At 48.6% G+C, this 116,708-nt stretch overlaps 2 protein-coding genes and 23 non-coding genes across 25 annotated transcripts; all 25 read left to right on the top strand.

Annotated features, from left to right (window-relative positions):
• Positions 1 to 4,265: 4,265 nt before the first annotated feature.
• TRNAN-GUU (transfer RNA asparagine (anticodon GUU)) lies at positions 4,266 to 4,339 on the top strand. Its single transcript has one exon. It is a non-coding gene; the product is annotated as a tRNA-Asn (tRNA).
• A 5,484-nt stretch (positions 4,340 to 9,823) lies between these two features.
• On the top strand, positions 9,824 to 9,897 carry TRNAN-GUU (transfer RNA asparagine (anticodon GUU)). The gene has a single exon. It is a non-coding gene; the product is annotated as a tRNA-Asn (tRNA).
• A 7,112-nt stretch (positions 9,898 to 17,009) lies between these two features.
• Positions 17,010 to 17,083, top strand: TRNAN-GUU (transfer RNA asparagine (anticodon GUU)). Its single transcript has one exon. It is a non-coding gene; the product is annotated as a tRNA-Asn (tRNA).
• Positions 17,084 to 17,701: 618 nt separating this feature from the next.
• On the top strand, positions 17,702 to 17,775 carry TRNAN-GUU (transfer RNA asparagine (anticodon GUU)). Its single transcript has one exon. It is a non-coding gene; the product is annotated as a tRNA-Asn (tRNA).
• Positions 17,776 to 20,945: 3,170 nt separating this feature from the next.
• Positions 20,946 to 21,019, top strand: TRNAN-GUU (transfer RNA asparagine (anticodon GUU)). Its single transcript has one exon. It is a non-coding gene; the product is annotated as a tRNA-Asn (tRNA).
• A 2,368-nt stretch (positions 21,020 to 23,387) lies between these two features.
• On the top strand, positions 23,388 to 23,461 carry TRNAN-GUU (transfer RNA asparagine (anticodon GUU)). Its single transcript has one exon. It is a non-coding gene; the product is annotated as a tRNA-Asn (tRNA).
• Positions 23,462 to 37,503: 14,042 nt separating this feature from the next.
• Positions 37,504 to 37,577, top strand: TRNAN-GUU (transfer RNA asparagine (anticodon GUU)). The gene has a single exon. It is a non-coding gene; the product is annotated as a tRNA-Asn (tRNA).
• Positions 37,578 to 40,565: 2,988 nt separating this feature from the next.
• Positions 40,566 to 40,639, top strand: TRNAN-GUU (transfer RNA asparagine (anticodon GUU)). Its single transcript has one exon. It is a non-coding gene; the product is annotated as a tRNA-Asn (tRNA).
• Positions 40,640 to 42,581: 1,942 nt separating this feature from the next.
• On the top strand, positions 42,582 to 42,655 carry TRNAN-GUU (transfer RNA asparagine (anticodon GUU)). Its single transcript has one exon. It is a non-coding gene; the product is annotated as a tRNA-Asn (tRNA).
• Positions 42,656 to 42,937: 282 nt separating this feature from the next.
• TRNAN-GUU (transfer RNA asparagine (anticodon GUU)) lies at positions 42,938 to 43,011 on the top strand. The gene has a single exon. It is a non-coding gene; the product is annotated as a tRNA-Asn (tRNA).
• Positions 43,012 to 43,276: 265 nt separating this feature from the next.
• Positions 43,277 to 43,350, top strand: TRNAN-GUU (transfer RNA asparagine (anticodon GUU)). The gene has a single exon. It is a non-coding gene; the product is annotated as a tRNA-Asn (tRNA).
• Positions 43,351 to 43,615: 265 nt separating this feature from the next.
• Positions 43,616 to 43,689, top strand: TRNAN-GUU (transfer RNA asparagine (anticodon GUU)). The gene has a single exon. It is a non-coding gene; the product is annotated as a tRNA-Asn (tRNA).
• A 4,861-nt stretch (positions 43,690 to 48,550) lies between these two features.
• On the top strand, positions 48,551 to 48,624 carry TRNAN-GUU (transfer RNA asparagine (anticodon GUU)). Its single transcript has one exon. It is a non-coding gene; the product is annotated as a tRNA-Asn (tRNA).
• A 1,745-nt stretch (positions 48,625 to 50,369) lies between these two features.
• TRNAN-GUU (transfer RNA asparagine (anticodon GUU)) lies at positions 50,370 to 50,443 on the top strand. The gene has a single exon. It is a non-coding gene; the product is annotated as a tRNA-Asn (tRNA).
• Positions 50,444 to 50,909: 466 nt separating this feature from the next.
• Positions 50,910 to 50,983, top strand: TRNAN-GUU (transfer RNA asparagine (anticodon GUU)). Its single transcript has one exon. It is a non-coding gene; the product is annotated as a tRNA-Asn (tRNA).
• Positions 50,984 to 51,302: 319 nt separating this feature from the next.
• On the top strand, positions 51,303 to 52,490 carry LOC149349699 (uncharacterized). Its single transcript, XM_089576821.1, has one exon. The coding sequence runs from the start codon at positions 51,303 to 51,305 to the stop codon at positions 52,488 to 52,490; it is 1,188 nt and encodes a 395-aa protein (XP_089432947.1).
• A 3,646-nt stretch (positions 52,491 to 56,136) lies between these two features.
• On the top strand, positions 56,137 to 56,210 carry TRNAN-GUU (transfer RNA asparagine (anticodon GUU)). The gene has a single exon. It is a non-coding gene; the product is annotated as a tRNA-Asn (tRNA).
• A 466-nt stretch (positions 56,211 to 56,676) lies between these two features.
• Positions 56,677 to 56,750, top strand: TRNAN-GUU (transfer RNA asparagine (anticodon GUU)). Its single transcript has one exon. It is a non-coding gene; the product is annotated as a tRNA-Asn (tRNA).
• A 464-nt stretch (positions 56,751 to 57,214) lies between these two features.
• Positions 57,215 to 57,288, top strand: TRNAN-GUU (transfer RNA asparagine (anticodon GUU)). Its single transcript has one exon. It is a non-coding gene; the product is annotated as a tRNA-Asn (tRNA).
• A 317-nt stretch (positions 57,289 to 57,605) lies between these two features.
• LOC149349695 (uncharacterized) lies at positions 57,606 to 58,775 on the top strand. The gene has a single exon (XM_089575472.1). It carries the CDS (start codon positions 57,606 to 57,608, stop codon positions 58,773 to 58,775), a length of 1,170 nt encoding a protein of 389 aa, XP_089431598.1.
• A 3,682-nt stretch (positions 58,776 to 62,457) lies between these two features.
• TRNAN-GUU (transfer RNA asparagine (anticodon GUU)) lies at positions 62,458 to 62,531 on the top strand. The gene has a single exon. It is a non-coding gene; the product is annotated as a tRNA-Asn (tRNA).
• Positions 62,532 to 62,794: 263 nt separating this feature from the next.
• Positions 62,795 to 62,868, top strand: TRNAN-GUU (transfer RNA asparagine (anticodon GUU)). The gene has a single exon. It is a non-coding gene; the product is annotated as a tRNA-Asn (tRNA).
• A 263-nt stretch (positions 62,869 to 63,131) lies between these two features.
• TRNAN-GUU (transfer RNA asparagine (anticodon GUU)) lies at positions 63,132 to 63,205 on the top strand. The gene has a single exon. It is a non-coding gene; the product is annotated as a tRNA-Asn (tRNA).
• Positions 63,206 to 63,468: 263 nt separating this feature from the next.
• Positions 63,469 to 63,542, top strand: TRNAN-GUU (transfer RNA asparagine (anticodon GUU)). Its single transcript has one exon. It is a non-coding gene; the product is annotated as a tRNA-Asn (tRNA).
• Positions 63,543 to 63,805: 263 nt separating this feature from the next.
• TRNAN-GUU (transfer RNA asparagine (anticodon GUU)) lies at positions 63,806 to 63,879 on the top strand. Its single transcript has one exon. It is a non-coding gene; the product is annotated as a tRNA-Asn (tRNA).
• Positions 63,880 to 116,708: the final 52,829 nt, after the last annotated feature.

Raw genomic sequence — 116,708 nt, 5'->3', positions numbered from 1 at the left:
CGGCATGGCATGCATGATTCTCAGGTGGTTGCAAGTGCGGGAGCTCTCGCAGGAACTTCACCTTGGACCGGAGAGGTAAACACAGCTCGAAAAAGCAGATAAACGACGTAGCTTGGATAAGGAGGCGGCCGATCCTCAGATCCAAAACTCTCGGGGAAGCGCTGGGCTGGCCGTGGACGTAACCAGGAGTTGTTTCAGCGCCAATGGCGACGAGGTATATTAACAGTGCCACTGTTCAGCGATGCGGACTCCACACTGACTCCAGTTTCTGACAGTTGGCATGAGCTAACCAAGGTTGATCGAGCGACGCTCATTCGGGGACAGGAGTATAGCTCGATGAAGGCTTTCGTAAATAGCGTAAAACTGGGCAATTCAAAGGTGGAAAACAGCTGATGAGGATCGGATAACAGCAGATCTGTTGAAGGACGGTGGTGAGATTGTGCTAGAAAAACTAGCCACCATGTATACATAATCTCTTATGACCTCGAGCGTACCGGAAGCTTGGAAGAATCCTATACATCTTAATCCATAAGAAAGGAGACATCAAGGACTTGAAAAATTACCGACTGATCAAGCTATTTACTGAGGTAATCGATAATAGAGTCGGGACAACCTTAGACTTCATTCAACCAAATGATCAGGCAGGCTTTCGTGAAGGCTGCTCGACAATAGACCAGAAGAATAGACATAGGGGCTAGTTGGTTCGGTGTCATTATAAATTTATCGGCGCGGAAGACAATGACATGCAGTGTACACGATTTCATGTCCATGACTTCATGTCATTCGTGTCTACTTCATGTCCTTGTGTTCCGCGCTGGTAAATTTAAATGAAAATAGACCATAATCACATTATCATTAAGGTGATATGGAAATCTGCACATTATAACCGACGTTTATATATAGTCGTCACAGATTATGAGAAAGCATTTCACACAGTCGAAACCTCTGCAGTCATGCAGGCATTATGGAACCAGGGTGTAGATGAGCCTTATGTAAAATACAGGAATATATCTATAACGGCTGCACAGCCACCATAGACCTCCATAATATCAGCAATAAAATTCCAATACGGGATAGTTTGAGGCAGGGAGACACGATCTCGCCAATACTTTTCACCGCCTGTTTACTAGAGGTGTACCGAGGCCTGAATTAGGAACAGTTGGGGATAAGAGTTAATGGAGGATACCTAAGTAATCAGCAATTCGCTGATGACATTGCCTTGCTAATTCACTCGGGAGATGAACTGCAAAGCATGATCCATGAGTCAGACAGGCAGAGCAGAACGGTAGAACAGTGATTCTAAAAGTCTGGGAAGGGACCAGCAGTTCACAATTGGTAGTGAGGTGCTGGAAGTGGTAAGGGAATACGTCTACTTAGGGCAGGTAGCGACCGCAGATCCGAATCACGAGAGTGAAATAACAAGAAGAATAAGATTGGGTGGGAGCACATTTGGCTGGTTCTCTCAGGTCATGAATGGCAGTTTATCAATATCCTCCAAGAGAAAAGTACATAACAGCTGTACTTTACCGGTACTCACCTAGGGGGCAGGAACGTGGAGGCTAACAAAGTGGGTTCAGTTTAAGTTAAGGACAATGCAGCGAGATATGGAAAGGAAAATGATAGGTGTAACGTTAAGAGACAGGAAGACGGCAGAGTGGGTGAGGGAACAAACGCGGGTTAATGACATCCTATTTCAGATCAAGAGGAAGAAATAGGCTTGGGCAGGGCATGTAATGGGAAGGCATGTGTAACGGACTGGATACCAAGGGAAGGCAAGCGTATCAGGGGGCGGCAGAAAGTTAGGCGGGCGGATGAGATTAAGATGCTTTCGGGGATAAGTAGGCCGCAGTTGGCACAGGACAGATTTAATTAGAGAGATATGAGAGAGGCCTTTGTCCTGCAGTCGACGAAGTCAAGCTGATGATGGTGGTGTAAATGTGAACCCAATGAAAAAGAATGAACTCGGCAATCACGCGCCGCGCATAAAAATTTCAAAGTTCCCTTGCATCCCGAAGTTTAAACAGGGTGGTGACGACGTCGCCAGTCACGTTGCCAGCCTTGAATCCTACATTGTAAAAATGCATGAAGGTAAGCGCTGTATCGCTTCCTTTGCACAGAAAATCAAAACGCAAGATGACAGTGGGACGCACTGACGTTGGATGTGAGATTATTTGCTATATGGAACCCTCCTGGCATTCGCGGGGGAAATGCAACAGAGTGGCCTTCGGGGAGCACAAAATCAAAGAGCGTGGCGAGGGTGAATCTTGCCCCGGGTGCAGAGAGAGCATGATTCGCGATGACTTACTTCCCATCGAGATAAAAAAAAGAAAGAGAAAAAGAAGCCGTACACGCGCGCAAATAAAAAACGTGAATGGCACGTGAAGCCCAAGGAGGGGGCCAAGACGGTACTCAAAGAGAGTAAATCGTCCTCGTCTTGTTCATCCCGCAGAAACTGGAATGACAGGTACAAAGAAACAGACAAACGCAGCTACAGTAGTAAAGACAGACATTAGCCGCCGTAGGAGCAGGAGTAGTGTAGCGCTCGTTAGAAGCGAGTTAACACGAATGAGTCGTGCATTCAAGGAATATCAGCCTTCGACGAGCATTCCTGAGTTGCGTACAGTTGCAAACAGCTAATTAAGTTCTTTGGCAGGGGTGCTAAAATCATAGACCTCACTTGTAGCCTTAGCCGAGTGCTCTTTAATCCAAGTGCTTTCATAATGCAAACCAATTTTTATTCAGCACTCTCGTCATTGTCTTTCGTATGTCATAACGCGATGTTAGTATCCGCACTTTCGATTTCTAGCTGGCATCCCAAATATGTATCTCGTTGAAGAGGGAAAAAAGGTACAGAAATATAGCTACGGCAATTGCTATGACGTTTAATTCTGATGTTTTAGCGGGTGACAGAGGGTAATTCATGTGCTGGGGTGGTCTGTTGCCGGTCGTTTTCTCGCAATATGTTGAACGATCGACGAATACCGGTGCCTGGAAGCGAGGGCGTTGAAACCATCCGAGCTAAGCTGGACGACACGCCTGTGGAGACCACGGCGGCGAGCATCCTCTCTGGACAAGTGGGTTCGGCGCACGGCAAGGAACGAGGAGCTACCTATCCGTCGAACACCAGCGGGGCACCTGTATGGGGCAAGCAAACGAGCGTGGCCGGCATCCGAGCCACGTCCAAGCAGCTCGTCTTCCTGGCGCATTGCCTGGCGGAAGTGGTGCTGTGTCAATGCTTTTTCAACACAAAAAATTCACCGATGATTACGCGTATTGGCCATGCAATTTTTGATCGCCGCTGCTGCGCTCTCTAACGGGTCGCCACCGCAAAGCCCATCTTCTGGCAGCCGCCTTACCATCCTCTTCGCGCGCGCTCTTTTCTATCGCCGTACTTTTATCCCCGATGCACTCCGCGTTCGCTTTCTTCCATCATCCCCTGTGCTTCTCGTTCGCTCTGCCGGTTACGCCGGGGTCGACGGCAAGGGACGCTGCTCAGCCCACGAAAGGACGCTTAAGAGCTGCGCTCTAAAATTATGGGGAGAACGATGACGTCACAAAGTCACGTGACCTTGTGACGTCATCGTTCTCTTGACCAATGAGAAACTTTTCTGACTAACGCCGGACATGCAGGATGTGCAATGTCATGATAGACAGATTGAGATGACTTTACAAGGTTACGGGCCACTCTCGACCAAACAGAGATTTTTGTGGCAGACGCAGGACGCTAATAGCATGATGTGAGGTTCGTAAAAGTTCGTTCCCCTGGCTTAGCTCGTCTTGCTACCCAACACCCGGCAGCAACTCGCCTGACTTGCCCGGGACAAGTGCGGACCGCCGCTGATGAGTCACAAACCTGGCGGAGCAGGTGATGCAACCGTCGGTCAACCACCGAGGGTATAAAAAGCGAGCCTGTTTCGTGAAGCTCTGATGCTATAGTCCTCCGTGGCGAACCTTTGTGTACTGCCATGAAAATATTGTATATTAACGGGCTCGTGCAGTCCGCCCTAATTCATGCATCTTAAAGAGTAAGAGTAGAAAAAAACCCAGTAACTGGGGTGTTTTTTCTTTTGCTCTTGAAGATCCATAAATCATGCCGGGAACGGGCACTGTACGAGCCGGTTTGCGTACAGTATTTCCATGCATGTACAAAGGTTGCCCCTGCTCATGTTTCGCCGTCCTTGTCTTTTCCGCGCGATCAAAAATCCACGGTATCAAGCTTGTCCATATTGCTCCATTTCACCAGTCGAGTTCTCTGCAAACGCTCAGCCTCCGTGGCGCAATCGGCTAGCGCATTCGGCTGTTAACCGAAAGGTTGGAGGTTCGAGCCCTCCCGGGGGCGAGCTAAATGTTTTGTGCTTCTCTTAATCCCCCACCTTCCTTTTTCCGTTTTGACGGTTGAGCTCTTGCCCCCTGCTCATATTTAGCCCTCCTTGTCTTTTCTGCGCTGCCTTGTCCATCTCTTCAAAAATGAAGAAGCTCTCGTCCTATGTTTCTTTCGCCGGTTTCGTTTGCATCCTATTGCCATCATTCAAAAATCCACGGTATCAAGCTTGTCCAGCTTGCTCCATTTCACCAGTCGAGTTCTTCTCTGCAAACGCTCAGCCTCCGTGGCGCAATGGATTCTACTTCCGGCCACCGAGCGTGACGGACGTGTGTATCATGGGCTCCCAAGGAGCGGATTCAGCGGCCCAGCCGGGCCGCGGTATCAGGAGTACGATGAAACCGAACGAGGACTACCAGCTGATTTTGCCGCATTTGCCAACAGGTTCGAGCGTTTTGCATACTGTTTTTTTGCATGGCGACGTCCAAGCCAGGCCATACCGTGTTGAAAACTTTCGTGACGCTCTTGAGCGTCTGTCATTGCTGCCGGAAGTGGTTGCCCTCGGGGCATATCAGATGAATCATGTTTGGGCCGTGACATTCTGCAATGAAGAAGGAAAAAACAAAATGCTACAGGCGGAGGCGTTCAACGTCAAGGACCACCGCTGTGTGGTCATTGACCCACGCAACCAGGGCGTCAGGCTGAAGCTGTTCTGGCTGCTACACGGTGTGCAAGACGACGACGTGAAGGCAGCTCTGGCGGCTTTTGGAAAAGTGACCGACATAACTCGGGACAAGTGGAGAGTCAAAGGCTGCGTCGACAAGTCGTCTACTACGCGCTCAGTGACATTGAAGCTGAAGGTGGGCGTCACCATCGAGGACTTACCGCACCAGTTGCGTGTTGGAGAGGACGTCGCACTCGTCCACGTTCCTGGCAGGGCTCCGCTCTGCCTCCGGTGCCGCGGCACCGGACACATACGTCGGGAGTGCCGTGTGCCACGTCGGGAAGAAGCAGTACCGAAAGGCATAGCCTCAGAAAAAGCAGTGCTTCTCACGGAACATGAGGCTGCCAACTCAGCAGAACCATCTGTGCCTGCCACCAGAACTGAGGCGGAGGCGGGAAAAGCAGATGATGCTTCGGTAGGTGCACCTGAGACGGTTTTGGAACCGACCGACGAGAAGGACATTGACACGGAGATGCCCGCGGCGTCAACTTTGCCAGCGAAGAGGACGCACGACGAAGCTGATGACAAGGCGACGAACTACGACGGGACGGACCATGAGGAGCCTCTTCCCAAAGCGCCTCCTGTTCGACGTGCGGCCTACAAGCCCAAGCCGAACGTCCCTCCTGATCGTATGACTTCGTCGGGTGTCCCTCCGCCTTAGCGGAGGTGCCTTGCAGGGTCTTCGTGTTGGTAACCCGGTCTTCGATCGGGTTCAGTGCTGACACCGCCGTACTTTGCAAGCTGGGAGAATTTTTGATGAGGTGAGCTGCAAACCGATGTCATTGTGAGAGCGACGAATCCCAACCATTTAGATGGCGCCTCAACTAACATCTAGCTTGCGTATTGCCACACTGAACGTGAGAGGTCTTTCTGCGCGAAGAAGGCAAAATCAGCTTAAACGTCTCTTGTTCGAAAACGAAATCGATCTGTTGGCTGTTCAAGAGACAAAAATTGAAAGCGAAGAGTTGACAGATGCGATGGCAGAAATTTACCGTGCACAGTTCAGTGTTTGCGTGTGCCATGCAGAAGGAAAGTCGGGAGGGTGTCTGATTTTAACTCGAAACGGCAAAGTCGCCGTGGAAACTGTATTTTCCTGTGAAAGTGGCCGGATTGTAGCATGCGATTTTTACTTTTCTGGTGTAGAGTGGAGAGCTGTGTGTGTATATGCACCTAACAGAATTCCCGAACGAGATGCCTTTTTTCGCCGTGTTCAACCTTTCCTGCTGACAGAAAAGCGTGTACTATTGCTTGGAGATTTCAACTGCGTGTGTAGACCTGAAGATAGAACAAGCAACAAAACCCTACAGGACACGAGTGCCGAGCTGCTGTCTGAGATGATTAATGAAGCAGAATTGGAAGACATTGGCATTATAATGGAAGGTTCAGAACAAGCACAGTACACGCATTTCCAAGGCGTTAGTCACGCAAGGCTGGACAGAATTTATGTTCCTTCTGAGGTTGTGCCCTTGTGTTCCCAGTACCAGACTGTGCACGTCAGTCGTGATCACACTTTGGGAGAGGAAAAGGACTGTCAAGTTTAGTTGGGAATTATGGAAATTTAATGGCTCATTGTTGGAGGATGAGGAGTTTAGCAAGAAATTAAAAGACTCAGTCAAAAGCTTGTTAGAAAAAGAGACAGACTTTATACAAACATGGGAACAATTTAAATGCGACTTGAAAGTGGCCGCTATAGAAAGAGCATGTGTTTTAAAGCGTAAAGGAAAACAGCAAGAAAAGGAACTTCGTACCGAGCTTGATTTCATGCTCAGCATGGAAGGCGTCAAGCCGGGGTTGTACAGACAAGAAATAAAAGAGACCAAAACTAAGCTTGAACTAATAGATGAAACGAAATATCGAGGTGCTGTGATAAGGGCGCGCAGCGAAAGATTTTGGCTTGGGGAGACGCCCACAAAAAGGGCGCTCAGCGACGAAAAACAGTATGCAGTTTCGAAAGAGATAAATGAAATTTGTTATCGCAATGACGTAACTTCCGAATCTGAGGTGATTGAAAGGGCGTTTCTGGAATATTACCAAAACTTGTTCAGCCTTAAAACGCCTGATGTTAAACATTACAAAACTGCATTCCTGTCGCTAATGCCAAGAGTCGAGAAGGACTTGGCGCAGGTACTTGAGGAGCCCATAACGGCAGCAGAAATCGAAGCTGCAATACAGCAGCTGAGCTTAAACAAGTCGCCTGGGCCGGACGGCCTCGGTGCCGCACTTTACAAGGCTTTGAAAACAGAAATGGCAATAGCATTACAGCGCGTAATAAGCGAGTGTTACGAAAGAAAGTTAACTCCGCCGTCTTTTCGAACTTCCCACGTGGTGTTGATCCCAAAATCGGACGACCCGAGTAGGTTGCAGTCAGTTGAGTGTTACCGCCCAATAAGTTTAACTAACGTAGACTACAAAATTTATATGAAAGTGCTAGCCGGACGACTCCAAACAGTAATTAAAACCCTTGTTGGCCCACACCAGACCTGTGGCATAAAAGACAGATCCATTTTTACTAACATACACGTAGCTAGAAGTGTACTTGAATGCTGTGATGCAACGGAGGGTCGTGTCGCCATGATGCAACTGGACCTGCATAAGGCGTTTGATAAAGTTGTGCATGAAATTTTGTTCGTGCTTTTGGAACATGTGAATGTAGGATGTATCATCACTGATGGCGTGAAAATGGTTTATGATGGCTGTATATCAAGGTTCATAATTAATAACCGCCTGAGTAATAGTATTCCTGTCTTGCGTCAGTGAGGCAGGGTTGCCCTCTTTCTCCACTGCTTTTTGCACTTTACCTGGAGCCCTTTTGTTTAAAGCTGTTAACTACGCAAAACATTCGAGGTTACGCCTTTTGTCATAATGAAGTGAAGGTATTGGCATATGCAGATGATATAGCAGTGTTCTGCAGAGACCAGGAAAGCGTGCAAGAAGTGGTGAGAGAAGCCGTAAATTTTTGTGATGCAAGTGGCTGTGCGATAAGCTGGCAGAAATGTTCTGGTTTTTGGCATGGAAAGTGGCAGGCCACGCCAGAAGTATTCTGTCGAATGAAGTGGGTAGACACGCCAGGAAAGTACCTCGGCGTGCCGCTAACCAACTACACAGAAAGCAAAGAATATTGGGCCCATGAAACCGAACGAGTCAAAGCTCAGACAAGCAAATGGGGCGGTCACAACTTTTCCATGTTTGCAAGAGCTACGGTGTGCAACATGTTTTTAATAGCGAGGATTTTCTATGTTCTGCAAGCGTTAACTTTGCCAAGGACTTCAGTGCAAAGGTTGCACAGAGTGTTTGCAACGTTTATTTGGTCGTCAACATGGGAACGTACCAGCCGGTGCAATCTGTTCCATAAGGTGCGGAACGGGGGGCTAGGATTATCAAATTTATTTCTGAGGCAGATAGTGACTAGATTCTTTTTCTTGCGTCAAGATAATGATTTTCTGCGAACTATTATACAAGTGCGATTGTCATAATCACTGCCTGATTATGTTGTGTCATCCATGTCTGCAGGTCGGAGTGGGTTAAGTGCTTTCTTGCAAGAAGTTGTTGCAGCAGTCCGTATTCTTCGGTCAAAATTTTCCGATGAGTATCTAGCCTTTGTAACAAGGAAAAAGATGTACAAGGACCTGCTCGATGTGTTTCTGCCAGTGCCTGTTTATCGCAGTGCATATCTTTTGGGTCGCGAACGCGATGTGCTAAAAAGGGTCAAAAGAATGCCGGTGAAGCCTTCAGTGCGTTCTTTCTTTTTTCAATTGCATACTGGAACCCTCCCAGTGAAGCCATGGTTGCAGAGCAAAGGCCTTTTTGTACCTTGGTCAGTGGAATGTCTAATTTGCAAAAGAGTGGAAACTATAGAGCATATCCTTCTCGATTGTCATGACGCTGTCTTTCTTTGGGATGTCTTGAAACGCACCCTGAAAAAAGAGTTACCTTTGACGCCTTTTGGAATACGCTTCCTACCATGTGCAGAACCAGGTGAAGTGCCTTGCGACCTGCTAATGTTGCTCTGCATGCATAGCCTATGGCGCACGCGAATGGATGTCAGGCATGAGCATGCTGTTGTGCATCCTGCACATGAGTATTTCATTGAAAGCATCATGTACAGTCGCGAGCAAAAAATATTAGCACAGATCACTGGCGATTAGAATTCGTATATCTCACCACGCGGCGCTGCGGTACGCAGACCTGCCTAACGGGCCGCTTCCATGTTTGCAGCCTAGGGGGGGACGGCAGGAAGTAAGCTTTATCAAGCGTGCACTGCCCGAGCGTTGAAGTGCCGACCCTACGTGACTGTGCTTGCGGCATTTATTTTGGCTCGGTTATCACGAGCAAAGATTGCTCCTTTTTATTACTGTTTTTTATCTCCGCATGGTTTGTCAAAAGTAACTCGCGGGAACAATAGATGATAGCGCTGCTTTTAGCCAGTAATTTTGCTGTCCGTGGCAGTCCACTGAACCCCCCTAATACTATAGAATGGGAACGGCCCGGCACTCTCGTTATCAGCCTCTTCGCCACCCGCAGCGCCACGCGTTGTCATTCCGGCACTCTGGTGTTCCGTCGTGTGTGCTAATCTTTTTTACCCGCGACTGTACACACAGGAAGTTTTCGAACAGCGAGCTCCACAACCTGAGTGGTTGCCTGTCCTCGACCAACTAAAATCATTTAATCCATTTTATCATCGTGCACTAGCTAGAAACTGACCAGTGCTTTTATTGTCATGTCATTGTATTTTTGGGTTTTGTTTTTCCGGCCAAGTCGGTAATAAAGAAGAAAAAAAAGCCTCCGTGGCGCAATCGGCTAGCGCATTCGGCTGTTAACCGAAAGGTTGGAGGTTCGAGCCCTCCCGGGGGCGAGCTAAATGTTTTGTGCTTCTCTTAATCCCCCACCTTCCTTTTTCCGTTTTGACGGTTGAGCTCTTGCCCCCTGCTCATATTTAGCCCCCCTTGTCTTTTCTGCGCTGCCTTGTCCATCTCTTCAAAAATGAAGAAGCTCTCGTCCTATGTTTCTTTCGCCGTTTTTTTTTTGCTTCCCCATTTCCTTCATTCAAAAATGGACTGCACCAAACATGCCCAGTTTGCTCCATTTCAGCAGCCGAGTCCTGCTCTGCGAACGCGAGCGTCGCGGCATATCAAGTCTCTACCCTTAACGTTAGGGGTAAGCGTAATCGTAGGAGGCAACAGCAGGTACGGCATCTCTTAAAGAAATGGAGCGTGTGTGTAGCCGCTATCCAGGAACCAAAGTTGTCCTCTGATGAAGAGACAGAAGCTGCTCTCGAGCCTTTTTTGTCGGAATACAGCATTATTGTTAGCCACGCGAGAGGCTTATCCGGAGGTTGTATGCTCTTCCTGGCGAACACGCTAGAGATGACAGCCATGTCTTATTGCATAGATGACGAGGGGCGACTTATATGCTGTGATCTCACAATTTCAGGTGTACAGTGGCGGGTTATTTGTGTTTACGCCCCCATAAAGCAGCGCGATAGAAGGCTTTTCTTTCTGTCATTAGTTGAACATTTGTGCACGGACCGCAAAATTATATTGTTGGGAGATTTTAATTGCGTTTGTAGGGATGAGGACCGATCAGTGGTATGTAAGAGATACGACCCTAGTGCTGCATTACTTATCGATTTGGTTTCTGAACATAATCTTGTGGATGTGGGACAGGAAATAGCCGACAGTGTACATTTCACTTATTTTCAGTTTTCCTCTAATGCTCGCCTTGACAGAATTTACGTTTCTGTAGACGCGTTAGCAAGTGTGTGTGGCTACTGGGTGCGGCCCATCTTCTTCAGTGACCACTGTATGGTGTCTCTTCAGATAGCGAGGTACACTCGGCATGTGCTTCACCCTCGATGGGAGTTGTGGAAGATGAATAACTGTCTGCTCTCAGACGAAATCTTTCAGCGTGCTGTACCTACTTGTTTGAAAGACGTATGGTCACGCCGTGATCTGTCCGTTTTTCAAAAGTGCGACTTGTTTAAACAGCAGATCAAAAACTTGGCAATTGAGGCCTCAGCAAGAATCGCTTTCCTGAAGAGACACCACCTTCGTGAGCTTGGGCGCACCCTAATGGAGCTACATGAGCTAGAGAGGGTTAGCCCGGGTGCCTATCTCGAAGAGATTAATAACGTAAAAGCAGAGCTTCAACAATTTGCGACAGAAAGATATAAGGGGGCCTTGATAAGATCTAGGTCCCGAAGGTTTCTTGACGAGCAACCTTCTCGTCGGGCCCTGAGTGATGAAAGAGAGAATGCTCTTGCGAAGGAAATATTGGAAATTCAGTATGGTGATTGCACATACAGCGATGTGCCTGGTATTCTTGCTGCTTTCTTCGACTATTATCGGAAGTTGTTTGGCAGTTGCGAAGATCCAAATCAGGGTTTCGATTACAGTTCCTCACTCGGAAACTTCCCTCGACTTGACGATGAGAAGTGTGCTATAGTGAAGGGACCTATCACTTTGGATGAAATTCAATCAGCCATTTCTGCCCTGCAGCGCCAGAAATCTCCTGGGCCAGATGGTATTACTAGCGAATTCTGTAAAACATTTTCGCCTTGCCTAGTGCCTGTTTTGATGGAAGTTTTCCAAGCATCTTATGATGTGGGTGTCCTGCCTCCCACTTTCTATGCTGGGCACGCAATATTAATTCCCAAAAGCAAAGATACTAATCGGTTGAAAACTGTTGAGGGATATCGTCCAATTTCCCTCTCCAATGTTGATTACAAAATTTTTGCCAAGGTTCTTTGCAGTCGTCTGCAGCTCGTCATTCTGGACTTGATAGGTTCACATCAGGTCTGTGGTATTAGAGGCCGCAGTATTCAAACACATATCCATATTGCACGTTCAGTATTAGAGACAGTATCAGATGAGACAGGCCAGGTAGCTCTGATTCAAATTGACTTGGCGAAGGCGTTTGATAAAGTTCGGCATAATGTCTTGTTCGCGGTCTTGGAGTATGCAAATATTGGTGACGTCTTGCTCAAAGGCATAAGGCTGTGCTATAAGAAGTCCTATACAAGGGTAATTGTTAATCAGGAGCTAACGAACCCAATACCACTAGAAGCATCTGTTCGTCAAGGATGTCCACTGTCTCCATTGTTGTTTGCCCTATATCTGGAACCCCTCTGTCTCAGTATTCTTAACAGCGCAGCTATCCGCGGTTTCTCTCTGGCTCAATGTGAAGTTAAAGTTTTAGCCTACGCTGATGATGTCGCCCTCTATTGTTCTGACAAAAAGGGTGTACTTGAGGCTTTACACTTGACTAAACAGTTCTGCGATGTATCAGGCGCGCCTCTTAATTTAGATAAATCCAAAGGCTTTTGGTTGGGTCATTGGGGAACTAGGCCAAGCCAGTTACCGCCCACCACGTGTGGGCGGTAACCTAGGGCAGCCCAGAAGCCGCGAAGAAATTAGCCGCCTTGAAGGAGCTTGAGGTAAAGGGACGCCGGTGCATCGTTTTCGACCCGGAGGATCAGCAAGTAAAGCTGCGCCTGCATTGGATGCTGCACGGCGTCGCTGACGACGACATCCGGACTGCTTTCGCGGCGTTCGGAAACGTGACCGAGGTGACGCGGGAGCGTTGGCGCGTTCAAGGAATGAAAGAGAAGGGATCCACCACGACAACAGTGCTGCTCAAGTTGAAGTCAGGTGTGAAGGTAGACGACCTGCCCCACCAGGTTCGAGTCGCCGGCGAGTTGGCTCTCGTGGTGGTGCCCGGGCGGCCGATGCAGTGCCTGCGTTGCCACGGCGCGGGTCACGTTCGTCGCGACTGCAAGGTTCCCAGGTGCTCCAAGTGCAGGCGCTACGGACATGCGGACGAGGACTGCGTCCGTACCTACGCGTCTGCGACCGGGCTCGGAGGGAAAGGAGACAGCGGGGAGCTGGTGGATGTCGCTGAGGCTGAGGACGCAGCGAGGGGTACCGACGAGTTTGGCAACCTCCCCGTGCCGCTGGACACGTCGGCGACTTCAAGCGGCGACGCCCCCCTTGCCAGTGGACCAGGACTCCAGCCACCAACGGGAGACTCGCCTCAGTCAAAGGAGGCGACTTCTGTGGATGCAAAAAGCCTACCAGTGCCCACGGACTTTGTAGCGAAGGAGCCGACCGAGGGTCACCGGCAGAACACCGGTGGCCGTGCGACCACTGTGGCTACGCCTGGGAAGCGTCCCCATGGAGACACCAGCCCCGACGGCGACAAGGAGGCGGCGCCCAGCGTAGAGGAACCACCAGCAAAGACGCATCATGCAAGGCGGACCACTTTTCGGCCGCGCCCTTAGCTTGCGAACGAGAAGCGCGCCAGCGACAAGGCGCCTTCCGAGAGCAGGGCCAGGTGCACGCTCAGGATGACGCCGGCGGCGACGGCGGCGGTGGCGTCTAGCCATGTGCTGGACGCGAGAGGTAAGCACCATGCTTTCGGTCTCTTCTTATGAAAAAATTGCTCCTGCATCTCCGCTGAAAGTCGCCTCCCTGAATGTTAGAGGGCTGGCAGGAAAAAGAAAGCAAGGCCAGCTCTTTCGGCTTTTAACGGAGCACGGCATAGATGTACTGGCTGTGCAGGAGATGAAAGTCGACGGCGAAGAAGAGACCGGGAGCATGGTGCAACGTTTCACGACCTCGTTTTTTGCTGTCGTTAGCCACGCTGTAGGCACATCGGCTGGCTGTGTTCTTTTTCTAAAGAAGTTGCCGGGGCTAGAAGTGCAAGCTCATTTCTCTTGTGTGTCGGGCCGGTGTGTCTTCCTTGACTTTCGATTGAATAACTTTGAGTGGCGGATTATTTGTCTGTACGCGCCCAATGAAGCAGAAGAAAGGGCGCAGTTTTTTTATAGCATCGAACAGCGCCGTTGTAGTGACAGACAGCTGATCGTCCATGGCAATTTTAATTGTGTTCTTAGTGCGCGAGATAACACAAGCCCTCGACCTTTTAGAGATGCAAGCACACAAGTGTTATCGCGAATGGTGGAGAAATGAAACATGGAAGATGTGGCAGAGTGTCTTGAGGGAACGCGTACAGTACAGCTCACACACTTCCAGGGTTCTAGCCATGCACGGCTGGGCCGCATTTATGCATCCGTTGATGTCTTACCTGAATGTAATAGTTACGAAGTTGTGCCATTATCTTTTTCAGACCATTGTTTAGTTAAATCTTGTTTTGGGATGGTAAAGAGAGGGAATTCTTTTTCGTGGGAAATGTGGAAATTCAAAAATAAACTCCTGCAGGACGAACTGTATACCCGTATAGTAAAAGATGAAATTGCAAAAATAGGCCCCGGTAAAAATATGCACATCTGGCAACAGTGGGAGCTGTGTAAAGAAACTATAAAAATTAAAGCAATAGAGAGGGCTGCCCGTATACGGTTTCAAGAAAAACAGAAAGAGACAGAGTTAAGGAAGCTGCTAAATAGGTTTCTTCAACAGGAATCTCTAGCGCCGGGGAAATGGACTCAAGATGTAAGGAAAACAAAGCAAAAACTAGAATTGATCGAACAAGAACGGCATCGGGGAGCGTTAGTGAGGGCAAGGGCAGAAGACATAGCTGCAGGGGAGGCGCCATCGAAACGAGCGCTAGGGTTGGAAAAAGCAAACGCTGAAAGGAACCACATCGACAAAATAGAATGGGGCGGTGTCTTGTCGGCGGACAACGACCACATAAAAGCAGCTTTCAACGAGCATTACCAAGCGCTCTTCGCATCCCACATGGTAGACACTATCACATTTAAAGATAAGTTTCTGGAGGCGATGCCGCGTCTCGGTGATGACGTAAAAGGTAGATTAGAAATGGCTATCACTGAAGCCGAAGTAGAGCATGCAATCGCCAGTTTAAACCCCGGTAAATCGCCGGGACCAGATGGGCTCAGCGCGCGTTTTTACAAAGAATTCAAGCACGAAATTGCCCCTCTCTTGAACGTGATCTTTAACACAGCCTACACAGCAAATGCACTGCCTCCGTCATATGGGTCATCCCACACGGTGCTCATTCCTAAAACGGATCAAATAGATAAATTCCGACTGGTTACAGCCTACAGACCCATAGCACTTACGAACGTTGAATATAAAATTTTTATGAAGGTTTTGGCTCGGAGGTTGCAGACGGTGATTAAGGATATAGTTGGGCCACACCAGGCGTGTGGGATAAAAGGGAGGTCAATAATGTCCAATATTCATAAGATGCGAAGTGTGCTTGAGTGTTGTGATGACTCGAATGGTCGGGTGGCCATTCTCCAGGTCGACCTTGAGAAAGCTTTTGACTGCGTCGATCACGAAATTTTGTTTTCTATTTCGGACCATGCGAATGTTGGGTCAGTTATCCGCAAGGGCGTGGCCCTGGCGTGCCGAAACTGCACGACGAGATTGATCGTAAATAAGAGTCTGGGGGCCACCATTAGCGTGCAGCGTTCGGTGCGACAGGGCTGCCCTCTCAGCCCTCTTTTGTTTTGTATATATATTGAGACATTGTGTATTAAAATATTTAACAATGATAACGTAAATGGGTTTAAGTTACAAGCAGCCGAGGTGAAGCTGCTGGCGTACGCAGACGATGTTGCAGTTTGTACGGTTGACCACGAGAGTATGATCGAGGCTGTCAAATGTGTCCGTCAGTTCTCTCAGGTTACCGGAAGCGGGGTGAACTGGGCCAAGTGCCTTGGGTTCTGGCATGAACGGTGGCCATCGAAGCCTGACCACTTTGCCAATGTGACGTGGGCGAAAACCCCGACCAAGTACTTAGGCGTCGAGCTTGATGGTTACCACCAAAGCGAGCAATATTGGCAAGAGCAGACGAAAACGCTACGGGAGAAAGCGAAGAAGTGGACAGGTGCCAACTTATCGATTTTCGCCAGGGCTACTGTATGTAACCTTTTTTACATCAGTAAACTTTGGTTTGTTATGCAAGTTTTGCATTGTTCGCGTGTAAACATACATAGGCTCCACAGGATTTCGCTGTCTTTGTTTGGGCTGCTGAATGGGAACGCTGCAGCAGAACAAATTTATTCCGTCGGGTAAAGGCGGCTTTCGACTTGGACACCTCTTTTTGCGGAAAGTGGTCAATCGGTTTTTGTTTTTCCGCGACGTTTCTGACCCTTTCTTGCGCACTGTCTGCCAAGTTAGGCTGCGGCGCCTACTGCCGGAGTTTGTTGTCTCCACCGAAGAAGTTACGTGTGGTATTTTCGGCTATTACAGAGAGGTCGTCGCAAGTCTTAGATTTCTTTCAGTGCGTTTCTCTAATGAATATTTGTCCTGTGTAAAACGGAAAAAGCTGTACCACGATTTATGTGACACTGTTTTACCACAACCTTTGTATAGAGTCTTATACAGTGGAGGCCCAGGCTCGGACGTCTTAAAGAGGGTAAAGAAAATGCAGGTGCCGCCAGGAGCTAAGACCTTTTTCTTTAAATTACACACCGGAACGTTGCCAGTAAAGAAATTTTTTGAGGAAAAGGATTTATTTCTACCTTGGGGTTCGCATTGTTTAATCTGTAAGCAGCCGGAAACAGTAGACCATGTTTTTTTACATTGTTGGGAAGGGGTTTATTTTTGGGATGTTTTGCAACGGACTATGAAGAAAGACTTCCCCCTAGATTCGCATGGCATTCGATATTTAAGCATTGATAATGACGACGGGGTTCCATTTGATTTAATTATGCTCCTGGGTCTCCACTGTATATGGCGCTCAAGAATGGCAGGCTATCACTGTGACAGGGAAGCACGCCCCGCCCGAATTTATTTCCGAGAGTGTATGGACTGGTTTGTCGCTATACAAAAAGCGGCTGCGGAACCTCCCGAGTGGCTCTCAAGGGTAGAGCCTTTGTTGTCCTTGCGGGAGTTTTAATCTGACGAAGCCAGCCTGACGCTGGCTGAGTATGACTTTCAGTGTGTTCATTGTCTTGTATTATTGCTTTTGTGATTTGTCTGTTCTTTTTCGTGCCGTGTTGTTTTCCAAAGCCAGGAAATAAAGAAAAAAAAAAAAAAAGCCTCCGTGGCGCAATCGGCTAGCGCGTTCGGCTGTTAACCGAAAGGATGGAGGTTCGAGCCCTCCCGGGGGCGAGCTAAATGTTTTGTGCTTCTCTTAATCCCCCACCTTCCTTTTTCCGTTTTGACGGTTGAGCTCTTGCCCCCTGCTCATATTTAGCCCTCTTTGTCTTTTCTGCGCTGCCTTGTCAGTCTCTTCAAGAATGAAGAAGCTCTCTTCCTGTATTTCTTTTGCCTTTTTTTTTTGCATCCTATTGCCATCATTCAAATATGCACAGTATCAAGCTTGTCGAGCTTCCTCCATTTCACCAGTCGAGTTCTCCTCTGCACACGCTCAGCCTCCATGGCGCAACCTATGGCATACGATTTCTACCTGTCGACAACAAAGAAGTACCGTACGATATGATAATGCTCCTTGCCCTCCATAGTTTATGGAAAACCAGAATGCAGGTACGACACGCAGACGTCAATACACGTCCCGTCCGAGAAAATTTCATTGAGACCGTGGCGTATATCAGAGAGGTATACCGAGCCCAATCTGATCCACCAGATTGGCTGAATGTACTGTACAAGTTGCTTACTATGAAACAATTTTAAACCACACGTGTCAGCCGAAGGACCGGCGGCACTTTTATCATTGTTTTCTTTGGGATCTGTATTGTTGTTGTGAGCCTGGTAGCAAAGAAGAGGGAAGCCTCCGTGGCGCAATCGGCTAGCGCGTTCGGCTGTTAACCGAAAGGTTGGAGGTTCGAGCCCTCCCGGGGGCGAGCTAAATGTTTTGTGCTTCTCTTAATCCCCACCTTCCTTTTTCCGTTTTGACGGTTGAGCTCTTGCCCCCTGCTCATATTTAGCCCTCTTTGTCTTTTCTGCGCTGCCTTGTCAGTCTCTTCAAGAATGAAGAAGCTCTCTTCCTGTATTTCTTTTGCCTTTTTTTTTGCATCCTATTGCCATCATTCAAATATGCACAGTATCAAGCTTGTCGAGCTTCCTCCATTTCACCAGTCGAGTTCTCCTCTGCACACGCTCAGCCTCCATGGCGCAACCTATGGCATACGATTTCTACCTGTCGACAACAAAGAAGTACCGTACGATATGATAATGCTCCTTGCCCTCCATAGTTTATGGAAAACCAGAATGCAGGTACGACACGCAGACGTCAATACACGTCCCGTCCGAGAAAATTTCATTGAGACCGTGGCGTATATCAGAGAGGTATACCGAGCCCAATCTGATCCACCAGATTGGCTGAATGTACTGTACAAGTTGGTTACTATGAAACAATTTTAAACCACACGTGTCAGCCGAAGGACCGGCGGCACTTTTATCATTGTTTTCTTTGGGATCTGTATTGTTGTTGTGAGCCTGGTAGCAAAGAAGAGGGAAGCCTCCGTGGCTGCAAATGGAACTGGAATTTCTTTTAAACGTACAAAACTTTGACCACGATCAATTGGCTGAGAACGTGAAGAAAGTGAGACATGAACTAGAAGTTATCGATACAGAGCGATACAAGGCTGCAGTCATACGTTCTCGTAGTGAAAGGTTATGGATGTGTGAGGTGCCAAACAAGCGCGCAATGAGCGATGAAAAACGGCAGGCGTCAAGAAACGAGATCAGGCAGATACGTTTCCAAAATGAAGTGACGTCAGATCCCGCGGTGATCGAGAATGCTTTTGTTGACCATTATCGCGATGTGTTCGGCAATGTCACACGCCTCGAGCCAGGCTTCGACAGCGATTTCATGATCGGAATGCCAAGACTGGATGACGATGTTAAGGACAGCCTAGAAATGCCAATAAGTGTGAGCGAGATCAAAACAGCGATAGAGAAGCTGCCGTCGGGCAAATCGCCAGGGCCGGACGGCCTAGGCGCAGCTTTTTACAAAGCTTTCAGTGAAGAATTGGCGTGCATTTTGCATAAACTTCTGTCAGAAGCGTATGAATTTAAAAAAGTCCCTCCTTCATTCCGGACATCACACACAGTGCTGATTCCAAAAACCGATGACCCGGAAAAGCTCCTTAGAGACCGATATCTCTCACCAATACAGACTACAAAATTTTTATGAAAGTCTTAGCTGGACGATTACAAGTGGTAATTAAAGAGCTAGTAGGGCCACATCAGACGTGCGGCATTAGAGAGCGCACAATTTCAACGAACACCCACATCGCAAGAAGTGTACTAGAATGTTGTGATGCCCTTGAGGGTCGAGTGGCCATGTTACAGCTTGACCTTGCGAAGGCCTTTGACCGGGTCTCGCATCAGGTGCTTTTCAGTATACTACAGCACTGTAATGTTGGGAGCATAATTTTAGACGGTGTCAAAATGGCTTATGAAGAATGTTCAATGCAGATTATCATCAACAAGTGCCTTAGTTCAAGGGTGCTAGTCCGCTCCTCTGTGAGGCAAGGATGTCCCTTGTCTCCTCTCCTTTTTGCCATATACCTCGAACCTTTCTGTAGGGCAGTCATCCTTGATGCAAACATACGTGGTTTTAGGCTGCACGCCGCTGAAGTTAAAATGCTGGCTTATGCAGATGACGTTGCAGTCTTCTGCGAGGACAGAGAAAGCGTGCTAGAGGCTGTGCGCATTGCCAGAAATTTCTGTTGCTATACTGGGGCCCAGATTAACTTTGAAAAAAGTGTGGGAATATGGCATGGGAGCTGGAATACGACACCCGCCAATTTCGCGGGTATAGAGTGGACTTCAGTGCCTGCACGGTATCTCGGGGTGCCCCTTCAGCACTATAGGGACTCGACGCAGTTCTGGAGTGAACAAACAGAAGAGTTGAGGGAAAAAACAAAAGGATGGCAGGGTCGCGGATTATCGGTGTTCGCGCGTGCGGCAGCGTGCAATGTTTTTTTGATTGCCAAAGTGTGGTATATGATGCAAGTGTTGTTCATGCCTCGTATAAATGTGCAAAAGATGCACCGAGTGTTTGCCGTCTTTATCTGGAACTCCACTTGGGAGCGGACCAGCCGTACAAACCTTTTTCGCAAAGTTCGCGATGGTGGACTAGGGCTCTCACACTTGTTTATACGACAGATCGTATCGCGATTCTTCTTCCTGCGAGATGAAAGTAACGATTTTCTCCGTACAGTCATCCAGGCGAGATTGGCGAAAACACTGCCTGAGTTCGTTGTTTCCACATCCAATGTTGCCAGTATAAGAGTGACCGGCTACTACCGAGAAGTAGTTGCTTCCTTTAGAATACTTTGTGCACGTTTTTCTTTGGAGCATTTGTCCTCAGTGACAAAGAAACAACTGTACGCGGACTTAGTTGACAGCATGCTGCCCACCCCATTGTATAGGACGGTGTACTCTGGAGGCTCAGGTAAAGATGTACTGAAGCGAGTCAGAAGGATGCCTTTAAGACCGGCGGCCAAAACGTTTTTCTTCCAGTTGCACACAAACACACTCCCTGTTAAAGTATGGCTGGAACAGAAAGGAATATTCGTGCCTTGGACAACCGATTGCTTACTGTGTAAAAAGCCGGAAACAATTGAACATGCCTTCATTGAATGCTGGGACGCAGTCTTCCACTGGGATATTTTGCAGCGCACTCTAAAAAAAGATCTCCCCATAACACCCTATGGAATACGATTTCTGCCAGTTGAAAGCGATCAAGGGATACCTTTTGATATGTTCATGGTCCTGGGCCTCCACAGCTTGTGGAGGACGAGAATGGCTTTTCGGCACGCAGATGCCAATGTGCGATCTACGCGCGATAATCTAATCGAAAGTGTTTCATATATTAGAGAAGTGTATCGTGCACAAAATGAACCCCCTGAGTGGGTTACCATCCTTGATGACTTGGTGTGTCTGAAGAAATTTTGAAATACCCGCATCGCATGCTAACGTGCTTATTCAGTATATATGTATGTATTCATTTGTGTGACCTGTCACTGTATTAGCAGGCAATAAAGAAAAAAAAAAAAAGGAAGCCTCCGTGGCGCAATCGGCTAGCGCGTTCTGCTGTTAACCGAAAGGATGGAGGTTCGAGCCCTCCCGGGGGCGAGCTAAATGTTTTGTGCTTCTCTTAATCCCCCACCTTCCTTTTTCCGTTTTGACGGTTGAGCTCTTGCCCCCTGCTCATATTTAGCCCTCCTTGTCTTTTCTGCGCGGCCTTGTCAGTCTCTTGAAGAATGAAGAAGCTCTCGTCCTGTGTTTCTTTTGCCTGTTTCGTTTGCATCCTATTGCCATCATTCAAAAATGCACGGTATCAAACTTGCCCAGCTTGCTCCATTTCACTAGGCGAGTTCTCTGCAGGCGCTCAGCCTCCGTGGCGCAATAGCCAGACGGCCTAAGTGCAGCTTTTTATAAGGGGTTTAAGAAGGAAATAGTACCAATATTGACTGCGTTGTTTAAAGAAGCCTACGTAATAAACCGGTTGCCGCTGTCATACGGGTTATCTCACACGATTCTAATTCCAAAGACAAATAACGAGGAGAAGCTCCAGCAGGTCACAGCTTACAGGCCAATTTCCTTGACTAATGTTGATTCTAAAATATTAATGAAAGTGCTAGCAAGGAGACTGCGGTTAGTAATTCAGGATATTGTTGGTCCTCACCAAACGTGCGGTATAAAGGGGAGATCAATTATGACTAACATACACACGGCAAGATCGGTGGTAGAGAGTTGTGATCTAACTAATGAAAGTGTGGCCATCCTCCAACTAGATCTCGAAAAAGCATTTGACTGTGTAGCCCACGAAATTTTGCTCAGTATTCTTGACCACGTGAAACTAGGTTCAGTAATCCGAGAGGGCGTGGCCATGGCGTACCGCGGCTGCACTATAAGATTAATTATAAACAAGAATCTGGGGGCCCCCTTCCGGGTGCAACGTTCGGTACGCGAGGGCTGCCCCCTCAGTCCCCTTTTGTTTGCATTTACATAGAGGCACTATGTTTGAACATTATTAAGAACGAGGCTGTTCAAGGTTCTAGGTTGCAGGCAGCTGAAGTCAAGTTGCTTGCGTACGCGGATGACCTTGCGGTGTTTGCTGCGAATCAGCATAGCATACGCGAAGCTGTTCTGCGTGTTGACAGTTTCAGGAAGGCAACCGGAAGTAAAGTGAACTGGGCAAAGTGCCAGGGACTTTGGCATGGGGGTTGGCCATCGACCCCAGATCTTTTTGAAAATGTGACTTGGGTAACAATCCTCACAAAATAACTAGGAGTGCCACTAAAATGCTACCGGGACAGTGATGCATATTGGAAAGAACAAGCGAACGAAGGACGGGAAAAATCAGATAGATGGAAGGGGGCACATTTATCAATCTTTGCCAGAGCGACGGTCCGTAACTTGTTCTTTTAAGCAAACTCTGGTATGTCACGCAAGTGCTGAACTGTTGCCGGGCAAATGTACATAAGATATATCGCATTTCAGCTGTTTTTGTTTGCTCATCCACATGGGAACGGTGCAGACGGACGAATTTGTTTACACGTGTGAAAGATGGTGGCCTTGGGCTAGCACATCTATTTCTGCGCCAGCTTGTCAGCAGGTTTTTTTTTTTTCGAGATGTTCGTGACCCTTTTTTTGAGAACTATGTGTCAACTAAGGTTGAGTCGTGTTTTGCCTTATTTTGTTGTGGGAACAAAGTATTTGTCCGGAAGAACTTTCGGTTACTTCAGAGAAGTTGCTGATAGCGTTAAATTTCTTGTAGTGCATTTTTCGAAAGAGTATCTAAGTGTCGTGAAGCGGAAAAATCTATACGGGGATCTTGTGTTGTTGTTTTTCCAGTGCCAATGTACAGAGCCTTGTACGATGGAGGCCACGGTGGGGAAGTGTTGAAAAGAGTAAAAAGATTGCAAGTACAGCCAGGAGCCAAAACTTTCTTCTTCAGGTTACATACAGATACACTATCAGTTAAAAGGTTTTTAGAGGGAAGGGGTTTATTTTTACCGTGGGGTTCGCATTGCCTAATCTGCAAGTGTCCCGAAACAATCGACCGTGTGTTTCTTCACTGTTGGGAGGGGGTGTTTTTTGGGGATGTTTTGCAACGAACAATTAGAAAAAGAGCTTCCGCTTCATCCGTATGGTATCAGATATTTGGCCATTGAAAATGAGGATGGTTTCCCGTTTGACCAGGTAATGCTCTGGGGCTCCATAGTATATGTCGCTCCAGAATGGCGGGGTACTACTGCGATCATGTCGCGAGACCAGCCCGCATGTATTTTCGGGAGAATGTACATAGATTTTTGGAAGTGGTGAAACTACAAGCATGTGTACCCGATTGGCTACTCACGATGGAAATTTTGAGTCTGTTGAGAGAATGTTAAACTTGACAAGGCCTGCCAGGAAGATCTGGCAAGTTGCTGGTTTCAAGGTTTGGTTTCTGTAGTTATTTTTTTGTTGTTTTCTCGAAGGCAACAAAGAAAGAAAAGCCTCCGTGGCGCAATCGGCTAGCGCGTTCGGCTGTTAACCGAAAGGTTGGAGGTTCGAGCCCTCCCGGGGGCGAGCTAATTATTTTGTGCTTCTCTTAATCCCCCACCTTTCTTTTTCCGTTTTGACGATTCAGCGCTTGCTCCTTGATCATGTTTCGCCCTCCTTGTCTTTTCTGCGCTGCCTTGTCCATCTCTTCAAAAATGAAGAAGCTCTCGTCCTGTGTTTCTTTTGCCGGTTTCTTTTGCATCCTATTGCCATCATTCAAAAATGCACGGTATCAAACTCGCCCAACTTGCTCCATTTCACCAGGCGAGTTCTCCTCTGCAGACGCTCAGCCTCCGTGGCGTAAGGATTCCATTTCCGGCCACGCCAGTGAATGGACGTGTTATCATGAGCTCCGTCGGAGTGGTGTCAGCGGCCCAGGCGGGCCGCGTTAGAAGGTTTTTTGCTGAAGAAAGCAAGGATTATCAAGTTTTTCTACCGCCACTGCCCACAGGTGCGTCTCTTATGAATACTATTTTTCTTCACGGGGATTTGAAAGCCAGGCCTACCGGGTGGAAGACTTTCGGGACATGTTAGTTCATCTCGGTGTGCTCCCTGAAGTGATAGCTCTTGGGGCGTTCCCGATAAACCACGTTTGGCCCGTCACTTTTAAAAGTGTCGAACCTGCTAAAAAGATGGTACAAACCGGCGAAGTAAAGGTTAAAGAGTAAAGGTTAAACAACAACGGTGCCTTGTTGTTGTCCCTGAAAACCAAGAAGTACAGTCTTTGTCAAAAGTAACCAGGCTGCAAGGTTTGCTTCTAGCTCGTGCAGTGGATCCCTTACAGCTTCCCTGAAGCTGAAATGGTCGTTAATGGTAAGGACTGGGGTCTTCTTACCTTCCAACACGTTTTAATCTTTAGGAAAGCCACAAGGGCTCCATTATACAAGCTAGAAGCAATCCACGCAGCCTGGTTACTTTTGACAACGACTGTACGTATCAAGCTTTACTGGATAGTACATAGCGTAACGGAAGAAGTGCGCTCTGCGCTGGCACCGTACGGAAAAGTGACTGATCTCTACAAGGAACGCTGACGAGTACAGAGAATAGCAGACAATGGCTCGTCTACGCGCACGGTTGGCCTGAAGCTCAAGCCCGGTGTGACGCGAGAAGATCTGCCCCATCAGCTGCGAGTCGAATGAATCATGGCTCTTCCCGTCGTTCATGGACGGCCCCGGCCGCTACGCTTAAGGTGCCATGCTACGGGTCATATTAGGCGAGACTGCCGAGTGCCACGTTGTGCCAAGTGTCGGCGATATGGCCATGATGAAAGCACATGCGTGCGTGCCTACGCAAACGTGGCAGGCCTGAAAGCAAACGAAGAACTGTCGACAGAGCATCTAATGGATGAGGCAGACGCGGCAGTAACTACGCCTGAGGCAGATACCTCGCTAACTCGGGGCAAAGGTAGGGCTGCACAGGCGCACGAAGTGGATGCACCTTCAGACGAGAAAGTGAAAGCCAACGCTTCGACCGATACCAAAGAGACTCTGGTGACGAATGACCCAATGAACAGGGGCAGTGCACCCTGCGAAGAGGTCGAGGGAGGGCCGGAACTAACAGACGTGACCATGACTAAATGCCAGCAGTCTTGCGTCAAAACGACTGCATGAAGACGTCAAAGACGGATACAAGACCAACTAGACTGCAACGGATGAGCCGCCGATGAAGACCATATCCACTCGAAGGCCAGCTCTGAAGCTCGCGCCGAAAATACCGCTCGAGCCACGGCCCGAGCGGAAACCGCTGGCACCACCGGCAAAGTGACGTGGCGTCGTTTTTCCAGCCGGACAGTGGGAACGCCGGAACTGACCGGAAAGACAGTGCCTCGAGGCCACCACGGCGAAATTGAAGTGTCAATCCAAATGGCTCGAGCGGGTGGAATATGCTTTAAAAAATGTGAATGTTTGGCTGTGTCCTGATAATCAAGGTGCTATCATGCGATTCGTATGTGTAAACTAAAACGTCAAAGAAATGGCAGTAACTCTCCAAACACCTCTGTATGTAGGCACGCTTAACGTGCGAGGCTTCTCAGCGCGCAGAAAACAATATCAGCTGAGTCGGCTTTTTACGGAAAATGATTTGGGTGCAATTGCCATGCAGGAAACAAAGGTTGAAAGCGAGGAAGGAATGTATCGCATGGTTTAACCGTTCAGGACGTACTATAATGTGTGTGTTTCCCATGCATTTGGCACAGCCAGTGGTCGTGCTCTGTTTCTGAAGCAGACCAGAGAAATAACTGTTGCCACGTATCATTGTAGTGTTTGTTCGTTCACGCTCAAGGCTGCAGGAAAGGGTCGTTATCACTTTTGTTCGTGACGCGAGAAGCGACCAGACTAATCTCGATTGATCGCAGCTATGAAAGGCTGCATCTAGGTTTTTCTAGATTACTGTAGATGATCTTGTCCTGTTATGTGGAAGTTTCCTTGCCGCCTTTAAATTGAGCGATGCCGCGAGCGGCGGACATTCGTAGTTTGACAACTGAGGAGCACGTTTGTTGCTTAAGCCGCCGCCGAGTGATTCAGTTCTTTATTTGGGCTGACTTGCGCCCGCAAATGAACTGAAAAGAACCCCGCACCTCCACCAGATGCCACGTTGTAGCGACGGCAGTCCAGCGGTCAGTACGACACCAACAAGGCTTGCAAACGGAACTCTTTATGTGGGCTGACTTGCGCCCGCAAAAGAACTGAATCACTCGGCGGCGGCGTAAGCAACAAACGTGCTCCTCAGTTGTCGAACTACGAATGTCCGCCGCTCGCGACATCGCTCAATTTAAAGGCGGCAAGGAAACTTCCACATAACAGGACAAGATCATCTACAGTAATCTAGAAAAACCTAGATGCAGCCTTTCATAGCTGCGATCAATCGAGATTAGTCTGGTCGCTTCTCGCGTCACGAACAAAAGTGATAACAACCCTTTCCTGCAGCCTTGAGCGTGAACGAACAAACACTACAATGATACGTGGCAATAGTGTGTACGCGTGCCCTACTGGAAGGCTTATTGTATGTGACATAACACTGCATGCCCAGAAGTTTCGTATATTTGACATATACGCTCCAAACGCAGCAAACGAACGCAGAGTGTTTTTTGAAAGTGCTGAATGCCATCTGAACTGTGGCAGGGTCATTATAATGATGGGAGACTTCAACTGCGTATGCAGAGTTGAAGATAGAACGACAGATTTACCGATACGAGACGCGAGCGTATCCGTGCTGAATTCGCTGACGGAAGACTATCTATTACAAGAAGTAGGGTGCTTTCTGTCAAACAGTACAGTGCCTCGCTTTACGCACTAACAGCGAAACAGTCACGTTAGACTAGATCGAATCTATGTTTCGGCCGGTCTGGCACCTCATTGCACAAAATATGACGTTAACAACGTTTCTTTCAGCGACCATAGCTTGGTTACATGTGCGCTAAGACCAAGGAAACCATCCAAGTTCAGCTGGGAGCTGTGGAAATGCAACGCTAAGATCCTCTATTATTAAAGAGCCAGTGAGCTGCAGAGAATACAGAAAAAAGAAGAAACTGCACTGCAAAGTCAGCGTGACTTTTATTTAAGTGTAAAAGCCATTGACCCGGGCAGGTTTGCGATATAAATAAAAGAAGTTAAAAGCAAACTAGAAATAATTGATACAGACAGATACAGAGGAGCTGCAGTACACGCACGGGCGGAAATGCTATATATGGGGGAAACTCCGACCAAACGTGTCCTTTCAGATAAAAAAAGCTACGCGTCGCGCAATGAAATAAAAGCGATAAGATACAGAGATCAAGTTGTGCAATACCAAGAACTGATAGGCCGTGCTTTTGTCGACTATTATCAAGACCTGCTAAGCCACGAACCACAGATACTGGAAGCGTTTCAAAGAGATTTCTTGAGGCTCATGCCAAAGCTTGAAGAAAAGGAAAAACAAATCTTGAAGCGCCCATTAACGTTTCAGAAATAGAGTGGGCGATTGATGAATTAAGTGCAGGGAAGCCGCCAGGGCCTGATGGCTTTGGCTCAGTATTTTACAAAGCCTTTAAAACGAAGATAGCAGTCGCGTTCTTTATAACGTTTTCAAAGAAGCATACAGGGTTAAGAAATTATTCCCCTACTTTAGGCAAAGCCACATTGTATTAATTCCAAAAACAGATGACCAGGCTACGTTGTTGCCAGTGCGAACATATCGACCAATAAGCCTAACGAACACGGACTAAAAGGTCTTTGCTAAAATTTTAGGCAGAAGGCTTCAAAAGTTCAACTGAGCTTGTGGGACCGCACCAGACTTGTGGTATAAAAGGAAGATTCATTCTAACGAACATACACGTAGCTAGAACCGTCCTGGAGTGCTGCGATGCCTCTTGCGGGAAGGTCGTGATGTTGCAGCTAGATCTAGAGAAGGCCTTCGATAGAGTTGCGCATAAGGTCCTTTTCAGCATTTTAGAACATATTAACGTCGGTACGGTCCTGTTAGAAGGTGTAGAAATGTTTTATGCAAATATTTTAGGAGGATTATAATTAATGAAACCTTAGCAGTCAGTTTTCAGATCGAGACCTCTGTCAGGCAAGAATGTCCTTTATCTCCATTGCTGTTCGTGCTCTGCCTGGAGCCTTTCTGTTTGAAAATCATATCGTCCAGTGCAGTAAAAGGTTTTAAGTTGAGCGCAAGCGAAGTTAAGCTGCTCTCGTACGCTGACGACATTGCGGTTTTCTGTCCTGACCAAGCAAGTATCAGTAACGTTGTCAGCGTTGCGACTCATTTTTGTAAAGTGAAAGGCAGCGTTATCAATTGGGACAAATCCTTAGGCTTTTGGCATGGAGAATGGGACACTCCTCGTGCAGTCTTCGAAAGCATGCAGTGGACGGCGTTTCCAACAAAATATCTACGAACATTTTTAAACCACTGCAAAGACACAAATGACTATTGGAGAAATGAAGCAGAACAAATAAATAAAAAATCTACGAAGTTCGGAGGGCGAAACCTGTCTGTATTTGCAAGGTCTACTGGGTGTAATATCTTTCTGGTAGTGAAGATCTGGTACGTCCTTCAGGCATTGCGTGCGACGAGAGCAAGCATTCAAAGGCTGCATAGGGTGCTTGCAGTGTATATATGGAGATCAACATGGGAGCGTACGAGCCGTACAAATTTATTTCGCTCAGTGAAGAGTGGCGGACTGGGCTTGGCGCACTTGTTTTTAAAACAGGAAGTTTCCAGATTTCTCTTTGTGCGAGACCAAAGCAACGGTTTTCTTCGTACTGTGATCCAAACGCGACTTTGTGACATGATGCCAAGGTTCATAGTATCGTCTGCCCAAGTCAATGGACCGAGTGTACGAGTCTTCCTGCGAGAAGTGGTCTGGTCTTTCCAGTTGCTCGCTGCGCAATTCTCATTACAGTATCTGAGCACCGTGGCTCCCTTAGCAAAAACTAATACGTTTGGAATATACGGAGGTCTATTTAAAATGTATTTTAAACATATTTTGTATTCATGAATGCACTAAAAATATGTAGGAAATACGTTTCTGAAATTTCATGCTTGGTATTCGAAATATATTTTTAAAATGTGCCAAAAATACCTCACTTAAAGCATACTTCGAGCACTTTTCAAATACATGAAAAAATATGCATGCAGTTTTAGCATCTTGTCAGTGTATTAAAAGTGTATTTTCGGAAATATGAAATTAATTCATCGAAAGTATACTTCAATTCTAGAAAATGGGCAGCCCTTGTAAACGTATATGTATGCAGTTTTAGCATCTTGTCAATGTATTAAAAGTGAACTTTCGTAAATATGAAATTAATTCATCCGAAATATATTTCAATCCTAACAAACGGGCAGTCCTTTTAAACGTCTTTGCACACTTCTAGCTGCCATGAACAGTCGAGAGCTCGAAATCGTGTTTCGGGAAATGGCATTTGCGTGTCGTCAATGTATTTGAAGTGTACTTCCGTAAATACGTAATTAATTCGTCCAAAGAACGCTGAAATTCTAGCAAATTGGCAGTGCGCATTAGCATATTTGCAGCGCACTACAAGCTGTCATTGAACAATCTAATGCTCAAAATCGAGTTTCGGGACATCGCATTTTGGTGCTGGCCATCTATTTAAAGTGTACTTTCGTAAATACGCAATTAATCCGTCTGGCGTGTACTTAAATTCTAACAAATGGGTTGTCCGCGTAAACATATTTGCATTACACTTCAAGCTACCGTGGAACAATCTAGGGCTCGAAATGACGTTTCAGCGAAGAGTGAAAACTTTCCCTTTCTTGTCATCCTTTCGTTTATGGTAACTTCTAGCAGGAAGGTGATCACCACTTATACCCCTGCTACACGGGCGCTTCGAATGCCTTCCAGACGAATGTCATCTAACGATGCTACACGTGTTCTGTCTAAGGGAGTGCTTGAAGATAATATTACGCCAATGAATATTAACCGCGTCAGCATGAAATTTCCCCGGGAGTGCGCCGATGAGGACGACTGCACTCATACTGTTGTTTACATCGCTTGTTTACATAACATAAAACGCAATCTGCGCTTTGGTTCTAATAAACAATCTGTTTTCTTTTTTACTGGTTGTACTCGTGATTGTTTACGCAGTGCTACAATGTTTGGTTTGGTTTATGGGGTTTAACGTCCCAAAGCGACTAAGGCTATGAGAGACGCCGTAGTGGAGGGCTCCGGAAATTTCGACCACCTGGGGTTCTTTAACGTGCACTGACATCGCACAGTACACGGGCCTCTAGAATTTCTCCTCCAAAGAAATTCCAGCCGCCGCGGCCGGGATCAAACCCGCGTCTTTCGGGCCAGCAGCCGAGCACCATAGCCACTGAGCCACCGCGGCGGCAGAGTGCTACGATGTGTGGGAAGCGATGATGCGATCGCACGCCTGAGAAAGCCGGGTTGTTGGCATCGCGCAGGACTGGCGCTTCTCGCTTCTTGTCCCGGCTTTCTCCGACGTGACCAGTACTTTTTTTTAAACTACTTTATCCAGAAGTATGTATGGCGACTGTTCGCTTTAACTGAAACGGCCTAACTTGTTATCCACAAGCTAGCGACGGCGACGACTGCTGCTGGCCGTAAAGCACGGCTCGGCAGTCTGGGTCACACCGGCGATTCCCGTTCATCGTACGCGTGCCCTGCGATGTAAGCAATAGTTGATTTCAGGTCACTGTTGCCAAAACTACACCTGGTGACCATTTGCATTCGCTAAAGCTTGTGATTCGCTCTTCACAACCGCCGAAATCACAGATCCAACCCTGCGAACTCGCTGGGCCTAGTCGTCGCGGAAGGGAACAGAGCCGTCGTCGATTGAAACTGATTTGGCAAGCGCTTATCGCTGGTGAGTGTTCAGGTATACACACGTGAAATATAGCCGTTCGTTTCGCTCATTTAGAAGCGCGAGCATACACACACCGCCGCCTCATCATCGTGCTCTCGCTCAGCCGCCGACAAGGCTGACCGTCCGCCGACCGGATTCGTCGGTGTCGTTGGCCTGAAAAACGTGTCCCTCTAGAATCATATTATAGTAAACTAGATATTTCACTATAATTACATGCTGTTGTTCAGCGTGATATATACTGTCGTTGTCGGACTAGTGTGACCGCCGTCGTCGTCGTCGCTGTACACTGAAAACGAGCTGAGGCTTTCGAATGCGTTTCGAAAGTGTCGTGCAGCACCGCGGCAGTCCATCGAGTCCGAATGTCATTCCTATTCTCGAATGCCATTCCACTCAATGTCATTCGAACATTTCCGTGTGAGAACGTGATAGCATTATACCAGCAAAAGCGCCTTGGGTACTTCTGGGTCCGAATAAGCCAGCGGAAAGGACCCCGTGTGGCAGGACAGACCGGCTCCCTTACACGCCCATGTATCTGTTAGTTGACAGTTCCACTCCTGACCTGTGCCTGACGCAAGTTTCAACTAGCAATTCCGTTCTCAATTAATCCCAGATTCGAACGCGACCAGTAGGGTACTTCTGCAATAATTTGGAAGCCCACAGTATTTGCGCAAAAAAAGCCATCACCGTGCAAAATAGTGCGTCGCTTTCGCTGGGTATATATACCGCAAGCCAAGCTTAGCGCTTGTCGTAGGATTTGTTGTTTGCTGTGTCGCTATCGTCTTGGTATGCTGTATGTAGGTATCTGCCGTTCCCATTCAATCACGTGACCTTATAATATCAGACTCTTGTTGATTAATGATAAATACCCGTGTACGATTTGTTCTCCAGTTGATGAATTAACCCGTGTCATTCCATGGAGCCGCCCAGTAGCCTTTTTTTAAGCCCGAGTAAACACATTTTTAATGTATTAAATGTATATTTTTAGTATATTTCTAATGTATATTTTTATTATATTTTTAATGCATTATAAATATGCTAAGCGGGCAAAAATGTACTTTTCACGTATTTTTAAGAACGTTTAAAATATTATTCCTAGTATACTTAGAAAGCATTCGTATTGCAGTTTAAGCATAGGGACAAAAAAATGCGAAATAAATATGAAATTAATACAATACGTTTGAAATGCATTTTTAGCACATCCTCTTTTTCGCTAAGGGCTAGAAAGCAATTATATAAAGATGTTGATGTATCTATGCCAGAACCACTGTATCGCACATTTTACTCAGCAGGGGCTGGCAAAGACGTCCTGAAAAGAGTGAAGCGGATACCAGTGCGGCCTACTGCGAAAACTTTTTTCTTTCATTTGCACACCGGAACTCTCCCCGTTAAACCGTGGCTGGAGCAGAAGGGTACTTTGGGCCATGGACGATAGACTGCTTACCGTACAGGCAACCAGAAACTATTAACCATATTTTTCTTGATTCTGAAGATCCAACCTTCTTATGGGACATACTGCAGCGCACTTTGAGAAAAGATTTGCCAATAACCCCATACGGCATCCGCTTCCTCCCGACTTCAAACCACGAAGGGGCGCCGCACGATATGATTATGGTACTATGTCTCCATAGCATATGGAAGACAAGAATGGCAGTGCACCACGCAGACGTAAATCCCCAACCTGCCAGAGAATACTTCAGGGAAAATGTTGCATTTCTTTGTGAGGCATTCAAAGTGCAGGCTGAACCACCAGAGTGGTTGCCTGTGTTAGATGACCTTGTCAGTATGAAACGGTTTTAAATGCCCACGCTCGCCGAAAGTTGGCAAGCATTTTTACGTTATGAATGTTGTGTGTACTTGCCAAAAAGGAAATAAAGAAAAAAAACGCAGGCTCCGTGGCGCATTCTGCTTCCGGCAGCCGAGCTGAACGGATCGCAGGGTCATGGGCTCGAGCGGAGCGGCGATAGCGGCCTTTGACGGCCGCGGAATCAGGATCGATGACTGCGATGATAAGGATTACCAGATTATTTTGCCGACACTGCCAACAGGACGTGTTGTTTTGAACACCGTTTTTCTTCACGGCGATGTGCGAGCGAGACAGTTCCGAGTCGAGGACTTCCGTGACGCCCTGGCCGAGACCGGTACGCTCCCCGACGTGGTCGCGTTGGGGGCGTACCAAATCAACCATGTGTGGGCGGTTACCCTGCGGAGCACGGAGGCAGCTAATAAGTTGCTCGCCTTCAATGAACTGCAAGTCAAGAAACGCCGCTTCCTCATCATCGACCCCGAAGACCAGCAGGTAAAGCTGCGGCTACACTGGATGCTTCACGGTGTGGCCGACGACCACATCCGGACGGCATTCGCGGCGTTTGGCAAAGTGGCCGACGTTACGCGCGAGCGGTGGCGGATACAAGGCGTCAATGACAAGAGCTCAACGACAAGAACTGTCCTACTGAAATTGAAGCCCGGCTTGAAAGTGGAAGACCTGCCACACCAGGTACGCGTCGCCGGAGAGTTGGCTCTTGTTGTGGCGCCTGGGCGTCCAATGCAGTGCTTGCGCTGCCATGGTACGGGCCACGTGCGGCGTGAATGCAAGGTTCCCCGCTGTACGAAATGTCGGCGGTACGGCCACGCGGATAACGAGTGTGTCCGCTCTTACGCGGTGGCCGCGGGCGGTGCGTCGAAAGACGACTCTGCGGAACTTCTCATGGATGTAGTCGAGGCCGAAGAATCTGCGAAAGGCATAGAGAAACCCGAAAAGCAAGCAGGCTCGACGGGCTCTTCGGGACCCTCTAGCAGCGACGCCGGACGGAAACCTGAAGGGGCGGAACCTTCTAGAAAGGAGACGGAGGCGTCGAGTGATGAAGTAAGCGTGCCGGCGCTCCCAGAAACCGAGCCAGCGACTCTGACCGAGGAGAACCTTGACCAGAGTGGCGCTCGCACGACCAGCGTCCCTGCCCCAGCGAAGCGGCCACACGCCCAGACCGGAACCGAAGGAGACAAGGCGGAAGCCCGCAGCGTCGAGGAGCCGCCGGCAAAAACGACCCAAGGACGGCGGTCGTCCATCCGGCCACGACCAAATGTGTCGACGGAGAGAAGAGCCCTCGACAAACCGTCCCCCGCAGCCAGACCTGGCACCAGCACCGGATGGCTCCGGTGTCAATGATGTCGTCTAGCCAAGCGCTAGACGCGAAGGGTAAGCACCATGCTCCCGGCCTCTTTATTCTGCATGAAAATTGCTCATGCGTTCCCCATAAAAGTCGGTACACTTAATGTCAGGGGACTGGCAAGCAAGAAGAAGCAGAGCCAGGTGTACCGCCTTTTAACTGAGCACGACATTGACGTCCTGGCAGTGCAGGAAACGAAAATTGACGGGGAAGAAGAGACCGGGAGCATGGTGCGACGTTTCACGTCTAGGTTTTTTGCAGTAGCGGCCCACGCTGTAGGCACGTCTGCGGGTTGTCTCATTTTTTTAAGGAATGTACCGGGACTTGAGGTTCAGGCATATACGGCGTGTCCATCGGGTCGATTTGTTTTGGTTGACTTCCTGTACAACAAAACATATTGACGCATCATTTGTGTGTACGCCCCGAATGCAGTGGATGAGAGGACAGCCTTTTTTCAAAACGTACAAAGGTACTTCAGTTGTGAGATATCCCTGATCGTCATGGGCGACTTCAATTGCGTCCTCGGAGGCTGTGACAAAACCAGTACACGGGCGTTTAGGGACAGAAGCACTGAGGTACTTTCAGAAATTATAGACACGTGCAACCTCGATGATGTGGCCGAATGTTTAGAAGGCACGCATTGTGTGAGGTTCACACATTTTCAGCGGTCAAGCCGTGCGCGGCTAGATCGCATTTATGTGTCGCCGGACGTTATTACAAAATGCAGTAGCTACAGTGTAGTACCGGTATCATTTTCTGATCATTGTTTAGTGCTGTGTGGGATCGGGACAAAGAAACGAGGAAATCAGTTTTCTTGGGAGATGTGGAAATTAAATAATAAGCTCATTACAGACGACATCTTTAGCAGGAAAGTAAACGAAGAAATCAGCAAATTAAAGCCGAGCGGGGAACTGAAAGTATGGCAGCAGTGGGAACTTTGCAAACAACAAATAAAGATAGCAGCAATTGAAAGGTCAAGCTGTATACGACAAGAGGAGAGGCGTGAGGAGGAAAATTTAAGATCCGTACTGGCTAAACTTCTCGAAAAAGAAAGCGAAGAGCCTGGCAAATGGATGGATGACATTAGGAAAATAAAAAATAAGATTGAACTCTTTGACGAAGAACGCTATCGTGGCGCACTGGTGCGGGCTAGGGCGCAAGATATAGCTGTTGGGGAGACAACTTCAAAGCGAGCGCTAGGAATCGAAAAAACGCATGCTCAGCGAAACCACATTGAAAAGATTGAATGGGGCGGGGCGTTATCTGGGGACAGCGGGCATATCCAGCAGGCATTTCTTGAATATTATCAGGCGCTGTTTGCAAAGCAAGAAGTGGATGTGAGCGCATTCAAGGAAAAGTTTCTAGGTGCTTTGCCGCGATTAGATGACGAACAGAAAGAAAGGCTGGAGCTGTTGATAACTGCGTCAGAGGTCGAGAAAGCTATAGAAAATTTGAACCTGGGAAGATCTCCTGGACCTGATGGGTTAAGCGCAGCTTTTTACAAAGCATATAAACACGAAATAGTGCCAGTACTGAGAGCAGTGTATAATGAAGCCTACAAAGTAAATGAATTGCCCCCGTCTTATGGTAAATCCCATACAGTGCTAATTCCTAAATCCGACGAAGCAGAAAAGTTACAACAGGTCACAGCATATCGTCCTATCGCCCTCACAAACTTAGATCATAAAGTTTTCATGAAGATTTTAGCCCATAGACTAGTCAGTAATTCAAGATATAGTCGGTCCCCACCAGACGGGTGGGATCAAGGGACGCTCTATTGTTTCCAATATTCATAGAGCGAGGTGTCTGCTGGAATGCTGTGATAACACAAATAGCTGTGTAGCCATCCTTCAGCTAGATCTTGAGAAGGCATTTGATTGTGTTTCGCATGATATCCTGTTCTGCATACTCGACCATGTAAAAGTAGGGTTCATTATTGGCGAGGGAGTGGCCTTGGCGTACCGGTGCTGCACGACAAGATTAATTGTAAATAAGAGTTTGGGGGCCCCCATTAGCCAGCAGCGTTCGGTGCGCCAGGGTTGTCCCCTCAGCCCTCTTCTATTCTGCATATACATTGAAGCGTTATGTTTGAATATCATGGAAAGTGAAAAAATTCGTGGCTTCCAGCTACAGGCGGCAGGAGTTAAGCTGCTGGCTTATGCGGATAATGTCGCGGTGTTCACAGTGAACCGGGAAGGTGTAACCGAGGCCGTGGCATGCGTAAAAGAATTCACCAAGGTCACCGCTAGTAAAGTGAATTGGTCAAAGTCCCTGGGACTTTGGCACGGAGAATGGCCAACGAAGCCCGGCCATTTTGCAAACATGCCCTGGGTGACAACCCCAGTAAAGTACTTAGGCGTCCCACTGGACGGTTATCGAGATAGCGATTCGTACTGGAAAGCACAGACGCAAGCCACGCGTGAAAAAGTGGAAAGGTGGAAAGGGCGACAGCTTTCAATTTTCGCAAGGGCCACAGTGTGTAATCTGTTCTTTATGTCTAGACTGTGGTACGTGATGCAAGTGTTGCATTGTGCAAGGATGAACGTACAGAGACTGCACCGGATCTTTGCCGTTTTTGTGTGGGCTGCGGAATGGGAACGCTGCAGCCGGACCAATTTGTTTAGGCGGGTGAAGGACGGTGGCCTGAGTCTGGGACACTTATTTCTGCAGCAGATTGTAAGCAGATTTTGTTTTGTGCGCGATGTAAGCGATCCGTTTTTGCGCACTGTGTGCCAATTATGGCTCGGAAATGCACTGCCGGACTTTGTTGTCTCAACCGAGAGTTTCTCGGGACTTATTTTTGGTTACTTTAGAGAGGTTGTCGCGAGTGTTCGATTCCTGTCTGTTCGATTTTCGTATGAATATTTATCTTCTGTTAGCAGGAAGAAGTTGTATAAAGATTTGTGCGATGTAGTTCTTCCACAACCTATGTACAGGGCCTTATACAATGGAGGCCTGGGACGCGACGTACTTAAGCGTGTGAAGGCGATGCAGGTGCCGCCAAGTGCAAAAACTTTTTGCTTTAAATTACATACCGGAACACTACCAGTAAAGGAATTCTTGGAAAGGAAGCATTTATTTCTACCTTGGGGATCACATTGTTTAATTTGTAAACAACCAGAAACAATAGACCATGTTTTTTTGCACTGTTGGGAGGGGGTATACTTTTGGGACATCTTACAAAGGACTTTAAAAAAGGAATTTCCGCTCGACTCTCATGGTATTCGGTACTTGCCTGTAGAGAGTGAGGATGGGACACCATTCGACCTTATCATGCTAATGGGCCTCCATTGTATTTGGCGCTCCAGAATGGCAGGATATCATCGCGATCCTGATGCATGGCCAGCACGGATCTATTTTCGGGAGTGCATGCATAGGTATATTGAAGGTCAAAAACTTGCTCCTGAAGCTCCCGAGTGGCTCGAAAGAGTCGAGCCTTTGGTGACGCTTAAGGAGTTTTAACGTGACGAAGCCACGCACCGCCAGGCGGATAGTGTTGTTAATTATTGCTCACTGTGCTCTGTAAGTGTATTTATGTACTGTGGTTCTTGCCGAAGTCAGGCAATAAAGAAAAAAAAAAGGCTCCGTGGGGCAATCGGCTAGCGCGTTCGGCTGTTAACCGAAAGGTTGGAGGTTCGAGCCCTCCCGGGGGCAAGGTTATTGTTTTGTGCTTCTCTTCATCCGCAACCTTTCATTTTCCGTTCTGACGGTTGAGCGCTTGCCCCCTGCGCATGTTTCGCCCTCCTTGTCTTTTCTGCGCTGCCTTGTCCATCTCTTCAAAAATGAAGACGCTCTCGTCATGTGTTTCTTTTGACTGTTTCTTTTGCATCCCCATTTCCTTCATTCAAAAATCCACGATATCAAACTTGTCCAGCTTGCTCCATTTCACCAACCGAGTTCTCCGCTGAAGATGCTCAGCCTCCGTGGCGTAACATAATAGCCGTACAGGAGACGAAAGTCGAAAGACAGGAACAGGCGGACCGTATGGTGCAGCCTTTTACGACACGCTACAACATTTGCGTGTGCCATTCGTCTGGCACATCGGATGGTTGTGCTGTGTTTATTAGGAATTCTCTGTGGATATTCGAACAAAATTTAACTGTGTGTCAAACTGGCCGTTTGCTTGTAGTTGATTTTCTGTATTGCAGTTTGCTATGGAGGATCACATATGTGCATGCCCCTAACAGAGAGAACGAGCGCGAGGAATTTTTTGAGCGTCTTGAACAATATGTGTGCTGTGAGCGGTTAATTGTGCTTTTGGGTGATTTTAACTGCGTATGTAAAGCAGAGGACAGAATTACAAAAAGACTTATCCGTGACAAAAGTACGGAATCGTTTAATTCCCTTGTACAAGAAAATGGCTTAGATGATGTTGCTGAAGTTCTTTCGGTAGCGCCGCATTTTACTCACTTTCAGGGTGAGAGTCACGCGAGATTGGACAGAGCGTATGTGTCGCTTGATCTGGTTTCTTTGTGCAACACAGCTTACTGAACATGTGCCTGTCTGTTCTTCGGTCAGGCAGGGCTGCCCCTCTCGCCTCTGCTCTTTGCGATCTATCTTGAGCCTTTTCTGTTATCGCTGTTACACAATGGTAGGATCTGCGGTTTCACTCTTCAGTCGGTGCAAGTAAAAGTGCTTGCTTACGCTGATGATATTGCTGTTTTTGCGCGGACCAAGAAAGCGTTAAAGAAGTTGTGAAAGTTGCGGGGGGCTATTGCAAAAAGACCGGGTGCGAAGTTAACTGGGATAAGTGCATTGTATTTTGGCACGGTGATTGGGAGAGCACACCTGCAGTGTTTGCTAACATGCAATGGATGACCTCCCCTGCGAAGTAGTTGGGGGTACCATTAGAGCACTATAAGAACAGTACAGAGTTATGGGGTGAGGTAACGCAGAGTGCAAGGAAAAAAGCGGATGGATGGAAAAGATGTGACCTTTTTGTTTTCGCGCGTGCAAGTGTGTGCAAGGTATTTTTAATAGCCATAATTTGGTATTTGTTGCAGTTCTTGCTCATCACCCGAGTAAACGTGCAGAAGCTGCATAGAGTGTGTGCAGTTTTATGCGAAGCATATTACTCGCACAACCGAGCTCTTCCTTGCTGCGCCGCGCACGGCCGCGTAGCTACCACTTGACCTTGATCGGCGCACCACGTGATATGACGTCACAAGAGCTGTGAAAGCTGAGGCCTCTTTCGCTCGCTTGCGGACGCGCAGCCTCCGCCGGCGGCCTAACTCGCGCTCCTACCGCTAGGAGATACTGACTTCACGCAAAAGGCGACGCACTCGTTGAGTCAGTTGAGCAGCGAGATGTCGGCCAGGGAGACGGCGGCTCGCCAGACCGCAAAGCGCAAGTTACGAAGAGCCACGGGAACGGGAGAAGAACGAGAAGTACGGCTTGCCAAGCGACGTGCACAGTATGCAGCTAGACGGCAGCGTTCGACAACCGATGCCGAGGTGAAGGATGAAGCTTCGAGTACTTCTACTCGGTTCGAGCGGCGAAATGCTACCAAACGGAAAATGCGTGTTGAAGAAACTCCTGAACAGCGGGAACAGCGCCTTGTAAAGGAGCGTGCTTACCGGAAGAAGCAACGTGAGAAACGAAAGGAGCAGCGCGCAGAAGAAATGGTTTTACTGCAGACTCAAGAATGTCTCACCGATGCCGACTATGCTTCGCATCCTAGGCTTAACCATAAGCTAAGCCAGGCCATTTTTTATTTGGAGCTCGAATTGGGAGCGAACTAGTGGAGCTAATCTGTTCCTTCCGGTCACAAGGGGTGGCCTTGGACTTTCCAATTTGTTTCTGAAAGTTGTCTCATGATTTTTGTTTCTACGTGATCAAACCGATCCTCTGTTGCGCACAATGTTGCAGGTGCGCTTAGGCAATGTGTTACCGGAATTTGTTGTGTCCAGTTTCCCGGCAACGAATTATGCTGTAACTGGTTTCTTACGTGAAGTTGTCGCTGCCTTTCACATTTTGAGCTCTCATTTTTCGACAGAGTATCTGACTGCTGTACCCAGGAAAAAACTGTACAAGGATTTGCTAGATATCTTTATACCTGCACACTTATACCAATCCTTTTACTGCGGAGGTGCAGGCAAAGATGTGCTAAATCGAGTTAAGAAGATGGCGGTAAGACCGAACGTCAAATCCTTTTTCTTTAAACTGCATTCTGGCACACTTCCGGTGAAAACATGGCTAAACGATACAGGCATTATCGTACCATGGACCGTCGACTGCACACTGTGCAAAAAACCGGAGTCCATCGGTCATGTGTTTATCGACTGCTGGGACCCGGTTTTCCACTGGGACATCTTGCAAAGAACTTTAAAAAAAGAACTCCCAGTTACTCCCTATGGTGCCATACGACATGCTTATGCTACTGAACCTCCACAGAATCTCGAAAACGAGGATGGCGGCTAGGCACGCAGACGCAAATGTGCGACCAGTCAGGGAAAACTTTATAGAAAGTGTAGCTTTTCTGAGAGATGTTCTCTGCAGTCAAGTTCAGCCACCGGACTGGGTGGCAGTTATGGACAAATTGATCGACATGTAAATGTTTTAATCCATCGCCTCAGCCAAAGCTTGGCTAGCGATTTTTATTCTTGTGGATGTATTGTTTACCGACAATAAAGGGAAAAAAAAGCCTCCGTGGCGCAATCGGCTAGCGCGTTCGGCTGTTAACCGAAAGGTTGGAGGTTCGAGCCCTCCCGGGGGCGAGCCAATTGTTTTGTGCTTCTCTTAATCCCCCCCCCCCCCCTTTCTTTTTCCGTTCTGAAGGTTGAGCGCTTGCCCCCTGCTCATGTTTCGCCCTCCTGATCTTTTCTGCGCTGCCTTGTCCATCTCTTCAAAAATGAAGACGCTCTCGTCCTGTGTTTCTTTTGACTGTTTCTTTTGCATCCCCATTTCCTTTATTCAAAAATGCACGGCATCAAACTTGTCCAGCTTGCAGCACTTCTCCAGTGGAGTTGTCCTCTGCAGATGATCAGCCTCCGTGGCGCAATTGCTCTGCATACTTGAACACACGAATGTGGGCAGTGTGATTACGGAAGGCGTCACGATGGCGTACAAAAAATGTACAACGCGTATTATTGTTAACGGTTCGCTCACTGATAGCTTGTGCGTGCTCTCGTCGGTGAGACAGGGATGCCCCCTGTCACCACTGCTGTTTGCCGCTTATCTTGAGCCACTCTGTTTGGCGATTGAACATAATGCGCGCATAACAGGTTACAGACTACAGGCTGCCGAAGTAAAAATTCTGGCGTACGCGGATGACATCGCGGTGTTCTGCGCCAGCAAAGATAGCATTAGGGAGGCAACTAATGTCGTCGAAAAGTTTTGTGATGCGACTGGAGCCCAGATTAACTGGGATAAAAGTCATGGCTTCTGGCATGGCGATTGGGTGGACACACCAGAAGCCTTTTGTCGGCTTACCTGGTCAATGGTGCCAATGCAGTACCTTGGTGCGCCTCTCGGAAATTATCGCGACCCTGAACCATACTGGAGAGATCAAGCCTTGAGGGCTAAAGAAAAGGCGAACGGGTGGCAAGGCAAGCAACTGTCGATGTTTTCTAGAGCCACTGTCTGCAACCTTTTTCTAATATCTAAAATCTGGTACGTCATGAATGTGTTGTGTGCGGCGAGGATGAGCATTCAAAAAATGCACCGAGTTTTTGCTATTTTTATTTGGGCCTCGACTTGGGAGCGGTCCAGTCGAACGAATTTGTTTTTGCCTGTCAAGAAAGGGGGTCTTGGCCTGGCTCACTTGTTTCTGCGACAAATCGTGGCACGCTTTGTTTTTTTACGGGACCACAATGATATCTTTCTGCGCACAGTTATACAAGTGAGGCTGTGTAGACTTCTCCCTGAATTCGTCGTTTCGTTTGTTCAAAATATGTGCAGAAGTGTGACTGGATACCTGCATGAAGTTGTCTTGTCGTATAGGCTGTTGAATGTACGTTTTTCCCAGCAGTACCTGTCAACCGTTACAAAGAAAAAACTCTACAGAGACCTTGTAGATGTCATGCTCCCTGTACCTTTGTACCGTTCTCCACATCGCGGTGGCCCAGGACAGGACGTCCTAAAAAGAGTGAAGAAAATGCCTATACTACCCTCAGCCAAATCGTTCTTTTTCAAGTTACATACAAACACCCTCCCAGTTAAGACCTGGCTTCAGGATAAAGGCCTCTTCATTCCCTGGAACACTGACTGCTTTTTATGCAAGAAACCCGAAACAATAGAGCATGTATTTCTAGACTGCTGGGACCCGATCTTTCATTGGGATGTACTCCAAAGAACTTTAAAAAAACAGTTACCCCTGGATCCGTACGGCATAGGTTTCTTGCCTGTAAATACCTAAGAGGAAATACCTTATGACCTCATTATGGTCCTGGGCCTCCACGCGGTGTGGAAAACACGAATGCAGTTCGAACACGCGGACTTGGTTGTTCGCCCGGTTCGAGAACATTTCATTGAGAGCGTTGTGTGCTTAAGAAATGTGTACAACGCACTGCCTGATCCACCGCAATGGATATCTGTACTAGATGGATTAATGTCGCTCAAAAAATTTTAAAGTCGTGTTGGCCAACGTGTGGCTGCCACGTTTTATTTCTTGTAACCTCTTGATTTGAACGTCAAAATCGGCAATAAAGAAACAAAAAAGCCTCCGTGGCGCAATCGGCTAACGCGTTCGGCTGTTAACCGAAAGGTTGGAGGTTCGAGCCCTCCCGGGGGCGAGCCGATTGTTTTGTGCTTCTCGTAATCCCCCCCCCCCCCCCCCCCCCCCCCCCCCTTTCTTTTTCCGTTCTGACGGTTGAGCGCTTCCCCCTGCTCATGTTTCGCCCTCCTGATCTTTTCTGCGCTGCCTTGTCCATCTCTTCAAAAATGAAGACGCTCTCGTCCTATGTTTCTTTTGACTGTTTCTTGTGCATCCCCTTTCCTTCATTCAAAAATACACGGTATCAAACTTGTCCAGCTTACAGCACTTCTCCAGTGGAGTTGTCCTCTGCAGACGCTTAGCCTCCGTGGCGCAATCGGCTAGCGCGTTCGGCTGTTAACCGAAAGGTTGGAGGTTCGAGCCCTCCCGGGGGCGAGCCAATTGTTTTGTGCTTCTCGTAATCCCCCCCCCCCCTTTCTTTTTCCGTTCTGACGGTTGAGCGCTTCCCCCTGCTCATGTTTCGCCCTCCTGATCTTTTCTGCGCTGCCTTGTCCATCTCTTCAAAAATGAAGACGCTCTCGTCCTATGTTTCTTTTGACTGTTTCTTGTGCATCCCCTTTCCTTCATTCAAAAATACACGGTATCAAACTTGTCCAGCTTGCAGCACTTCTCCAGTGGAGCTGTCCTCTGCAGACGCTCAGCCTCCGTGGCGCAATCGGCTAGCGCGTTCGGCTGTTAACCGAAAGGTTGGAGGTTCGAGCCCTCCCGGGGGCGAGCGAATTGTTTTGTGCTTCTCGTAATCCCCCCCTCCCCTTTCTTTTTCCGTTCTGACGGTTGAGCGCTTCCCCCTGCTCATGTTTCGCCCTCCTGATCTTTTCTGCGCTGCCTTGTCCATCTCTTCAAAAATGAAGACGCTCTCGTCCTATGTTTCTTTTGACTGTTTCTTGTGCATCCCCTTTCCTTCATTCAAAAATACACGGTATCAAACTTGTCCAGCTTGCAGCACTTCTCCAGTGGAGCTGTCCTCTGCAGACGCTCAGCCTCCGTGGCGCAATCGGCTAGCGCGTTCGGCTGTTAACCGAAAGGTTGGAGGTTCGAGCCCTCCCGGGGGCGAGCGAATTGTTTTGTGCTTCTGTTCATCCCCCACCTTTCTTTTACCGCGTTGACGGTTGAGCGCTTGCCCCCTGCTCATATTTCGCCCTCCTGATCTTTTCTGCGCTGCCTTGTCCATCTCTTCAAAAATGAAGACGCTCTCGTCCTATGTTTCTTTTGACTGTTTCTTTCGCATGCCCATTTCCTTCATTCAAAAATACACGGCATCAAACTTGTCCAGCTTGCAGCACTTCTCCAGTGGAGTTGTCCTCTGCTGACGCTCAGCCTCCGTGGCGCAATGGAGTGCACTTCCGGCCGCCACAGCGTACGGACGTGTTAATCATGAGCTCCGTCGGAGCGGTGTCAGCGGCCCAGTCGAGCCGCGGAAACAGGTTTTTGTCTGCCGTCGATGAAGGTTATCAGGTCATACTGCCAACTTTTCCCACAGGACAAATCGTGTTGAACACGATATTTAAGCACGCCGACCCAGCGGATAAACCATATCGCGTTGAAGATTTCAGGGATACTTTGGTTCATCTTGGTGCGCTCCCTGAAGTGCTTGCTTTGGGGGCGTATCAGATGAACCCTGTCTGGGCCGTTACGCTCAAGAGCGCCGAGGCAAGAAAACTACTGGTGGCTACATTTGTGAAGGTGAAGAACCGGCGCTGCCTATTGATCGACCCGAGCAACCAGGATATGCGCCTCAAAATCCACTGGGTTTTTCACGGCGTTAGTGATGATGATGTCCGGGCTACCTTGCTGCCGTACGGAACCGTGACTGACATTTCCAAGGAGCGTTGGCGAGCTTTCGGTGTCGCAGACAAAGGTTCTACGACGAGAACAGTGGCCCTCAAGCTGAAAAACGGAATTTCAGTGGATGACATTCCGCACCAACTCAAGATAGCAGGTGAGCCCGCACTTGTTGTTGTCCCGGGAAGGGCGCCGCTGTGTCTGAGGTGCAAGGCCACAAGACATATACGGCGCGATTGTAAAGTGCCGCAATGCAGCCTTTGTCGTCGCTTCGGTCACACGGAAGAGCAGTGTGTCAAAACATACGCCAGTGCAACAGGGCCTGCAAGAACCGACGACCTCTCGGAACACCTCATGGACTAGGTGGACGTCGCGGAAGTCGCCGGTGCAGAAACCGACCAGAGAGCAAAGGACTCAAAGGAGACAACGAACCAGTCTCCTCAGCTCGAAGGGAATTGCAAGAATCAAGAAGACCTGCAACCTGAAGAGAGCGCCTCGGGTAAGGCCGCCGAGGCAAGTGTTGCTGCAATCGACGCCAGCAGTAACTCAGCATCAGCGCCTTCAAATGAAGTGGCACCGATGGATACGCGCGACAACACAAGTGGTAGTCTGACCACGAAACGCGCGCGCGACGTCCCTGACGCGGCGGGCGCCCCCGACAAGGCCGGGCAAGAGGAACCGCCCCCCAAAGCGGCCCCTCTACGCCGACCATCCTTCAAGCCGAAGCCCACTATTCCGCCTGACCGGATTCCACCAGGGATGCAGCCTTCGCCATGAAGGAGCCCTGTGTTCGTGGCTGCTCTGGACGGATCTGGGGCTCAAGGGTTCCTGATGCGGCCTGGAGCAGCGGCAGATGCGGTGTCGTTCTTTTTCAACGCCAGCATGAACCAGCGGGGGCACCTTGGGGCACTGTCTTTCGGTCTTACCACCCTGTACCGCAAAGTTCGCCCATTCCCGTCACCAAGGTATCAGGTGAGATCGTTCGGCTCGTTTAATTCATTTTCAGCATGGCAGATAATCCTGAAATAGCTTTACGAGTGGCCTCGCTAAACGTACGAAGGCTGTCAGCCAGGCGAAGGCAGTACCAAGTCAGTCGGCTATTGATGGATAACGATATAGATATAATCGCTGTACAAGAAACGAAAGTGGAGAGCGATGAACAAACGAGCCGCATGGTCCAGCCTCTCTCTGCTCACTATAATATTTGTGTGTGCCATGCAATTGGTACATCGGGTGGCTGTGCGTTGTTCTTGCGCGACTCTTTGGGCATGGTAGTAGAAGGAGTAACTGGGTGATAATGGCCGTTTCGTTGTCTGCGATTTCTCTTTGACGGGTGTGCAGTGGCGTGTCATGTGCGTATATGCGCCTAATAGAGAGGATGACCGGCGTAGTTTTTTTGAGCGAATCGGTGTCTTCTTGAAATGCTCGAGGAGCGTCATTCTACTCGGCGATTTCAACTGTGTCTGCTATGCCGAGGACAGGTCAGGCAAGAGGTCGGTTCGTGACAAAAGTGCGCTACTACTGAGCGCGTTAGTGCAAGAGTGTGAAATGGAAGATGTTGGTCATGTTTTGACTGGCAGCTCGTCTCCTCGTCTCCGCACTTTACGCACTTCCAGCGTGCAAGTCACGCCAGACTGGATCGGGCCTAAAGTATACCTCACAGATTAGAGACCTGAAAGCGCAGTTAGAATGTGCAGATAAAGAAAAATACATGGGAGCAATAGTACGAGCCAGAGCGGAAAGGTTGTTGATGGGTGAAGCGCCGACGAAACGCTCAATAAGTGATGAAAAGCGATACGCGAAGCGAAATAAGACAGATAAGATACAGGGAAACGGTTACGAGTGACGGTGAGGAAATAAAAATGGCTTTTTTTTAGCACTATCGCAACTTGATAGGGCGTCAACGGCCAGTGGAAGAGGGATTTGAGCTTGAATTTCTTTCATTAATCCCAGCATTGGACTCAACTGTTACAGCAGTACTGGAAGCGCCAATCACTGTCTATGAGCTCGAAAAAGCTATTGAGGACCTTAGTCCTGGAAAAACACCTGGTCCAGACGGTATTGGTGCGGCATTGTATAAGATGTTTAAAAGTGAAATTGCAATAGCTTTGCACCGTGTGATCTTGCAAGCGTATGAAGAAAACTGCACCCCTCCGTCCTTTCGTCGAACTCATGTTGTACTGGTACCTAAAAGTGATGATCCTTTAAAACTCTTATCTGTAACCTCATATCGTCCAATTAGTCTGACTAACGTTGACTATAAAATTTTTATGAAGGTGCTAGCTAGGAGGCTGCAGAAGGTCATTAAGGAAATTGTAGGACACCATCAGACGTGTGGTATTAAAGGCCGTACAATATGTACGAACATTCATGTGACTAAAAGCATTTTGGAGTGTTGTGACGCTTGGGGCGACCACGTTGCAATGCTCCAGATAGACCTGTAGAAAGCTTTCGACCTTGTTGTTCATGACGTTCTCTTTCGAATACTAGAACATGTTAAAGTTCGGTCTATTTTACTGGAGGGAATTAGAATGTCATACAACGAATGTTATGCTAGTGTTGTTGTCAATAAGCAACTAACGGAAAGTTTTCAAGTTAGGTCCTCAGTTAGACAAGGCTGCCCCCTATCGCCCTTTTTGCGATTTACCTGGAACCCTTTTGTCAGAAGGTCATCCATTGTGAAGATATTCGTGGATTTAGATTAATGGCTAGTGAAGTTAAAATTTTGGCGTACGCCGATGACATTGCTGTCTTTTGTCAAGACAAGGAAAGTATTAGGCAAACAGTGTATTTGGCAAAGAAGTTCTCTCGGATGGCTGGTAGTTCAATACACTGGGATAAATGTATAGGGTTTTGGCATGGCAGTTGGGATTCCACCCCTGAATCCTTCGAAAACATAAAATTCTCAAATTTACCAGTGAAGTACCTAGGTGTCCCACTTGAATGCTACAAAGACGCAAGTGATTATTGGGTGCAAGAGATTGAACGTTGTCGTGAGAAAACACTAGGGTGGGGCGGAAGGGAGTTCTCCATGTTCGCCCGGTCTGCTGTATGTAATTTGTTCATAGTCGCTAAAGTTTGGTACGTTCTTCAAGTGTTGTGCATGTCTCGAGTCAATATTCAAAAGCTACATAGAGTGTTTGCTGTTTTTATGTGGGGTTCAATGTGGGAAAGAACTAGTCGAACCAGTCTTTTCCAACCGGTCAGAGAAGGGGGACTCGGTCTTGCCCACTTGTTTCTGAGACAGATTGTGTCTCGTTTTATGTTTTTGCGGACGCAGAGTCATCCTTTATTGCAAACTATGATACAGGTGCGTCTGTGGCACGAGTTACCAGAATTTGTTCTGTCTTCTTCTGAATTAAGGCGAACAAGTATTTGTGTTTTTTTGCGTGAAGTGATATTGAGTTCCAGAATGTTAAATGTTAGATTTTCTAAAGAGTACTTGTCTTCAATAACTAAGAAAAAATTGTACAGAGATTTACTAGATGTAATGCTTCCAGTTCCAATGTATCGCTCCATATACGGTGTAGGCCCAGGAATGAATGTCTTGAAAAGGGTGAAAAAAATGCCCGTGCGCTCGTCAACTAAGACCTTTTTTTTGCAATTACATAGTGAAACGCTCCCGGTTAAACCGTGGCTCGAGGAAAAGGGAATATTTGTCCCCTGGTCAGTTAACTGCATACTCTGTCGAAAGCCTGAAACGGTATAAAACATTTTTCTTGAATGTCGGGATGCGATATTCCTCTGGGATATTCTGCAGCGCACGCTCAAAAAGCAGTTGCCAATTTCACCTCGCGGCATCCGCTTCCTCCCGGTTACTGATGAAGGAGGGATACTCCTCGATGTGGTCACTCTACTGGGCTTGCACAGTCTATGGAAGACGCGTATGGCTGTGAGAAATTCCGATGAACATGTTCGCCCCGCGCGAGAGAAAATACGGTTTTCATCAAAGAAATGTTGAAAAGCCAAGGTCATCCCCCAGAATGGCTACCGGAAATGGACAAGTTAGTCAAATTGAAGTGTTTTTAAGCGACGCACCGTCCAAGAGGGCCGGGCGTCTTTTATTATCCATTGTACTGTGGTAGTGTTCATTATCTGTATGAGTGTTTTACAGGCAATAAAGAAAAAAAAAGCCTCCGTGGCGCAATTGGCTAGCGCGTTCGGCTGTTAACCGAAAGGCTGGGGGTTCGAGCCCTCCCGGGGGCGAGCGAATTGTTTTGTGCTTCTGTTCATCCCCCACCTTTCTTTTACCGCGTTGACGGTTGAGCGCTTGACCCCTGCTCATGCTTCGCCCTCCTGATCTTTTCTGCGCTGCCTTGTCCATCTCTTCAAAAATGAAGACGCTCTCGTCCTATGTTTCTTTTGACTGTTTCTTTTGCATCCCCATTTCCTTCATTCAAAAATACACGGTATCAAACTTGTCCAGCTTGCAGCACTTCTTCTCCAGTGGAGTTGTCCTCTGCTGACGCTCAGCCTCCGTGGCGCAAATTAACTACGCAAAACATTCGAGGTTACGCCTTTTGTCATACTGAAGTGAAGATATTGGCATATACAGATGATATAGCAGTGTTCTACAGAGACCAGGAAAGCGTGCAAGAAGTGGTGAGAGAAGCCGTAAATTTTTGTGATGCAAGTGGCTGTGCGATAAGCTGGCAGAAATGTTTTGGTTTTTGGCATGGAAAGTGGCAGGCCACGCCAGAAGTATTCTGTCGAATGAAGTGGGCAGACACGCCAGTAAAGTACCTCGGCGTGCCGCTAACCAACTACAGAGAAAGCAAAGAATATTGGGCCCATGAAACCGAACGAGTCAAAGCTCAGACAAGCAAATGGGGCGGTCACAACTTTTCCATGTTTGCAAGAGCTACGGTGTGCAACATGTTTTTAATAGCGAGGATTTTTTACGTTCTGCAAGCGTTAACTTTGCCAAGGACTTCAGTGCAAAGGTTGCACAGAGTGTTTGCAACATTTATTTGGGCGTCAACATGGGAACGTACCAGCCGATGCAATCTGTTCCACAAGGTGCGGAACGGGGGGCTAGGGTTATCAAATTTATTTCTGAGACAGATAGTCACTAGATTCTTTTTCTTGCGTCAAGATAATGATTTTCTGCGAACTGTTATACAAGTGCGATTGTCAGAATCACTGCCTGATTATGTTGTGTCATCCATGTCTGCAGGGCGGAGTGGGTTAAGTGTTTTTTTGCAAGAAGTTGTTGCAGCAGTCCGTATTCTTCGGTCAAAATTTTCCGATGAATATCTAACCATTGTAACAAGGAAAAAGATGTACAAGGACCTGCTTGATGTGTTTCTGCCACTGCCTGTTTATCGCAGTGCATATCTTCTGGGTCCCGAAAGGGATGTGCTAAAAAGAGTCAAAAGAATGCCGGTGAAGCCTTCAGTGCGTTCTTTCTTTTTTCAATTGCATACTGGAACCCTCCCAGTGAAGCCATGGTTGCAAAGCAAAGGCCTTTTTGTACCTTGGTCAGTAGAGTGTCTTATTTGCAAGAAAGTGGAAACTATAGAACATATCTTTCTCGACTGTCATGACGCTGTTTTTCTTTGGGATGTGTTGAAGCGCACACTGAAAAAAGATTTCCCCCTGACTCCTTTTGGAATACGCTTCCTACCATGTGCAGAGCCAGGTGAAGTGCCTTGCGACCTGCTAATGTTGCTCTGCATGCACAGCCTATGGCGTACGCGAATGGATGTCAGGCATGAACATGTTGTTGTGAATCCGGCTCATCAGTATTTCATTGAGAGCATCATGTACACTCAGGAAGTTTTCGGACAGCAAGCTCCTCAGCCTGAGTGGCTGCCTGTCCTCGACCAACTAAAATCATTTAACCCATTTTATCATCGTGCACTAGCTAGAAACTGACCTGTGCTTTTATTGTCATGTCATTGTATTTTTGTTTTGTTTGCCCGGCCAAGTCGGTAATAAAGAAAAAAAAAGCCTCCGTGGCGCAATCGGCTAGCGCGTTCGGCTGTTAACCGAAAGGCTGGAGGTTCGAGCCCTCCCGGGGGCGAGCGAATTGTTTTGTGCTTCTGTTCATCTCCCACCTTTCTTTTTCCGCGTTGACGGTTGAGCGCTTGCCCCCTGCTCATGTTTCGGCCTCCTGATCTTTTCTGCGCTGCCTTGTCCATCTCTTCAAAAATGAAGACGCTCTCGTCCTATGTTTCTTTTGACTGTTTCTTTTGCATCCCCATTTTCTTCATTCAAAAATACTCGGTATCAAACTTGTCCAGCTTGCAGCACTTCTCCAGTGGAGTTGTCCTCTGCTGACGCTCAGCCTCCGTGGCGCAGCTGGCTACCGTGCCTAGATGCATGTGTGTGCCTCCCTGAATTTTGATGTTTTGATGGGGATGCAGTATTGAGTTAGGGCTATGGCGGGCTCCTATTAAGCAGCCCGGTAACTTGAGACGCGTACCAGTCTGATTGAAGTTTTCCTCCTTTCTAGGGAAGTTCTTCCATGCAATAAAGAAGAAAAGAAAGCCTCCGTGGCGCAATCGGCTAGCGCGTTCGGCTGTTAACCGAAAGGTTGGAGTTTCGAGCCCTCCCGGGGGCGAGCGAATTGTTTTGTGCTTCTGTTCATCCCTCACCTTTCTTTTACCACGTTGACGGTTGAGCGCTTGCCCCCTGCTCATGTTTCGCCCTCCTAATCTTTTCTGCGCTGCCTTGTCCATCTCTTCAAAAGTGAAGACGCTCTCGTCCTATGTTTCTTTTGACTGTTTCTTTTGCATCCCCATTTACTTCATTCAAAAATACACGGTATCAAACTTGTCCAGCTTGCAGCACTTCTCCAGTGGAGTTGTCCTCTGCTGACGCTCAGCCTCCGTGGCGCAGGATTCTACTTCCGGCCACCTAGCGTGACGGACGTGTGTATCATGGGCTCCCAAGGAGCGGATTTAGCGGCCCAGCCGGGCCGCGGTATCAGGAGTACGATGAAACCGAACGAGGACTACCAGCTGATTTTGCCGCATTTGCCAACAGGTTCGAGCGTTTTGCATACTGTTTTCTTGCATGGCGACGTCCAAGCCAGGCCATACCGTGTGGAAAACTTTCGTGACGCTGTTGAGCGTCTGTCATTGCTGCCCGAAGTGGTTGCCCTCGGGGCATATGAGATGAATCATGTTTGGGCCGTGACATTCTGCAATGAAGAAGGAAAAAACAAAATGCTACAGGCGGAGGCTTTCAACGTCAAGGACCACCGCTGTGTGGTCATTGACCCATGCAACCAGGGCGTCAGGCTGAAGCTGTTCTGGCTGCTACACGGCGTGAAAGATGACGACGTGAAGGCAGCTTTGGCGGCTTTTGGAAAAGTGACCGACATAACTCGGGACAAGTGGAGAGTCAAAGGCTGCGTCGACAAGTCGTCTACTACGCGCTCAGTGACATTGAAGCTGAAGGTGGGCGTTACCATCGAGGACTTACCGCACCAGCTGCGTGTTGGAGAGGACGTCGCACTCGTCCACGTTCCTGGCAGAGCTCCGCTCTGCCTCCGGTGCCGCGGCACCGGACACATACGTCGGGAGTGCCGTGTGCCACGTTGCGGGCTCTGTCGTCGCTTCGGCCACGACGACGCCCAGTGCGTGCGAACATATGCTACCGTAGCTGGTCCTGGTCGTAGGGATACTACTGAGGAGCATATTATGGACGAAGTCGACGCGGTAGAGGCGACCCGTGAGAGTCGGGAAGACGCAGTACCGAAAAGCATAGCCTCAGAAAATGCAACGCTTCCCACGGAACATGAGGCTGCCAACTCAGAAGAACCACCTGTGCCAGACACGAGAACTGAGGCGGACGCGGGAAAAGCAGATGATGCTGCGGTAGGTGCAGCTGAGACGGTTTTGGAATCGACCGACGAGAAGGACGTTGACACGGAGATGCCCGCGGCGTCAACTTTGCCAGCGAAGAGGACGCACGACGAAGCTGATGACAAGGCGACGAGCTACGACGGGACGGACGATGAGGAACCTCTTCCCAAAGCGCCTCCTGTTCGACGTGCGGCCTACAAGCCCAAGCCGAACATTCCTCCTGATCGTAGGACTTCGTCGGGTGTCCCTCCGCCTTAGCGGAGGTGCCTTGCAGGGTCTTCGTGTTGGTAACCCGGTCTTCGATCGGGTTCAGTGCTGACACCGCCGTACTTTGCAAGCTGGAAGGATTTTTGATGAGGGGAGCTGCAAACCGATGTCACTTTGAGAGCGGCGAATCCCAACCATTTAGATGGCGCCTCAACTAACATCTAGCTTGCGTATTGCCACACTGAACGTGAGAGGTCTTTCTGCGCGAAGAAGGCAAAATCAGCTTAAACGTCTCTTGGTCGAAAACGAAATCGATCTGTTGGCTGTTCAAGAGACAAAAATTGAAAGCGAAGAGTTGACAGATGCGATGGCAGAAATTTACCGTGCACAGTTCAGTGTTTGCGTGTGCCATGCAAAAGGAAAGTCGGTAGGGTGTCTGATTTTAACTAGAAACGGCAAAGTCGCTGTGGAAACTGTATTTTCCTGTGAAAGTGGCCGGATTGTAGCATGCGATTTTTACTTTTCTGGTGTAGAGTGGAGAGCTGTGTGTGTATATGCACCTAATAGAATTGCCGAACGAGATGCCTTTTTTCGCCGTGTTCAACCTTTCCTGCTGACAGAAAAGCGTGTACTATTGCTTGGAGATTTCAACTGTGTGTGTAGACCTGAAGATAGAACAAGCAACAAAACCCTGCAGGACACGAGTGCCGAGCTACTGTCTGAGATGATTAATGAAGCAGAATTGGAAGACATTGGCATTATAATGCAAGGTTCAGAACAAGCACAGTACACGCATTTCCAAGGCGTTAGTCACGCAAGGCTGGACAGAATTTATGTTCCTTCTGAGGTTGTGCCCTTGTGTTCCCAGTACCAGACTGTGCACGTCAGCTTCAGTGATCATTCTTTAGTCGTGATCACACTTGGGGAGAGGAAAAGCACTGTCAAGTTTAGTTGGGAATTATGGAAATTTAATGACTCATTGTTGGAGGATGAGGAGTTTAGCAAGAAATTAAAAGACTCAGTCAAAAGCTTGTTAGAAAAAGAGACAGACTTTATACAAACATGGGAACAATTTAAATGCGACGTGAAAGTGGCCGCTATAGAAAGAGCATGTGTTTTAAAGCGTAAAGAAAAACGGCAAGAAAAGGAACTTCGTACCGAGCTTGATTTCATGCTCAGCATGGAAGGCGTCAAGCCGGGGTTGTACAGACAAGAAATAAAAGAGACCAAAACTAAGCTTGAACTAATAGATGAAACGAAATATCGAGGTGCTGTGATAAGGGCGCGCAGCGAAAGATTTTGGCTTGGGGAGACGCCCACAAAAAGGGCGCTCAGCGACGAAAAACAGTATGCAGTTTCGAAAGAGATAAAGGAAATTTGTTATCGCAATGACGTAACTTCCGAATCTGAGGTTATTGAAAGGGCGTTTCTGGAATATTACCAAAACTTGTTCAGCCTTAAAACGCCTGATGTTGAACATTACAAAACTGCATTCCTGGCGCTAATGCCAAGAGTCGAGGAGGACCTGGCGCAGGTACTTGAGGAGCCCATAACGGCAGCAGAAATCGAAGCTGCAATACAGCAGCTGAGCTTGAACAAGTCGCCTGGGCCGGACGGCCTCGGTGCCGCACTTTACAAGGCTTTGAAAACAGAAACGGCAATAGCATTACAGCGCGTAATAAGCGAGTGTTACGAAAGAAAGTTAACTCCGCCGTCTTTTCGAACTTCCCACGTGGTGTTGATCCCAAAATCGCACGACCCGAGTAGGTTGCAGTCAGTTGAGTGTTACCGCCCAATAAGTTTAACTAACGTAGACTACAAAATTTATATGAAAGTGCTAGCCGGACGACTCCAAACAGTAATTAAAACCCTTGTTGGCCCACACCAGACCTGTGGCATAAAAGAAAGATCCATTTTTACTAACATACACGTAGCTAGAAGTGTCCTTGAATGCTCTGATGTAACGGAGGGTCGTGTCGCCATGATGCAACTGGACCTGCATAAGGCGTTTGATAAAGTTGTGCATGAAATTTTGTTCGTGCTCTTGGAACATGTGAATGTAGGATGTATCATCACTGATGGCGTGAAAATGGTTTATGATGGCTGTACATCAAGGTTCATAATTGATAACCGCCTGAGTAATAGTATTCCTGTCTTGTCGTCAGTGAGGCAGGGTTGCCCTCTTTCTCCACTGCTCTTTGCACTTTACCTGGAGCCCATTTGTTTAAAGCTGTTAACTACGCAAAACATGCGAGGTTACGCCTTTTGTCATAATGAAGTGAAGGTATTGGCATATGCAGATGATATAGCAGTGTTCTGCAGAGACCAGGAAAGCGTGCAAGAAGTGGTGAGAGAAGCCGTAAATTTTTGTGATGCAAGTGGCTGCGCGATAAGCTGGCAGAAATGTTTTGGTTTTTGGCATGGAAAGTGGCAGGCCATGCCAGAAGTATTCTGTCGAATGAAGTGGGTAGACACGCCAGGAAAGTACCTCGGCGTGCCGCTAACCAACTACACAGAAAGCAAAGAATATTGGGCCCATGAAACCGAACGAGTCAAAGCTCAGACAAGCAAATGGGGCGGTCACAACTTTTCCATGTTCGCAAGAGCTACGGTGTGCAACATGTTTTTAGTAGCGAGGATTTTTTACGTTCTGCAAGCGTTAACTTTGCCAAGGAATTCAGTGCAAAGGTTGCACAGAGTGTTTGCAACATTTATTTGGGCGTCAACATGGGAACGTACCAGCCGATGCAATCTGTTCCACAAGGTGCGGAGCGGGGGGCTAGGGTTGTCAAATTTATTTCTGAGACAGATAGTCACTAGATTCTTTTTCTTGCGTCAAGATAATGATTTTCTTCGAACTGTTATACGAGTGCGATTGTCAGAATCACTGCCTGATTATGTTGTGTCATCCATGTCTGCAGGGCGGAGTGGGTTAAGTGCTTTTTTGCAAGAAGTTGTTGCAGCAGTCCGTATTCTTCGGTCAAAATTTTCCGATGAATATCTAACCGTTGTAACAAGGAAAAAGATGTACAAGGACCTGCTTGATGTGTTTCTGCCAGTGCCTGTTTATCGCAGTGCATATCTTCTGGGTCCCGAAAGGGATGTGCTAAAAAGAGTCAAAAGAATGCCGGTGAAACCTTCAGTGCGTTCTTTCTTTTTTCAATTGCATACTGGAACCCTCCCAGTGAAGCCATGGTTGCAAAGCAAAGGCCTTTTTGTACCTTGGTCAGTAGAGTGGCTTATTTGCAAGAAAGTGGAAACTATAGAACATATCTTTCTCGACTGTCATGACGCTGTTTTTCTTTGGGATGTGTTGAAGCGCACACTGAAAAAAGATTTCCCCCTGACTCCTTTTGGAATACGCTTCCTACCATGTGCAGAGCCAGGTGAAGTGCCTTGCGACCTGCTAATGTTGCTCTGCATGCACAGCCTATGGCGTACGCGAATGGATGTCAGGCATGAACATGTTGTTGTGAATCCGGCTCATCAGTATTTCATTGAGAGCATCATGTATACTCAGGAAGTTTTCGGACAGCAAGCTCCTCAGCCTGAGTGGCTGCCTGTCCTCGACCAACTAAAATCATTTAACCCATTTTATCATCGTGCACTAGCTAGAAACTGACCTGTGCTTTTATTGTCATGTCATTGTATTTTTGTTTTGTTTGCCCGGCCAAATCGGTAATAAAGAAAAAAAAAAGCCTCCGTGGCGCAATCAGCTGGCGCGTTCGGGTGTTAACCGAAAGGCTGGAGGTTCGAGCCCTCCCGGGGGCGAGCGAATTGTTTTTTGCTTCTGTTCATCTCCCACCTTTCTTTTTCCGCGTTGACGGTTGAGCGCTTGCCCCCTGCTCATGTTTCGCCCTCCTGATCTTTTCTGCGCTGTCTTGTCCATCTCTTCAAAAATGCAGACGCTCTCGTCCTATGTTTCTTTTGACTGTTTCTTTTGCATCCCCATTTCCTTCATTCAAAAATACTCGGTATCAAACTTGTCCAGCTTGCAGCACTTCTCCAGTGGAGTTGTCCTTTGCTGACGCTCAGCCTCCGTGGCGCAGCTGGCTACCGTGCCTAGATGCATGTGTGTGCCTCCCTGAATTTTGATGTTTTGATGGGGATGCAGTGTTGAGTTAGGGCTATGGCGGGCTCCTATTAAGCAGCCCGGTAACTTGAGACGCGTACCAGTCTGATTGAAGTTTTCCTCCTTTCTAGGGAAGTTCTTCCATGAAATAAAGAAGAAAAAGAAGCCTCCGTGGCGCAATCGGCTAGCGCGTTCGGCTGTTAACCGAAAGGTTGGAGGTTCGAGCCCTCCCGGGGGCGAGCAAATTGTTTTGTGCTTCTGTTCATCCCTCACCTTTCTTTTACCACGTTGACGGTTGAGCGCTTGCCGCCTGCTCATGTTTCGCCCTCCTGATCTTTTCTGCGCTGCCTTGTCCATCTCTTCAAAAATGAAGTCGCTCTCGTCCTATGTTTCTTTTGACTGTTTCTTTTGCATCCCCTATTTCTTCATTCAAAAATACACGGTATCAAACTTGTCCAGCTTGCAGCACTTCTCGAGAGGAGTTGTCCTCTGCTGGCGCTCAGCCTCCGTGGCGCAGCTGGCTACCGTGCCTAGATGCATGTGTGTGCCTCCCTGAATTTTGATGTTTTGATGGGGATGCAGTGTTGAGTTAGGGCTATGGCGGGCTCCTATTAAGCAGCCCGGTAACTTGAGACGCGTACCAGTCTGATTGAAGTTTTCCTCCTTTCTAGGGAAGTTCTTCCATGAAATAAAGAAAAAAAAAGCCTCCGTGGCGCAATCGGCTAGCGCGTTCGGCTGTTAACCGAAAGGTTGGAGGTTCGAGCCCTCCCGGGGGCGAGCGAATTGTTTTGTGCTTCTGTTCATCCCTCACCTTTCTTTTACCACGTTGACGGTTGAGCGCTTGCCCCCTGCTCATGTTTCGCCCTCCTGATCTTTTCTGCGCTGCCTTGTCCATCTCTTCAAAAATGAAGTCGCTCTCGTCCTATGTTTCTTTCGACTGTTTCTTTTGCATCCCCTATTCCTTCATTCAAAAATACACGGTATCAAACTTGTCCAGCTTGCAGCACTTCTCGAGAGGAGTTGTCCTCTGCTGGCGCTCAGCCTCCGTGGCGCAATTTCTACTTCCGGACGCAGAAGCGAACGGACGTGTCTCGATGGGCTCCGTCGGAGCGGGTTCAGCGGCCCAGTCGGGCCGCGGTAACAGGATTTTGGACACTGCTGACCAGGATTATCAAGTGATACTGCAGCAACTGCCATCAGGTCAGATTGTTTTGAACACAGTTTTTTTGCACGGCGATGTGAGAGCGCGGCCTTTCCGCGTCGAAGATTTCAGAGACGCCCTTGCTAATCTGGGAGCACTCCCAGATGTTATCGCCCTGGGGGCGTACCAAATGAACCATGTGTGGGCGGTAACTTTCAAGACAGCGGAAGCGGTGAAGAGCATGCTCGCTAAAGGCGACATGCTGCTGAAGGAGCGTCGGTGTCTGGTTATAAACCCGAACAACCAAGACGTCAGGCTCAAGCTCCACTGGCTCCTTCATGGAGTCAGCGACGATGATCTGCGGGCTGCGCTGGCAAATTATGGCAAGGTAACTGAAGTGACCAGGGAGAAGTGGCGTATCTACGGCATTGCCGACAGGTCGTCGACGACGCGCCTCGTCGCCCTGAAGTTGAAGGCCGGTGTCAGTGTGGAAGACCTGCCCCATCAGCTGCGTGTGGGCGGTGAGCTGGCCTTAGTTGTGGTACCGAACCGGGCACCCTTGTGTTTGCGCTGCAACAGTAAGGGCCATATACGGCGTGATTGCAAAGTCCCGCGCTGTTCCCGATGCCGGCACTTTGGTCACAACGATACGGACTGCGTTAAAACCTACGCAACCATCACCGGTCAGCCGAAAAAGAACGATGTGACCGAGCTCGTTATGGATGACGAAGACGCTGAAGAGGCTTCCAGAGGGGCTGGGAATATTCCCGTGCAGTCTCCAACGGGCGACAAGGCTGAAGCCGCCGAGGGCACTCAAGGCGCCGTCAGCAAAGGCGACCAACAAGATCAAAACAACACCACACCCTCGGGGGCGGGGACTGCGAAAGAAGACTCCGGCAAGGAGTTGGAAGTAGTATCGACGGGGGGCTGGTGGGACGGTGAGCAAACCATGGACACCACAAGTGCAGTGCCAGGAAAAAGAGTGCACGAGGAAACAGTCGTCGCGGGCGAAAACGCCGACGTGGAACCGCCTCCCAATACGCCTGCTACTCGGCGGCCGAGTTTCAAGCCCAAGCCGAACATTCCGCCCGACCGCAGAGGGGGCGGCACGGAGCCCTCGTAGCAGCGTGGGCCAGTCTTGTTCCTGCCCACGAAACTGCAATTAGCGTGCATCATGGAGCTGTATCAAGGGCCAAAATAACGACGCGGACTACTATCTTGCTGCGGGGGCGGAAAAGTCGAGTGCCCCGGTTTTCAACGCCAGCGGCGTACCTCAGATTGTCGAGGTAAGCCCCATGCGGTCCTTGTGTCCTAGCGTAAATATGGCAGCAAACTTTAAAAAATCCCTCCGTGTAGCGACATTGAATGTTCGGGGCTTGGCAAGTAGGCGAAGGCAGTGCCAGGTTAGTAGGCTACTTATCGAAAACGAGCTGGACAGCTACAAAGGTCAGCAGCGAGGACCAAACGGACCGCATGATGCAGCCCTTTAGAACGCATTTCAATGTTTGTATAGTTCATGCGGTTGGAACATCGGCGGGATGCGCGCTCTTTGTACGTAACAGTGTTGGGATTTTGGAGGAACAAGTCATTGTTTGCGAAAGTGGCCGTTTTGTTATCCTGGATTTTTCATTCTATGATTTATTGTGGCGTGTTGTGTGTCTTTATGCGCCTAACAAAAAGCCGACCGCAGAATTTGTTTTTAAAACCTCGAGCAGTATTTGAAAACAGAGCGACATGTTATATTTATGGGAGACTTCAATTGTGTTTGCAGGCCAGAGGACCGAGCTAAAGTCCGTACTCTAAAGGATCAAAGTGTGCAGGTTCTGGATGAGCTCGTAGAGGAGTACGACTTAATAGATGTTGGCTGCATGTTATCACCCGGCAGTCAGGCACAGTTTACTCATTTCCAGGGTGAAAGCCATGCCAGGCTCGATCGCATATACATATCGGTGCATCTGGCGACGCTCTGCGAAAACTGCGAAGTCATTCCAGTATCCTTCTCTGACCACTGCATGGTTTCCTTCACCTTAGGATCAAAATTAAAGGAGGTGAGATTTAATTGGGATGTATGGAAATTTAATGCCAAACTTCTGGACGACAACAGCTTCGTTTGCGAGGTAAATAATTTACTGGAGTCATTGCATGTGTCTGGAGCCGAAAGCTGGTTGGAAAGGTGGGAAGGTTTCAAAAATGACGTAAAAATGAAAGCTATTGAGAGAGCAAGCATACTAAGACGCGAAGAAAAACAGAAAGAAAAGGAATTGCACAGCCAGTTGAAACTATTGCTGAACATAGAATCTGCGCAGCCTGGTTTATGTATGAACCAAATAAAGGAAGTTAAAAGAAAGCTAGAGCAGGCCAATGAAGATAAGTACCGAGGGGCCGTTGTGCGGGCAAGCACTGAGTGATTATGGATGGGTGAGGCGCCCACTAAGCAATCACTGAGCGATGAAAAGAGATATGCCTCGAAAAACGAAATACAAAAAATAATGTACAGAAATGAAGAAACCACTGATCCAGAGAAGATAAAACGCGCCTTTTTTGAGCAATATCAAGCTTTGCTAGGACAGGAGCAAGTGAACAAAGACGGCTTTGAACGTGACTATTTGCGATTTATGCCCAAATTAGATGAGAGTGAGAAGGAAATACTTGAAGCTCCAATTAGTATAACAGAAATAGAGAAAGCAATTGACCAGTTAAATGCCGGGAAGTCCCCTGGGCCCGACGGCCTGGGTGCAGCTTTCTATAAAGCCTTTAAAGATGAACTAAGTCAGGTCCTGCATAAAGTAATCGAAGAAGCCTATGAAACAAAACGATTGCCTCCATCTTTCAAAGCTGCCCACGTTGTATTGATTCCGAAGTATGAGGATTCAGCAAGGCTGCTTTTGGTGGGGTCTTATCGGCCGATAAGCCTCACCAATGTAGATTACAAAATCCTTATGCAAGTTTTAGCGAGAAGGACACAGAGCGTCATTAAAGACCTAGTGGGACCACATCAAACTTGAATACAAGGACGAAGTATTACGACCAATATACATGTGGCGAGAAGTGTTTTGGAGTGTTGCGATACTTTTGATGGACGAGTTGCGATGATGCAGCTCGACCTAGCAAAAGCTTTTGATCGAGTGTGCCATGAAGTGTTTTTTAATCTCCTAGAATTTGTGGACATAGGAAGTGTTATTACAGAGGGAGTCAAAATGCCTTACACTGATTGTGCAGTGCGAATTATTGTAAATAAGAATCTCACCGAAAGAGTGTCGGTGAAATCGTCTGTGAGGCAGGGCTGTCCATTATCCCCGTTGCTTTTTGCTTTATACCTAGACCCGTTATGCTTGAGCATGATACAGAACGAAAGGATACGCGGTTTCGCGCTGGAAGCAACGGAGGTAAAAATGCTTGCGTACGCAGATGATGTCGCTATTTTTTGTAGAGACAAAGAAAGCGTTCAAGAAACTGTTAGAGTGGCGGCTGATTTCTGCGCTAAAACGGGCTGCCGTGTTAACTGGGAGAAATCATCTGGATTCTGGCACGGGGAGTGGGATCAAAAGCCTGAAGTGTTTGCCAATGTGCGATGGACAGCTCTGCCCTCAAAGTACTTGGGTGTACCACTTGACCAATACAATGACACTGAGGAATACTGGAATAGAGAAATAGAGAATCTCAGAAGGAAAACGCAAGCATGGAACGGCCGGAACCTATCTATGTTCAAACGAGCAACTGTTTGCAACCTTTTCTTGGTTGCAAAAGTGTGGTATGTCTTGCAGGTATTGTTCATGTCGCGCGTAACCATACAAAAAATACATCGAATCTTTGCTGTTTTCGTGTGGGGAAGCGCATGGGAACGTACGAGTCGGACAAACCTGTTTCTTTCGGTTCGAAAAGGGGGAGTGGGGCTTGTGCATTTGTTTATCAGACAGATTGTGTCGCGTTTTATTTTTCTGCGAGACCAGAATGATCCCTTTTTGTGTACTTTTGTGCAAGTGCGCCTGCACAATGCTTTGCCCGAGTTTTTGGTGTCCTGTTCTGATAAAAGAACGACAGCCGTAAGAGGATTTTGGCGCGAAGTTGTCACGGCTTTTAACATGCTGAAAGTGCGCTTTTCTTTAGATTATTTAAGTTATGTGTCGAGAAAGAAACTGTGTAAAGATTTGTTAGATGTCATGCTGCCTGCACCAGTGTATCGACAGCTTGGTTGCGGAGGCCCAGGGCACGATGTTCTGAAAAGGGTGAAACGTATGCCAGTAAATCCTAACGCGAAAAGTTTTTTCTTCAAACTCCATACTAACACTCTGCCAGTTAAAACCTGGCTAGAACAAAAGGGCATTTTTGTGCCATGGACGGTTAACTGTATGCTCTGCAAAAAGCCTGAGACAGTCGAGCATGTGTTTATAGAATGTTGGGATCCGGTAATCCATTGGCACATTCTACAAAGAACAATAAAGAAAGACCTGCCAATCACGCCGTATGGAATCCGGTTCTTAGCGGTAGAAGATGACCAAGAGGTTCCTTATGACCTCATCATGCTACTGGGCCTCCACAGCATATGGAAAACCAGGATATCAGTGAGAAATGCCGATGTGAACACTCGACCTGTAAGAGAAAATTTCATTGAAAGTGTTGTGCTTGTCCGGGTATGTTATCGAGCCCAATCGGAGCTACCCGAATGGCTTGGCGTGCTGGATGAACTTGCAGCCCTCAAGAAGTTTTAAACAACCACGTTGACCGTAGGCCGGTTCACGTGTTTTAGCGGTTTGTTTGTGTGTTTGTTTGTTATCGTTGTCAAAACAGGCAATAAAGAAAAAAAAGCCTCCGTGGCGCAATCGGCTAGCGCGTTCGGCTGTTAACCGAAAGGTTGGAGGTTCGAGCCCTCCCGGGGGCGAGCGAATTGTTTTGTGCTTCTGTTCATCCCCCACCTTTCTTTTACCGCGTTGACGGTTGAGCGCTTGCCCCCTGCTCATGTTTCGTCCTCCTGATCTTTTCTGCACTGCCTTGCCCATCTCTTCAAAAATGAAGACGCTCTCGTCCTATGTTTCTTTTGACTGTTTCTTTTGCATCCCCATTTCCTTCATTCAAAAATACATGGTATCAAACTTGTCCAGCTTGCAGCACTTCTCCAGTGGAGTTGTCCTCTGCTGACGCTCAGCCTCCGTGGCGCAATCGGCTAGCGCGTTCGGCTGTTAACCGAAAGGTTGGAGGTTCGAGCCCTCCCGGGGGCGAGCGAATTGTTTTGTGCTTCTGTTCATCCCCCACCTTTCTTTTACCGCGTTGACGGTTGAGCGCTTGCCCCCTGCTCATGTTTCGCCCTCCTGATCTTTTCTGCACCGCCTTGCCCATCTCTTCAAAAATGAAGACGCTCTCGTCCTATGTTTCTTTTGACTGTTTCTTTTGCATCCCCATTTCCTTCATTCAAAAATACATGGTATCAAACTTGTCCAGCTTGCAGCACTTCTCCAGTGGAGTTGTCCTCCGCTGACGCTCAGCCTCCGTGGCGCAATCGGCTAGCGCGTTCGGCTGTTAACCGAAAGGTTGGAGGTTCGAGCCCTCCCGGGGGCGAGCGAATTGTTTTGTGCTTCTGTTCATCCCCCACCTTTCTTTTACCGCGTTGACGGTTGAGCGCTTGCCCCCTGCTCATGTTTCGTCCTCCTGATCTTTTCTGCACTGCCTTGCCCATCTCTTCAAAAATGAAGACGCTCTCGTCCTATGTTTCTTTTGACTGTTTCTTTTGCATCCCCATTTCCTTCATTCAAAAATACATGGTATCAAACTTGTCCAGCTTGCAGCACTTCTCCAGTGGAGTTGTCCTCTGCTGACGCTCAGCCTCCGTGGCGCAATCGGCTAGCGCGTTCGGCTGTTAACCGAAAGGTTGGAGGTTCGAGCCCTCCCGGGGGCGAGCGAATTGTTTTGTGCTTCTGTTCATCCCCCACCTTTCTTTTACCGCGTTGACGGTTGAGCGCTTGCCCCCTGCTCATGTTTCGTCCTCCTGATCTTTTCTGCACTGCCTTGCCCATCTCTTCAAAAATGAAGACGCTCTCGTCCTATGTTTCTTTTGACTGTTTCTTTTGCATCCCCATTTCCTTCATTCAAAAATACATGGTATCAAACTTGTCCAGCTTGCAGCACTTCTCCAGTGGAGTTGTCCTCTGCTGACGCTCAGCCTCCTTGGCGCAATCGGCTAGCGCGTTCGGCTGTTAACCGAAAGGTTGGAGGTTCGAGCCCTCCCGGGGGCGAGCTAATTCTTTTGTGCTTCTGTTCATCCCCCACCTTTCTTTTACCGCGTTGACGGTTGAGCGCTTGCCCCCTGCTCATGTTTCGCCCTCCTGATCTATTCTGCGCTGCCTTGTCCATCTCTTCAAAAATGAAGAAGCTCTCGTCCTGTGTTTTTTTTTTTTGCCGGTTTTTTGCGTCTACAGTTCCTTCATACAAAAATGCACGATATCAAACTTGCCTGCCTACCACTTATCGCACTTGACCCTGAGGCGAATGACAAAAAGTTTGCACATTTAGCCCTACCTAATCAAACGAAATTTAAGGAAAATTCGTCCTGGTCCGGTGAATCAAATCTGGGACCGCCGCTTATCCGGGGCAACCATATGTAGCTGCCGTATAGCATTGTTTTGCCGCCGTGTCTTTGCTGCTTTAGGCGGCATGCGGCAACCGAAGGTGAAGGACCTCGCATCACATTAATTCCAATGAGCGAAATGGAGAAACAGCTGGTTCGTGTGCACACAACTTGATGTGTTGCCGAGCAAGATGTGGCAGACAAATAAGCACATACCACGCTTGTGGGTCTTCGCAGTGAAAAATTGAAAGGGCCAATACATGTAAAGATCTATGCACCTTTGTGAATTCAGTGACTGCAATGTAATTACGAAACGACATTTAGACGCAGTGAATCATACCGCGGGCACAGGCTGTCCAGCAGCCATTCAAAATAAGGGATTGGAGCTGCAACACGACGCACTGCGCCCGGTGGAACAGACGGCTTTCTATCGGTCGGTACAGTGCACTGACATCGGTGTTGGTTGCCCGTTCTTCGCGGCTTACGGATCTAGTTTTCTACGTCATTACCAAGCTACTGCCATGACGCTGGACCCTGTTATACAACAACCTTTTCATACGCATGCACGCTTCCAGTTCTCGGCATTGTCCCTCTTCCGGTATGGCGCCCTGCTTACGGTATTGGAAAAGCGCTGCCAGCTTTCAGAGAGGCAAGGTGGCATATCCTACTGGCTATCAAAATACTGCAAGCTCGCATGCCCAGCAAATCTAGACAAAAACATTTTTGAAGGAGAAAGACTCTATGAAAGCAATGTTTGCATATATTGTAAGATATTACTATAACAATCGATATATCAGCAGATCTCCCGCCGACAGGCTTGCATTATTTTGCTATTAACGTTTTTGCTATCGTCAAAAGCGTTCCCCATTGGTTTTCCATGGCAGTCCTAACTGCTTCATGCGAGCGATGGAAAAAATTTTAAAATAAAGATTTTGCTACATATCGGAAGAATGGACCATTACCTTCAATATTTCCCTAACAGGGCCTTACAATTTTCCAATATTCAAATTTTTTTGCCCAAGAATGCTGGACATGATACAAAGCGACGGCAGCTGCACATCAACCGCTGCTCCTTTTGGTTGAAGATATATGCTGCTACTTCCATTGTCATGCTTTTACTACGCATACTCACAGCTCGCGTTTGTCGTCAGCTATTCACACGTGTCACCATTGCGCGCTCCTGAGACTTGCTTGCTCTTATGGCTCTTTCGGTCTAACGGATGCGAACTGTCACTCTCTAAAATAGAAAGTAGAAAAATACGTCGACGAAAGTCACTTCCGCTGCAGGAGATGCAGTGATGGTGAGAACGAGGATGATGGCGTAAGATTTTGCAGGCACACGCTGAGTTGCCGGTACAGCCCATTAGCCCGGCGTCAGTGAAAAGTTCCTGGAGAATCAGAGGCACCAGCGGCCTCCTCGAAGACTATGAATTTCAGAGCCCTTGCGGAAGCAGCATGAGGCCCATTGCAGCGCATGCAGTACTATATGGTTTTTTGCCCCTCAAGCGCAGCGTATCATCCGGCATCAATTCCATGAAAATAGCGTATACGTGCTGAGAGCCCCTCGTCGAAAACTGCATTCCGCAGGAAGGTCTTGCAGCTAACGTGACCACGACAGTGTGTTTCCACGAGTGGATCCCGCGGTGTTGCAGCATCATAAAGGGCAAGGTTCTTGAAACTTGCTTTCAACATTTGCTGAACAATTAGCAAAACTTTAGCCGAAGAAGCACATCGCACTCTCTCTACCTTTTTCGCTCCGCTCAAGGGCACGTTTTGTAAGTACTTTCGTTTGAGCCGTCAGACCTTACAAATCGGATGAGTAGTGACTTGTGTCATCCTCGAGAAAAATGAAATCCATTAAACTTTCACTCTGACGCTACAGGATGATGCGAGTTTCTTTAACTGTCTTTTATCCCAAAACTTTTCGTTTTTTTTTCTCTTTTTTTTATACAGTGCAGTGGGAGGACACATTTCAACAGAAGCGTTTACCATCCAGCGCCTCCCGATGGCGTCATACCTGCCCTTCGTAACGCGTCCCACTCCACTGCACTTAAGGCGCCAAGCCAACAGCATGAAAAAATAACAACAGAGGTGCTATTCACAGCGCTCACGATGCAGCAACCAGGGGAGTACGCCTCAGAAAGACGATGTAGGGTACGATGAACAACGAGTGTGTCCTTCCCCCCCTCCTTCTTTGTTATTCTGGGTGCACACTTTCTTCGCGCCCACTTTGTCGTCTTTGAGAGGCGGCCGAAAAGAGACCGTTCGCCTTTTGTGCGAGCGCAACCGCTGCTGCACGCAATCCGAGAAATAATGGGAGAACGCACCCGAGCCACACAGATGTGATTCGCCCCCTGCAGCTGACGCTCTCTTTGTGTCTTTGCACCCTAGCACACCCTGAATGTGCAATAAGTGGTGTGCATAATGCCCGTGCACGGAGCCGTTTATCGAGTGTCGGCCCACTAATGTCTCGGCCTGGGTGGTTAAGTATGCATAGTAATATCTTGTGCCACATAATGAATAACACGCGATTTGGGGCAGTTCAAAGCCACGAGACAGACCCTCCGTGGAGAACGTCCATGGTTTCTTGACAGTTGCCGACTGTGCCACTATAGATACTCATTACCAGAAATTCGGCACAAGCGCTTCGGCTTCCTTTTGCTGCCACAACGTGCTGCATGCCTTTGAACATTCAAAAATAGCGCATTGACATCATCCGTGGCGTCAGAAAAAAAGAGAATGGCCGGGTGGCTGGCACTGGCTAGGCGCTCTACCGAACTCTTGGCAATGTCTGGTTTTTTATAAATATTGATAAATATTGCCTGTACTGGCATGCGTGATACTTGTTATGGTTCATTGTTTGATTATGATTGATTTCACGATGGCGCAAGGGGCAGCTTGGCAAAAGAGCGCCACACCGCAAAGTATTTTTGGTTCTCTCTATATTCCAAGCATTTCATCCCAGAGAAGCCGAGCACCAGTCCAGAAGAAGGCTTGTGCCTATTTGAAAACCGGTGGGTACCCCCGGCAGAATTGGGGATCGAACCCGCACCTCCGGCATACGAGGCGGATGCTCAGGCCAATGGGGCACCACTGCAGTATATGTGTTAGATGATTGACGTCAGATTATTGAAAAAAGGTAACCACTGTTATGCTGATATCACCTGATTACGTTTCTTATTCTCTTGTCAATGTCTTCTCTCGTGATCCTGTGTGGGATGCAGTGTAGGTTTTGCGTTTGTGATTTCTATATATGTTATGACGATGCTCTTCAGTCCCTTTCCCTTTACCAGTACAGCGAACGGCACCTGGAGCGAAAGCCTCCGCCAGACATTGTGACTTTTAACAGAAGAAATGGAAAGGACCAGAGAAAGAGACAGCGGAAACTTCACAGGCTGCAATTCTCGCCGACCGTCGTGTTAGCTGCGACAGGCAACGATGATAACGCCTGCCGCATGCACCTCTACGCGGTATTGTGATGAATGTGCCCATACTCGACCGTTCATTCAAGGTTGGCGGGCCGCAGTGGGAATCGATAATGTTTTGCCAATTTATTGGCATTTGCTTTCTTGAGCGTGCCCGGTTGTTTAGTGCTAACCGGTTGCTATAAAATGTGACAGCGTTCTCGAAGCTACAGCAGCTGGCGTCAGCAAATCAGGGCCGAGTTCCCGAAGCTGTCCGCTCGAAGAGCAGTTCGTGACTGGCTCTCGACATGATAGCACTGCGTATCAGATAGCCAGGGCCATGGACAACTCGCGAGCTGCTCGTGCGTGCGAGCAGTTTTCAGAATTCGGCCCCGTGATTTGCTGACGCCAGCTGCTGTAGCTTCCACAGAACCGCCGCATTTTAGCGAGACAAAGTATAGCGCTCAGTTGTTCAGAGGCTGCTCGACGGGAACTGCCGAGCGTACCACATAGATAAATAATTGTACTCCCTTTATGTCGGGGCGGTGACAGTTGCCACGTAGTAAACTCCTAACGTGTCTTCTTCAAAACCATAACAGAAATTTTATTCTTTACCTGCCTATAACTAATTTCCCGGTCTCGTTCACTAATCCTCCAATATCTTTTCACTGATTCTGATTTGTTAAAAACTGACCACACATTGCTTATTTTTAAATCCCAGAGAGTCTCGAATGTCTGTAGAGGCCTTGATTACTGGGGGCTGGAGGGCCGGTCTTGCGTACAGCAGCATCAACAGCGCTTGCCCTCATACGTCGAAAACGTGACTCGACGTCATGCGGCAGGAACACACAAAAGCAAGCCATCTAGAGAGTAATCCGCCCTGTAAGCTCACCAGGGACCCCGAACAACCCCTCGTCAAAGCTGCCGCGTGTTTGTCTCTGAGAGCTTCCCTCTGCCACCACAGTGCTAGCGTGCTGGAGGCTCCTGTGGCACAGCCGGTGCTACACCTGCAAGGCTCCCGATGCTTGCCGACTGCCTTTTTTAACCTCTTTATTTTGGACAACGATATCACGAACGCCGCTCCCCATTCCCGTTGTACGCCAGCGAGGATTTTTCACGACGCTACGAATGATGGTGCGGGTCTACAGTGGCTTACAGTCCTTATTAATCTAATTCGCGTCCGAAGCGCTTCAGAAATTTTCGCTTTCAAAAGCATGTAAGCCCGAGTACACACATGCTGTGAGAAAGGCAGCTTTCTTCGCGTGCCCGAAGCATCCGGGGTACATTTAAAATGCGACTGCCACACGACACGCTCGCATGGGGCGACAGGCGTCGACGCCGACGTCCTTGTCGATGACTGTCTTCCGGGTGCGCGCCAAAATGTCGACCCTGCTCAACCCACCGACCGCGCTGACGAAACCGCCCGCGCCGTGCGTCCAGCTCGGCTTCCCCGGCGTATTTCCCGCAGGTAACCAAGCGTGCGACAGGCGGCCACGTTTTTGGCGGTCTTGTCCGGCGTTCACGCGTCCACGTCTGAATGATCGCTCGTTAGCGCCAGCCGCCGCTCTAAGCCGAGGCCCGCCTCGCGCCGACGCCATTCCTGCTCTGGCGAGTAAACACGACGCCAGCCGGCCGGCGCATGCAAATGGCGCCGCAGCAGCACAAGAGCGTCGTCAGAGCGGAGAATGCGGGGAGCCCATGCGCCCCTCGCCAACAGCTCATAAAACCTCATTCGGGCCATTGCCGCGAGCGCCACACGGCCGATCATATATGCGCGCCCCGAGAGCACTTCGCGAGCAAGAGGCACGGCGAGCAGATTAGCACGGTGCCGGAAACTAGCCAGCAGCTGCTCTATGCACCTCAACACAGGTTCATTGGGGGGCTCTTCTCAGTGTCGTGACTTCAGCGTCCTTTTCTTGCCTTTTCGTACGCGTCTGCAGCCGATCTCAGCGGCACGGAACAGTCAGCTTCTTTACCGTTGGTCTCGTTCTCATTCACTCAGATTATTCCTTTTCCCTCTCCTCGCTGAAATAAAGTTGCCAGTTCTACCTTGTCGTTGATATAACGAAATTCAGCCAACCTCAGTGCGGCAGAATTTGACTCGGTTTCATTAAATATTTGTAGGTGAACTATACCGCTATTAACTATGTATTTTAACTGTCCTTTGCACCTACTGTACTAAAATGGGTCCGCTCAGTCTGACGGGTGCACGTTGATTCCCAAAGAATCATCGTGGACCGAAAAGTGATGCACTCCAGGGAAAAGGGGCATTCGGCACTTTCATTTGGATTCCATCCGCTAACCAAAAAGCAGCAGCATATGAGGCAGAACTTACTGACCTCCACTACTCAAGATTGTCTATAGCAACCAAAACATCAGCGGTCACTACTAGAGTCATCAATGTTTTATCTGCTCAATAAAACAAGTTGTTAATTGATGCCATATAACCAGACACTACTGTACGCTAAGAAAGAATGCTGGTGGGACAGTAACTTTTCTGCACGCAGTAATGTATAGCTTTCGATATGAGCGTATTTATTAGTTACCTGTCACGTAATGCACATGAAATAATCTAGGATAATGGGCTATCTCCCCGACAAAGAAATCCTCAAACCTTCGACACGGCTAGCCACGAACCCGCCATGTTGCTAGCTGCGTGGGTACTACACAAATTAGGCTCGAAACTTGAGAAACATGGTTACCATCGTATTTACGAGCATCGCTGGCAAGCATTCTTGTATTTCACTGCCAATCATCCGCTCAATATTTATCGCAGGGTTAGCGCAACAAGGAACGTGTAAAAGCTTACGGTGAACACGGTCGCCGGCGCTTTTAAATGCAGAATAGCCGGTACAAAACGTACGCGAAGCTAAACTGTCGCTTCAGTGAAGTGCATTCAAGCGGCATTTCACTGTCGACGTACGCGTGGGCGGCCATTCCGAGGCGCAGAACACCAGAGGCAAGGTCAGCCTCGAGTGCCGAGATCGCCATTCAGAGCCGCATCGACGCGCCGAACTGGGAGCGCGTTAAATTATACAACGGCTCGTCGTAAACGCTCCGTTATAAACCACTCGCAGTTTTGGAAGAAAAAAAGAATAGCCAGTGTAAGTTGTGGCGAGAAAGGTGCTGCCCGGCCGCCGGGGGCTTCGGGGGAACGCGAATGAGCGAGAGCACGCACAAGCGCGTGCGACGGCGGCGGCGACGCGCAGAAAAGCACGGCGGGACGACACGCGCCAGTCACGCCTTCGCAAAAGTCTCCTCATTCATCCTCTGTCTGGGCCTGTCACGCTGGCACCGGCGGTGCCTTCGGCCCGTGCTCAATGTACTCGTCTCGTCCCCTGAAAAAGCTGTCGCGTGGCGTGTCCTCAAAGGCTGCTCGTCCTCGATCGCCGTGGGGGAGTTTTTGTTGGTTTCTCTGAAGCGGAGCCCTATACGCGCATTCGCGCATTATGCGTTGAACAGGCCAAGGTGAACGCACTGGCGGCCGCTAATAAGGCGTCGACAGGCTGATGAGCGCGCGCGCCGGGGATGCGTCGCCTTTCAGCCGGCTGCGTCGGGGGCGATCGGCCGACTGCTAACTCGAAGCCAGATGGGGGCCCTTTGTGAGGAATACCTAATGTGCCAGCTAGTTTTTTTATTCGGCTTCTCGGAGGCACGGCCACACACACCGAGGAGCTGAAATGTCCCCGTTCGGAAACCGCTCCACCGGCTGTGATGGCTTTTGTTGGGTTAAAAAAGGCGAAGTGGTTTTATTCCTCTCTGGTTCAAGAGGTTTATTTTCAAGCTCTTTGCCTTCTTCATTTGATGGCGAGCATGGCGAGATTTTGACCTTTATTACACCCTTGTTGGCAGCATCTGTATGCGATGTCACGAGTCTTTCTGTTGTTTGCCAAAATTCATCCGAGAGGGGGGGAGGGGGGGGGGTGCACTAAAGATGGGAAGAAATTAATAAAACACTCCCACGCTTTCAACTCTCACCCGTGTTGTCTCGTGAGCGCGAATACTCGAGAATGACGAGCAGTATTCTAATCACAGGAGCAATGAGGACCAAATATAATTCTTTTTAAGCCGCATTTTTTTTCTGTGATGCTATATATGCTTATTCAACGGCAGAGCGCGTAATATTCGAGTCATGCTGCAGGATCATTTCCCAACTCTCGCAAAAATGCTGAAGCGACTAGCTGAGATTCCCCTGTAGTGGCCTCAGCAGTGTGGGTCTTACCGAGATGCTTTACGTACTCACTGACCGGCAAACGCCGCAAGCGACGTGGGAGTGTCTACGCATCTTTACTACCGTCATTTACATGGAAGGTCTACAGACAGGAAACGTCGCTCGGCAGCGAAAAGGCATATCGATGATGTAGCTACGGCATTATAAGCGTGTTTCTGGCACTCTCCTCAATTAATTAATGGGTAATTAATGGATTGTTACGTGCTAAATCCAAGGTAACGGCTGAGTGGCACGCCGTCGCAGGAGGCTCCGGATCAATTTCGAGCACCATGAGACCGTGAGGCAGTGCATCCGGATAGCGCATGCGTATATCGTAGCTTTTGAACTTGTCAAGTTGCTGCCTGCAGGTTTTTTTCCTCAAACCTGCCTCTAAGCAACTGTTTATTGTTTATGGTTAGCAAATACTGCATGTTATATTACATTGTATTTATAGACACCTTTGGAGCGACTTTCGTCACTTGGGAAATGGAAACATTTTTTCATTGAATTTGCTCGCTTCCACCAGTTCGGTAGTGACTGCATTACAGACGATCAATTAGACACAACAAAAGCAGTGCGGCTTAAAAAAACGCCACTTCGAGACTCGCTCAAGAGCTGTACAGGTTGAGGAAGAAAGAACAAAAAAGAAACAGAAGCGCGAGAGAAGTACAGCGGCAGTCGAAAGTAAACTCAGATGTAGGAAGAAGTGGGGAACACAAGTAAACAAAAACCGCAACGAGATACTCCGGCACAATGGGCAGGTTCCGCGAAAACAAGAACCGTGCACGTAAGCACTCGGAGCCACAGAAAGAAGAAAAAATAGAAGCCAACTCGAGACACCATTTTAGGCGACTGAGAACACGCCCTGCGCACAAGTGGCTTGAACACATCGCTCCGCTCGCTTCATTTTTTTTTTTCCGGCTATACAGACTACACCTTTTTCGGAAGAAAACCGGCGCGCTCTTCCTGGCATCCCTCAGCGTGAGACGATAGTGGCATTAGCAGCCGTTCTTTTTCGCCCCGTCTAACAACACCTCCTCCTCCCCGTCCGCCTGCGCTGCCAGCTGCAGGGAGCTACGCTGAGGCTCACGACTGCAGCACTCACGCCGGCCGAGCCACTACGGAGCGCTGAGGTACCGCTCGTTGCATCCTTGCTGAGTTTTAAGCATGAAACGCTTTTAGCTCCCGTTAGGTGACCTTGGCGCCAGAAAGGAGGAAGAACACGGCGCCAAACCGAAGAACAAGAAGGCGAACCCAAGCGAACTCTGACGACGAACCTTTCCGTGTCCCCCCCCCCCCCGGTGCCTACGTGCTGCGCTGCCGCTGGATCAGCGCATGCGTCAGCAACAGCGTCTTGGTTGTCCCGGTGTGGGCGGAGCCAGCGCCTACGCTCTGTCCTGTAGCTCGAGCGGCGCACGCGCAGTCTTCGCGACGTGTGAGCGAACAGGGTGTGCCGCGCGCCCGCGGTCTGACGATGATGATGATGATGTCTTGGCCAGTCGCTTTGTAACGGGTGGACATGTATTCGTCGCATTTCTTCTTTGCTGTGCTTCAATAGATCCTCGAACGAGGCCTCCAGACCGTTATCTGCCGTCCAGCAACCCATGCCCCCCACAGATGCGTCAGCCTACCCATTTAATTTTAGTAACAAATGTATACCAACGCGCTCACTTCTGAAATGTGCACAGGTCTCAGAGCGCCGCTAGCGAGCTGAAACATGCAGTCCTCCCTCTGGTAGGCTTTTCTTTTCCTGTGCCGCTACCATATCACCAGCCAATCCCATAGAGCTGCTAATAAGGTCCTTGCATGAGTAACACTGCATGGCACTTCGCGACATCACTCACCAACGAGCACAACGATAAATTTAACTAAAGATTGGGCTCTTTTGAGCAGGTGTTTGAGAGATAAAGTTGACAATCACAGCAAAAAAAAAAAAAAAGGAACGAGGGTAACATACCACGAATAGAGGAAGCAGCGCGAAAAGACAAGGATGTCTCGTCTTTTCGCGCTGCTTCCTCTAGCCATGCAGCCAGGCCAAGCATACCAGTTCATGTAGTTCATGTATTATTCATGTAGCATACCAGTTTTTTGTTATGTTTCGTTCCTTTTCTTTTTCTTTTGCACTTTCTACGCCTGCTGAAATGTGCATCAGAAACTGCGAGTTTCTTTGCTACACCCTGCAGAAGAAGGTGACCAGCAGGTGATAGCCTGGCATGCGGAACATTTTGTGCTGCTAATCCCTGGGCAGAGGCCGTGTAGATAGAAAATATTTTGTACTTAGAAAATTACAGTCTAGGTAGAAAATACACTGAACATGCCAGTAACAGCGTTACTGGCACATAACGGCGGTAAATTACTTCTGTACTGTCGCAGTTCAGTAAGGTAGCTGCAGTAAAAAAAAAGGCAATAGTGCGTTCGCTCACAAGAACGAACTTTGTTACTTCTGCAATGAAATTTAAAATGTCTTGTGAGTGAAATTGTCTGAGACGAAAATATTTAGAAGGAAAGAATAAGTGTGTTTGTGACTTACACAATACTGATGGAGTAATCACTGGTTCAATGGTCATAATGTTCTCTCTTTCATAGTGCCGCTACACGTACGTGATGAATTAATTTAGAGCAGCAATCTTATTAAGGAATTACTGATTACTTCGTGTTACTTTTCTTTAGTACATTGGACTAGGTAAGAAACTGCACGCCCTTTCCAAACAGTGCGATGGGAAGGCACAATTTTCTTTGAATGCAATTATATTGTAATGGACAGCGAAAGAGAGCGAGCGAAGACTTTATTCAAGAAGAGGGCGTAGTCGGACCGGTTGGTGCATGTTGATGGAAATGACTGAACGACGCTAACTGAAGGGACAGAAGACAAGAACACTGCCTCCGGAAGTTCTCCGTTTATTCGGAGGGCTCAGGCCTACGGAAGGCCACGCCAAGCGGACATGCCGCATTCTGCGCAAACAGCGTGTGTGTCCGTGTTCACCTCTTCCGTACCGTCAATTAGCGCTGTTCAGTCGCTTCAATCAAAGACTTTATTCAAGATCAATTTAAGATATGTAATAGTAATAGCAGCAGTAGTAGTAGTAGTAGTAGTAGTAGTAGTAGTAGTAGTAGTAGTAGTAGTAGTAGTAGTAGTAGTAGTAGCAGTAGTAGTAGTAGTAGTAGTTGTTGTTGTTGTTGTTGTTGTTGTTGTTGTAATAGCAGCAGCAGCAAAAGCAGCAGTAGTAGTAGTAGTAGTGGTGGTGGTGGTGGTGGTGGTGGTGGTGGTGGTGGTGGTGGTGGTGGTGGTGGTAGTAGTAGTAGTAGTAGTAGTAGTAGTAGTAGTAGTAGTAGTAGTAGTAGTAGCAGTAGTAGTAGTAGTAGTAGTAGTAGTAGTAGTTGTTGTTGTTGTTGTTGTTGTTGTTGTTGTTGTTGTAATAGCAGCAGCAGCAAAAGCAGCAGTAGTAGTAGTAGTAGTGGAGGTAGTAGTAGTAGTAGTAGTGGTGGTGGTGGTGGTGGTGGTGGTGGTGGTGGTGGTGGTAGCTGTGGTGGAGGCAGTGAGAGCAGTAGCAGCACTGAGTTTAGTGTCACAGCAGCAACTAAAGCCATAATGCGCCAAATACAAAAGAAGAAGCGTTGAAAAATTCCGCGCGCGAATTCGGAATGAAAAGGGCTGTCTTTGGGATTGGCTGGGGGGTAAGCTAGACGAGCACGGAACTATTCCAAGCTCACGTCAGCCTGTTTTTTCATGAAGAATGAATGGACTGTCAAACTTCAAGGGAGGAAGGAAGGCCCTTCGGAGAGAGGGAGAGACACTAATCTGTACTGGAGAGATTTGCCTGGCAGCTTGGTGCACTGCACCAGATGACAACGATGAAGTACGATGCGACACGTGTTCAAAGCGCTCACACACAGCACACGCAAACAAAAGTACACTAAGGGGTATTCACATGCCACTGATGAGTTCTGTTTGTCAAGGAAACAAAAGATAGGTTTTCATTGTATGCATCACAAAGATGGCGCTGGCCTGGGAACTGAAGAAAGTGGACAAGATTACGGCAGGAGTCGATTCACAATCAGAGCGCAGTCTTGAGTGCCCTCAGTGATGATGCAGAACGGCTGCACATTCAAATGACGCGCTCAAGGTCCTCACGCACATTGCAGGCCGTACACGTAGGAGTCCTTAGCAGTCCGCTTTCAAGAGGCGTCATAGGCGGAATGGAGGAACCCACGAAATGTCTAAACACAATGAGTGCACGGTCTGCCTGAAGATGCCTTTGGCGCTATTCATCAAACATCTCAGAGGCTCTTATATGTTTCACTGAGCCTATTGCAGATGGCAAGGAAACGGATAGGTGCCATATCTGTTGCTGCGAGCATTTATTTTGCGTGCGTGTGTGTGTGTCCGTCGCGAGTGGCTCGAATGAGCCGCGCCAAAAGCCATCGACGAAAGTCGCGCGGTTGGACAGCTCGCTTTCAGAAACGTCTCAATAGCCATAGCGTGCTAGTTCCTTGATGTCCAAGTCGAGTGGTGGTGAGAATGACTGCGCGAGTTGATTGCTTTCTGTAGGTGGCTGTTCCTGAAGTTACTGTAACTTCGCAAAGAAACTTGACCACTTGCTTTGGGATTCTACGGTAGCCGCTTGGGCTAGTTGGTGAAACATAATGAGAGGCGATACATAGCGTGAGAGAAAGGAGACAAGAGGAGGACACAGAACAAACGCTAACTGGTCACCATTGTTTATTTTGCACACAGCGAAACGTGATATGAAATGCAGAAATGCAACGTAAATAGTACAAGAAAAGTACAGTCGGATACAACTCAACAACGAAGCACCGTTTCCCCGTCAAAGGACCCCCTTTTCAGCCAATGGCGTCGGCCGATTTTCATGACCCTTCTAGCGTGACAATACAGGGAGGCAACTATCCCCTTTCATTTGCCACTCCCTGCACTGTCACCCTAGCAGGCTGACGAGAATCGGCCGACGCCATTGGCTGGAAAGGGGTCCTTTGACGGGGAAACGGTGCGTCTTTCTTGAATTGTATCCGACTATAGCAAACAAGAAGAGCAACAAAGTGAGGGCTAGGCAAGAAACACACGAACGGTCAAGGCGGAACAGGGTGTTTTGGGGGGTTTACCCCGCCCTCACCTTTCATGTGTTTTTCCCCAATCTTCACTTTGTCGATTTTCGTGTTCGCATGTCTTCTATGCGCTGCCTTTGAGCCAGATTTTATTTCATCTCGTGCTTCGCTGTGTGAGTCAGAATTTGGGCAAAGATAGTTGGTGCACGGAGCTAATTACGCTGAAGTGGGATGCTACAGGGGTAATTAAATGATGAACTACGGTGTCTGCGGCTTATCGTGTTCAGTTCCTGATTTCCTTTCATCCTTTTCTGTGGAGTACCATGACATGAGACTGAGTCCGTGCGTCAAACTGCTATTGTACAGGGCGTTAAAAGTTATTCAGTACAGAATTTTCTTTTAAAAGCTGCAAAAGATACTTTGGTGCGGTGTCTGTAGTCTTATTTTACCCAAAGGGGGACATTATTTACGTGATAAAGTGCGAAGAAAAGGCTAATAATTAACTGAAATTAACTAAAATTACATTTTTTAGTTTTACGGTGCAAAGTTAAATTGCGAAATTGAAGCCCGTCAAAATTGAAGGTGAGCACACTTTTTGAAATTTGAGAATCAGCATCATGCTTCGATATAACGAACGTGAAAAAAAAAAAAAAAAAAAACGCTTTTGAGGTCTTTTCAAGTTGGCTTTCCCACGTTGCATATTGATAAAATGGACGTTCCTTGCATCAAATGCAGACACAGTTTGTTTCTTTTAGGACGTAAATGATGTTGACGTGATTCCTATGACGCTATCACGTGCAGCGACGACATTTTATCAACGTGTAACGTGGGAAAGCCAACTTAACCAGCTACCAAACGCGTATATTCTACGCTCGATGTCTCGAAGAACGATGCTGATTCAGAAATTTTATATATAGGGTTTGTCTTTTGCGTTCATGGCTTTCTATTTATGAGCATAGCCTTTTGTTCTAAAATAAAAATTAAAAAGTTGATCATTTCATTTTAGTGCATTACTCGTGTTTTCGTTGCGCTCGGGTAAGTAAATAATGTCTGCCATGTTATATAATCAACATGTACAGACCGCACAGGCATATCTTTCACGGCGTTCCAAAGAATGATCTGTGTTGAATAATTTGGGACACTCTGTATATTGACTGCCGGCCAAATGCTACGTGCCTTTCGCGACGGGGACTTCGAACGCGTGTCGATCGTGCTACGCCCTCTGGAGCACCTACTCGGGGGCATACCATTTCGACGTCTCTTTGCAAGCCGTTCTGCGTTAAATAAAAAAAAAATGCGGGTTCATGAAACACAGCGAAGAACTTAAAAAGGATACACGTGGGTGTGTACGGCGGGGCACACCCGGTGGACTTATCTGTAACTATTGTGTCAGGCCGAAAGCACTGTGTGGCTGGAGCCATAGAATTTCTCAAAATTACATAAAGGCGAAAGACCTGCAACCATCTATTCGATTTTCTTAGCAAGCACTTCATTCATCACCTGAATACCTGGAAGAGGACACTTCTTGTTTGACTTGGCAAGAGTTTGGCCGCAGACGTGCATGGATTCTGCTGCGGAGTCGTAGCGGCGGCGCGACGCCCTCCTATATGCGCAGATTAAATTATTAACGAGTGAGCATCAGAACGGCCGACGAACGAAAACCCGGCGTTCACCTGTCCGTGTACCATGGAGTGAGGAGGAGGTGCCGTGACGTCACGAAGGGAGGCGCAGAGAGCACAAGTGCGCCGCGGATGAGGAGGAGTCAAAGAAATGCCAAAGAATTGGACAAATTTGATTTAGAATTGTAACTGAAATTAGACGTGCAATTAAAAAATGAATTAGACTTCGAAGAACTGGAATTAAAATTGGAACTGGAAATAGAAAAATTGGAAACGGTGTATTTGCAATTGGAATTTAAATCGGAATTGGGAGCAGTATTAGAATTGCAGTCAAAAATTCGAAAACATGCAAAAAAATTGGCAGTGTTTTAGCTCTGGTTAAACCTGGAGGATTGCGAAAGCAACGAGGAGAGAGAGGCGATGGAGAGCGCGCCGCAGCTGCGGCGGCCCCGGCACGCTAGCTATGCGCCGCTACTGCGCATGCGCAACTGGCGAGCGCGGCGGCAGCACCTCTGAGTCACCCGCGCAGCGACGGCGACGGCGCGCCAGCTGTGCGCCATGTGACGTCACTGCTCCTCGCGCATGCGCAGTATGGCCTTTCGTCAGCTCCGCGAAATGGCTCGGCGACTCACGTAGTGTTGCTTTCGCAACAAAAAAAGGGGAGCGTTAAATTTTCACTGCTGTAAATGAATTGAGTTTGTCAACACAAATCGCTCACGAAATCGCAGACCACATGCTAACACACTGCCCTCCTCATCAATCGCATTCACAGCCCGTGAACGTTTAGTGCGAAGCACTACTTCACGAGGTCTAACCAGCTCACCGAGTTTATGTGAAGCTTGACCTTGAAGGTGACCTTGGCGAAAATAGCATAGCTACAGCCCGTGCAGAAATAAAATAAATATTGCCGCGCCTGGGTTTCGAACCGGCGGCGGAGCGAACAGATCAGCTTCGCTGTCCACTGCACGAGGGCACTACGCCATCACCGCAACCGATCATGCCTCGTGTTAGACTGCAAAGCACTCTCGCGCTGTGCATGGCACATCGTGGTCTTCATCAACTTTCATCTGCGGCTCGAACAGATCACATCAGCTTAACCACGATCAGAGCTTAACCCGAGTCTGACGTAGTGACGACCCAGGAAAGCAAAACCATGAGCCAACCAGGCTAAACACAAGCCTTCGCACGTCTAGTCGGTTTAGCTACGTTAAAACCCTACCACCTTCTTTACTGTTTTCTACTTTTTTATTCATTTAACGCGTGTGAACGTTTTAGACACGTATGGAGACTACCAAAGCATTCCTTGGAGGTACAGCTCGATTTTTGTACGGCCAATCTTTTTCTCGGCGAATTAACAGATTTTTTTTTATCTGATACAATGATTGTCTAGCGGGTCCTGTCGGCCGAGTCCAGTTTTTTCAAAAATTCACGCCGCCACCAAACTTTTCCCTTTCCGGTGTCGTTTCGTCCATAAGGGCCTTGCGCTCACTTCACGCGACGAGTATCAACGACAGGAAAAGCACATACGGGAAAACAAAGGAACCGAAACCGAAATTGTAACATGACAAGGACATATTGAAGGGTAATTCTTGTTTCTGGACAAAAGTCATGAAACCAGTATACGGAAGCGCAGCGTATCATACCGACAAGACAAGAGTGCGGGCACGATTCGGCGTCAAACTACGCATATTTTGTGTACTTTGTAAATGCGTCAAACTAAGCATGTAGTATTTTGAGTAATTTGTAAATGAACTCAAGCTGAAGTAAAATGTGTATTCGCTATTACTCGATGCGCCTGCCCCCACCAAGAGAGAAACGTTTTCCAGGAAGGACGAACACATATGCCGCGCCGCCACCGGTGGCTCTTGTCTGCGCAGTTAACACACGCACTCGACGTGCGGCGGGTGGAACGGTCGTTACGGAGTTTTTTCTAACTCATAACTTCGTCCTTTCCCGTTGTTCGCTTTAGCAGAACAGTCGTGCGCGTTGTCTTCGCAGCCAGTGGGAGGCAATTCTCTCGTGCCGCATCTGACTGCTTCTTCGGGCACCGCGGATGGGACGGTGCGCGTTGAGATAAAAGGCCATTCGGGGAGGCGCCTACAGAACGAGCCCCGAGAGCGGTGAGCTGGAGAGCGGGCCGAATGTACACAATACGAACGACTGCAGCCGACTGCTGTAACGCGACATCCTGAATGGCATAAATAATGGCCTCCGCGTCATCGCCTTGCCTCCTCCCGTTGTTTTATTTCTAGCCGCGTACACTAGGGCGACAGGAGAAGGTTCTCGGTCGCTACGGCACCCATAAGAGCAGGCAACGAATGTAGACAGATACATACATCTGTGTGTGTGCTGGAAGGAATAGCATTCAGGTGCCAATTCTATTTCTTTTCATTTCCCCTTTTGCTGTAAATTTTGAAATATTCTTATTTATTTGTTTATCTTCTTGGAGCGTGGCAATGGAGAAATGCGTCTTTACGTCTTCGTCGAGGCGCAAGTGTTGCACGCTCTGGAGAGAAGCGAATCATTATGACGTCCGTGAACAGACTCGGCATTAAAAAGCTGGAGGCTCAGCTGCGCGACGGGCTGTCAGCGCGTTTCTTTTTTTTACGTCCTGCGGGTTCGGCGATCAAAAAACTAAGCAAAATTTAACGGAAAATGGGAGGGAGCAAGTGAAAGCTTCGATCCCGGCTTTCTTTTTGCCTCTTTAACCTCTCTCTCGTTTACCTTTTTTTTTCTCGTTATTACTGCTTTATCTTTGCCCTCCTTATTTTGCAATCCCGGGCGCACGCGCGCTGAGCGTGGTCCGTTTAAAATACGACAGCACGATTCCAGCTCGAGGAGAAAAATAAAAAAAAAGCGCCCGAAGCAGAGAAAACGGTGAGAAACGCGCCCCGGTGTGCGCCTCCGCCGTTCGCCCAAGAAAGGAACAGGCTGCGTAGAGGTGCACATAACGACGAACAGAAGCCTCTTTTTCTTCGGGTCTCACTGGAATCAGCAAAAGGCTGCGGAACTGAAACGTGCCATCTGTCGTGAAAGTTCCCAGGCCGGCATGTATCTGGCCACAGTGGGATCAGGCGTATCCTTCGGCAAAACTGCTGAGTCAGCTCGTTCCAACAGTAACAATAGAAATTGCGGGATTTCATTTCGACGTTTTTAATCTTAAACCAGCCGGTGACAGGGATCGCTGCACCGCCGCAAGACCCCTGCATGCACTGTGCCCAAGAGCTTTTGCAACATGTGGCACGTTCAACTCAAGAGACAGAGAGAGAGATAAAACACATTTTTTTACAGCGCCTTTTCGTGTTCGTCAAGGGTGACAAAAATGTACGTGTGCCAGTATGTTGGTTTGCTAATACACTTCGTCAATTCTTACGTTACTTATTATAAGTTACTTAGTCAATTCTTAAGTTAGTATTGTGCCGCCGAGTTCTATACCGGCGGAAATTCCTCATTTCTCAAACGAATGTTGTCTGAGGCTCTTGCAGACTTTTACATTTCATGAGGAGGACCTGGCCCTTTTTTATTTTTATTCTGTAGCGACTTTTAATGCTATAATCTGAACAAACGTTTTTGTCTCTGTCACAATGAAGGCACACTTTGGTTCACTTTCACCTACAAACTCTATTATTGTAACGCGCGCAATGACATATGCTACGCCGCATGGAACACTGTCTTTTGTTTGTTTGTTTTTTCATTACAGAAACTGTGATTGTATCTGTTTGCGCTCCATGATTCCTAATACTGCGCTTCCAACTGCCCGAAGAATAAGAATGCACCCATGTCTCGTAAAAGCAGCGTGCAGAGGGCAAAACGCTTATATAGAAGACGTTCTGGGCGTGTTTTGAAGTGAATCCGCGATATCTAGCGATAGCATTTGGTTAACGATAGCCTGGATGTAAGCATGTGCAGTAAAACTCATAGGATCTCATCGTCATTTCTTGCCTTCCTTGTTGCAGCGGCTTTAGGAGCTGCGGAAAACTCAGTTCGGTCGTTCTAGACATGTGTTTTGCCCTCTGTACATTATGGGTATGCGGTGATTACCATCCCCAAGCTGCACGTTGACTTACGAGGTAGATATGTAAGGAGAACGGGGGGAGGGGGGGGGGGCGGCTCTGGATTAATTTATACCACCTCGGGTTTTTTAACGTGCACAGACATCGCACAGCAAACGTGCGTTTTTTGCATTTAGCTCACGTCGAAAAGCGGCCTCCGCGAAGAGATTCGACGAGGCTCAGCTGCAGGACGCCTTAGCAACTGCGCCACCACGGCCGGTCACGCATGTAGGCTTCGCATCACCAGCAGTTCGTGAAAAGCGCTTCTAGTTCCCTCGGCTGCTGCCACGTGGCGCATGACATTCATATATGGCGCGTTGACAACATCCGGGACGTAAGAAAGAAAGAGAATGACCGACTGGCTGCAGAACAGAACGTGACCGGCCGCTAGGCTTAATGACGCTGCCTGAGCGCTGCCCCGATTTCCTGGATAGGAATACGGTGGTGAAAAAAAAAAAAAAAAGTAACCGTCGCACATTTTGAAACATCAACACGTAATAAGACCGCCCTGGCGGGTCGTTTCGATATCATTATGATACTTTTAATTTCCATTATTATTATGTATGGTGGTTTCATGAATGCTCGAAGTTTTTTTTTTTTCTGCGAAATTAACGCACACGTTAAATATTACCTACCATGCGTTCCCGTTCTTCAAGCCAACTATGAACTGAACTGCACGAGGTTCAAGGCACCCTGGCGATGGTGTAACTGGGGCAAGCCTGCGTTTTTAACCCTGTAAAGCCTAGGCAACGGAAACATCGGAAAAAAATCATGAACTTCCAGTATTTCGTCACTAGCGGCTTCTACATTGCAGGAGTGCAAAAAAAATGGCACCTTTATTAAGAGAAATATCATTACCACATAATTCAATGTGCGAATTCTCATAATTTCTGAATGCCTGAAAACGATTAAGCTGCGCATGAATACTCAGACGCGTAAAGTCAATAGCAAAATGCAGAACTACTTCATCTGCCAATGCAATACAATAACCACAGACAGTTCAGGTTGTTTTGCCAATAGGGTAAAATTTTGTGGTGAATTATGTTCCATCTGGGCTCCTGCATCCCTGGCGCGGCTCGAACTTTGACCTTCCTCTGATAAGCATGTTCCTATAGTCGGATACAAGTTAAGACTGCAGTGAAGCTCCGCCCGCATTCAGGACACGCGCACGGAATTCCTCCACCAAAAAAAAAGTACTCCGTTGTTAAAACTTTTATTTTTAACTAAACAGGAAGCCAATCAAGAAAAAAAAAGCTAGAATTTTGATACCTGGCTTGTTTAATAAATTTAAACATTAAAAATCTGATTTCGTTTACTCATGTGACTGCCTAGCGGAGTAATACAGGACGCCGTGGACCGTGAGCCAGTGTTAACACCTGTTTTTATGTTTTTGTTTTTTAAGTTGTATCCTACTATAAACAGGTCGCAAAATCGAATCACGGGCGCGAGGCCGCATTTTTATGGAGGTCAAATGCAAAAATCTGCCGTGTGCAGTGCGATGTCAGTGCAATTGCAAGAGTCCAAGGTCATCAGCGTCATCAGTCTAGTTACGTCGACTGCAGGATAAAGGTATCGCCCATATCCTTCCAATCAGTTCTGTCCCGTGCCAGTTGCGGCTGCTTCATACCTCCCACCACAACTTTCTAATCTCATCCGCACACCTGACTATCAGCCGCCCCCTGCTGTGCTTTCCTTGTTCCCTTGTAATGCACTCTGTCACCCTGAAGAGCCATCGATTATCTTGCCTTCGCATTACATGCCCTACCCATGTGCATTTCTTCGCGGTTTCAACCAATACATCGTTAACTCGAGTTTGTTGCCTGACAAGCTCTGCTCTCTTCCTATCTCTTAGCGTTACATCTATCATTTTCCTTTGAATAGCTCTTTATGCTTGTTTTATTCTCCTATAATTCATTCTTTTACTCCTTTTATTCTTTTACGCGAAGACGGCCTCCCGCTCCGCCGCTCGCCAAAAAATGCTGCTCGTTTGACGCCAGCGCCGTCGTGCGGGCACTTTGGGCAGCGTACCAAGCTCTCCCATAAAATTACGGAGAAGTTTCATGCCCATAAAGTTCTATTGAATGATTTTGGTCATACTTAACAAGCCAATGTCATCGCCAAATCAGACGTTTCTAAGCTATCCTCCATTAACTTTTATCCTCAACTCTATACCAAATACGGTTCAGCGGGGAGATTGTGCCTCCCTGCCTAATTCGCTTCCTGACTGAGATTTTGTCACTTTCCCTGTGGAGGACGATGGTCGCTGTGCGGCCGCTATAGATATTTTCCTTGTTACAGAATGCCTGCATGTCTGCTGAGGTTTTGACTAAGTCAAATGCTTTTTCGTAACTCTAGGCGGTCGACATTAATATGGCTATTGTCTCCCTTCTTTGGCTCACTCCTTCATACCTTCCCTGATGACGTGTTTCAGGTGTCGACCGTGAGTGAGACAGTCACTGTGAGACAGCTGCTGAGGCTGGGAACATGAGCCATGCCGCGAGGGAAGGAAGATAAAAAGAAGCATGAGCAAGGGCGCCAGCAAGACTGCAAAAATTGCACAGTCACACCTTATGCTTATCTATGTTAACACAGCGTTAAAAAAAGATTGACAGACGCTCATGCATGGTCTGTTGCGATGAAATCAGTAAGTAGAATGCGCTTTTGAATGATTCTTTTCTATTGTCCATTTGATGCTTTTCCATTCTGCCGCATCCCATTGCCTGAAAGCCTGAGCAAATTACTCTTGCTTTTTTTTATGCATATGGCTTGCTTTTATGCTTTTAAATTTGTTGCATTATACAGATTTCGTCTTACTTGGCGCGCCGAATGGGATCAGCTGCTGAAGAGCGCTCGCTTTCGGCTTATTATCAAGGGACTTTACTTTTGGCATTGCTTTCCCTCTCTCCGCATTCGCCGTCGTTAGCCTCTCGCCTCTTAGCGGGGGGGGGGGGGGGGGGGCGTACTCACACTCGGCCAACTCGGCTCGCTGCAGGCGCCGGAGGCTTCACTCGGCGGGCCACGCAGAGACACACACCATCATGCTTGCCTAATGGCACTCGTACTGCTTACGCAGTAAAAATGTCAACCCAAGGTGCTGGCTTAAAGGATTCTTTCAAAGGCAGTACTTGCGTGCGGGTGAAACAGGTCAGAGCGCATTTAAGCAAACAAAAATGTAAAGGCTGCCTGCGGAGCGGAACATAGGTCATTTTGGTTCTAGCGCCACAAATATGTCCTATCAGAAATCTGCGTCTTGCGGAAACGTGAGAGTCGAGAAAACCGGGTGTCGCTCATATGTGGGGGGGGGGGGGGGGGTTACCATTTGTCATGGTAGCCAGTTTGCTCACAATCCGGTGGGCAGGTTATGATCACGCCACAAGGTCACGTGACCTAGGAGGCAGACCGCGGTTGCTTCTCCGGAGATTTTTCGCTCACAACGCCGACGACGCCGGATTTTCTGCAGAACGGAAGCATTAACCCTATCCCGTCAAAACTGTGCAGCGGTTAATTGGATTGATGCTGAGTAAATACGATAGCATATTGTTTTTTCACTCGCCAGTCTATTCCGGCTCTGCCTATATTCCAATTCTGGCTCCATTCCCTTTCACTCCCTAATCTACTCCCATTCTGATTCTATTCCAATTCCGACTGCGCAACATCGCAAAATGTGTCACATTGTTAGATCGCGGCGAGTCATCATACCACTACCGGCACAGTGGCGCAGAGATTTAGCGACGTGCCTGCTGTTGTTTGAGCCATTTTCTGCCTAGTCATTTTCGTTTTTTCTGAGTAATTCTTCTTGCGGCGTCTCCCTTTTCACCCTTACAAGTGAAGAGCGGGAGGTGGAGAGGGGATCTGTCGGCAGGTGGCAAGTGGAGAGAAGCAAACCCCTTCAAACACCACCAAGCACATGGAGGCTTCATACAGACTCAGACGCCGACATCGACGTCGACGCCGCCGGACAGTTTTCGCCCTCACAGCCCACCTAATGCTGTCGCATTAAAATATGTATCAAGGAATGGCACTACGTCACAGTAAAAACGAGCAACCACGGCTGCACAACTTCAGAGCGAACGAGGAGCCGAAACTCGTCCCCGCAGTTGAAAACCTCGCGCTTTCCGCCAGCGCAGAGACGGCTCCAAGCCACCGTTCGCTCAGAACTCCCCATCTTCCCTACAAATAGAGTGGCAATAAAAAAGGCGGGATTGATATAGCAATTAATCCGCAGGTTAAGTGCGTGCTGGCTGGTTACCAGGTCAATGAGAGCCTGCATGTATGCTGGCTGGACAAAACGTCTGAAGTCGAAGCAGAAGCGTGGTGGGCGGGAAACAGCTAGGAGCAACGTTGAAAGCGAAACTGCTACACACGTTCGATGACCAACGAATGACAGCGTCCAAAAAATTTTGAATCGCAGTTACGTGGTATGCCTTGCTGGCCTAGCCAATCACATGGCGTGCGTCACCTGCCCAATCTCAGGAGTGCCGCGGCGCGGCATGTAGGCTCTATTCCAATCGTCTCTCCACCCTATGTGCTACTGGCGTAGCAGGCGGAACGCAGACATCCGTCAGCATCTTCAACGCGCGCGTACACTGCGATAGCTTCATCGCTTCGTCGAAGAGGAGAGGAAGCGCCTACCTACCTCAAGCTGCCATCAACGCTTCGATCGCGGTTCTTTATATTACGTTGCAAGGGTCTCGGCTGGGAGTAGTACATGACCCCACTGAAGTTTGGAAAGCGCAGCGATAGGGTCTGCAGACGTGCATAACGGGCATTTTTAAGAAATAAAAGGCACTTCTGTCCGGCTGTATTTTTTTTTTCGGCTGAAATACGGGAAGTCAGCTTACAACGAACTTCGGATACAACGAACGCAATCCGAGCGAACATTAAGTTCGTTATAAGTGGGCTCGACTGTATAAGCTGCGCCTGGGACATATAAAAAGTCAGCCGAGGGTCAGCGTGCACTTGTCTCAGTGTCTCTCCTGCTGTGCCGGCGCTTGTAGCGCTTTAATTGGGAAGATGAATCCACACACACTCACGCTCGCGAACACACACAGACACACACACACACACGCACACACAGACACACACACACACACACACACAGCTAAGTTTTGTTTCAGGGAAGACCGGCCTTATGCAGACCCATTTAGGCGCAGGCCATGCTCTGCACATACTGAGACAGCAGGCTGCAAAGTAAACCTTTTGGCGTCGCGATCGTGCACTGCATCCAACTATCCTCGACACCGGCGCCAGTCGAGGAAGCGCCTCCTCGCTCGGCTTCGCTCGGGAAACGCTCGAACTGCGTCAGTCCCCGCTCTCCGATCTTCTCGCGTCGGCGACGTCATTCAGGCGCCGCGAGCTGTTTCCGGCAAACCGTGGGCGAGAGCCGCGATGCGCCGCAGCGGAGCCTTTTCGTTGATTTACCGCCGGGTTGAGGTCGACGATGGCGACAGGGCGCAGCGTGAGCGATAAACAGCGCGAAACAAAGAAGGGCCCGCGCGCACTGAATGGCCCCGTCGGCGCTGACATTCTGCAATAATGCGCGTCTTCGCAGTCGTTCGACGTGCCAGCGTGGTTTGTCATTGAAAGGATAGATGGGCCGAAGCGTGGGCCCGAAAATATGGACGAGCGACGAGGCTGCGCGCGTGACACCCGCGCACGCTGGTGCCACTATATATATGCGTATATATAAACAAACAATTTCCACTGATGCGCCTCCCCAAGGAGGCAACGAACTCGGCCGGATGAGCTCGGAATTTAGAATCTGCCGCGGCACGGGCAAGCTTCGCGATGCATGCGCGCCGTTAGCTCGTCGATGCACACCTGGCACCACAAGGTCGCTTTAACCACGGAAGTGGAGACTCGGTTAGTGATGCCATGTTGAATTGGTAGCGCAAGGCAGTGCACTCCCTTCCTCCATTAGTGTGGTCGGTGCGCTGCTAGTTGGACAAGACTTTGATCGTAGCTTGCATCTTCTAAACCCCGTGAAGATAATCACGCCTGCATGCGCCAGCGCTTACGTTTCCCATAAGAATATCGGCGTCACTTTCCCTTTAACAGCGAGATTACAGCACTATTCCTGTGATGTGAATGGGAGCACTTGTGTTTGCGACGTTTCATCAAAGTGTGTATATATATATATATATACTTTCACCCATATCACAGGGACATGTCCACACAAACCCAGCCACCTGAAGCCGCCTGATGCGGCCTTGGGGCAGTGGGAGTTGAAGCTGGCCAGCCTATCCAGGACCGGGAGGCTCTGCTCACCATCGCCAAGAAGTCAGCAGAAGCCACTGGGGCCCTGGACTAAATACCCCACCCGCAACAGCTTCAGCCACAACTTCTGCAAAAATGTTTATTCATTCCTAGTTATTTCAGTCCCATGGTCTGGGCCAGCGGTTACTACCTGCCCTGTGTATATGTATATCGGCTGACTAATTTCAATGCTTCGCTGCCTATTGGAACTATTATGGCCTTCCAAGACTATTCGACAGCACTTTAGATTCCTTCATATTAATTTTTATGTCCACTCTCTGCTTTATCTGTCCAGGCATAGCCTCCTTTATACTTGTCCAGGTCATCGATCATGCTTTGCATTTCGCCAACTGAGTTGCTTAACAAGGCAATATCATTCGCGCACCGCACTCAGCTATTTTCCATTAACATTTATCCTCCACTCTTCCCAATCCAATTCTCTGAATACCTCCTGTAAACACGCGGTGAATAGCATAGATCGTGTCTCCCTGCCTGACGCCCTTCCTGATTGGGGTTTTAGGACTTTCCATATGGAGGACTATATGATGGCTGTGCAGCCCCTATAGACCTTTCCATCAGGCGAGGAGCATGTATAAATCCCTCCTCTCCGGACTGTTGCAAACCGTTCTGCTGCCGCTTCCACCGCACTAACACGGGATGCACACAACAGCCCAGCAAGCAATGTGGCGATGCCCAGGGCGCCATCATTGGAAAGGGCTATAGACATTTTCCATTACCTTGTGGAAGATTTGTTGCCCACTCCGTCTCAACGCGGCCAACCTTCATCGTCATCATGAGGTGGGACAGCGTCAGCTGGGCGAGGGGGATAATTAGTTCTTTCATAGGTGAAAGCGGAAGCAGCGACGGCAGCGCCACCTAGACGGCTGCGCGGAATTCTGCGGAGCCAGTGAGAGTCTCTGCGGGATCCGGCCAGACTCGCAAGCGGTTTTGACCCCCGAGATGGCTTTGCCCCAAGAATGCTGCGCGCATGGGCAGACCTGGCTGCCATTCTCGGCGCGTGCAAACGTTCGCCACCGACAAGGGCGTACCCGGAAGGGAGTTCGGAGTCTGAACCCCTCCCCCCCCCCCCCCCCCCCCAATTTTCTGAGTTCGCCCTCGTTTCGGCCTTTTTTTCGCTCGTGCTATTCACACCGCATCTATATATTAAAATGTAAAAACGAAAATAAGAGTGTCGGTTTGTTGACAAAATAGTCCTTGTTCTAAAAGGAAGCAAAAGTTAGCGTAGAAAAAAGGTCACTCTTCGCCATCGCACGACGTATATGGCACTCCTTTTAATTGTAGGCACAGTTCACCCAGTAAAGCATACCTTTTCACGTTAGCCTACTTTTCCATCCTTTGCATTGTCCTCGAACGATCCTCAACTAGCGCGAAAATAAAAAGTTAAAAAGTGCATTTTTTTTAAAGCTCCTCTGCTTCCGGGCACAGGTTCACAAGCACGGGGAAGGAGTTTTGACAAATGCCATTCGTTCGCAGTTGCTGACTTTTTTGTAGAGCGGAAGCTTTTGTGTTGTAAATTATGCAAAAATATTGTAAATATCCGCGATTTTTCGTACGACTGCTCTATTTTTTTTTGTGTGAAAAATAAATGTCCTTTATGAATCAAGTCCTCGGAGTCCTGTGTGCACTCGTATCATGTAACTATTACAGTGAACGAAATAACTAGCCCTTCGGCTTTATTACCGCAGGAAAATGACTAAGATATTGTTTGGGTACAGGCTTTTTTTTCTTTTTCTTTTTTTTTTACCGGCGGCGTGCAACACCCCCCGTAAAATACTTCTGGCAACGCCACGGGCCACCGATACCGCTGAAGTCGCGCCCCTGCCCAAGCCGGCAGGTCGGAAGCCCTTTTTACGTAGCCCTCTACTTTCAAGGAATGCCTCGTTGATGTTTCGTAGCTAGGTGGCCCGCCCTGTGCATTATTTGCAAGCGTAATAAATAGCATACGAGTGATCACGCCTTGTCGTCCCCAGCCCTTTGTTCCGTCGAGCACGAACCTCTCAGCGCTTAGTGAGCGATGTCGCGGCATCCGCGGAGTGGAAGTGCGGGGAGGAACACTGCCCCCCGTATCGCCACAACCTTACACATGCCTCTTCTACATCCTTGTCCCTCAACGCCTGCATGACTACAGGTGCTTTGACTGAGCCAAATGCTTTCTCATCACCTGGTCGATGGTGTGAACATGGTCTATTGTTGAGTAGCAATACTGTGCAAGCTGTCCATCGTGACAGGTGGCAGTGAAATGAATGATTGGTGCAGTGTTGCACAGGTACTGCACCAATGACTAGGGGTGGTACGAGGACTCCCAGGGACCTATGAATGTAGAGAACGACCAATTCCGCATATATGGTAGTTAACACATTTTCGCTTTTTGCGAAGTTTTTGTGAATGGCGGAAAATTATCTGTTCTCGCGCTGTTACCGTTCACCACATGAGAGGTCATGCGCTCACACGCATGCGTATAATACAACAAGGAGTTATCAGTTTTCGTGCCCATCGACACACCAGCGTTGAGAGTGCGTTTCTCAATCTTCGTGTTCACAGCCTCTCTCCACTCGGCTGCAGCAGGCGCAACGCTCCTCCGAGTTTTCCCGAGCTTACCCGAGTTCCTCCGAGCTTCCCCTGGGCATAACGGCTTTTCGCTCGTGACCCGTCGACTGCTAGCTAACTAAACCGGGCGTTGAATCGTTCGCCTCGCATCCTGTGCACTTAAGCTGCGTGCGGCCATTGTATGTAGCGAGATCAGTACCGTACTCTCTCAACGGTATTCACGTTTTGTTGGGCTTGCTAGGCGGCAGGTGAAGTGGTTTTGCTCTCACTTCCGCCGTCGAATTGGCTACTTTGTGCAGGCTGTGGGAGTCATGAAGTTGAAAATTACGTCTCTTTTGTTTTTCTTCTTCTTGTACGCGTTCACCCAGACACGCGCATGCATGCGTGATGTCAATGATATGAAGCGCGATGAGAGCGCATGGCCTCCCTTGTTTGCTGAGCAGTGGGAAGTCGGATGTGCTTTGAGGTACGCTGAGAAATATCCGCGAAGTGCCGCAAGCATGCACCATTATTTCCCATTTGGCTCATTAAGTAAATGTTTCCTAGCTCGGGTCATCATTCATGTAGTACATGAGGCGCCAGCACACAAGGCCGGTTTTTAGCGCGTTGCATTCGAGTGCTTGTGGCGAAGCTATAGCATACAGGTGCGATATGCAGCTAAATTGGTATTAACGGTATACACGCTTCCTCGAGAAAAACTACTAATGTTGCTGTTGAATAATGCATATGTGTGTTCATGAAGATTATGGACGCAATCCGGCACGTACCCTGATTCTTTTCCGCTTACAACCCACAGAAAGCACCTCACGAACGTAGAAATCGCAATGACCGCAGCGGATTCAATCACAAGGGTCGTCTGCGACCACACTTACTGCGCAGTCAACAAACACGCGACAATCGACAGCACAGCGAGACGTTTGATGAGCAATGTGCGCACAGTTTTCACTCAGATGTGGTGTTGAATGAAATACGTGAGGGAGCGACTGCTGCCCACAAGGTTCTGATGTTCTCTCGAAGCTACGTGTACATTTTACGCCAGCACACGACGCACCGAAGGTCAAAAGCTCGGCTTTTCGTCGTCGATGTTACGCGTGTAAGTGCGATAAGTAGCTTGTTATGCAGTATACGGCTGTCCTCGATAACTTCACTTATTTTCTTTCGCATCCGCGAAGCCTATTTCTACGTTCACTTTGGTTTTTGGTTTCCTGCCGCGTTTCCGGCCTTTGGAAGTGGCTTCTGTAATTGGTCGAAAGGTTTGAATTCGTTTTACGGGGCTTGACATACGAAACTGACTAAGGCTATGACGGACGACGTAGTGGAGGGCTCCGGAAATTTCGACCACCTGGGGTTCTTTAACGTGCAGTGACATCGCACAGCACACGGGCCTCTAGCAATTCGCCATCATCGAAATGCGACAGCCGCGGCCGGGATCGAACCCTCGTCTTTTGGGTCAGCAGCTGAGCACCATAACTACTGAGCCAATGCGGCGGCTAAATTGGTGGGAGAGGAACATTGCAAATGCCGCCGCGGTGGCTAAGTGGTTATGGTGCTCGGCTGCTGACCCAAAAGACGCGGGTTCGATCCCGGCCGCGGCGGCAGGATTTCTTTGGAGGGGAAATTCTAGAGGCCCGTGTACTGTGCGATGTCAGTGCACGTTAAAGAACCCCAGGTGGTCGAAATTTCCGGAGCCCTTCACTACGGCGTCTCTCATAGCCTCAGTCGCTTTGGGACGTTAAACCCCATAAACCAAACCAACCAAGCATCATAGGAATCAAGTAACTATGCTCGTTATTTTTCTCAGGCAGCTTGAATGTGTCAGGGCTTCAGGTCTTTTATTTGATATTTTCTCACCAACGCAGCCACACTCTTAAAAAAAAAGATAGTAAAAGGGTAGCAAATGCAGCAGTTACTAACTCTGACTTCGTTTTACTAATTTTTCACGAACTATTTACTACCCTCTTGAAAGTAGACCTTGCTACCATTTTACTAACTATGGTCCTTAGTTAGTACCTAGTTAGCAACCGTTCCTTTAACCTTAAAATAAAGTCAAAGAATATAACACAGACTATACTGTGAAAAACTGAGATCACTGCGGCGACCCGCATTGGAGCAATGCGAAAGCAAAACGTCCACATACTATATTGACGTCCCTGGCTGTTCTGACGCCCTCTACTATATCGACGCCCATGGCTATTTTGACGCCTAAGTGTATTTTTTGGCGTTTATCAGCGTTTAATTAATTACCTAATTAAACCTCATCGACCAAATTTTTCCCACGGCAACATTTTATCATACACTGTCAGAATCACACTTTCACCCATTTATCTTCAGAGAACGACGTAATCGTGCGGACAAAATGGCGGACAGTTTCTGCTGACGCGACATAGTCATATAATGCTTTCGCATTGATAAATTGGTTTTGTAATTAAACATTTCTGCAGAAGCGTGCGGTTAGGTCGACTAAGCTGTTTCTGCAGTCTCAACTTCATAATTAGCTCGACGGGTAAGAGCCACTAGCCCGTAACTGAGAGTCAGATTTACGGAGTATATAAGACTTAGAAAGATTTACCGGTGCACGCGCAGTACGCGTGTGACGCGTGTGTGACCCTTTCTGGTTTGTGCTTTTCTTGCATACTGTACCTTTGTGTGCGCTCGGTAAGGTTGTTTGATGCCATCACCTCGCATAATTTGTACATGTAATGCGCAATAAGCCTTAACCTAAGTGTGTGATTTAGTGCCAGCACGCTCTGATAGCTTTGGCTGGTTTGGGGAATTGGTCAAATTGACCATATAGCTTTTTCATTTTTCTAGTATGCACGAATTCATCAAGCCACGCGAGCACACCGTACGAAGAACCTAGCAATACACGCGAAAAATTTCTACCCATTTTCTTAGTAAATACTGCTAGCTTTCTGTTTGCAACTGTAGTGCGCTTCACTCGCTTCTTGAGGTAGTAACTTTCACTAATTCTACTTTTACTGCCACCATTTACTAAGAAGGTAGCGATATGCATGACAAGTAACTGGTTAGTAGTTACTTAGTGAATTCTCCGACCTTTTGCTTAAGAGTGTAATATGGTTTCCCATTAGTAACTGCAGCTAGTGACTAAGTAGCAGCCATTACTAACCTTCCCGTTACTAACTGCGGGTAGCAGCCGTTACTAACTTAGCTGGTTAGTAACTGTTACTAACCAGCACGCTACTAACTGACAGGGCAGTAACGTATGTGACGAGCAGTTACTACCCCAAAGTTGGTAAGCACTGCTACCTTTTTTCGAAGAGTGCACCTTTCCGTGCAGAAAATACGTTGATAGTGTTCCCGAGGAATAATCTATATATCTTGCTTAGTTATTTCCATTTTGTGTCCCTTTAAAAAACATTACAAGGGCGACGCTCAGGTGAGAATGTCTTCGCTGATGTCTCCGCTCTGTTTCCTGATCCTCTTACTGCTCTTGCAAATAGCGCTCGGACAGTTCAGCGCTTACGCACTAATGTCGACTGTCATTAACGCCCCACTGACCGCATTTTTTAAAGTGCATATAGTGCGAGCTCAGCAATAGGGAGCAAACACATGATACTCATCGGGTAGTTGAAGCGCACCCCATTCTTTACCCTCAAGGGTGCAAACACGACGCCAGTGTGGACAACCTCCTTCTCGACGCGTATACAGTGGGGAGAACGCAGATGGCAGTGCGTCAGCACATTCGCCGACCTCATCAAGACCAGCACTTGTTTTCCCTGGTGAACGCGAAGCTTACTTTTCGCGCTAGCAAACAAAGCAGGGAAGGAGTAGGAAAGGCACAATGCTTACTCACGTAGCCCAGATGCGAGCTGCGAAATCTGAAACAAGCAAACAAAGCAGCGTAACGGTTAATTATTCGCTCCTCTTTTTCTTCGGAAATCAGCTGTTGAAACAAGGGTAGCAACAATGGGAGTCTCGTCAAAGCAACAAAAAAAAAGGGTGTCACGGGAGGCATTAAACATCATTATAAACACGCCTTAAAAGGAACTGTTCAGTAAAGTTCAGCTCAGTAGTAGCAGTTGTTTTCAGCTGTGCAGAAACAATGTAGCGTGAGCAGTCCACATGTCTCGTGTCCATTAGCCCAGAGCGGCCACTGTTCATAGAGGTTTCAATAAAAATGATAAAGGCAAGAAAAAAAACATTGGCGCTCCTAGGTGAAGCTTGTTAGTGTAAGTGTAGTCCTTTTTCTTGCTCATGATTATGCTTTTTTCTTCATTTTTCTGGTTTTCTTTCTAAATTTGGACTGCAAGTGGATAAGGAAATAGCCCGTTCATTTTGGGAAACGGCATCGAAAAGTTGACTGCACTAGACAAGTCAGTGACGCAATCACATGACCAATGTGGCCCGCTGTCGTCGGTCACATGACTCATGGGTCGTGGGTAATGGGTCATCCGTGTGACATTGCATTATGGGTCACTCGGCTCACGCTCATGTGACCCATTAAACCCCTAACTCGAGTGACCATGACCCCCGCCGCAGGTGACGCTGAAAGTCATGTCATGTTACGTGAATGTGCCTTCAACTTTTTTGCTTTCTATACGTCACAATGGCGAGAAGCCAGCCCTCCGACGACTTTTCGCATTGACAAGATATGAATACGCCACTTTGTTTTCAAAGGAAAAGAAACTCTTGGGATTTGTTCCGCTTATCATTGCTTGAAGCGATCGCCTGCTTGCGCATTGCGGCTTTGAATAGACGCGGCTGTTACCAGCGAAGAAGCCATTATTCCATGCTAAGCTTACCTTTTTTTTACGAAATTTGTAAGGAATTTAATGACCTCCCCCACCCTCATTTCTTCAAGCTCTATAGGGCTCTCTGTACCCTGGTATTAAGGGGACAATCAGGACAACTCCATGCAATTACTGGTCAGAGCAAAAATTGGTTATCTTGGTCTTTCTGGTTACGTTGGAGCTTGACCGGGAGCAAAAGACATATTCTTGCCTAAGAAAATTTAATGTAAACATTTTCCCACCACTCGATTCAAACTTGTGACGGCCACACCAAAAGTAAGGGAATGATAGTGTAGCATATAATTCAGGATCCGCGACAAAAATTCGGTGTCGACGCGCCAGTTTTCCTGAGAAATCGGCTCGTGGTGGTGACTCCATGCATTTAGTTTTTTATCTTTTCTAGGTTGCAAAAGCTCCATTTTCATTGATAGTGGCCTCAGTAGCCTATCGATGCAGACCAACTTCACTTTGTCCCCAGTCTCCGTTTAAAGTGTGCCTCATTTGCTTGGAACGGAACATGTGCTATGCTCATGGAAAGGGTTGCAGTAGAAGCCGTTTTCAGTACCTGAATAAAGCTTGCAGCAGTCACACGTGCAGCAGTGCTTTTAAGTCCCACTTTACATTTCTACCCCTGTGCACCAATGCCCAGCGGGTGATTTGTACGTATTGTAATAAATAAATAAATAAATAAATAAATAAATCAGCAAATCATTTGTCCAAAGGTAGCTCACCTGGCTTCTCTGTGCTTCTACCTTTGAGCTTCCCACGAACGCGAGATGGCCTTCCCTTTTTGAAGCACTGTTAACTACAACTCCCTTCGTCCCCTGATCACTCGTCGTGTTTCCACTAAACCGACTGGAGCACACCAGCCTCTTCATTCTTAACCCTCGTTAAGTAAGTATTCTCCGCAGAGGAACACCTTGTCTTGCAGCTTTGACATCTCTCAAAATTCCACGTCCTCGTTTCGCAAACAGCTACAGAACGTATACCTACTAACCCAGCTCCTTTTTTCAAACGTATCATTTTCGCTCGCTTGCTTTTCTTTTCTTCTTCCAGCCACAGTTAGCCCTGAATGAAGTGAATTGACCTTGAGCACATGGTTTCTGATTTGTTATGACTGCAACCAGCGCGCCTCTTATACGACCTTCAGGGGATTGCTTTTTGTGCCTTGCGGTAGTGTTCCTCATTCTACTATTCGCTCTTGTTTTGTGTTTTCGTGTTACGTTGTATTGCTCTTTGCTGTCTTTCTGTGCCATGTGTTTTGTACCCTGAATTTGTATTGTTGTTTCTGTTTGACTAGGCTCTGCGTCCACGTATCCAGACCGTACGATTTTTGCAGGGCACACTAAATAATCACCGATTATTACTGCCTCATTCAGCCTTTGTTACTTGCGCCAAAATACCGGCACAAACTGCTCCCTTTTCCTGGTGAGTTTATACAAACTCTTCTCTGTTTTCAGGCACTCCCCGACATAAGTTCACGGGCGCCGCACGGTACACGTCGTACACTTCCAATGATCAGCTTAGGAGCCCTGTGACTATATTACAGCATTTAACAAAAAGGCATTAACAGAGAGGGAGGAGCCGCTTTGTAATATTTTAGGAGGCGCGAAAAAGCTGTAGCTTTCTTCGCTCATAGCGTTGTTTGTTCGTCCATGTAAAAACAAAAACGCCTTCCTTCATCGTCAGAGCAACTATAGCCTGCACTCACTGCAGCAGGGGGGGTGACATCGCTCAGATTCCTCGAACCTGTCCACCCAAGAAATGGTTTCTGGACGCAAATAGCTCGTGCAGTAATTACAACTTAATGGCAAACCGTTACTGGTGCATGTACACGTCTTTCGCTGCATCAGGCTGTTATGAGAAGGTTAAGTCTCTGGCCCGCGTTTACCTTTCTGGTGTTTACTAGTTGGTTATTACGATACATTGAAAGGATCAGGAGGATGCACAGTTTCAAGGCGGAGAACAGACATTTGAAGATTCTCCCTAGTCGTTTGGGTACCGGAGAAATGAAAAGAATGGGACATATTTAACGTTCAATTTCTTGTGATCGGAATGGATAAATAAGGCTGCTTGTGAACAATGTTAGTTGACATGAGAGACAATTCCCATCTACTCATCTGTAGTGCAATTGATTGTTTCACGCAGCGCGAATGGCGTGTGCATAAATTATGACAAGGAATGAAAATCACCAGTGGTCAGCTCAACAGAAGATAAGCTGTGCTGAATAAAAAAAAAAGCGCAGTGCGTATGTACCACTAGCTAGTCCCAGAAAACATAATCAGGGAACACTCCTTTGCTTTAAACAAACTCATAAGTGCAGCCCAGGGATCGCTGTGATCAAAGCCCGTCTCACGGCTGCCGCCAGAGCCCCAGGACCAGCGCAGGCTTCTGACGGAAGGCAGCCCGGCTCAGGGGCCCGCGTGAAGCGCTGACACGCGTACCGCAGCGGCGTTCGTCGGCCGAGATCTAAATGTGGCCGCTGCGATCGTTAGCCCAGAAGCAGGCGTGAGGGTTTTGATTGCGTGCGAGGCGAATATGTTAATTCACGCACGAGTGCACTTGATCGCACGCTGGATGATTGCACGCCTTGTGCACCTCCAGCGCACAAGTGGTTGCTCGCTCTGTGGTCACAGCTATAGGGATACGCTATCACAAATATTAGAAAAAAAAGAATAATAGCATGCCGCAAATGGCACTTAAGAACGAAAAATGCTCACATACATTGTGGGTGTAGAAGAGGCCTAAGCAGAACTATCTAAACACACACGAACATCCGCATGTATGCAAAATACAATTTGTGTACACCGCAGGTAGTTAATCTTGACGGCAGACCTCCACTGAAGAGATATATTTGTAGGGCTTTAGATGGTTGCTTGTACCCTTGATACGCAATAACAAGATTTTCGCGCATCTTTGTCTTCTCTGTTTGTCGTTCTAAGGTTGGTTTGTTTGATTTGACCCGCCGTTAAGAAGCGAGTCGGGAGATCTCATTTCGAGAAAAAAATATTGTGACTCTCCAAAGTAGAGCCAGCGACAAGTGTGTGAGAGTTCGCTGCTTTTCCCCTTTAACTCCTACCGAATGGTCCTTGGTACGAGGGTGTTAATTGCCATAAACATCTACTAGGGCCCAACGGCTACAAAGGATAATCACATAGCCTTCACTAATCTTGTCGTCCTGGTCTGGTAAGAATTATTTGCTCCCCTACGTTACCGTATGTCTGCGCTAAGGTGCATATCAATGGTTATTAATTTTCTAGTTTAAATTTTACTGCACACTGCGCCATGAAATTTCTAGTATTAACTCTGTTTCATAAAATACACCACCACTATTCATCGCGTGACGAACTCATCTCTCGACGACATTACGTGTCTCATAGTGCAAATCACTGTCCTAAAACTGGAATCGAATCGAAGTTCTGTATTTTTCAGCCATTTTTTTTATGCCTCGCACATTTATTTAAAGAACCACCTTTCTGCAGAAGTAGTAACCATTAATGATCTCTTGTTTCGCGAAACCTTAGCTAATTAGTATATTGAGAAACATATATTTGTGTATCTGTTATTTTCAGCGTATACTCCTCTAGTTTATTGTTATGCTCGTTCCCACTCCCCTCTCTAACGTCTCCTGCTCTGAAGGTGTAACAAGCAAATATATAAATAAAATTCGTGTTTCAGTTTTGTTATTTCTGGGATGAGTATCGTATTTCTGACTTTTCGGGTACAATCCAAACAAGATAACAGCATAACAATGATTAAATATGAATTCACAAGAAAGCGAAATTTTAAGTTAGGCATATAGGATATGAGACTTCTGGTACTCTAGGGCGACGACCTTGCACGCAAGAGGGAGTCAAGGTCGTGCAGTTCGAAAGTTAGACGTGATTACCAAAGTGCTCTAACGCATTCCATCTCAGCGTTTGCGTAGCCTTGTGTGCGCCTTGCCCGTAAGAAGCTCGCTACAGGGCCTGAGAGAAATTGTTGAAATACGGTGCTGGAACAGCAAATTCATTTCATGCCAAAGGAGGCGTTTAAAACACAGGTTCCCCATAATTAACGCAAAGCAAAACATATTTTCTTCCCTTTCTCTTGTTTCTTTTTTTTTTATTATTGAATGGAGTATCCACAATAGATACATGCCAGACGCACGCGTTCAACTCCGACAGAGATGCGCTAGACATTCACGGTCCATCGTTTTGCCGGGGGCATTATTATATTGAGTTATGTATTCATTTCGGTGAAAATTTAGGTTGCGTTAGGTCGTGTTTGGTTAGCCAACGTAGAAAATTAACCGAGTACGTAACTGAGGAAGCACGTCTGTATTGACTCGCAAACTTTATTGCACGAATTCTGTGAAGCGTGATTTGGCATCCGTATCGTGAACTTTTCTCTGATCACAAAATCCTCAGTGCGCTTTGCTTCGTCGCGGTCGTGGCACAAATTGTCCCGAACCTTTTCTGAGGTGCCTGTTCGCATGCACTGTGATTTGCAGCCCGTGCCCATCTGTTATGCTCTCAAACGAGAGTGGCAGGATCGCGGATAAATATTATGACATGGACACTGCGATTACCGAAAGGCACTTTGGAAGTATACCCCACCTAAATTTGTTACACGTACCCTTCACGGATATCCGACCCATTTTAGTGAGCAAGTCCTATTTACCTCTACGAAAACTATTTTTATTCGTTTTTATGACAGGGAAGCCACGGCGCGATGTCTACCATGTGTACGTTACCTGGCCGCATCGGACGTATTTTCAAGGGGCAAGAATATCAACACATCAGAGCGTGCTAATGCTTCTTTTCGTGTTGGACAACTTGTGATCGTCAAAGTTAATCTGAAGCTCTACGCTACGGCTTTTTCCATAGTACTCGTTGCATATCTTGCGAGGGAAATGTATTAACTCGTTATGACGTTATAAAATGGAAAGCACAGGAGCTTTGATGCTCCCAGAATGATTCTTTATGTTTTCATTTTCAAGGCAGCTCATCTCAGCAGTATGAGGCGTTAGAAGGTCCTTGCGCTTGACGTCGAACACTGTTAGTCGCGTGTTATAAGCGTCATCCAGTCTTCCATGTGATCTAATCATTGTAATGGGGTCCATGGCAAGTCAAACAGTTGCAAGTGCTTGCAAACGATTCCAGCCATTGTAGAATTGTGACTATAGCGCCTGACGACTTTTCTTCATATTTTTAATTGGGCGTCAGCCTAGACCTTCGTGCGCATCACTAGAGCGCAAAAGTGTAGGTTTTGTTTCCACAACGAAACTGCGATGAAAAAGGACTGCCTTCAAATGCAAGCGTGAGGCGTTCGCAGTTAAACATGCAGAGAATATAAACGATGTATCAGTATATAGCAAGCACACATAAAAAAAAAATTGCTTGAGGAAATTGCTAATGACGATCTTTATAAATAGGGGTTGAAGAGCTCTGGTGAAGATGTGACATCGTACCAGGCGGGGTTTGTTTTATAATGTACAAACGACCGGTTTGTTCTTTTGTTTGTTTGTTTTCTGGGAGGTGGGGCGTGAGCGAGCTTTTTGCTTAGCAGGATCTTTATTCGTTAATACCAAGTGGTATAGTAGCCTGCCCACATGGAAGCTTGCCAACGGACCAACGGTGATAAAAATAGCCTACAACTGTATAGAAGCTTGGTTAAACTCTCTCGGCGCGCACCTCACAAGAACAGACAACGAGAATCATAACCGCAGGCTGGTCAGTGTAGACGACTAACGCAGCCATCTGAGTTCATACAGCCTTTCTTCTCAGCCTTTAAAGACATTTTTTGGGTTATGCTTCTTTGAAGTGTAAACGATCGCGCATACATGTGCTGTCGGCGTGCTTAGCTATAAACACTGCATGAGCTAGACCTTACGCTCGAATAACAACCGGAAGACAACGCTACATAAGGAAACAAATATTAGTGTTCTCCGAGGCAGAAAAGGGAGGAACCTCTCTGCAGCATAGCGTCAAGCCAACGAGGCTGACAAGCACCTTGTGAAACGTCGTTATGAAGTGGCGTTGCTGACAGGCAAAAAACAAAAAAGCCACCTGAACTCCAGTCATATTTTCATCTGTTTCCAGAAATGAAACTGAACAGAAATAAGCCGCTGTGGAATTTTAGTTTAGCCTCCTTGAACTGAACTGATGACATCCAAAAAATTTGAAACGGTACACGAACGTACTCTGCTCACTGCATGTCTTTAACAAATCCCCTCAACACACGCTCTCAGAAACATGACGTGGCTGCCTGTTCCCATGATTACTGAGATCTCTCACTTGTTCGCCATGCATCCTTCACAAGGAATACAAGTCGGCAGAACCAGGTTTTGACGCGACTGCGGTCACCGCGGCGACTCTTCCCACGTGGTCATTTGTTCGTCAGCGTCAAGGTTTTGTCAGCACACATTGCTTTGCGCGCACTAGCGCTGCCTATTCCGCTCGCTTCATTCACCGTTCCATCTGGCTGACCATCATTTGAACGCGAAATACGAGTGGGCGAACGTGAAAGACGGCGTCTTCCTTTCGTGTCACTCGTAAAGCTACAATGACAACCGCGGGCAGGTGTGCCTCGGGCGTGCGACGCCCACGCAACCAGGCGACCCGCCGGGCCGAAGCAGCAAGGCGAGGAATGGAGACGGCGCCAGCCTGGGCTCTGGCGCGGTCCTGGCCACCACTGAGTAGTGCGCGGCGCGAGCCGGACTGCGGCGGCGAAGCCCTCGCGGCGTTTTAGTGGCGATTAGCGGCGATGCGGACGGATTTCGCCCGAAAGCGGGGCCCGCTCATTGGCTGCACCATTGTGGTTCCGGGGAGCGCGCGCACAATGAGCCATTTCGCGCGGCGTCGCTCGCGGTTCACGCCAATCGAGCGGCGTGCAGCGCGTCGACCGCGCATTGTTCGGCCGACCTGTCACCTGCGTCGGCCCGGCTTCTCGGAAGGCTGGCCCCTTTGTGTCAGCTGCTTTGCTTTACGAGCTTCGGGCCCCTTGACGTCCCCCTCGCCACCCCCGGCGGCAAGGGTGCGCAGCCCCACATCTGATTACATCAGTCTTCGCGGAACCGCTGTGGCGCGCGGACTGATGGGCGCCGAGCGCTGCCTCCTTTTGTCATGCCTGCCTCGGTCGGCTGCCGCTAATGAAGCTGATGGTCAGATGGTCAGAGGGCTGCCGCGACGCCGGACGAACGTGACCAACGCTTCGTCGAACGGCCGCCGCTCGCGAGCTCAGCGGCGGATTCTGACTGTCGCCCTAGGATCGCCGGCGCGGAATAAAGTTTGTTTCCGACCTCACAACACGCGCAGGAATGGGTAAACTGACGGTGGCAGCAAAGCCCCACTCGCGGACAACATAACGGGTATACCGAAGGGGTTTTCAACCGACTCCCGCCACACAGTCACCCATGGGGGTCGAGCTCTGCGAATGACTCGCGCACAGTCGACAGAAACGAGGTGCGACCAATCGTCTCCCGGGTACGTACGGATCGGACGCTAGCGACAGGGCCTCGAATGAAATCGCTGCCGGTTGCGAGAGCCATTACAACTCTCACCGTTCCGCGCGCACCGTCACCGTATCTGCCGCCTTAGGCCCGTCACAAATGTTCGAACAAACCTCCGCAATATGGCGACGGCGTAGCGCACAGGTCGAGCAGCTTAGCGCACTCCGTACTCCGCTGTAGCCAAGTGGGCGCGAAGCGAGCGGCGAAATCTAGCGCGGCCACATCTTCCTCGCGGGGCCAGCTCGGTCGCGCGCGGACGCAGGGCACGTGGCAGCAGCCGGGCTCACCTTCACAGCGAAGAGGACGAGAACAAGAGCTGCCTCACGATGCATCGCATATCGTGGATACACACCGTTCCCACAGGGTGCACGCAAATGAATCTACGACGCGTCACAGATATCGGAGTCCCACAGGTGCGATTTGTCAAACAAGAAAAGACGAATCTATTTATGCAAGCCCCGGTCGTAAATTTTATTTGTCGATCGAAAAAGAAACATGCCCCGCTGCTGGCTGCCTCCTCTCCCCCTGCGGCGCGCTCCCTCCCCCACGCCGGGGCGGCGGCCTAAAGAGTCGGCCCCCTCTCGCTTTCGGGAAGGCGGCCGCGCGCTGACTCCGGCGCTGGGCAGAGCTTGGACCCGCCGCTGGCCGCGCCGTGGCCCCGGGGTCGCCGCACAGAGCGCCCCCGCTCGCCCCACACCCCCCCTCCCACCCCCACTCCCCCGCCTTCCAGCGAAAGGGGGGAGGGGAGGAGGGGGCCACGAAAAAGAAAGAGCGCGCCAGGAACAAAGGTAAACGGCACTGGCTGATTGTGCTTGACGACCAGGTTGCTTCGAGGAAGCACGGCTCAGGGGCTTGACGGAGCCTGACAAGCATTGTGTGCGTGCTTACGTCAAGCTTCCCACAATCCAGAATTAATAGTGGCTGCTGCTATCCGGACCCCGATTCCGGGCCAATGTAGACACGGGCGCGCGCGTGTTACCCGCGCCGCGGGGATCCACAAAACCAGACTAATCACGCTGACTGCTGGGCGTCGTTTTGTCGCCAGCCAGCGCAATGCCCAGAGCCATCACGGCTCGCCGTTGACGCGGGCCACTTAACGCCGCCGCGGCTAAAAACCTTCTGGCACCCGGGATAGGCCTCGGCCGTGCACGGAGCCCCGGCCACACGCCTCGCTCGCGGCCGGCCGCCGAGCGCAGCTTAACGAGGACGGGAGCCTGGAAAAAGGAATCGGTAGTTGTAAGTAGCCCGAGAAAGAGGATCTCCCAGCGTTATCCAATTGGAAATAAATGCATGCTTTCGCATCTCAGAGATTAGTTTAATGGCATTTTACGCGGCTGCTAACTGCGCCTGATGCTGTCCTCTCATCCAAAGTAGAAATTACAACCAACCGCCTTGAACACGTCACACTGTGGCGTAGACCCTGTGCGAAACCTGCACGTGTTGATTACTATCCTTGGTTCACACGTTGGGCAGCATTAAGGTTTAGAGATGATGTCAAATATACTGTGTAATCGTAAGCGTTCCGCCGTACGAGACAGCTGGTGAATAATTGGGAGGGGTTTGTTATTACGAACTGTAGAGCAGGCATGCAGATGATCACGTATAACTGTTTTCTGTGATCAGTTCAGAACGGAGTGCTTGCAGTCGCATCTTGGCAAGTTTCAGAATATTCCACCAACCATTCGGCAGCCCCCGCGCTGCCCGCTTTTGAACGTACACAGAGTAAAAGTGTTTAGGCTGCTTGGACTACGAGACGAAACGAGGCAAAATTAAATATTTGCAAGAAGAAACAAAAAGCTTCGGAAGTCACAAATGCACAGACAAAAATGAGCAGTGATAAAGCCACCCCCCCCCCCTCCCCCACACCTCCAAATTTTATCCTGACACCTTACTGCTAATACCTAGCATTGTATCACATTTGAAGACACTGCCATATGCATCCAGGTTAGGATTTCGACAAAAAAGTACGTGCCGCGAAAAGAAAAAAATGTAACAAAATACGTATCTGGGACAACGACCATTCTTAGCAGGAATATTTTTTAAACAGGAAAAGCATTACATAGAGATAGGTTATAGGCGGCCCGTAAGTATAAATACACAAGTAGTAGAGCGCACACACAAAAAAAAGAAAAAGAAAAGCGTATGACCACTGCCCAAGAAAAAAAAAACAAGGATAGATTTCCTCACATAAATTGAACTTTATAAAGCAAGAAGAATGACTGTCGGGTGTATGAAAGCCGGTAAAGAAAGTAGTTGAGAAAAAGAACGTTTTCGCAATGGATTTAATGGCATTTTCTGACATTTGGTCCCCGCTTGCGCGGCCACTGGCCATTTTTCACAAGGTTTGCGCGATCGCTTTAGTCCTCCCGTTTACAAAAACAAATCTTAGCTCATTACAAATATAAGTATATTTACGCTTAATCGACATGGGTTGTTAATGGCATTAATTGCTGGTACGAGTACAGTTAGCAAAAAAAATAGCGCATAAAACAATACTTTTGTTCCACTTAGCGTTGCTTTGGTGCAGTGTTTCGGAAAAAATAAAGCTCCAAATAGAGGGCTGCTTATGAAGCGTTTAAATGAAATGTTAATAACAGTACGGACGCAGCGGTTTTGGGCTCCAGTGGATAATTATGTAGAGCCGGCACACTAAAAAGATAAAGAATGATGCATATTAAAGGCTTAATAGCTTACCGTCTAACTTACAAAACACAAGCATACTCGCTACATGTGTATCACGTGAATATTTCGTTAAGTTCGCAAATTCTTTTTGAGCTGCAGTTGCACCTAGTAGTTCTTTAGTTTCCATTGTTCAAAGTTAACCGACATCGTGAAAACGCGACCCACTGAGGTCTGGGCCTGGTACCAGACCTCTGTGGGTCGTGTTTTAACGATGTCGGTTAACTCTGAACAATTAAAACGAAAGAAGTACTATGTGCAACTTGAACAAATTTTAACACTTGGCACAATGTGCGCATGCAATACGTGTGTTAAATATGCTTGTGTTTTGTCAAGTAGACGGGAAGCTATTAAACCTCTAATATACCTGATTTCTGTCACTTCTGATGATCACAAAGCCAACAGGGGAGTGGGAAATTCTTAGGGTGCTTGCCAATGTTTCGACAAGAGGACTGGTCTTCGTCCGGTCAAAGCGTCCTTAGGGTGCTTGCCAACGTTTCGACAAGAGGACTGGTCTTCGTCCGGGCAGAGCGTCCATCCGAAGAGGAAGGCCCAGTGAGGGGGAGGAGGATGTGAAGTGTGAATGGTGTCAGGATGGGGAGGATGAATCTTGTCGAGGCATCGTGGCTGCTAACTGTGATTAACCGATTGACCTACAAAACTGTGAACTGCAAAACTATTTGAGAGCACCTGTTCTAAATAACTATCCACTGGAGCCAAGAACAGCTAAGTCCGTACTGAGATCAACATTTCATTTAAACGCTGCAAAATCAGTCCCCTTTTTGGTGCAGTTATTTTTCCGAAACACTGCTTGCAAGCAGGTGAGTCGAACAAAAGTATTATTTTTTGCGGTACGTTTTTTGCTCAGTCTGCTCACCACAACAATTAATGCCATGAACAACGCACGCCGATGAAATGTATATACATTAATCTTTCTAATGGGCTAAATTTGTTTTTCAGTCTGAAACAAGAGGACTATAACGATCAGGCAAACACCGTGAAAAATTGAAATACAACCATGACGCGTCAAAATGTCCGTGACCATCCTTGCTGACTGCTGCCGATTTTCGTATGATTAAACCTGATATCCAGTCTGGCTTTTAAGCCGGGGTTATGTATCCGTAATGCAGTGAGAAAACAAAGAAAACGGACAGCTGCCTTCTAGCTGCACTTGCTTCTGAAAAGTTTATTATGAAAAGTAAGCTTCCGCCCGTACACAAATGAAAGCGAGTGAATCGACAGGTGGCTGATGTGGCAGTTCTTTTTTTATTATTATTAACTTTGACACAGGTGACGTCAGAGCTGCATACGACGCGGACTCCTACTAGTCGCGCTGACAGCGGAAAACATAAATAAGCCAACAACTCCCGAACAGCACGCTGGCAATACGAAGCTTCTGACGCTTTCATTCACATATCTGTGTCCTGCATCGTTCACCTGCTGACATATAGAAGTTATCTGTATCACCTCGAAATGCGTACATGAATTAGGTTTGGTTTGGTTTATGGGGTTTAACGACCCAAAGCTACTGAGGCTATGAGAGACGCCGTAGTGGAGGGCTCCGGAAATTTCGACCACCTGGGGTTCTTTAACGTGCACTGACATTGCACAGTACACGGGCCTCGAATTTCTCCTCCAAAGAAATTCAACCGCCGCGGCCGGGATCGAACCCGCGTCTTTCGGGCCAGCAGCCGAGCACCATAGCCACTGAGCCACCGCGGCGGCTCGTACATGAATTAACATCCGCTTAGATACGTTCACTTCAGGCAGTAATAAGGAGAAAAGGCACCGTATTCGGTAGGATTGCCGTTTAGTAAGTTACGTGGTACCGGCATCATTTTTTTTTTTTTTCGCGTACGGATGATTACGATATTCCTGCCTAAATGCGCGTAAGATCCAGAAGTTTAGCTTGCAAACTGGTGCCCGGTACCTTTTTCTGTGTTCAGATAGCTGAAAGAGCTTGGGGCACTGGACTGATCGAAAGAAGTTGAAAGTCACCCGCCTTAATGAATTATCCCAAAAAATTATCCTACCTGCAATCACCTGTATTATCCCCCCCCCCCCCCCCCCCCACTGTAATGCCAAATCGGCGCTGTGGGTACAAGCTGTATAAATAGCTAAATAAGCAACTAAAGCAAAGTGAGTTCTTGCAGGACGCCGGCCTCCTGTGGCTGTAGTTCCGACTATTCACCGATAATAAACGCTCTTAGTCCAATAAAGCTTGTTGATCGTACACCTATCGTCCCGTTCTCTCACTACGTCCTTGTTCTTATTTTTGCGCTGTCGACACTTATATCTTACTGTCCTTAGTGTGTGCCGTGAAAGACGCAAGACAGTTGTTTTATCTTTTTCTTTTGCAATGATAGCTGTGCGAGAAAAACCCTCAGGGCGATTATCTCTAAGTAATGCGAGATTCAGCGACAGCTTTTGAGCTGTCGCCATCTTCGCTGATCCGCTCCTGGGGAGGTGCGTTTCGAAGCAGCCGCCGCAGACAGCGCGTGCCATGCCCCCCCCCCCCCCCCCTCTCGCTCTACTCTCCCTCCTCCTTTGACAGTAACCGCCTTCAGGATGGTTACCGTGGAAACCACCCCCTGGTTGCGAATTCCTCCTCTCTCACCATACCCTCCTCCCTCCACGGTAACCCTCCGATTGGAGATTCCTCCGCTCTCGCGGAGGAATCTTCAACCTCCTCCTTAAAATTTACCCTTCTCCTCTTCCTTCCACAGTAACCAACCTCGGGACGGCTCCCGTGGAAGGCATGAAAGAAGTTGGGATCATGAATTCAGTGGAGAATACAGGCTACAAAATGCTTTTCATTACCTCAATACTGCGATTTCTAAGTGTAGCCATGGGCGTCCGGAGGGGGGGGCAAGGGGGGGCGGTTGCACCCCCCTGGAAAATCACTCACTCGAACCGTGAGTGATGGCCGCACACCAGGGGCGGTGGTGCGCTCAGTCAAAAGGGTAAAAGCAGCCCCGCATGGTCACATCTGCGAAATGCCGCGTCCGGGCGTGCGTCGTTCCGCCGTTTTCAAACCACGCCATCGTTAGCTCTACTGAAGGGCGACCTGTTCCAGACATACAGCGGCACCGGCGAGCATGTGTTTCGAGCCGCCTTGAGATGGGTGTCTGTTTCTTTGATCTCTAGAGAGATAGCGACACGGAGGCAGACAGTGCACGGGGCATCTTGTTTTCGCCTATGTCGTTACGCCGGTCACCGATGAATTCTTAAGGAGGGAAGGACAAATCAGCCGTGTCCACCCCCGCTTTGTCGGGCTGCTCAGGGGCAAGCGGGCGATGAGTTGGCGCCGCCGCCGCTCGCTGTCTCCTCCGATCCACGTGTAGCGCAGTTCGGTAGAAGCGCCGCTTTCAGAATCTCCGGCAAAGGGGATTAGCTGCTTTTGTTCACGGCGACGCAGTCTCCCGAGGCGCCCCCACACCAGCGTTCTTTGCGTCTTCTGTGAAAACCAGCGCCTTTGGTCAACGCAGCCCGATGGCGCCTGCCTGGCTCGCCTGTCACCTCTGGCTGGGCCTCAAATCACAACAGCGCCCATGTACTGTGCGTGTCAGTGCATGGTAAAGAGACCCAGGTGGTCGACATTACCCGGAACTCTGTACTACTCCATCCCTCATAGCCTGAGTCGTTTTGGGGCTCTGAACCCCATAAAAACACAAAAACAAATTTTCCGACCGGAGTGGCGAGTGTCCCTTCCCCTCGGAAGTTCCGCGGCGTTCCTTTCACCCCCAAAGTGCGCATTCGGGGATACTGCGGCAAGTAAGCCCTCGCACGTGTGCGCGCCTCTGTGTTTGTGCTTGGGTGTTTTTAGTGGCCGGTTGTCAGCGAAGCTGAGAACAACCAAGACAGCGGACGAGAAAACGACGAGCGGCGAGCAGTGTGTGTGGGGTTGCTCGACTGTGCGGATGCGCAAGCAAGATGGAGCGAGGTGTATGAAGCTGCGAGCGTGCATTTATCTTGTAAATAAGTTTTCGTTGTATATATAGTCATCTTTTGTTTTCAACATACGCGTTCAACAGTTTTTCCAATCAATGTGTATGATGAGTGTGCACCGAGAGCGTGTAATGAAGCACAGAAGTGAATTTATCACACGTGTAATTACGCAATTCGCCCAGAAAAATCCGAGGCGCCTACAGTTGCTGTTCAAGGAAGACTGACTGAGTGACTGTAGTTGCGTGTTTGCGAACATATTGTGCTGTGTGCTGGTCATCAATCCGGGTGAGTCGAGAACCCGTATGCAGGAAGACTGAGCACTCTTCTCCACGAAGTGATATAGCATCTTTTTGCATTTTTTATTAATTTTAGTTGTTTCTTCGTTGATAAACTCCAATGTACCTCTCCTAGCCGCGCTTTAATTTGCTGTTTGTAATTTTTCTTTCATGTGTGCATTTTGTTTAATTTTTATTTATATATAAATAAATAAATTTACTCCGCAAATAGCGCCTTTTTGCTACGAACATACCCCCCCCCCCCCCCCGGGGCACCAACGGGGCCCCCCCCTGCAAAAAATTCTGCGGACGCCCTTGAGTGTAGCAATGCCTTGAAAGTTTTGAAAACAATAAGAGATTACGCCGCCAGGTGGAACCTCACCTTCGTCGTGAATTACTCTAGTTCGCGCTAATCTCCGAGGCGACCTTCCCTACACATCTCCGTAGACAAATGTGGGTCGAGCACGCACTCGAAGCACCGTGGAAACTGTGTTTCTACCGAGCGCTCAAGCCTTTGTTACTCTTGATGCGCGACTTAGCCTGCCACCTTGGTTGGTTTGGTCCATCGAGACATGTGCGAAACGATGCCTTTCGCAAGCAGCAAAGCTAGCTTTCCTGCTGAGCTGCATACGAACATAATGGTGATGGGACCGGTTCTCGAAGATTTGAACATGATCTGCGATATGGAAGGCGTCGATGTATACTCTTCCATGATGACATAGGCGCATAAGTGAAGCGCCAAGATGGCCCACCTTGTCCTCATCACTTGAACAGCACGAGTAATGCAGAAAAGCTAGCCTTACGTTTGTGTTAACGTGATCGGACGCGTGGTGCATCGGCTCCGTCGATTTCTCGGCTGGAACCGCGGTAACCTGATGTGACGCCTATCAAACCTGTGCGACTGCTACCGTGAAGTCAGCAGGATCCTGGAGAACCCGATCACACCCAGGTACGCTGAATTTTCGGCCATTTCGAGCAACCCTCCGCATCACCACGTAGCGGTCGAGCTAAGCCTAACGGCTCCGGCTCCTCCGCCGCTGGCTGCGGAGACGCCTGCCGGCCAACCTCTCAACATGGCTCTACCTGAACAACGCGGATACGACCCCACGACTCTGTCGTGGTCATCTGTCCCTGTAAGCCAGCCAGAGGACGGCCCATCCACCATTTCGGCGCAGCAAGCTGCCCTTTTCCAAGTTGTTGAGAGCCGGCGCCGCCGCCGGCAGAACGCACGAGGAGCGGCAACACCCAAGACTCCTCTCAACAATTCAACAACGGGAGACGCTCGCGCTCCGTCTTCTGCACCTCCACAGAAGACTTCACCAGTCTCGAAGTGGACTCCCAAGCCAACGGTCAGGATGGACCCTGACGACTACGTGATCGTGCTGCAGCCACGCAGTACGGTCTCCCTCAAGACGGCCTTCCAGCAAGGTGAGCTCGGCGCTGCCATTTCGCAACTCATCGGTAGGCAGCACATGAACACCATCACCATTTCACCAAATTGGGAACAGAACATCATCGTCTGTGGCACGCAGAACCCAGAAGTGGTTAAAAAGCTCCTCACGGACATTCAACTTAACACCAGCAGAGGATCGCTCGCATTTCACGGCCACCTCAAGCTCACCGGTGATGTGTGTCGCGGTGTGATATCTGTTCACAACTTAGAAACCAGTGAGTCACTAAAAGATAATGTGCAGTGGCGCGGTGGTGAACTAGTTCATGTGCGCAAGCTGGGACAATCAAACGTAGCTGTGCTGACTTTCGAGGGACGCACTGTTCCGCGTTACGTCCACTATAACGCAGAACTGACTCCCGTCAAGGAGTACAAAAAAACAGTGCCAGCGTGCTACCGTTGCGGCACACTGGGGCACCGGGTGGACAACTGTCCCACCCCGGTCAAGGAAAGATGCGGCCTTTGTGGCCAAAACGTGGGGCTTGGTACTGAGGGGATGGCCCCCCACGTCTGCAATCCTATCTGTTTAATCTGCGGGGGCCCGCACCTCACCAGCTCCCGCGAATGCACCGCGAAATTCATCAAGTTGCCGCAGCCAGGGCCCAGGACGCCACCCAAGGGAGCCAATGCCGGCGCTACACGGGGAGGGCGGCAGCGAAACAACCAGAAGACGCCACGGCGTGGCGTGATGCCTCCCCCTGGCAAGACAGCAACAGTAACGCCACCACCCGGAGCAGCGGAGTTCCCAGCTCTCAGCGCTTCATCTGGCGGCGCCGCCTGCAACCAACCCAAGGTAGGCAGCTGGGCGAGGGTCGCCTCCTCTCCTTCCCCTCCTCCCCCACCAGCACCGCCGAGACACAGGAACTCAAGCGCGAGCTCGCCCTCTTGCGAGCTCAAAACGAAAAACTAGCCAGCGAGCTTAACTCGCTCAAATCCCAATTCCATACTCCGCCCGCGTCGAGCGACGAGGCAGAAAACATAACAGACAGGGAGATCCCTCCTCCTGTGGAGAGTCGCGCCGCGGCCCTGGAGACCCGGGTGACCGCAATTGAAACACAATTGGCTGACCTCCCCAAAATTATCCATGACACCATCGCGCGTCAGGTGGAGAGTGTCATCGCACAGGTGACACAAGCCGTAACGCACATTATCCAAAAATGGATAAAAGATAATCCGCGCGTCCTTAAACGCGTAGGACCCATCAGGGACGCTAACCGCCCCTCAAAATTCAATAGAGCTATTCCCGATGAGTTTGACTTTTCGGAAGACTCCTGCACGTCTGCGCAGGGCACTAGCGGACTGGGGAGTCTTAACAACGTGACCCCACCCTCCGCCTCCGACCATGGCCCCCAACCCTAAGTCGCGAGCAAGAACAACTCAGCCGCTTACACTAACGCAGTGGAACTGCCGAGGTCTCAAGGACCACAAGAAGCGGACTCATCTCCGCCTCTATCTTGAGAACCTTGAGTTCCTCGTCGCCGTGGTTGCCCTTCAGGAACCCGGCGCCGGTGCCAAACTAACAAACTACACTACATTTCAACACAACCCGCAGACATGTATACTTGTTCACAAGCGATACACTGCGCAGGAGGTCACACTTCCCACAACACCGTCTTTTCCATACACGATGGTTTCAGTGCTGCCCCTAAAGCGGTCTGACCCACCTGTACACATTCTAAATATTTACTGCCCACCGAAACTTAACAACGTCACGTTCAATGAAACTTTCACTCAAGCTATGCAGGTGGCGGGTAGGGATCCCCTCCTAATCGTCGGCGATTTCAACGCCCCGAGCAGGCTATGGGGATACCCCCGGGAGGACAGGCGTGGGAGGAAGCTTGCGGAACTTCTTTCCACACTTGGACTCACCCTGCACACTGACCCCGCCAACCCAACACGTGTCGGCAATTCCATTCAACGAGATACTTGCCCGGACCTCACATTTACACGCAACATACGACATGCCGACTGGCTGAATACAGAGGACACTCTAGGTAGTGATCACTGTATAATCAACACAACCATTTACATGCGTCCCCTGAAACGCCCACTAAAACAAGCTCGTATCCCTGACTGGACGACTTTCCGCACCTCTCTACCTATTGTAGACCCCCTCCAGTCGGGATACGACGCCTGGTCCAGATCGCTCACTTCTACACTCACACAACACGAACAGCAGATACAGCTTACAGAAACACAAACAGACGTGGACAACCACCTTCTCCACCTTTGGGAGGCCCGTCGCAGCCTCACGAAGCGATGGAAGAAACAGAAACATAACAGACGCCTAAAGAACCGCATCCTCGAACTCACACAACAGGCAGCGGAATATGCTACTCAGCTAGCCGACACTAACTGGGTGGACCGGTGCAACGCGGCTGCTCGCCAGATGTCTGGCCGCAACACGTGGCGCCTGTTCCGCGCTCTCATCGATCCAATACAAACACGCACGGAAACCCAACGCCAATTACATAGGGCCTTGCACAACTTTACAGGAACGACAAAACAACTAGCGCACACGCTCAGGGATCGCTACCTGTGCACCACTAAGGACCCCCGGCAGGCGGCGTACTCGTATGCAGGCGAAGAGAACACGGAGCTGGACAAGCCGTTCCAGCTCCACGACCTCCGGGCGGCCTTGAGCAAAATGAAGCGGGGCACTGCACCCGGGCGCGACAAGGTTACGGTCAAGCTCTTGGCCAACCTTCCCGACGCAGCCTACGCCGCGCTCCTCAAATACATCAATAGCATTTGGGACGGAGAGACTCCTCTCCCTCTCGATTGGAAATCGGCTCTCGTGACCTTTATTCCGAAAGCCGGCAAACCTATTGATGTGGAGAACCTTCGCCCCATCTCCCTCACGTCTTGTGTCGGCAAGCTGATGGAGACGATGGTGCGCGACAGACTCTCCGATTTTCTCGAAACACAGCACACTTTCGCGGACACCATGTTCGGTTTTCGCCCTCACAAGTCTGCACAGGATATACTTCTGCAGCTTCACCACGACATCTTAGATCCTGTCGAATGTCCCCACAACGACAAGGTGGTCCTGGCCTTGGATCTTAAAGGCGCATTCGACAACGTCAAACACGAAGTAATCCTGGACCACCTCAGTAACACCAACTGTGGCCACAAAACATTCAACTACATAAAACAATTTCTTACAGACCGTCAAGCCTACATACGCATACAAGATGCGGAACACGGGCCATACACCATCGGCTCGAGGGGAACACCTCAAGGCGCGGTCCTGTCTCCCCTCCTCTTCAATTTGGCAATGCTTCATCTTCCCTCCAAATTGTCCTCTTTGCCCGGGATACATCACGCTCTTTATGCGGATGACATTACAATCTGGGCCACGCAAGGTAACCTGGGCCACATGGAATCCTGCCTGCAAGCAGCGGCGACCCTAGTCGACGACTACGCGGCCTACTGCGGACTCCAGTGCGCCCCGTCTAAATCAGAATTTGTGCACATACGTCCCTCCCCTCGGGACACAACTCCGCTTTGCATCAGTCTCCCCTCGGGACCGATCCGGGAGTCCAAGGAGATCCGCGTCCTTGGTCTCTTCATACACCACCAACGCAGAGTCGACACCACCCTAGCCAAACTTCGCACGGTGGGAGACCAGGTGGGCCGCATGGTCCGCCGGGTCTCCAACAAGCGGGGCGGATTACGAAGCAAGGATGCACTGCGGCTTGCCCATGCTTTCGTAACGAGTGGAATCCTCTACTCAACCCCCTACTTGCACCTGCGCAAACATGATGATGACCAACTGGAGGTCATCCACCGGAAAGTCATCAAGCGGGCTCTCGACCTCCCGGTCACCACGTCCAACCAGCGACTTCTGGCCTTAGGCGTGGTGAACACATTTCGGGAGCTTCGAGAGGCCCACTTAGTCAACCAATACACGCGTCTTGCACAGACCACGTCCGGTCGCCGCCTCTTGGACCGGCTACACATCAAACATGACTACCATATTGAGGAAAGGGAGAGAGTGCCAGCACCCTGGAGACGCGCCCTCCGGGTCCGACCCCTTCCCCGCAACATGTCCAGAGAAGACCATAGCGGTCGTCGCCAGGCGCGCGCGGAAGCGTTGGCGCGATACTATGGTAACCAACAACATGTGTATTACGTGGACGTTGCCGGCCCACACCACGGGGTGTGGTACACGGCCGCAGTCGTACACAACACAAACACAGTCAACGGGCTCACTTTCAAAGCCTACAGCGCAACACACGCGGAGGAGATTGCCATTGCTCTTGCTCTCACTACTCCCAAGTCGAAACACATCATCACCGACTCGCGAGGGGCCTGTCGGAACTACGAGTTGGGCTGGGCTCCCCCGCTTGCCTGGCGCATACTGGAATATAGCTGTCGATCTGAAGATCCAACTCCACGCAACCTGATTTGGGCCCCCGGTCACCAGGGACTCCAGGGAAACGAACAGGCCGATCAGGCCGCCCGCGCACTCTCTCCCCGGGCTATCTCCCTGTCCTTGGAAGGGTACTCCCAATCAGACAATCTGGCCATTACATTCAAACAAATCACCGATTACTACAAGGAGGAGCACCGGCGCTACCCGGCCCCTTGTAAGGGTCTGGATCGCGCTGACGAGCGCCTCCTCATCAAAATTCTTACCAACACTGTACTGTGCCCGGCGGTGCTTAAACATTTCAATCCATCCTTTGATGGCGCGTGCCAGTTCTGTGGGGAGGTGGCTGACACCTTCC

The sequence above is a fragment of the Amblyomma mixtum genome, chromosome 3 (assembly GCF_055824585.1).
Source record: "Amblyomma mixtum isolate Tamu chromosome 3, ASM5582458v1, whole genome shotgun sequence".
Classification (NCBI taxonomy): domain Eukaryota; kingdom Metazoa; phylum Arthropoda; class Arachnida; order Ixodida; family Ixodidae; genus Amblyomma; species Amblyomma mixtum.
This window is presented reverse-complemented; position numbering and strand designations above follow the sequence as displayed.

Bases quoted from the DNA above. Each gene is read 5' to 3' on its own strand.
- LOC149349699 (XM_089576821.1), top strand. From the start codon at position 51,303: ATGGGCTCCCAAGGAGCGGATTTAGCGGCCCAGCCGGGCCGCGGTATC.
- LOC149349695 (XM_089575472.1), top strand. From the start codon at position 57,606: ATGGGCTCCGTCGGAGCGGGTTCAGCGGCCCAGTCGGGCCGCGGTAAC.